Source organism: Styela clava, chromosome 4 (genome assembly GCF_964204865.1).
Source record: "Styela clava chromosome 4, kaStyClav1.hap1.2, whole genome shotgun sequence".
NCBI classification, from domain to species: domain Eukaryota; kingdom Metazoa; phylum Chordata; class Ascidiacea; order Stolidobranchia; family Styelidae; genus Styela; species Styela clava.
In genome coordinates this window covers 9,024,753-9,138,701 of record NC_135253.1, presented here as the reverse complement: position 1 = coordinate 9,138,701, position 113,949 = coordinate 9,024,753, and the positions used below count along the sequence as shown (strand labels likewise).

The window sequence follows — 113,949 nt, the reverse complement described above, 5'->3', positions numbered from 1 at the left end:
ACTGCATTAATGTCTTCAACAACTGTCGCTAATGTGGACACACGGGTATACTGGAAAAAGAAAAAAAAACTCGATATCCGGCTACCTCTCATACTTGCAAAAAACGAGAAAGGGCGGGAATATAGAAAACCAACTTTAGGATATCGCCGCGGAATCCATCGTGGTGACAAAGACAATCAGCGATTATGATGAAATTACCCATTAAAATAACGCTTTATTGCCGACTTTTCAATGTTTCTATTAATTTCCAAAGGGAGTATCGACCTCCGACGTTCTGGATCCCTGTTGTGTACAAAAAACATTCATTATTCGATCATTCGGTATTCGTTAAAAATATTTAAACTATTCAATTCTAAAAAATATTTGATTTTTGCCCACCCCACCTAATAAGTTTGTCAAAGCGGGTCGTAATCGTAGAGGATGCAAGGTGCAGTAGCTGGTTGAGATGATCGCCAGTTGATCGGCAGATATTTCGGGACTATTTTCGATTACTCAAACCAAATTAAAACTCTCCAGGAAGTTGAGTTATTTGATTTAGTTATTGAGTTATTTGATTTAGTTATTGAGTTATTTGATTTATATATAATATTCGGAAATGCGACAAAAACTAAAAAATCCACGAAAGCGAGCCAGTGATTACAGCCATGTCTATTTTCTTCCAAGTGAAAAGTGGCTGCGAAAACGCTTACTGTTGTGTCACTATTGCATCTTGTAGATTAGTCAACGCTACGCAAATAAACATGGGAGAATCCATTCGACTAACTAATAGACTTGAACATTTTAATTTTAAGTCAATGATTATTTTTCAATGAAAAATTTTCTTTGAAGGTAATTAATTTTTAAAGCATTGACTAGAGCTGCAGGAAGGGTTGTTGAGAGCCGCATGCGGTTCTCAAAGCCTATTTTGAGAATCACTGGTCTAGGTCAGGGGTGGGCAACATACGGCCCGCGGGCCGGGCCGCGACGAGATTTTGACCGGCCCGCTGACTGTATCCAACCACACTTTGCAATGTGGTCGCATCGTTCCTGAAAGTTGCCGATCTCTCTACTCTCGCCTCACTGTCAGTGCGAGCTGGTGAAATAAACTTTAGCCTTAGTGAACAAACAATTGCGTTAGCACACTTGTTACAAACAATATAAGTTCAAAGCAGAGAGCGTTGTAAACATTCTCTACTACTGTCATCAGTTATACCGTATGTGCTCGTTTAATAGCCTGTGCGCTTATTTTTTTAAACATACTCACTAACCGGGCCCCTATTCAAACCGGCCCTTATTCAAGCAGGGGCGCTTGTTATTTTTAAAGTAAAATTACACACAAAATACCGGTAGATAAGATCGATCGTTACAATAACTAATACCGTAATAGGCTTGCACGTAATTTACGGATTTACGGAATTACGGAATTATTTCGAGTTACGGAAGCGAAGTTACGAATTACGTAAATTCGTAATTATTGGTCGAGCGCTTTCGCGATTGAAACGAGCTCTCTTCAGAGCAGTCAATTCCGTCGATTGTAAAAAATTAAAGTTTAATAAGTAGAAGAAGTTAGAGTTCCGGTATTCGCAGCCGTTTTTCTCTCTCTTGTTACGCAGATGGAGAAGGCATAACGCGTTGCCATTTACTAACCTATTATCAACTTATCTAGCATGGCAAATGTACATATTAAGCGTAGATATGGGATAGAATTGTGTTGAGACCGATGGACGCCAACACACCTGGTTTCAACTTCTTCGGGTGAAATGACTAAAGAATGTAAGTGATCAACTTACCAAACATGGTCTATTTGTAAATGCCGTGATAATTAATGTCGCGCTTATCAAACAGCAATATGACGACGGAAGAGAAATTGCGTAATGAACCAACGCAACTTAGTCTTTTCGGCATCGGTAAAGCGACTCAAACGGCAGAGAAACAACAAAAAGACGGGATTTCCCATATTTATTCTGCTCGAGATCCATTTTCTATTACAAAATCTTGATGTTCTGTTACCGGTTTTATCGTTATATATCTGTCCGGACTTGGCCTTGTTTTCACAATGCCTCGCACTATTTCGGCCAAATATGTCTTTACAAAATCTTTAAGTCTTTACCAAATGCGGCAACTTATTTTGATTTATCGTCGACTCAAATACCACCGGCACTCGACCAAACTTGTGTTAATCTTAGCCGATAGGATTGTCGACTTCAGTTAGAAAAGTAAATTAATATTTTCGTGAGTGCAAAATAAATGTCACAAAATGCATTGTTTTGCGATATAACTTTGTATTTTCGGAGAAGGCATGTCATATAAGTACGGTATTTAAATTATGCGCAAATAATTAATATTTGATCTAAATTTATTTATCGCAAATAATGTTATAACATTTAGGCCGCGAAATGATTTAATGTTAAATGAAGCATGGTAATCGGAATATCGTCAATAAGTCGGCATCAATAATTATTATAAAATGCTAACTAGGTAGTAAAGTCGGATAATGTAAAAAAACGGTACATAAACAAGTCTTCGTCGCGAAGCAAGCGCAAGTATAATCAAACGAGAGAATACGCTCGTCGTTGATTTATAAATTAGAAACCCGGAATTTTTATTATACGTTAATACGATTTTAAAAAAGTCAACTATCGTTTCATAAATATATTACCACTTACCAGTGTTGGTAATGATAAAATTGATCGCATAAAATTGGGTGATAAAGTTGATAAAAGAAAATCAAAGCTAACACAAAAGATAAGAATCAGAATAAAATTAATTTGAATTCACTCCTTGATATTTGTCTTTAGCATCTGTCGCCGGCGTGTAGTACTGGCGGAAATATGAAAACCAAACTGTCCCAACTGTCGATGTCCCATGCGGAATAGAAGTGGATTAAATTGGTTGTTATGATAGGTTTAAAAGTGTGAAAAAAAATATCGCAATTACGGGGTCATTACGTAATCGATTTGGCCGTAATTACGGAATTGATTTTTGTCAATTACGTGCAAGCCTATACCGTATATTGTCATTTCCAGTTCTCAAGTATGATTTGAACGAGAATAATGAAAATTTTGACTTTTTCTAGGCACCGCAGGTACAAATCCGCAAAAAAAAAAAAAACTTTTACACCGGGCGGGTATTCAAGCACCGGCCCTTATTTATTTTTATGTCCTGTTCACACGGGCGGCTATTCAAACAGGCCCTTAATCAAGACTGGGCGGTAAAACGAGCATTTACGTTTAGATTCTGAATATAAATAAGCTTTAGAAATTAGATTTTATATTAAGTTTTATTAACCATGGAATATCCCAAGAAACTTAAAGTTGACAGAGAATGCTGAGCATTTAATAAAGATTGGATACCGAAGTATTTTTTAGATCTGACCCGTCGACTAGAGAAGTTGCCCACCCCTGGTCTAGGTGGTGGCCACAGCCCACAGGGGCAGCCGTCCTGGGAAGCACGATTTAGGGGTGAGTTTGTTGCTTAGTTAAATGATTGGTATAATAATAATACAAATATTCCACTCTTACTTGATCATTGATTGATTTATACTCATGTATAACAACATCTATAATTTGTTTATCCCTCTTATTATTTTTGAAGTTAGGTATGAGCGGCAATATTATGAGAAACTCGTCCCGGGTTGCAAAAAAGTTTAACACGTCCCTGCATGTAACGCAAGTTTTTCTCTCTAAATATCGCCATCCCATAATTTCACGATGTTGTTTGTCAACAACATTTACACATTGGTCAATTACTAAATTACCAAAGCAATGTAAAGCAAACGATTACAGCATTGTTCCAGAACTATAACTATCAACCACGGCCATATTTTTATCTTCATCAATAATGAAGTTAATGTACAAAATTGGGTCTTCAAACATGCCCAATCTCCGATCTGCATTAAAAAATTTCAACTTATTGTTTCTAAACTTGCCAAGACAATCTTAAACTATGGAGGTTCACAAAACACCCGCATTGCATGTTGTAGTCAGCGAACGCGCAGCTTGATAGGTTAGTGTGTGTGTCCGCCAACCAATCAAAACAAATGTATTTGTTGTTGAGGAACAACAAAACAAACGAAAGGGTTAATTTATGTTGCAAATTCTAGTCGGAAAAACTATTTCTGGATTTCCGCGTCAGTTCTACTTTGTACTGCAGACACACTTGTATCAAGGCCGACCAGAAAGGACGTGTTCGTGTGGGACTTTATATTTCTCCAATCGGCGGTGACCTTGGAAAGAGGACAAGACAAGGGAAGTGAACATTTATTATTTTGTTTAGTGGGCGCATACTTACATAACGTTACCATACCTCACTTTTTAACATGAGTGATGGTGGGAACGGTATGGAAGGTATAGCATCATTAAAAAGAAAGATAATTGAGAGTGGGAATGGTAATGGTATTGAACCTTCGAGTAAGATAAAGTCGTCGGTGGTGTCTGACGAAAATCATAATCAGACTAAAAGTAATGTTCTAATCAAGGGTTCTGCTAAACCTATGCGTACTTACAATCCAATCAAAGTTAATTCATATCTGATTTCGCTAATTGGGAACTATGGCAATGCTAAAATACTATCATCTGGAGATCTATTAGTGGAAGACCTATCTCCGGAACAGAGCAAAGCCCTGTTAAAATGCGATAAACTAGGTTCTGACGATGTAAACATTCCAATTAAGGCAACGCTTTTTAATAAACGGGGCCCTATCGGACGTTGTGTAATCAGTGGGGTGCCTGATGATATATCTGACGAAGAAATTACAGAGGCTCTCAAATCACAATATGTAACGAATGCGAGACGATTTCAAATTAAGGGTGAAACAGGTATGAAACCATCATCTAGTGTGCGCCTTGATTTTAGGACTACACGCGTTCCTGCTACAATCAACTTGTTTTACATGAGATTTAGAACGAGAAGCTATAATCCCCCACCTATTAGGTGTTTCAAATGCCATCGATATGGCCATGTGGCCAATAACTGTATGAGCTTCCAGCGTTGCGTAAGATGCGGTGGTCGCCATAAAGCAGATGAATGTACCAGACAACCAAAATGCTGTAATTGTGGTAAGCCCCATAGTGCCGCATATGGCGGGTGCCCAAGGTATAAAGAGGAAGCCAGGATTCAAATAGTTAAAGTTAAAGACAATATACCATACGATCAAGCTAGAGAGAAAGTACGAAAAGCTACACTAACACATACATCATTCAGGTTTTCTTCTGAACAGTTTCCTACTTTACCATCAAAAAATGTGGTAAATGAAACTATTCCAGTTCAACAAAACGCTTATAGTGCCAGTAGTTTATATAATAACGTCGTTACAAATTTATTTTCAACACAGAATGTACATAGAGCTAGGGATTCAAAAACAAATACTGTACCCACACACCCTGTGCCAAATGATGCAGAATCTGTGCATGTACCAGATTCACAAAATGTCAGCAGCCAACAATGTAGACAACAGATATCTATTGATCCATTGCAGTTTTTTGGTTTCATAACAGAAGTATTAAATACCACAATTATAGCCTTATCTACAGGAAAAAGTATTGATGTTGCTTCAGTAGTCTCTGAATCCGCCGGGAATCTTTTTGGGTATGGATTTGAATCTAGTGTCCTAAAAGACTTGCTTAATCGAGGTGAAAAAACGCAATGTTCCTCAGAATAATTCAGTGGAACTGTAGAGGAATCTATCGAAAAATCCATGATTTTAAAAATTATATTGCTTCACTTTCTGATGTACCAGATATAATACTGATTCAGGAAACTCATCTGATCGCACGGTATGAACCTCGTCTCCATGGATACACATGCTTTCGAAAAGATAGAACTGTGCATGGGGGTGGTATTTGTGCTTTTGTTTCAAATTCACTCAACTTTTCTGAGGTTAATTTACAACCTCCAGACAACGTAGAGGTACAGTGCATTATGATTAATGAATACAAAATTGTTAATCTATACATGGCCCCTGGTCGAGTTATATGTGAAGACGAGATCACACGGTTTTTTGAATCTTTTTAACACAAAGCTATTATATGCGGTGATTTTAATTCCCATCATCCCATGTGGAACTCAAGAAACTCTGATATAAGAGGAAGAATGATTTATAATATCATTGATCGTATTAATCTTGTCGTGCTGAACACGAACACCCCGACGAGAATCAACATATGACAAAATGCCCAGGCCACGAGATGGTCCCTTCTTGACCTCACTTTAGCATCCAACGATATAGCACTCAAATGTACTTGTGAAGTCACTGAACAACTTCTCGGAAGTGATCATTTTCTCATAAATACATGCATTGAAGATGCATTTGCAAAACCTAGTACACATATTCCATCTTGGTCTTTTAAAAATGCAAATTGGGATAAATTTGAGAAGCTGAGCAATGAATTTTTATTAGCTAGCACACTTCCTGCCAATATTGAAGGCCACTGAATTTTTCACAAAATGTATCATCAAAGCCGCCCAGTCATCAATTCCCACGACTAAACCCATGAATAAAATTGGGGTACCCTGGTGGACACAAGAATGTGCAAAGGCTATAAGACTAAGGAAAGTTGCATATAATAGAATGAAAAGGAACATTTCCCCACAAAATATTATCTTTTTTAAAAAACGAAGGGCAGAAGCTAGAAGAATTATTCTGGAAGCAAAAAAGCAAGCATGGTACAGTTTCTGTAATTCACTTGACCATAATGCTAAATTGAACACTGTTTGGGGGGTTATAAAACCCTTTTCGGGTATTTCAAAATACCGAAAGATACCAGCCTTAATATCAGGTGATAGGACTATCAACGATAGCTTAGGAAAGGCGAATGTCCTTGCATCAAGATGTGCCACAGTTAGCAGCTCAAACAACTATAACCCTGGTTTTCTCGATATCAAAGACACGTTTGAAATACAAAATGCATCCATAACAAATACAAATGAAGCCCTAGGAGAACATCCTCTCAATATACCATTCACAATACAAGAACTTAACCACATTCTTACTCCTCGCAAAAATACAGCACCAGGATGTGATAGAATATGCTATCAGATGATCCGACATCTATCTACAGAATGCTTGGATATTTTACTACAGCTTTTTAATTCAATATGGCTTTCTGGTTGTGTCCCCTCATCCTGGAAACATTCAATTGTCATTCCAATATTAAAGCCCAACAAACCAAGTCATGATCCAGCGTCATATAGACCAATTTCTCTCACGAGCAATCTCTGTAAACTTATGGAAAGAATGATTAACTATAGAATTAAATGGTTTCTTGAAACAAATACTCTACTGAATTCAAGTCAAAGTGGATTTAGAAGTAACAGATTGACCACGGATAATATTCTTGCTCTACACGGTGAAGTATACAAAGCTCTTGGAAATAAGCGTTCTGTGATTGCAGTCTTTTTATATCTTGAAAAGGCCTATGATATGGTGTGGAGAGAGGGTCTGCTATATAAACTATTCAAAATTGGAGTGCGGGGAAGGATTCATCAATGGATTAGATCATTTCTCACAACACGCTCAATACAAGTCAGAGTAGATTCGTCGATGTCGGCTACAAATTTCCTACAAAATGGTATTCCCCAAGGCAGTGTTCTCAGCCCGATTCTTTTTTCCATTATGATCAATGACTTGCCACAAAATGTCCCTCCAGTGGTAAAGCTTTTTGCTGATGATGGAGCTTTCTGGGAGACCGGATTGCATATCCAGGAAATAATACCAAAAATCCGAGCTTCCTTAAATGCCATAATAACTTGGTGTGATAAGTGGGGGTTTAAGATTTCCACCACAAAATCCTGTATTATGCTTTTCACCAAGCGCAAGTAAATCCATACAATACAGCTCCGAATCAAGGACTCAGTAATACCTGTCACATCCAAATTTAAATATTTGGGCGTTGTGTTTGATTCTAGACTTAATTACAAAAGACACGTCGAATACATACATAAAAAATGTCTAAAAAGAATTAATATATTGCGTTTGCTCAGTGGTACAACATGGGGCTGTGCAAAGGCACCCCTTTTAACACTATATAGGGCACTCATCAGATCAATTTTGATGTATGGCATTGAAGCATACCATTTTACTTCGCCATATATTTTACAGAAGTTGCAAAAAATACAAAATACGTGTCTACGTATTTGCGGTGGCTCTATGAAGAGCACTCCAATAATATCACTTCAAGAGTCTTGTAACGAAATGCCGCTCCATATACAACATCTTAACTGTTGCCTTGCATACAAATGCTTGCTCCTTTCTCACAAGGACCATCCTAATAAATCACTCATTAAGCAGTCTTGGCATGAGTACTATCCAGACTCTGATTCTTTTGTAACCTTTAATATGCTCTCGACCTCTCGAATTTTTTCTAACATAGTTGTCAACAACACTAAATTTTTTCCCATTCCACCCTGGAATATGCCTCCGCCTGAAGTGGATACAGTTTTATCAACTATGTCTGTTACATACAACAATCCTACTGTTTTTGTGTTACAATGTTTGGAGTATATTGAAATGGAATATCCAGGTTACCTGGAGATCTATACTGACGGTTCAAAATCTGAAACTCGCTGTGGTTCTGCCTTTTTTATTCCAGAATACGAAATTTCGAATAAATTCCGCCTCGATCCATTATCTACTTCCTACTGTACGGAATTATATGCCATATATCGAAGTTTGATATGGATATCGCAAAATAGGCCTTCAAAAGTATTAATATTGTGCGATTGTCTTTCTGCCTTGGAAAGCATTCAAGATATTTGGAATGTTAAACATTTTTTATCAACAAAAATACAACTACTTTATACTATTATTTGTCACACGACCGATATCAAGTTTCTGTGGATACCAGCACATATTGGTATTAGCGGTAACGAGGCAGTGGATCGACTGGCGAAAAACGGAGCAAATAAAATTGTCATTAATGCTGTTCTTCAACGGTCATTAAAAGAAGCTAAGACATTGTGCAAGCAAGCATGTCTTGCGAAATGGAATTTAACATATCAAGCAAACGATACTGCAAGCCATTACAAAAACTTTCGACCTCAAATAGCCCAAAATAATGTTTATTTCAAATTTTCCCGCCAAGAAGAAATAATATTTTTTCGTCTTCAAACTGGACATATCAGACTTAACTATCATTTATTTAAAATAGGGTTACATCCCACAGGGCAATGTAGTCGATGTGACACAAATGAAACTGTTTCCCATTTTATTTTATATTGTCCCAAGTATAATAATTTACGATGCGAATTAAGACGTGAAGCAGCAAAAATGAATGTACCCTGGGAAATTATTTGTATTTTCAATGTTCCTAATTTGATTCCAATAATTATTAAATTTGCTATATCCACCAAACGAGAGTTGTAAACATGTTTTTATTGTATCATTCTGACTACTCCTTTTGAAAATTGGCGTAAAAGACCGAGTTGTCAAAGACGCCATTAAACCCTTTACCTTACCTTACCTTACTGCAGACATTGTGTATTATCAAGGACGACAAAGAGAAGCTGAAAACGCACGTTACCGTACTTCAATCGTGTGTGTCGGCGCCGATAATGATATACTATTTATGCTTCAATATTCATTTAGAATTGTATTACATATTCTAAACTTGGTCGAATCAATGGTCATGTCATTGGCCGAATCTACTGGTAGAAGTTGCCACATAAATGAAGACCGCCATTTATACCTGCTCGAATATCTGCTTGGTACATGACTTGTTGCAAACGATCTTTATTTTCATGGCAGCTTTGTTTGCTAGCTAAGCACCATTCGACTCCTATCACACGTACACTTTGTGGTAACTATTGACTGATTGAGGTTCAGCTGCTTAGACACTTGTTTACCTTTCTGCCTTTAGGCAGGTTTTCATTATCACGTATAGGCACCATATTATGCTTCTGAACACAGTCACAGGTACTGTATTCTGGTATTAGTGTTATCATATACCGGTATTTTTATCACTCTTTTCAATCTGTGGTATGACAATTATCGAGACTGCTGGTTGGCAAGAAATATGATGCAAAAAAAATTTCTGTATTCTTAACTTTATATTCTTGTAATAAAACCTGTGTTCCATCAGGCAGTCAGGGATTTCAGATTTTGGTGTGAATAAGGATAGGATAGGATTTACATATTTATCCCGGGGGAGAAGAAAGCCGATAAGACGGCTTATCCATATGGCGAACCACGGCCTCTCGTCCGGTCACCATTCCAATTTAGTTAGTTATATTATCCATTAGTTATATTGTTTGTTTTCGGAAGCATGGACTTGGTGGTGGAGGAAGCCGTAACCGACCAGCGGTGACGTGAACCACTCAACGACGGCGAGGAGTCCAGCAATCTTCTCGCACATAACCATCCCTGCATGGGATTCGAACCTGCGAACCCACGCAGAGTAATTAGAGGTGCGGTGGCGAGCGTATTCCTAACGCTTAGCCCGCTGAGCCAAACCGCCGCGCCAAGTTAATAATAATAATAAGTTAAGAGATGAATTGCATTAGTTTCTGTTAGATGTTTTGTGATTTACTGGGTTTAAGGGCAAAATGAACTTTTGTGTCTGTCTGGATTTTGCAGATAGTACTGTAGTATGTTTAGGGCTTAAGTTTTGTAAACTTAGAGGAAGTCTAAAGACTTCCGCAGATTAGAGCAAACATACGTCAGTAGTCAATACACATCCATAAATTTAGTCTGACATGCCAACTTGCAATTTTCCGAGTCAACATGAATGATTCCATGATGGATGCCAATAATGCTGCTGTATGCTCAGTTGAAATGACAAATATGAGTCCTACTAGCAATAATTGTGTGGAAATGTCACCATTGCCTTCGATTAAAGGTTTGATACTTAATTTTTAAGTTAATTTCAATTTTTCTACTGTACTCAATGTGAAAACTGATTTAATATGATTTGCAGATGCTGGGGCCGAGGATCAGAAAGAACTTTTAATGAAAAAACTGGAACAATGTTGTGTGATGTTTGACTTCTCTGATGTTATATCCGATATTCAGGTAAAGTCTTACATGGCAATTGTTTGAAACAGATTGCGTTAAAATTCTTAATGTGTTGCAGTACCTACTTCAATAACAATCGTGAAATTTCCTGAGTTTTGAACACTATCTATAGTAAATTTGTATAGAAAATATGAGAAATACAAACTCTTCATGTATGATGCAATGAGAGCAAGGAATGCTCTAGAATCATAATATTAAGAGATGAATAAAGTGTAAACAAATTTGCAATAAGAATTAATTTAAAAATATATATGGAATATTGTTAAAATATTGGTCCTATAGGTATAGGTGCTTTAGTACAATTAGATGTTTTCGTTTTTTTATCTACTTGAATAATAAAGAATGTGAAGGCTGGTGGTGCTAAATACATGTTTTATTTTAAGGCAAAAGATGTGAAGCGTGCCACATTGAATGAACTGATTGATTTTGTATCCCTATCGACTGGTGCATTAACTCCAGATGTATACCCAAAGACAATTGATGTGGTAAGCGCTGGTAAAATATATATCTTGTGAATTTTTCAGAAAGTGAGGTATAAACTTTGTTCGAATATTTGATATAGATTATTGTATTTATTCGTATACGATTTTGCTGTTCAACCACATCAACAACTTCTCGAACAAATTTTGAATTCATGTGATATAATTGAGCAACTCTTTATATATGTTAATTTGTTTTAATTTATTTGTTATAATAGGAATTTTCATAGACAATTCAAATCATAGTAAAATAATTTTAATTCCAATTTTGATTTGTGAATTCTCTATGGATTGATTCTATATTCATAACCATGGCGTAATTTTCAGAATCAAATTGACTTAAATGAGATATTGGCTATTAAAATGTTTTAAAAGACAGGTAAATTAGTGTATACAGTGATTGTAGTTTACTTTTATTATTATTCCAGTCAACAAATCAAGTTTTTTCAATAAACTGTTTGATTTAAATGTAAATATCTATTCAACAGATTTCTCTGAACTTATTTCGGCCTCTGCCTCCGACTGATAATCAAGTGTATGATGTTGATGAAAATGACCCTTTTCTTGATGCTTCATGGCCACATCTACAAGTAGAGTATTTTATGTTAAGTCTATAATATAAAAAGATATAAGACTATTATGAAGAAAATCGATACCAATACTATTAAAAAATATTTTGTTTCAACCGGGAAATCTTGTTATCGAAGTTACTGTTGCTTTTATGACAAAAATCAAGTAAAGTTTTAAATATTTAACATTGGGTATTTCACAATTTACTCGCTTTATTGAAAATTTTATATTTGCGTTTTTCTACTTATAGTTGGTATATGAGTTCTTTCTGAGAGTATTGGAATCACCAGAATTTAAAGCACCTATAGCAAAACAATACGTCGACCAGAAATTCATGCTGCAGGTTGTGATTTTAATTTTCTCTATTATTTATCAATGGACATAAATGCTGTGTTCGGTATTCACCTCCAATGACTTATGAGAACTTGAATATTTTTAGCTTTCAAAGCATTTTATTAAGTATAAATTGTTTTAAATAAAGGAACATATGAGAAATGAACCTAAAACAAATTGAATAGCAGTTTTATTGATGCTCCCCTAAACTCTTCTAAAAAAAATAAAGTTCTGACTTTTGACCCGACAAAATATTATGGCATTGTGTGTCATTTTTATAGAATCAAAGATTTATAATACTCTGTAAAAAATGCTATTATCTGTTTGAAATTTGGTTCCATATATTGTAGTAACATGTGCCTAACTTTTTTTCTCCTACCCCTTTGGGTTAGTAGATCCCCGTATGCACTGACTGCAAGGATGCTGTAGCATAAATCAAACAGTTTACTATGTAATTTATCTTGAGTTTTTTTACTTGGTAATAATGGTAATAATTTCTCTGTGGATGCGTGTGAGCGTGTGTGAATTGACTAACAAACAGAGTAGTTTCCTTGTTAGTAAATTGTATGGCCAAGCAAGTTGTAGATATAAATTTATAAGCATGTCGTTGAAATCACTAATTGCTTCATTCTAGTTATTGGAATTGTTTCGAAGTGAAGATCCAAGAGAGAGAGAATTTCTGAAAACAGTACTTCACAGAATTTATGGAAAATTCCTGGGTTTGCGGCTATTTATCAGAAGACAATTCAACAATATTTTCCTCACGTATGTAGTTTTTCAAAGCTTACCATTTATGAATATGTGAAGGTTCCACTATCAGTTTTCTAGAATTTACTTTTGAAATTGCGATTTTTTCGTATTTTAATTTAGTTGAATAAAATAGCGATTTCATTGGTTCAAAGATTTTCTAGCTCAAAATTATTTAGAAATTCTGAAATTTTGAACATTCCAAAATTTTTATAATCTCAGTTTCCCTTTTGAATGAAATTTGGCAGAGTAATTTTAAATATTATGACAACAGTATCGTTTTAAATATTTTCAACTATCTTTTCTTTTTACATCAGATATGTTTATGAAAACGAGGAGTTTGCAGGATTACCAGAGCTGTTGGAAATATTAGGAAGGTAATAAACCCTTCATTTATCTTAAACATGTATATGTATAAAAACATTTTGAAAATGACAATTTGTTCGATGGAACTCGTCTTATATGATTTCCAAACTGTTGTTTATATTTTCCATGGGATTTAACTTTTAGGTTTTTTTCATATTTGCTGTGGGCTGTCCAGGGAACCATGTTCATCTCCAAATTATACTTGTTTCGAAAATGACATGGATTTTTCGCTGATTCATTTCTGTCAGCTCTGGCTTAATGATTGGTAATAATGATTGCATGGTGATTGGTGAAGCTACCCTGTTCATGTATGTACGTGTGCACTTCTCTTGTAATTTATCCAAATTCTATTAATTGAAAATTACTCATTTTTTAATGAGCTTACGTCCAATGTCCTGCAGTTTCTATTTACTCAAACCGTGTGCCTATCCATTAAATATACAATGTCAATACAATTTGTATTTTTAGCATTATAAATGGATTTGCAGTCCCACTCAAAAATGAACATAAGCAATTTCTGGTCAAAGTCCTTATACCTCTCCATAAAACGAGAACTCTGGCTCTTTATCATGCACAGGTAATAATATACGGTAGTTTTTTTTATCCAGATATTGTTAATTCGTATAAGATTAGAATTATCACTTTACTCCTCACGTCTTCGGGCAGTGGTTTTCAACCTAAGCAAAACCCCAGTGCAACTTCCCTGAGGCTTGCGGACCCCTCTGCGCAATTGTCCTTTATTGTCTGAATTGTATAAACTAGAAATATATATAAAAGCAAATCTAATACTAGCAATACAAAATAATCTTTAGATTGAAGGCAAATTCAAAATTGATGACAAACAACATACATATATTAATATAGGTGTTCGGATTTGAATGGAAACTTCAAACTTGTAAAATCCCTTATCCGTACTGGTGGAACCCTATGGTGACATGGAACCCTGTCGAAAAACACTGCCTTGGAGTTTTAGCATAAACTTTATATATTTGATTGCACAATACAGGCTCAATACAGAGTTTGCTAATAAAAATATTTGTTCTGATTCTGAATATGATGCCAGTGTGAAAATATGGCTTTATCCAATTATAGCAGTGAATATATGCAAAGATTTATTGTAATGAAAGAAAGTGCTTGCAACAGTGATTGTTATGTATTTTAGGGCTTGTTTAATTTAAAGTTCATCTTTATCTTCTCAGCTGACATATTGTGTGATACAGTTTCTGGAGAAAGATTCAACACTAACAAGCCAAGTAAGCAGTGTTATTACTACTGTATATGGATTCTTGGTTTTCCACATTTCCCTATTAGACGACCATTTCGATATTAAACCTGAACTACTTGATTAAAGGCGCATAAATTTTTTACTTCTACTGAATGAAGAAAATTTATTTAACACGTGGAATTTCCATTTGTGTGTGATTGGATCCAAAGTTTCAGTGATCTGGGATGTTTTAGCACAAAAGTTGTGTTCCTATAGGGCGCTCAAGAAGTGTGTGTACCAATATGGAGGTAACTTGTTGTTCGCCTATTTTACATCAAGTTTTGTAAAGGGACTGAATGCCTATGGGAAGGGGGTATATTCACTTGGCTAACACAGACAGTCCCCGAACTCGTAATAGTACTAAAATAAGGAAAATCTGAATAAAATGATGGCCCAACTCTAACCTTGTACACACACTACCCGCCATAGAATGTGTTCCGAATATACTTGGTTTTATTTTTTGGTTCTGATTTTCTTGACTGAATAATTGGATAGGTTCTGAATGTAGATTGTTTTTCAAACAAAATTTCTAATTTATTTTTGCATGATAACTGGAAAGTTTTAAACATTTTTAGACAATATAATTTGAGTCAAAATTTCAACATACATGGACTGTTTGTGCTTAGATTTGGCTCATTAATCGTTTTAATATTGCTTCAAACAGGTGGTGCATGGCATACTTAAATATTGGCCACAGACATGTAGCGCAAAAGAAGTCATGTTTGTTGGTGAGATTGAAGAAATTTTAGACATAATTGAACCTTCGCAGTTCTCTTGTATACATAGAGAATTATTTCAACAATTATCTCGCTGTTTGGCTAGTCCTCATTTCCAGGTAAAGTGTGTGATTTAATATTATCCTTAATTTATAAAAAAAAAAAAATTCAAATTTTTATCAATGGTTAATTTATGATGAACGAATATTGTGAAGTATGTTTTGTGAAAATGAGTACTTGTGGGTAGGCAATGCCGAAGCTGAGAGATTCTGTACTTTCTAATAATTGTAGCTCCTTATATATCAGTAAATGCTTGAACAGTGCCTTGTTCGATGTGAAAAGCATGAAAAAATGTCATTTGATTAAATTACCAAATTGTCTGCTTAAAGTATGTGTCAATGTGAGTAGCTAGACAAGAAGAATTAATTTTAGCAGTGAGGGCATTTACTTGGAATAGTTTATTTGAAACAAAATTCGAAATTAATGTAATTAAATCCTTTTATAGGTTTCAGATTAGATTATCTATCAGACTTGTGAAATTTCATATCATTATTAGCTGTCAAAATACCTCCATTTATAATTTTCAAAATCCTAATGAACTGTTATAGCCTTTTAGAAAGCCAGACTGTTCTGATGTCAACATCTCCCGATCAAACAACCATATTTGTTCGCTGATGAAAAAGATTTGCCATACTGTTTCACTAAAATTGCTGGCTGAAAAATGAAATTGCCCCATTGTCATTTTATCCCATTATTTGTATGAATTAAGTCAGTTTTGACTTATATGAACAGGTAGCAGAACGAACACTGTATCTCTGGAACAATGAGTATATTCTTGGTCTGATCGAAGAGCATTCTTCAACTATTCTGCCTCTTATTTTTTCAAGTCTTTACCAAATATCAAAGCATCATTGGAATGCGTAAGTACTGATATGATTCAAGAGTTTAATGGTATGAATGGCGCGGCGGTGTGGCTCATCGCGCTAAGCGTTAGGAATACACTCGCCACCGCACCTCTGATTGCTCTGTGTGGGTTCGCAGGTTCGAAACCCATGCAGGGATAGTTATGTGCGAGAGGATTGCTGGACTCCTCACCGCTGTAGGGTGGTTCACATAACCGCTGGTCGGTCATGGCTTCCTCACCCATCAAGTCCGTGTTTCTGAAAACAAGTAATTAACTAATTTCATACCCGACATGGAATGGTAACCGTATGAGAGGCCGTGGTTCGCCATATGGTTAAGCTGTCTTATCGCCTTTCCCTACCCCCGGGATAAATATGTAAATCCTATCTTACGAGATTGGAGGTTTGAATTTCTGTAATTCAATTTGTAGGGGTGAATTGAATTTTCGCTATGGTACTCTGAAATAAAAAAGAATTTTTCATGCTGACCACATGCAAGAGAAAACATAGCTATAGTTTGCAGTTTTGTAATGTATGGGAATGAGGTAACTGGCTGGTTCATCCCAAATTTGACCTGGACTGGTAATCTGATGAGATGCAGTGAAAATCCATATGGGCATGTCGCTTTCTTAATTTACTTCCTTATGGATAAATATGAAATTTTATCTTTTAACGGCTATGCATGACATTGTTTATGACATCATACACGATGATGAGAGACTGTCATAATTTCTTTTCCTCATTGTTTGAATAACTCAGAAAATGTTGAAAAGTCTGTTCAGCTCAACAAAGATCAAGATTGCGGTTCCACAGATTTTAATAACTCTCTTTTTTATCCATAGGACAATAGTTGCACTTGTTTATAATGTTTTGAAAACATTCATGGAGATGAATGGACAATTGTTTGACAAACTTACTGCTTCATACAAAGCGGAAAGACAAAAGTGAGCCTCTTACTTCTATATTTCACGGTTCTTTAGTCTTGCTTAAATTTTACCGAGTCTGAAGATTTAATCTTATTCTTAGACGTGTGTCAATTATGCTGATTATAAATACGAGTACACTTGTACCAAAAGAAGTGAAAAATTATAAAAATATTATTGTGCTAAAAACCTGATTTTACTGTCTCCAACTTATGTTGATGAAAATAATTTTCCTGGTCATGGAAGTTTTTGTTTCGTACAAAGTGGATCCATGTATAGTTTTGCCAAATTGTTGATGTTTTCGGAGGTTCTTATGTTGTTGGTGTTACTTTTCTTAGCGAATACTGTATCAGATGCATTGAAATTTCTTTGACCTCTGCCTCCAGCCTACTGTTTTAATCCCAAATTTAATGGTTATGATAGAATTTGTTCATCGTGAAGATTTGACGATTTTTTATCTTTGGTTTGGTTATATTAAATATTAGGTGCTCTAGAAGTGTGTGTACCAAAATGGAGGTAACTAATTTTGTTTGCCTACTTTTACATCATGTTGTGTAAAGAGACTAAAACCTATGGGCAGGTGGTACATTAACTTGGGTAACACAGACAGTCCCCGAACTTGTAATAAAACTAAAATAAGGAAAATCAGAATAAAATTCTTGCCTAACCCTAACCTGGTACATACACTACGGGAGTATCAAATAATAAACATTGAACTTTCAGGGAACAGAAGCGATTGAGTGAGAGAGAAGATCTGTGGAAAAAAGTTGATGCTTTATGCTCACGGAAAAAATTGTCACAAATCAATGAATAGCACAAAAGTATTAAGATGTATTTACATTCTTTATCTTTAATTATTTTTTTGTACATTTTTAGTTTTAAATCGTGTTTTATATTGTTAATTTTTAGTCATATTTGATCGATGCGAACACATTTTTCTAATCTAGTTTGCTGCTTGTACAGCCTGCTCATTGTTGTGAGATTTTTTAGTTGCTTTTATACACATTGTTCAGAAATATATCATGGTTCACACAAGTATTAAATATTGTTCCTGTGATTGTGTTCATAAGACAAATTCAAGATGGGAAATGTTGTGTGTGGAATTCATGTACCCCACATTTTTAATGATCTCTCAAAATTAGGGTTCACAAAACTGTATTCGTAGGTAATTTTTCTTGCTCTACCATGCAGCGTTGGCCAGTTAAAATTTTAAAGGGGTCCCGAGGGATGCATGCAAAGTGACAAACGTCGTGTTTACATTATAATAGTTTCAATCCGCTCATTTATACTCCCGCAGAGGTTCGAATGGGTCAATTTACAATGCGCGTGCTATTCATCTTTCGTGGCATGCCTGGTTGAGGCAGAATTTTGACCAAAGAGGTGTGCACCCACGCACTCGTATATGGGTGACACCGTGCCGCAGGAAACGTTTTATAATTTATCTGCGCTGGAGCTTTTATTCGACAGAAATTGATCGTGGATTGTGAACGAAAAGGCGTTTTGTTGAGAATACTCGGCACTTTTTTGTATTCGGTGGAAAAAATAATGATAACATAATCTCGAATTGGATAATATAATGCCTTTAATCAAAACGTAATAGAAGCAAAAAAAAATAATATATACTTACACATCCCGTACTGAAATAGCTCAGATACACTCCTTGATATTCCATTTTTTGCCATTGCGAGCTCTATGAAATGATGATCACAGTTGCACGCGCTTGAATATTGAATATCTTCTATTGCTCCTGTTTATAGGAATGATTCCCGACTGCTCGCAATAATTGTTTATAATATTTAATGATACAAAATCCCTTTTCATTTCTTCTTCTTTCCTTTTGTGAGTTGATTTTCTACCATACGAAGATATTTTTTAATTTCTGGATCTGTAAGATGAAAGGAAAGAAACATTTCAGGAAATCTAACGCTATTGGAAGGTAAATATTATTTACCAACTTTTCACATTTGTTAGTGATGCCAACGCACTCGACATGCTATATCTGTATATCATATCAAACCGAATATGTTTTTGACTTACCGAAACATGTTTAGGTCCGTATCGGATAATAATTTTCCCATTATAATACAGGGTGACCCCAAAAACGGAACTCGTAAATTTGTCATTAACTGTACAAAAATAAAATAAATTCATTGGATTAAACTTGTTTGTGCACGATTGTACCCGAAGTTTCAGAAATTTCTGAATAGATTCACCCTGTATATAACCGAATATAGCGTGTTTACTTTCACATATTTTATGCCAAATAGTGATTGCTGTACGTACGAGACGCAATAGATAAGGTCCTAGAAATGTACATTATTCGTCTTTTCATACAATATCAAAATTTACCCATTGGTTCCGTTGACAAATCTTTTGCGTTTTGCATGTAGAATCTGCACAGTTCGTATTCTCGTAAATAATAACATGCCATCCCGCATTTGACTAATGCAGGGACGTAATCTTCTCGAAAGTCAAGAATTCGCATACAGTAGCTTTTAATTCTTCGATAAGGAACTCGCTCTTTGTGCTGTAGGCATCCTATGAGGAACACAGTAAAAATGGTGAAATGCACCACAGTTTATATATATATATATATATATACCAGGATGGTCCAAACCCAGGCCCGCGGGCCACATGTGGCCCGCCGCTTCATTATCTGTGGCCCGCGTCACATTCGGAGAGTAACCAATAAATCGCATTTTGTGTTGTTTCGTAATCAAATTAATCAGAAAAATCTTTTGACATATTGTTGCATCACTAATGTCACTGAATGGACTAGTGTTATGGCTAGCTGAGGCAAATAGCGAAGTTAAATGATGTGCTTGGCAGTCAAAATTATTATCTGGATATCTATCTTTTTGGTCGGGAATATATGCTAACAATAGAGGCATCTTAGAAAACTAAAAATAGACAACCTTGGACCAGGACCACCCTGATATATACTCTTGCACCATTGAATTTTCGTATTTATCCAGCCACACTTAAATTTTGTCGAGATAATTCATCAACAAATTAAGCACACTACATCTTGTTGTAGGCTACTACGTGACGGTAATGGAGTAAGTGTACATCAGCTTAAAATGTTCAGCATGTTCAGCTTAAAACGTAAATTGCAATATTCAGTTTGGAATTCTCCCAAAAAACATGGAAAGTGAGATAGCATCGAAATTACAACCTTTCGATGGGTTATTAAAAAAGTAAGCAACATCTGTTAAATGGCAAATACCTAGTTGGGACGATACACCAATTCAGTTTTCTCTTAATATTTCATCTTTATCTTTTTGCCAGGTGCAAGATTTCGTGTCAAGGGGCGAGATGGGAATTCCACCATGACGCACTCAAATTGTCTTACATATATTTTCCGTATAATATAATATTGTTGTGTATACTGGGGACATATTGGAACCTATATTCCGCTTTGTAACAAACTAATAATCCCATAACATATCGTTCTACAATCGTGCGTCAATATGGAAAATGGTTTCATAAGTGATCGTAAACATCAACGAATTCAATTTATAAATCTGTTTCCACCAATAAAATATTCTCTAGACCGTCGGGAGTCAGTTTACATAGTATGCGACCGCGCACAAAGGGATAGGTCGGGTGGGAGTTCTACCTTTTGTATTGGATCTGTTGCTATTAAATAAAACAATAGCACAAACTTAATCGACCATAAAGATACTCTTTTTGTAATAGGATATATGGACGCGTCTTATTGCCATGATATTTTTAGACATTGTCGTGCTGCCATGCTCAACTATACTTGTTACTGTCTATTTAAAATTTCATAACAAAGCAAACGTTTCCAGGACAAATTATTAAAAATTTAGAAAAATATTATAATTAAACAATCTATTTTCAATGCTAAATGAGGTATCATGGCGCGCACAAAAAGGCGAAAAGACGTATGTATTTGTGTCATTTCTTTGGAGATTCAAACCCAGATATTCATATATATTAGTGCAATTCGGCAAGTCAAATATGAGTGAGTTGGTAATGAAGAATAATGCGGAGTGATACCTGAATAATGAGCGACAAATTAGTTGAAAGGGCAGACAGGCATAATATTATTGAAATTAAGGAGTGTGATAAAGATATATTCTACCCTACCAGCAAGTCCCAAATAGCAATCTATTTCTACTCCTTCTTTGATTTCTTTTAATTCTGAAGGCATAACACGTAGCGGTAATTTATCTTTATCCATGTCTTCAAAGTCCAAACTCCACAAAACACCTTCATCTGGATCCAATCCTGTGAGTGGTGATTGAAATTAGTACAGAATCCATGAACTATGTTTGCACGCATTTCATTTAAAAACATATATTTCGGATCTTCCTTTGCGTGAAATTTTGACAGTGATTTTACAGTGACGACATGAATTTCATGTCGTTCGTTTTCAAACAATCGACATTGAGAATGATTGCACAGTATGCCCGAGAACTTGAAATTTTTTTACAACCATACAACTTGCCAAACCAGACAAGCAACACACCGCTTCATCCACTTATATTTAAACAAATATCATCTTTCTGTTTCTCGAACAAATATCATCTTTCTCGTTTCCCGCATTATTCTTCATATAACTTTTTTATGTTTCACTTTGAAAGGTCGATTTTGAAGTCATTGTAGTATTTTAGAAAACACCAATAACTGCGTCTGGTTCAGTCGTCCCAATACAGTAGCGATTTTGGGATACTTTTTTATAACAACCCGTTGCATAACTTTTTATTCCGAAATCGAATTCCAGATATGCCAAATAAAAGGTGGTCTTGTGAAAAATCACATCAATGACCACCTGAAACCATCCCAAGAAATTGCAGATTCCCCAAAAGTTATTGGTTGTATTATATATTAAAGAAATTACCTTTAATATGCAGCAAAGCAAGATGAAAAAATCGTGTTGCCTGTTTCAAATTTTTGTTTTGCATTTCTTCTAGGGCTCGATTTTTATGATCTATTGCGATCCCCACTTTGTTCTTCATATCCTGAATGAAGAAAATATTTTGTAAATTTCGTTTTTTGCGATTCCAAATTCGAACAGTTCTCTCAGATTTTTTCCCTCATTCTGGAATAGGGTTGTCATAAAAATAACATCCCATATACATGCTATTTTCGGTCACGGGGAAATGTCGCTCCATTGGTGCATAACACTATAACAACTGTTTTAATTGACCAGGGTTCTGTCATTTGGCTCCATAATGAGGGCAGTCACATCAGTAGTTCTTAAACTTTTTCGAGCGCGACCCAAATCTGAGTTTTATGAATACTCGCGACCCAATCCTAAATAACGCAAAATGTGTTTTTAATGTTAGTACAGTTTGACTCAAATACAGACAACTATTTATTAGAAACAGTCCATTGACTCAGTGAGATTGATGAAACTGAAATTTCCTTTTCATTATATCTTCAATACACAGCTCTATTTTACTTAACGCAAAACGCAAGTTGTCACGGGTATCGATGCAATTGCGAGCTTAGTTTTGATAACCGTCAGTGCCAAATATCCTCGCTCGCACAAGTGCCTTGTCGCGAATTGTAGCAGAAAAGGCGTCCGCTGTCTGTCGCAAACACGACATCCTAGCTGGCCTTCGGTATCTCTCGCAATATACAACTTTTTACTCATCAAATGTGCACACACTGCTTCGTTCGCAGTAAATGGTGCCTCGAGATGAAGTCACATTTTCTCTAGATATTGAATAATCCAATGTCGAGAAGCGAGCCTTTTCATTGCGTCGTCTATTACAATTTACATTACCAAAAAGACACCCATTTTTGGTTATTTTAATCCACTAAGACGACATTCCACGCGGTCAACACAACGACAAGCGACGTGCATGGTTACCGATACCATGAAAATAATACACGTGACTGGCATATCAGAATTGTGATGTAACAATGAGCTCAAGACAGTTCTTCCCGTGAATGAAATTTTATATTTCATTATTTTTAAATACATTAGAGTTAGAAGCTAAATTGAAACATTGGGAAAGCTGAAAATTCGTCCCTCTCCTCTTAGATTGACGACCTTGTCGCGACCCCTTTTTAAACCTTCCGCGACCCATGTTTGGGTCGCGACCCATACTTTAAGAACCACTGAGTCACATATTTGTTTGGTCCGTAGTGTGAGGATGGTCTACCTCCAAATGACGCCTACCCAGGTGCAGTCTGAAGCTAGGATTTGTATAAATGGAGTGTTTATCGCAGAATCAAATGTATATGAACAAGTGACGTTCATTAGGAATGGAAAATGCAGTGTTATTTATACTTGAATCTAGTAATACTAGTTTGAGGTAGATCTAGCGCTATAGTGTGGTATAACTATAGACCTCGCGCTAATTTATAGCACCATACGGTGTTAATTTCTGACCACCTATGAACGTGTTGAAAATAAGATATATATATATTAAGTTGGTAGGTAAGTAAGACGCAATACAAACTGTTACTTACTTGAATGAAGTTAATCTTTGGCTTCTTATGTACTTGGCCATGATCAGGCTTGTTTGTTATCACTGCTGTTCTCACGCGAAATTCGCGCTTAACGATGTCAAATAAACCGATACTTTTAGGGTCGATTTCTTCTCCAGAAGTTGCGAGTAATGTATCGTCATCATCATCGCTGTCTTGATATATAGTGTCTGCTCCAAAAACACTTTTTGTATCGATATAGTCTTTCGATCCCAGTATATTGCCTTCTAGTTCTGTGAAGGATTCTTTTATTGATGCCATATTATTTGTAGTGCCGTAGGACACACTACTTGGAGTAGGACTACCTGATGATACTAAGCTTGGGGTAGGCATTTCACAATTGTTTAGTTCAGACTGTTGCAAAATGTCTTCGACTAAGCGCCTCGCACCATTTCATCAAACTGATATATTCGCTCAACTTCTTCGGATTAAATATACAACTCGTGAAACAAAAAACGCACAGCGGCGTATTGTTCCGTACGCTCTTCAGCGCTATTGCTTCGCTACATAGTGGTGTATTATTCCACACTGAAGGGTCATTCAGGCTGATACTCAGTTAATATCACGCTGGATTCATTATCGGTTTCGCTTTGAGTGAAGTCAAGATCGCATAGTTTGGTTTGACATTTCTAGCAAATGTATACCAGCCCGTTAGTTGTACATGTTAAGAAACTAATATCCGTTGATTAAACCCGTAGTAGTATAGCAGTGGTTCCCAAACTCTTTTGACTATCGCCCCCACTACAGTAGTTTATACAACTTCATCGCCCCCCCTGCACTACAAATAAATGTAAAGTCAGAAACGAATATATTACAGACCAAATAAGCAGACAAATCATAGTTCATAGTGTATTTTAATAAGATGGGTGAGCTTGGTGTTCTTCAGCGAGTTTTTTTTGTTATATCTAAAATTACCCCGTTTACTGATGAAAAGGCGATTTCGTTGTTTTGATAGCAATAGTAGCACGGTTGAAAACCCCCTTTTCACCATATAATAGGTCGGAAATGAAAGAATCCGGGGTTCTACCTCCTCAAAAACCGCCGTGTACTCTTGCCTTATAGCATTTCACTTCCTAAATTCACCCCATTTCACATTAAAATCAAAGTTAATTTTCCCAAACTTATAATAATGATTTTCGTACATCTAATTCATTACTACAGTCTGATGACCTGCAATAAAATACTTCGGTAAAATTCATCCCCGATTCCTCCTCCTACCACAATCTCCAGTCCACAGAATTAATCAGCCATTCGTTTTTGGATTCATGGACTCGGATGTGGAAGAAGACGTGACCGACTATCGGCTACGGCCCAGGGGTCGGCAAATTTTATGTCGCTCGCGGGACAAAATTTAGGGTTGCTAGTCTTTTGCGGGTCGCTTATATTTATTTAAAGTTAAAAACGGAACAGTGCGCAAAAACTGCGACAATTCGTGAATTCAACTCAGTCGTCTTATTAGAAAATTATTACAATGTGACACTTTCTTGTTGCTGCATCACGCTTGATAGCTTTACGACGCCAAGATTGGAACATTTTCTAAAAAGGTATCACTAATCCTAGTTCTTCGCTTGTTCTTTGTAATGTACATTTTCGGAAATAATTGCTCGCACAAATATGTACTTTCAAACATCGAAATGAATATTTTCGCATGGTTTGTGAAATTTTGATAAAGATATTCTTTGAGAAGATGTATGCGATGAATCATAATGATGGTTTGAAACACATACCCCATTTTCAGGGGCGTAGCCAGCCCAAAATTTTGGGGGGGGGCCAAATTTGAAAATTTTAGAAATTATATTGGGTTCAAAACACCCGTTGTTCAAGCGCAAAACAACAACAGTTGGTCAACAAGCAAACTGATTCAATTACTCAGCTGGATTTTTGTGAATACAAAATCCATTAATAAACAATTTTTTATTTGAAACAACAAATATTAACAACGCAATTTGAATAAGTAAAATACATCGCCCCGATTAAAAGTCCATCCTCCGCTTCCCTCTAACTATGCTCGACACAACTCGATTAATTTTCTCCTCGGTGACTATTTCACGGTGACAGTGAAGCACACACAAATCAGAAAGGCGATTGGACGTCATTGATGAGCGCAGCCATGTCTTTACCCGTTTCATGCAGGAAAAAGACCGCTCAGCCTCAACGGTGGTTGCTAGTAGCGTCATAACGATCTGTATTGCGGTGTACACGCTTGGATAATCTCGAGCGCTCAGAAGAAGCCCCTCCAAACATTCGTCGTTAACGTCGGAACTTAAAGAAGTTCTCCACAGTCTCACTTCATTCTGGAGGTTATCCAATAAATACAGACGCTCTACCTCATCCACGTGAACTGGTTTGTTCGGTGGAAGAATTGATAGCAATGAAAAAAATGATGGGTTGTCAATGAAGCGTTCCCGAATAGAGCAGCTCAAGCCGTCGACGTATGGGAGATATACGGAACGTTTAAAATACTGGGATGCTGAATCAGCACAGACATTGTCGCGATACACTTGTACTTCGACTACTTCGGGTATTGTCAACTCTTTCAAGCCAGCTATTTCACAAGCTTCTTTGTAAATATTCAATGCGATTTCAGAGTCATTGCGTTCTTCAGCGATAACGCTCTGAAGAGAGGATGTGAGGTTCTTTACTGACGGCACACTGACTCCGACCGCCTGAAGTGCGCGCTAGTGGCTCCATTAGTGCCGAATATCGACCAATCAAACATACTGCGTAGATAACCGACGACTTTTCTAGAGCAGATTTCAGAGAAAAAGCCTTCGCCCGCGTCTCACTGTTAGCATCTCTCGCCAAAGAATCAAGAGCCTCAAGTACTCGTTTGAAGTTGCATTTGAAGATTCGGATGCTCTTGTACTTCTCAGACCATCTGGTGGGGCAGAACAAAGGGATGTTAATTCCTAAACCCGCGCGCCTTTTAGGGCTCTCCCTGAAAAAACGAATAGTCTCACGAATGATATCACAGGTGCTTCTGATGATTGCAACTTTACTTTGGTCATTTATGACCAAATTCGAACAATGAGAAGCGCAGTGCACAAATATTGCGCGCGGGTATTTATCACGAATGCGTTTTTGCACACCGCTGACGTGACCTGCCATTGTCGTTGCACCATCATAGCCTTGCCCCACAAGTTTTTGCAAATCCACTCCTATACCAGAGAGGTGGGTCAAAATATTTGAGGAAATTGATTCGGCAGAAACAGAATCCATTTCCACTAATCCTGTGAAGCACTCGCACACTTCACCACCTTTCACATACCTCAAAACGATGCTTAGTTGTTCTTTCCCAGAAATATCACATGATTCGTCGGCTATTACGGACACAAACGATTTATTAGCCTCCATAACGATATCTTGCACTATCATGTTGCTTGCTACCTTGAGAATTTCATTTTGTATCATCGGGCTTGTATACTTAGCGTTTCCGGCCATTCGAGCGAAATGCCTTTTCAAATCTTCATCCCCCGCGTCGATACGAAATAGAAGAAGGCTCACAAAATTTCCACTATCCCCGGAATGTCCGCGCAAGGGTATGTTACCCGAAGCACAGAACATGACAGTCTTGACAATGGAAGTCATTATTCGTCTGTTTTCTTTTGTTTGCGTAGCATGTTGGGCCTCCATGTTTACACGCACATTTTGACCAGTTTCCATGCTTTTGACAAAATTTTTCGCAGCTATATTTGATTCTCGGTGGTAATTTGTGTCTCGATGGGCTACAGCCTTTTCCATAAATTTTTTGTAGTCAATGCATGGTCTTGTAACAAAGGCAGTGTCCCATGCTTCAAACGTGCTTGCATGACTATGCATATCTTACACAAACCACCCCCATCAGAGAGTTGGGTGTGAACTAACCAACTGCAAAATCTGTTATCGTCAAGCCATTTTTTGAGAAATTTACGACGACTTTGTCTAACAGTATCCAGAATCGTTTTTCGGACCATCCGAAGTTAGAAGCCTGTATCTCTCCGCATCGGTAAGCTGTGTATGTTTCTTAAGAATGAATCCAAGATCGTTTGTTTTCCCTTCGTTGATTATTAGTTCATCTTCGGGAATAGAAGTGATAGACGTAACTGACGTAACCGGTGCATCCACAGCCTGAGAAGCGCTTATTGATGTATTTGAGGAAAGCGAGTCTTTATATCGCCCACTTTGGGAATCACTGAGAGGACTTGCACGGGTAACGTGACTTTGTTTACTGGACGGCAAAAAAAACAAAAACGTCCATTTGGCTCCTGTCAGTTTCAAGTCGGATTATACGTTTCCGTTTTGTTTGGTTGTTGAAAATGGTTATTTCGTATTGTTCAGTTGGTTGTACGTAAAGTATAAACAACGAAATGGATCTTCAGTTATATTCCACTGTTTTCAAAAGATCCGGAACGTCGCGCAATGTGGATATCATCTATTGGCAGGACTGCTTGGTGTCAAGTGTCAAGAAGTCATCTCGCTTGTGTTTTACTGTTTGCGGACAGCACTTTGTTGATGATGAGTGATAATGTGCCGTTATCAATTTCTTCAAATATTCATAAGCTCCCTCATTTCAGTGGAAAGCAGATGACAAACTACTGGTATTGGTAGGCCTACTTGCAGACTTGACTTGTATAAGGAATTAATCATCAATTTCTTTTCAGGAAAAAGGAAAGATAACCCATTATCAGCTGCTTATGTCCCATCAATATTTGAATTTTCGCCATCCCCAGAGAGGAAAAGATATGCGTTGCAATATCACTTTGCAGTTGTGAGCATAAACATTTAATGTGTGTTTCGACTAGACCAGGGATGGGCAACCTTTTTCGACTCGCGTGCCAAAATCGGCTAAATTTAACGACAAAATTCTTCCGTGTGCCAACCAAAATTAAAAACAATGTTTTGCTGCTTTAATTAAAGAAAAAATACAAAATAATAAACCTTTTAAACATGTATAGACAGATTCACTATTAGGAAGAATATCAGTCGGCAAATATACTTTATTACTTTTCTTATTCTATATTAGTGAGACTGATTAGTCCCGTATTAAGAGTAGCCCGAAAGATGAAACCAGTAGTTCGTGTATTTTGTAAGTTACAAAATATAAACCCAATGTAAAATCTCTATCAGCGGTAATGCAGCAGCAGAAGTCTCACTGATATAGAATAAGAAAAGTAATAAAATCTATTTGCCGGACTGATATTTCGTATTATAACTGAGGTTCATAAATGAGAACAGAGATTCAGAAGCATGTGTAGATGAAAACGTGAAGAGTAATGCAGTTGCAAAGTTTTTGATACACGAAATTTTTTTTGGAATGGCACCCCAATCACGCAGTAGTTCGTTTCCTGCGCTTCTCTCTTGCATTCCCTTCCCTAATCGCTTATATTTCTAAATTCATTTATAAACGTAAGTAAACAAGTAATTCTAACTATCATGAGCTGTACAACTTCATAAATCAAGCAGAAATGAAGAAAAAGGATGACACATACAAACTATATTTCGAAGAATGTATCCAAATGATTGCTGCGCTCTTCGCGACAGCTCACTCATTTGGTATGTCATAATATATTTCTTTGTAGCCATATGTCATGGAAGAACAAAAAGGTTTAATAAATAAATGACAGATTGTGAACAAACAATAATGAATAATCGAACACCTAGTTTCATCAGATATATAATTTAGAGTCTTGAAACTTTTTTTCTGGAAGAGAATGATCTTGTTTCCAAGGCCTCGCTCGCGTGCCCTGGGTTTGGGTTTTGGGTTAAATGAGTTTGCGTGCCAAGTTCGGCGCGATTGCCAGGGGTTGTCCACCCCTGGACTAGACCTACCACACTTTAAAAGAAGCCGCCTATACCCATTATCCCTAGAACCATAACACTGTAAAATATTTGATAGAAATTACCCCTAAGGCATCATATCTTCCATTTGAAAGGGCTGTGCTTTTAGATATCTTGATGTTAGTGACTCCAACTGACCCATGCATGCCACACTGAAAAATCTCTTGTGTACCGATAAAATTAAGAAGTTGGAGCCTTCAGACCTTGAAAACAGTCGAATCTGAGCACAATGGATTCATGTGAAACACGTAATATGCATTTATAAGCAAAAATATCCCATCCTGAGCAGCACCGATCTACAACCTCCTGCCTATGGAATCAAAACATTAGACAAATTGGTGTACTGTGCGCATTCACAAATCTTTGCGAATCAAGTGTGCCTTTTGACTGAGGAAAATTTAGCATCGAAATGGTCAATCTCAATATAAACCTGGTATCTGCAGATAAAACCAATTGTTTTTTAAAAATATTTATGAATATAAAAAACTTATAACGGCACATTATCACTCACCTTCAACGAAGTGCTGTCCGCAAACAGTGAAACAAAAGCGCGATGACTTCTGGACTTGACACCAAGCAGTCCTGCCAATAGGTGATATCCACGTTCCGGATATTTTGATAACAGTGGAATATAACTGAAGATCCATTTCGTTGTCTATATACTATACGTACAGCCAACGGAACAATACGAAATAACCATTTTCAACAGCCAAACAAAACGGTAACGTATAATCCGACTTGCAACTTACAGGAGCCATGGACGTTTATGGAAATGGACGTTACAGGAAATGGACGTTTTTGTTTTTTTGCCGTCCAGTAAACAAAGCCACGTGACCCGTGCAAGTCCTCTATATATATATTTACGATTAAACTCGTTTGAAATTACCGAGAAGCGCCACGGCTTCGATCATTTCTAAATCTCCCAAGTCCTTACAATATGCACTATGCCTAGAATATGTATCCGAATGAAAAATTTCAACAACCATATCTTGACATCTTGCTAATTAGACATTTTACGGACGAAAAACAAGGAGGTCGATACTCGGGAAAACATATCAACAAATGAAAAAACTCTCTATTGATTGATTATATAATATTTAGATTATATTTTGGAAAAAAATACTCAATTACTCGTGAATGTTTAAGTACAAGAAGTTTTTAACAGGTCATCCTAACTATTTCGTTGTTATTTTTTAATCCAACTATTTGGCAATTATAATCCTTTCTATTTTATGTGATATTAATCAGTGGGTCCCCAGCGCGGCTCAACAGTCTGAAAACATTCATAAAGTGTACAAAATAAATAAAAAGCCCTCAATAATTCCCAGGGAACCGGTGGGCTCCGCACCCTCACTCGCAGCCCCAGGGCGATGCTCGACAAATTTCCAGTTTCCTCCTCTGTTTCACATTCGATGGGGTGTATAACAGCGGTTCTTAAATTTTCATGATTTGTGATCCCTCCGCGTCTTATAATAAAAAGCCAACAAATGAATGCAAAAGAATGAAGGTAATACAGTCAAACAATTCGACTACATTTGCAGTCAATTTACTTTAAATTAATGTGGCCCGGTAGGCCCCCTTTCTCGTGGCCTCCAAAGGACGCACCGTGGCGCCCCGTTTGAAAATCGCTTGCATATAATAATGTGTAACTTGTAGCTCGTTATATATAAATGTATTGTTTGACGGGTAGATACAGTTCATTGCATACAACTGTGCGGTCCTTGAAGTTTTGTATCGCCGCAGTAGTCATTTTGAACAGCTTCAACTTGATATGGGAATTTGCGAGAAATATTGATATGGGAATTTGCGAAATTAAGCTCACGTGCGGACTCACTAATAAGTTAGAAAAATTCACCTCAAAGAAGTCTCACAAAGAACTATTGAAACTTAGTGCGGTCACGTCATAGGAACCAAGATATTTCTGTCAGCACTAGATTCGACCCAAATACGATATTGGCAGATAATCTAACATAACAGAAATTCTTGTGAAACGACATTGGACGTAAAAACTATTACTCTAAAAAACTATTTTTAACTAGTACCACACACTTACTCGAAGATTTCGTTCACTCATGGGCTCAGTTTTGATTTTAGTAGTACAGACGCTGCACATCTGTCTAACAAAATTGATACTACTACCGTGTTTCGCCGAAAATAAGATCTACCCTGAATATAAGATCTAGCTTGAATTTTAAAAATGATTTTAACATAAGCCCTCCCCTAAAATAAGACCTATTCAATAACACGATTTTTTTTGACCTAGTCGATGGCATGAAATCTCTCCTACACGTTTTAAATGATTGATAATTATTATTATTATGTTTTGCAGTTATTTTGAATAAAAACGTGTTATTTATAAGTAAATGGATATCGGTCTTCACATTTTGTATATTTGAAAATCTCGTACTTCTCTACTCCGTAATTTTGTTTTTGATAAATGAGAATATAAGAAAGACATCCCCCTAAGGCCTAATGTTATTTTTAGGAAGAAAATTGAAATGAGACCCAGTTTTATTTTCGGGGAAACACGGCAGTTCTAGAAATTTGAACGAGACGCGAAAATTTCTGAAGATGAAGCATATCGCAGCCAAACATTACGATTAATGTTCCGTATATATTTGAATCTATTACAGTTATTACTCGATTTTAATCGGTAAGTATGTTGATAGGTATTTGTCTGTATGTCTGTTAGATGCATGCGATATCTCACGAAAGCAAGATTGAATCTGCTCCAGATTTCGCATGTGCATTCGTCTTATCTCGGACCAGAAGCCTATTGATTTTGGGCGAATTATGTCGTATAATTAGCGAGTTATTAATTAATTAGTGATGATGTCGCAGTGTCACTATGGAGTAAGAGCGCTGTTTTGGGAATCCCCTAACTTTCGATCGATACGTCTTCGGTCTCTGACCGATATTCTAGTATTTTTATTTAACAATTAACCTTTCAAACAGAGTTTGATAAAGCTTGATGCTGGAAAATACATTTTTATTAAATTTACAACGCTGGGACTAAATATCGTGGCAACTGTTTATACACGGACTGGCGTGGAATTCTGATTATATGTATATTTATGGCTATGGCATCTTTATTTATCGATATGTTCTCCCAGTTGGCTTCGATTCAAAGTGGCAATCATGGATCGTTTGGAAGGGCTGGCAGAGCGCATTTCAGGAAAATAAACAAATCTATGTATCACATCTTCGTATACTACATCACTCGAAAAATGTTTTACTCTATTTTTTTTTATTCAATTCTGTAAAATACAGCGCGGGCCACTCGAAATGCTTCCACGGGCCACATATGGCCCACGGGTTGGACGACCCTGATTCAGTGGTTATGACAAGTTGTACTGTGACGTAACGCGCAAAATGGCAAAAACATGCCCGTCTCGTTTCAGGTGAACAGTAAGGGGCGAGAGTGATAAAAGACAAGAACTGGTTGCGCTATAAACGCCGTTTAGCGAATACAAAAGTTAATTGTTGCTATAATTCAAAACTGCTTTCGTACCACTCGAAATGCTCCCGTGTATCACTAGTGGTGCGCGTAACTCAGATTGAGAACAGCTGCTCCAAGACATGGATTGATGACTTGTTGGGACAACATTCCCGAAGAAGCCATACGTGCCTCGTGCAGTCAGCTTCCAATCAGATCGACGCGGCGTGCAGTGAAGGCAAAGGGAGGATATTTCGAAAAATACTAATGAATTATATCATTTATCTCTATGATGCTATTTTCTGCAAAAAAAATTTTTGTTTCCCACATTTAGCCTATATTGTAGATATTTTAATGAACATTTGTCGACACTTGGTATGATCACCCTGTATATGTCTCGAGGTCAGACCCATCCCATTCCCATTTAAATTTCTGGTCTACTCCTGGTTTTCTATGGTGGTTGTGTGTTGATACACCGCTCATTTGAGGAGTAGTGCATTGCACCACCAAGGTGCATAAAATGCCATCCGATAATTGTTCCCAAGAAGGCGCAATAAATATGAACAAAAATTAAGAAATCATGATTCGGATATTACACAGAAAAACGCAGCAACAATAATATATGTAAGAAGGTATTTAACGATTTCAAAATATAAGTTCAAGTTTTGTGATGCAAAATTCATTGAAGCCACTGCTACCACACGACTAATTCAGGTCCAAATATTGACGGAAGCAATACACTAAAACTACCACATGAAGAGAATGGTAAGATCACAAAAATTGTGACCCACAGACCCCAATAATTTGGTCAAAGAAAAGCAGAGGCCCTCAACTAGAGGTATAAGATCATTAAACAAAAGGAACCTCTGAAGCTAGCGAAATACAGTACCTACAAAAGATTTATTTTAAACCTGCGATGCTTACGATGTGATTAACTGCTGATGTTTGATGTCTAGTTTTACCAAGTCTAATTCGGCACACATTCTTCAACTTCGCCTTCAGTGGAACAATATTCAATTAGATATCTGATATAGAGTTATTTATTTAAATAATGACATCGAAAATTATTTTGTCGCAGTAATTGCTCTTTTATTTTGGATCTGAAAAATGCCAGACTGCTCCACCTAACTAATTTTCCATAAGTTTAGAAAAAAGTATAAAAGAAATATATATAATGCATGAGGTCTAAAGCATTTGTACTGTAGTATACAGCAAACATCCACAAAGAGGCCAAAACAGAATCCAAGGTACCCCAGATTGCAGGTAGCCCTGTAGTTGTCCCAACTTACAACTTTGTGCATATGGAAGCAACTTAAAATAATGAAAACACGAGAAATTAAAAATATGACAATAGTAGTATAAAATTCTAAATATACATTTTGCAGGAAGTTCACGCTTACATTGTTAAAAATCTAGGGCACACAGAATTTACTTTCTCGGAATACGGTCTTTCTGAACAACCCACGGAATAAATGAAAGATTTTGGCAGTATTTGAATGACAAACAGCACCAAATTGCCAGTGAAGAATTATTTCTGCACTACATCTTAGTCTAAGTCAACGCATGATGATAAAAAAATTAAGGTAGGGATTCACATGAACAATTTATGACGGTAATAAATCCGCAAACTAGTAGAATACCTCACTAACTGTGCCATGAATATGATCAAACTTATAAAAAAGGTTATTTCTGGAATAACTTGAGCCAGGCATTTTTCAAGACAGTGGCATCTGATTTATTTGTCATCAAAGATTCAAAGTGCAAAACGGAAATTGGGAACCACTGAAATATACAAGTGCTACAACTAAAAGTTGTTTCAATCCAAATGTGAAAGAGATGAGCAAACAACCTATCAGTTCAAGATTGAAGTCAAAACATATTAGTATATTTTAGACAACTTTTATAATAGGAAAGAATCGAGAGTACATAAATATCAGAAAAAACTCCACATTTATAAATTGAACAAAGAAACATTATGTTGAAATAAAAATACTTTTGGGCATATAGTTGATTATACATAATCAGGACATATTTCAAATTCATTTTTACGAGCAAGATTGTCAATAGAGCTCGAAATATTCGGATCTTGAAAAAAGATTTCATTTTAACCAAATTTCTTATCCAGCAGAAGTTCAAATGAGCCAAGTTTAACTGATGGCGTAAAAGTAAAACTTATGGTAGTAACAATCCACAAGAAAGAGCGATAGTATAACTTAAATTACTATCATTTGATCAGTCACTTTATGCTCTGCCTGCAGAAGAGATAAAGAAAAAGTATAGCCTCCAGAGCAGTGTTCAACCTTTTTTATCCTGGTATACCTTTTACAATTTTTCAAGAACTTTGTATACCTTACCAATACCAATGTTTATTTATTTAAGGCTAAAATAAACTTTAAATTTTGATCACATATTGTATGTACTGCAATATCATCATGAAAAATAATAGGCTAGTATCCGCAAGGTATAAATTTGACTGACGGCCTTAGCATCTACGGGAATAATGTTCAACGTAAATCAAACGAAGTGCATGGCAGCCGAAACCACCAACCTAGGCATGTGGCCGCATTATCTATATAAGTTGTGATGTAACAATGTGCGTTTGCATTGTTGTCTCCGCTTGGAAATATTATATAATCACTTATTGATCTTGATCGATAAGTTCGTTGATAGGTTATGTGTTAGACCAGGGTCGGCCAACCTTTTTGGCCGACGGGCCACATTTAGTTCACCAATGATTGCGCGGGCCACTTAACATGGTAATTATGTTATAGTTTTGCTACACTGATTAAAACTTAAAAGTTAATAAAATTTTAGTGTGAAGTTTGGCACTGTTTTTCGCTAACAAGTTTGTCAATATTCGCTGAGATGGACGATGTAGCAATGCGAAGTGAATTTTCCATAGGACTGTCAGAAATTAGTGATCTCACCGGGGATTTGACATGATTCATCTGTGAAAAAACTTGCCTATACAAGTAAGTGCTGCCAAATAATGAGGTCATTAAAACTGCCATTCTGCCCAAGTGTGTAAGCGACTATTTATGTATCGATATCTTCCAGTTGGTTTCGATTCCAAATGGCACTCATGGCCCGTTTGGAAGGGCTAGCAGAGCGCATTTCAGGAAAATGAACAAATTGTTTGTATCAAAACTTCATATTGACTACATCACTCGAAAAATATAAGTTTTACTTAATTTTTTATTATTCAATTCCGAAAATACAGCGCGGGCCACACAAAACTCCTCAACGGGCCACATGTGGCCCGCGGGCCACGGGTCGGACGACCCTGTGTTAGAGACTTTAATATGTAAACCGATATCTCACGAAATCGAGGTTGAATCTACTCTAAATTTTGCATGTGTATTCATCTTACGTCGTACCAGAAGCCTATTGTTTTTGGATAAATTATGTCATATAATTAGCGAGTTATTAATTAATTAGGGATGAAGAGATCTAGATTTTTGCAAAGCGAGAGAATGTGTATGGCCTAGATTTTTGAGGCGAGAGCGCGCATGTGCTGAGTGTGTGTGCGATGCGCAAGTTTCCATCGAGAAAGTTTCAATGCTATCGAGTCAGAGCGAAGGATACACGCCGCTAGATCGATAAGTCGGCTGTCTCTGATCGCTATCTCGTTTAGTATATTAGAGTTTAGAATCCCTGACGTAGGCTGTATACCCTCCATCAGTTGTATACCCAATTTAAGGTCTGATATACACTCGATATCGTATACCCGGTTGAAAAACACTGCTCCAGAGTACGCTCTAGAAAATGGAGCTATACATAACAGTAAAACCAAAAATTCCATAAAATAACATAATTAAAATATAAAATACATTAAAGTATAACATTCCTTGTGTATATACTGCATTTTTATGGTACCTTTACACACAAAATAATGGCAAATTGTGGCCAGGTAATAAGACAGACAGGGTAATGGATGGAATAAAATTGGGCGAAAACTCCCGCGGAATTTACATAATTATCCAATTCAACTTTTTGATCTTTTTTGTATTGCCACCCTGAAAATATCATTATGCCATTAACATATTTATGCAGACAAAATATTCTCCAGGTGAAGAAGGAATTCTATTCTATGTGCAAGTCTGGGTCAGGTAATATTTGGCAGAATATAGGAGGATTTACATGCGTGGTACAGCAGCAATTAGCCATTTTGTTGGTCAAAAAAAGGGATTTTATATAAATATCAAAACACAAACACTATTAGCATCCCTAACTTCTTTTGCGTTAAACTTGTGCTAAATCATACTGTGCTAGTTTGGATGTACAGTGACAGATTTCAATTCTTGAAAAAAACCATTCAGTTCTAAAGGATCTGGGTCTACCACATCATTTTTGGTTAAACACCAGTTATTTCCAGTGGTATCTTCCCAGCAATCTTGTATAGAAAGCTCAGAAATACTGTTTACAACTGACTTGGGTGAGGTAAAATTTGGTTTCTGTTCAATTGATAAATCGTCTTGATTTGCGAATGTCAGATGGGGCAGGCTACGACTCCTTTGTGTTCTATATTGTTCGAAAGCTAAGTGATTTGAAGATTTAGACTTTGCATACAGATATTGAGATGAATGGCCAGCATCACCTGTGCATGCCTCAAGTTCTATAAAATCCCCATTTATCTCATTTTTACAGGAACTATCACCTCTGCGTTTTTTCAGTGGAGATGCTCGGGAAGAAACAATATCAACATCAACAGAGCATGCATCCACACCCTCAGCCGACGGTTGCCTCTTTCGTTTAGGGGATGAACAACACTGATCTTGTTTAGATTGTGAATTTTTAATGATATCTGAATGCCTTGATTTACCATAATCATTATCGTCAATATCTAAAAATTCGCTATCTATTTGATCAACGTTCATTTGTAGTGGTATATCCGCAGGAAGTTCTTCATCCCATGAGTTATCGATAGACTCAATGCCAGAACATAATTCATCGGATACTGAATTAATTCCCTTGGATTTTGTTGATATTTGTTCAATTCCCAACTTGGTTTTCAAGCCACTTGTACTGTCAAGCACCAATGCTGATGATATCTTTTTGATGGTTGCACCCAAGATTGCATCTTTGCAGAAATCTGGCAATCTGCTTTGTTTATTAGCCTCCCTTTTCTCAATGGTTTCATGAAGCAATTTTGATAAATTTGTATCAGATACCCATTTTCTCCGAAATGACATAATGGAGAACCATTGACAATCAATTAAATCCCGTTGCAACATTCAAGATTTCCTTAGTATTGCATCAGTACCTGTATCAACTGTATAATTGATGTTCAGTCATGTAGAAGACAGATCTGTGATATAATTATGGTAAATTATAACATAGTTGTGAATGTGAAACAAGAGGTCAAATAAATTAGTAGTTAAATTACAATGAGTAAGTTGAATGTTATTTGTTAGCATCCTCGGATATGTAGCATATTTTAAGCAGTTAGAATTCATTGCTTTTAAAAGCTATACTATATCTAAAGAGAGATGCAGCGCTGCTGGCATTGAAGAGCATTGATTACCCAATGCCGTAAAAGCAATGCGTCTATGTCTAAGGACATCCACAATTAGATTAAAGTAATATATCAATAATATTTATTTGCTAGATACAGAGATAGCTGTAGCTGATGTCTTTGCCTGCAAACTAACTTGACTTCAAACTTGCGATCCCAAAAACATTATCACTAAACAAACTAGTATTTCATATCAGTTTCATCAAAATATTTGGAATAAAAACTGTGATTGTATTCAATTCTGCGGCAAACATACCCATTGAAAGAAAGGAAATGAGACTTACATATAAATTGATGCAGTCAATTTTTTTAGTTCTCTCACTATTCCTACATTCTCATGTTAACCATTAGAACAGATGGTTTATTGTCAAACATTACTGCATTAGTTGAAAAAACACTGAGATAATATTAGTTTATCACTTCTCTTCATTTGTCAGTTTTTAGATTTGCTGCTACAACCTATTTTTTTAATTGTGACAGATAATGATAATATGGTAATACCCAATAATGCAAACTGATTAAATGTTGAACGGCAATACACACAGACATAGGTGCAGAAATTCAACACTGGTATGCTGGAGCTACAGTAACCTAATGAATACTTATCAATGACCACTATCAGATAGAGATTGATGCACAACTTGAAGCAGTTTATATACAGATATACGGTAAGGGGTCTATCATAGTTTAGTACCACAAGTACTTCCAGTGGGCGTAGAATAACGAATTTCGCATATGTTATTCCTAACCCCCACCTGACTATGCCATCCAAACATTATGTCACGAAGACGTCACCATCACCTCGTAGAGCTTGCCAAAGTATAATTATGATCGCCAAAATGGCATCTGTGCCGCCGATAACAAACCCACCAACGCTGGCGATCTCTCATCGTTGCGACAAGAAAACGAGAGAATAGCTTGCTGGATTTCGGGTGATTGTCTGCGCGTTTTGGACTACCATCCGCATACTTTGATGAGCCTTATTACGCCACTGTGACGTTGCAATGCCGTAACTTTCCAGTGACGTAGTCAGATGGGGGTTAGGATTGACATATGCAAAAATTGTTAAGCCATGCCAGAAGTGCATGTGGTACTAAACAACAGACCCGGGTATCTTGGGTATAGCAGTATAGTGAAGTGAACGACGTACCGATTGAATAACGTCAGTCAAAAATGTGATGTGAAATTAAACGCTTATCCTGTCATTGGTACGATCCAGACTGGATTCCATGACAGATGCACGCCCGAGGGAGCTAGCGCTCCACAAAAATGCACGAGAGCGAATTCAATTTTGCGCGCCAAAAATTTGCAATTGCTCACCAATGTAAATCGGTTTAAACAGTTTTTAAATCAATAATCTAGTAATATGAAGATGCCAAAAAATTATAACTTCACAATTGTCGACTAATACTAGCTTGCAAGATTTGGCCTGATCGAAAAATGCGAAGCAAAAAACACCATATTGTGTTGATTGATAGGAATCCCGTGAGAAAGATCACCTCCTCACTGACTCTGACCAGTTATAGCTCTGATTCAGCGTATTTTTTATACAATAATTTTACACGGATGTACTGAACAGTACCGGTATCGACAGTTGCATAAACACTCTCAAAATTAATGAAAAAATATAGAAAAAATATTTGGGGTCAAAGGTCAAACGTCCATTTTTTGCTCTGATTTGACGTATTTTTCATCCATTAATTCCACGTAAAAACACTTCCAAATTAATGACGAATTATGTCCATTTTGCTCTGATTTAACATATTTTTCATCCAATAATTTTACGCGAATGTACTGAACAGTACCGGTAACCAAAGTCGCACAAACACTCTCAAAATTAGCAACAAACTGTAGAAATAATGTTTGGGGGTCAAAGGTCAAACGTCCATTTTTGCTATAATTCGACATATTTTTTATCCAATACCGGTAATTTTACGCGGATGTATTGAGAGGTATCTTAGATCGAAGTCAGTTTCACGCGGGCGCCGTTGTTTTGCACGCTGTGAGCTATAATTGCACGCCAGAAATTCTTATTTGCACGCGGGAATTTCCGATTGCACGCCCGATTTCTCGCTCAAAAAGGCCATGAAATCCAGACTGGGGTACGATACGGTACGGTAACTGCTTAAACAACTCTCAAACAAAAATGTTTTTGGTGTGGGTGTGTGAAATATTTAAATTATTTTAGGTGAGTGAACACGTACCACATCTTCTTGGCAAAACCTTCCATCTTATATACATTCTCTACGTTTTAAACCTGATCTAAGGTTTTTTTCGCTCTCCTGATTTCATAATCAGTTTTTATTTATTTATTTTTACCATTCATTTTATTGTTTTGCTGATTATGGAGTCTAAATAAACTTATACTTATAATGCGATGTGAAAATACAGCTCAACTTACTCCAGTACTCGTAAGTTACAGATATCAGGATATTGAGCCAGTCCGTACGGTTAGTTGCTTGATACCTGTATACTGGGATAAAGCTGCTGTACTGCAAGTACCGTACCGGTACCGGTACAATGTCTGCATGTATCACAATGCCGGTACTGGTACCTACCGGTAGCCTATCAGTGTATAGTCTACATATAGATACCGTACGGTACCGGTACCGGTACAGACATAAGCGTAGATTAGGTAATTGGTCAATCGAACTTCTTAGCCTAAGTTTAGATACCGCAGGGCAACACACAGATACAGCAACATGAAACTCTGGCAGCTGAACAGTCGGAAACACCGCCGGCAAAACCAAATCAGAACGAAAATCGCCGCGGGAAAAACAGATGATTGATGGAAATATGTGCGGATACAATTGTAGCCTATAAAGCAAAATTGGATGGGTCCACAAAATAAAAGCTATACCAAACCAATACATTGAACTAATAAATATATCCAGCTAACGACGATTTGGGAAAGCTTAAGCCAGAACCACTTACAACCCCAAAACCCAGACCGCGCAACAAAGAGCTGAGGAAACCCTGCGAGCTTACAGAATTTCACCAGATTACGAACTGATTTCAAAACCTCGGTCCCAAAATTTTTTTGAGTAGCGAACTTTCTTCATTGAGTTGCCAGAATAGTAAAAGGAAGAGAGAGAGAGAGAGTTCATCTGGACATTCATTTGGAAGTGAAAGATTTTATTATTTCTTGAATTTTCAACACTTACGACTAAAAATTAGGCAGGCTTTTGGTCTGAATTGTATGATTTGAATAAATTCTAATTAAACGAAGAAACTTCCTTGTTTACATCGTGACATTGGCCAACCAGCAAGATGCAAAAAGTGACGTAACATGAGTAGCTTTCTTTATACACTATAATTCGAACATACAAAAATATAATAGTTAATTATGACTGACAAGTGATTTGGTAGATAGTAACACATAATATTACATAGTTCGAATTTGACGCTTCTCCGGCAAATATATAATATAGATATTTGGCTACCGAGCAAGTATCATAGAATGAAATTTAAGGCGAAATATTGATAATGTACTATAATAGCAAGTGTGACAAGAGAGCAATGCTCAAATATATGGACACGTTGACCAGAGAAAATCAGTCCTTACGGGTATCTTTGACGTTACCGATACCCTCAAAAAAGTTCGGGATTCCCAGTAGCAAAAAATTAGCAGAATTAAAACGTACAGCAAGTCATCATGCAGACTAAAATCCGTGTTTCCGTGGATAAAAAGAATACACGAAATTTTAAACGAAATATCAAATTTCATAGAATTCATACAAAATTTAGAAAGAAATAAATATAGCCTTTTGAAGAAAAATTCCATCTTTATCCACTGAAAATTTTAAAGCAATTGGTCGAGTAATCGAAAAAAAAAAAAAAACTTTTTCATAACGTGTCAAAGAACAACAAAGCCATAATATTGAAACAATCCATAGGTCAACTAACGTGTCCAATACAACAATACATTACTTTTGTTAAATGCAGTGTATAGATTGTAATATAAATTTTCAATAATTGTCAAAAAAATAAAGTTCTCATGTGGATATAGATATTTGGCTACAGAGCAAGTATCATAGAATGAAATTTGAGGCGAAATATTGATAACGTACTATAATAGCAGATATGATAAACAATACATTACTTTGGGTAAATGTAGTGTATATAGATTGTAATATAAATACTCAATAAATTAAAAAAAATAAAGTGTTTAGTACATATAGATATTTGGCTACAGAGCAAGTATCATAGAATGAAATTTGAGGCGAAATATTGATAATATACTAGAGTAGCCAGTACAGTATGATGAACAATATCGCTCACAGAGCCGAGCTTTTTGGCAGCGGTCTCTTTTGAAGACCGAAGACTTATCGATCGAAAGTTAGGGGATCCCCAAAACAGCGCTCTTACTCCATATCGACACCTTGTGTCCCATCACTAATTAAATATTAACTCGCTAATTATACGACATAATTTATCCAAAATCAATAGGCTTCTGGTACGACATATGATGAATGCACATGCAAAATCTGGAGCAGATTCAATCTCGCTTTCGTGAGATATCGCGTGCATCTAACAAACAGACAAACAAACAGACAGACAAATACCTATCAACATACTGACCGATTAAAATCGATAAGTAATTATTGACTGAGTTCCATTAAAGAGTTGTCAAAAAAGGCGTTGAAATTTAATTGAGTGATAAATTTAATCAACCCCGTGTAACTCCGGAAATTTGGTCCCGGTGTTGAATTCGCCGACACGCTTGACTTGGTGCTGATAGATTATTATTGCTTCGAAAATCATCGTGCGGCTTTCTGTGTTCTGACGGCGCTGTCTCGCGTCAAGATTAAGTGAGTGACTTATAAATATTCAAGTTAGTTGTGCACTTGGAATATTACACGATATACTTGACTATAGAACTGATAGAATGCATATTACAAAACAAAATAGAGGAACAATCAATTGGAGTGGAAGTGGTGACTCCTCTTCGGCCCATGGGCCGGGGCCACGGCCCATCAAATTGGGCCTCGGCCCATCAAATTTGGGCCTCGGCCCATCAGGCTATGGGCCGCGGCCCATCAAGTTGTGTAAAGAAACTATTCACTTGGCTAACACAGACAGTCCCCAAACTCATAATAGAACTATAATGTAAAAAATCTGAACTAAATTTTGCCCTAACCCTAACCTGGTACACATACTACAAGAGTTTATTTTTTGGTTCGAATATTGACAATTTTGTAAAAATTGAAAATTTTGGTAAGATAATTGAATTTTTCCTGACGGGGCCGCGGCCCATAGCTTGATGGGCCACGGCCCATGTGGCCCAATTAGATGGCCGTGGCCCCGGCCCATGGGTCGTAGAGGAGTCACCACCCCTGTAGATCAATTGAGTGGGAAGGCCCTAGGACCGGTTCAGCACTCGAAAGCACATTCACAGTAAGATTTTAAATTCACTTTAAAGCTCCCATGAGTAGATGTAGTCTAGTAAAGAGCCGCTTTGTGCTACGATTGTTCAGCATAAAAAAGAGTAAGTTAAAAATGTTCTTATAGGTACCCAATACAGTAATGATTTGTCAAGGAATGTAAATTTTGATAAGAGATATGTGTATTTTCGGATCATAAAAAAGTTGCAGTGTGAGGATTTATGCTGTGTGATCAAAGCAGTAAGCAAGAATATAAATTGACTGATGGGTGATTGACATTGTGAGATTGTGACGTCTGTATGAAAAACATGAATTAAACACACATATTTTAACTCCAATTAATTAGTGTTTTATGATGGAGTTCTACTGATCTTGATAATTTTTTCTCAGACTCATTCTGCCATTGTATACGAAGTCACCAGCTGCATATTACAACATAAGAGGTGTTTTACGTTTGCAATGATAATCCATTTTGCTTGATTTCAGGCTGGTACTAATAACTTTTTTCACATAAATTGGATACCTATTATCTAAACATGGCTTCAACATATATATATATTTATAATTTTAGATGTGCCAAAAAGTTTTGAATTATTTTTTCTAGTGTTTTTAAATTATTGATTCGTGATCAAAAGCAATAACTTTTTTGCTATTGCAAAATCCACCACATTTATTGAATGCATTAATATTTCTCCTGGAACCGTTGCATTTTATTAATTCCAATTTGTTTTGTGGGGTATTCACATTTTTGTTTCAAATAATACTTTGTCAAAGTGGCTGTTATACTCATATATAAACACATACATGCTTAGATGGTAGACAAGGTTCAATCGTTGTGGGCAATTTATTTCAAAATATCGTAACTAAAATATAAATTTTTGCAGACGTCTCAAAACTCACTTTTGAAGAATGATTTGCTGTCACCAGATGGGGTTTTGGCATGGAAACATCTAGAGGGAATTTATGAAGATAAAAAAACATTTGAAACAGCCATGTAAACTAACAGACCAACATGTTTAACTCAATAGCTTGATAAAAATGTATGTTAAATATTAAGCACAGGTATAGCACGAGGAATTGTTTTGGGTATTAATTCATTTGTATTTTCCTATTAGATCTATTTCCTATTGAGCATTTAAATAGTTGGGTCATGATTATTATTTCTAAAATTACCAACAGTATTCAGGTCATTAATAACAGATAAACCGGGGAAATTTTTCTTTGTAGGTTCTTCCTGCATCTGTTGCTAGGATTTCGGAGATGTCTGAATTTGAAGCAACGCCAAGTTTTGCAAACTGCAAAATACCTTTTTTTGACATATGCAACAGGCCAACAGCACTACTGACGTGGCTTCCCTCAAAAACGGAAATCTACTACTACTCTCTGAAACATCTGGAGACAAAAGACTGCAGTATATCAGCTAAAATTTCATAAATTATTTTACACACTCGAAGTCTACAACAGGTGATTAGCTCAAGGATTTTTTAACTAAATAAATGCTATACAGCTACATGCAACACATTCTGAAGTCATATTTAAAAAACAACAACATTTCATTGCTTCTCCAGCGTATGAAGGGCTCCAAATACTGGTACCTTCAACATGTGATATACCATATTAGACCAAACATCTTTCAGACCCCCTATAAGTGTAAGATAAAAGTCTTCTAAATTGTTTTACTATATCATACATAAAAATTTTTCGTGGCTTGAAACACTTTTTAGAGTTACACCATCGGGACTATTATAAACTAACATTTGCGATCAGACCTGCTAGGTGTTTTGGTCTAACTTGTCAATTAAAGATTTCAGACCCCCTCCCTCTCCCTTCAAAATCTTATGCCCGTAGGGCCTCACCCTGAATATTAAATGAATCGCCAAAAAATTTTCAGTTTAAAAGATGCATATTTTGCAGGTCGCGAGGCTGGGAATCCATCGCTTCTCCAGTTGATTGAAAAGCAGCAAAGAAAAAGAAATATGTAGCAATGTCCACGTGATAGAACCTAAATTGCATTTTTACTCCAGCTAGAACCACTCCCAAAGCCTTAAAAAACATCAATACCACTATTAATATAACTCGATATTCAGTGTTTATTCACATTAGTAATTAAAATAATAATTTGTATTTCTATGGATTATTGAGAAAAAAACTTGGGTACTCCAGAAATACGTGCGATATTCAGTGTTTATTCACATTAGTAATTAAAATAATAATTTGTATTTGATAATTTGTGCTGTATATTTGATCGTATATTAGTATTTATTGAAGATTTAATGATAACTATACTTATACTTTTGTAAAGTGTATACTTTACTTGTTCTGCACAAAATGCATTCATTGCAAAGTGCTTATGATATATAACAATAAAAAATGAAAAAAAATAAAAAAAATTGTATTTCTATGGATTATTGAGAAAAAAAACTTGGGTACTCCAGAAATACGTGTACCAAGATGACGGACAACGGAACATAGTATGTGTACCAGTTTAGGTCATACTTTTAGGTACATATACCACAAAACTCACTCGGTTAGTCCCTGAACTCGTAATAGAACTAAAATAAGGAAAGAGGAATAAAATTTTGGCCTAACCCTAACGTGGTACGGTGTCCTCATTTCTTGGTACGCATACTTCAGGTGTACGGAAACTTGACTGTAATCACATACATCTTAATCTTCGTTCCAGCTGCTGTGTTTCTTCAATTGTTTTCGTATTCCATTAGTCCTATTGTCCATCTTGTTGTTATTATTTTGGCTGCAGTACTTTGCGTATACATATGCTCAAATTTTTTGAATACTTTCTCAAGTAGTGTTGTTACATCTTGACATTCAGTTACATTGTTTAATAGGTATTCGCTCATGAATGATTTGAAAATATTTTTCTTTTATATCAAGTGTCGGATGTTCAATGATGTGATGATGGAAATAAATTTCAGCTGCTTGCATGTGTTGAGATAGCCTTTGTATAATCATTGACTCTTAAAAAAGTTATTTATAGATTGGTTTGATTAAATTTTTGAGCAGAACCTTGTGTTTTTGGGTTGCATTATTAACAGAAATTGCTGCTCTACCTATGCATTCCAGATTGTTGTCACATTCACAAAAGCTGCAGTGCGCAAATCACTGACCCTTCGTTTCGTTTGATGCCGTTGAATTCTTTCTCATAATCATCACGGCAAATTTTTTACGTTTACTCATTTTATCCCTTATGAAGTTCCAGATCTAAACTAAATTTAATTTACTGGTATATTCATTTATAAGGTTAAAAATAAGGACACACGTCAAAATAAAGATGTTTTTTAGGAATAAGGACAAAAAAATAAAGACCTTCAAAATAAGGACAAATTCTAAAAATAAGGACGTCATGGCAGCCCTGATTATAGGTCAAGTGGAGAAAAAACTTCTGTGAAAGCTACAATACTTGAGATGGAGTGAGACCAAAATGCAGTGCTACTAAGCGTTTTTTTTTTTTTTTATATAAAGTGCAAAGTATTCATTTTCGTCATCACTTTACCTACATCTAACTGACATTTTTTGCAATGCATCGCATTTTTGATGCCTTGCTTTCTTTCGACAAGGAAGTTGTCACACCATCCTGGTCATTTGCAAGACAGACTGTGTCTTCATTTTCACAATTATTTGTTTATTTTTATCAAATTTCTTCGTCCGCAAATATTTCGATCAGTCATCAATGAACAGGGCTAGTTTTCGAGCTGTGATGCAGGAGCGTCTTCGTCGTTAAGCATCTTGTCTGAACAAAACCAACCGTGACGCCCGCCACTTGAAGGTGCGACATCGCCTTTGTTTGTTTATTATACGGCGAGCGGAGTTGGACATCTAGTAGTAGTATATATTTACGGTTATATAACAGAGATGATGTAAAAAGCTTAGAAGCTGCTACAGAGATATATTATCACCAACTGGTGTTTGAAATCCCCAGCAGCAGAGAATTCAATTCCGATAAAACTCATTTCAGCCGGAGAATTGTTTTTATTTGCAAAGTTAAAAATAAACACGAACAGACTTTAAACAGGTTATATTATTGCTGGCGTCCTGAGTCGTGGTTTTCTCGTGCATGACCACTACAAGTTCAAAAGTTATGAAGCTTACTTACAAAATGACGTTGATATTCCGTGCGTATTTGACAAAAGTGTGTATGATAACATACGGAACGTTAGGTCAGCGGTTCGACGCTGACTGCGAATTGGGGAATCCGGGGCGCTGACTGTCAGATTGGGGATTGCGCTGGCAACAAATCGGGCAGTTACAAGAAATCTAAGATAATTTGAAATTTTTTTCCATTCCAGCCTAATGTTTTAGTTTGACCTACCTCGGTGCTTTGAATTTCTCGCTTAACGTAAAATATTATGACTTTTGCTAATCTATTGTACTGTTTCGTAATAATTCAAGTATAACGCCATAGTGTTTCGTCTCATTCATCATAGTGTTTCGTAGTTCGAAGCGAAAATTTAAGCAATATGGTAAAAGTACCTATAATATGGAGTTATTACAGTCCGAAACTCCGACTGGAAACCGATGCGTTTGCTGTAATAAAACTTTTTCGAGCGAAGTTATGAAACAATGGGTATTCATCCCTATGAATAGGGTTACCATATTTATTTGACTTCAAAGCGGGACGCCTCCTGTAACTCTACAGTTTCCGATTTTACTACATAGACCTAAATTTAAAGCCATCCCGATGACTTCATTGACCATATTGTCATCGACAAGACGCTAAAAAGCGGGACGTATGGTAAGCCTACCTATGAAGCACCCAAAATGTTATACATTACACCAATGAACCATGATTTCAAATCTATCTCAGAAAAGCGATGATTGTTTACCTGCAGATAATAAAATTCAATCCCCATACCATTACAGACGGATTAAACCACCACTGTATCAGTAAAGAAAGTTCTGAATATTGTTTTGCATCATATAGCTTCTGTAGTTATTTCATAGGTCTATTTCATTGAGAAACAATACAGGACAGAGACGAGTTCATAAGATATATATAGAACTCTGCTGATGTATATAAACTGCTGATATAGAAGATGGGCTATGCAGTTTATCAGGAATACAAAATTATTAATACTGAGACGAGTTGATGAGATGGCTGCTGATGTAGAAGATATATAGGCTATGTATAGGGCTGGGAATTTCAGGGAAAACACTTTAACCGTTAACCGGATGAAGGCAGCGTGACGTTTCACATAATAATTATAATTTTAGCTTGTTACGTCACAATGGTTACACAGCAATTTCGCGTGACCTTATCCCCGTATGGCTCAAAATTATTCACGAATCGAGATAGTTTCGTGATCGCTCTGCTGCAAGATATATGTAGCGTGGGTATGACATATGGAAGTATTTTAGTAAAACCGATTCCGTTATAAATGTCATTTATGTGACAAATGAGATATATAAAGAAAAACAGCATCAACCACGCACTTATTGGTTGACATTGAATATACGATATACGTATTTGAAATAAAATCGTGAACAATATATTTCGACCGAAAACTGATTCATAATTAATTATAGTCAAATTTTCATAATCAGCAATCTTGGTACTTCAATTATTTTTCACATTTATTAGGTCCTCACCAATACAGTTAGCGATATTCTTTTGAATTAAACGCCACAGGAGATAAATTTGCGAAGACGTAATCATTTTTGAAAGAATTGTACATTATAAAGATGATTTGTACTTGAGATGTCAGTTAACGGTTAAAATAAATCGTAACCGTTAACCATCTAAAATCGGTTAACCGGTCAACCATTCCCAGCCCTAGCTATGTAGTTTGATCAGAAATATTTAATTTAAAATTCAAATAGATCAGTCTATATTGCCAGAAAATGATTTACTGGTCCAGCGGTTCCCAAACTTTTTGTTCGCGCGGCGCCAAATTGTCAGGGTAAAAACTCACGACGCACTCACACGAAAAAAATGCTGCTTCTAAATAAAACTCAATTTTATGATCGTTGATGTGTACTTTATGTCTTTAAAAACTTGCAAACACGTAGGCCTACGGAGTAAAGTCCAACTCTTCTTCTTCATCTGCCTAATTTTTTCCTTTGAAAAAAATCACTCATGTTCGCTGAACTCGTTACAGCAGATGAATAAACTGCAGCAAGTAGTGTCTATCTCTATTGTTAAGTGTCTGTTACATAACGACAGAGGCACACACTACGTACGTTGCAGAAAGTAAACAACATAGAAGAGTAAAATAACTTTATTGATTCATATAAACAGTATTAAATTAAGAAACAATAAGACGTTTATAATCAATACAATATGTAAAATATTCAATGTTTTCTTAGTTATGTTTAACACATTATGTTCAACCTTTTGGGAACCGCTGTACTATTCTATACCGCATAACTTTGCGTATGGTGATAATACATTTGAACCCACGTACATTTGCACCCGTAAATTGCGCCTGCATGGCGCTCCGAAAGTATTCGTACCAAGATGACGCACAATTTGAACAACCCCAACCTGGTACAGATACTATGTTCAGGTTGTGCGCCATCTTGGTACGAATGCTTCGGGAGCACCGACATTTGGACCCACGGACATTTGCACCGACAGACATTTGCACCCACGTACATTTGCACCCATGAACATTTCCACTAATGGACATTTGCACCCATGCACATTTGCACCCACGCTCATTTCTATTCATGCACATCTGCATCCACGGACTTTTGTACCCATGACATTCTCAGGCATATGCATGCGCCTCGTAATCATGTTCGCGAATAACCGTGTTTCAGACAAACTTTAATTAACAACTTTACATATATATTTTCGCAATAAGGGTTTGCTACGATTTTACTGCCATTGCGAGTTGAAATCCTTTTCCTTTTATGGGTCATTTTCTTTCGGTGAAATACCGCAAATGTAGTCGAATGTGCGGTGGTTAGTAGACGATGAGGAAAAAAATGGTTGTGCATGAATTAATCAAGTCAGTGTTAAATCAATTGTACAAGACAAGAGCGAGGTGCTTCGAGAACACCTACAGAATCACCTACCGGCAATGTTACCATTGAGCAAATTTCCATTTCTTCTACAACCGAAAGCGGCGTAGTTCTTAATCTATCTGACGTTGCAAATCTTAATATGAAAGTAGACAAATCGCCATCTAAAAAAAAATTGAATCAAATTGTTAATGAGGATGAAAGGAAAAATGAAGAAACTGATGAAAAGACAGAACTGAGGAAGAAGGTATTCCTACTGGACCTACCGCAGAGAAGATCCCCACATCATCTTTATGCTATGACAGTGGTTCTTAAAGTATGGGTCGCGACCCAAACATGGGTCGCGGAAGGTTTAAAAATGGGTCGCGACAAGGTCGTCAATGCAAGGGCAATCTAAGTGGAGAAGGACGAATTTTCAGCTTTCCCAATGTTTCAATTTAGCTTCTAAACTCTGGTATTTAAAAATAATGAAATATAAAATTTCATTCACGGAAAGAACTGTCTTGAGCTCATTGTTACATCACAATTCTGATATGCCAGTCACGTGTATTATTTTTATGGTATCGGTAACCAATAACCATGCACGTCGCTTGTCGTTGTGTTGACCGCGTGGAATGTCGTCTTAGTGGATTAAAATAACCAAAAATGGGTGTCTTTTTGGTAATGTAAATTGTAATAGACGACGCAATGAAAAAAAGCTCGCTTCTCGACATTAGATTATTCAATATCTAGAGAAAATGTGACTTCATCTCGAGGCAACATTTACCGCGAACGAAGCAGTGCGTGCACATTTGATGAGTAAAAAGTTGTATATTGCGAGAGATACCGAAGGCCAACTAGGATGTCGTGTTTGCGACGGACAGCGGGCGCCTTTTCTGCTACAATTCGCGACAAGGCACTTGTGCGAGCGAGGATATTTGGCACTGACGGTTAACAAAACTAAGCTCGCAATCGCCTCGATACCCGTGACAACTTGCGTATTGCGTTAAGTAAAATAGAGCTGTGTATTGAAGATATAATGAAAAGGAAATTTCAGTTTCATCAATCTCACTGAGTCAATGGACTGTTTCTAATAAATAGTTGTCTGTATTTGAGTCAAACTGCACTAACACATTTTGCGTTATTTAGGATTGGGTCGCGAGTATTCATAAAACTCAGATTTGGGTCGCGCTCGAAAAAGTTTAAGAACCACTGTGCTATGAGGTTGAAAAAGATGAAATTCCAATCGATCCAGAAGGAGAAGTCGTTATTGGATCTGAATCTGCAGAAATTTTGAAATACAGGAGATCTGTTCTTGAGAATCCTCGGGATTTTACTAATTGGACTTATTTGTTACAACTTGTGAAGCCGGAGAAGAAGTCTCATATTTAAGCGATATCCTCTCTGTTATGGATACTGGAAAAAGTTTTCAGAAATGGAAAAGAACATACGAGCTCAAAGGAAGGAGGTTTGCGTGCTATACCTCTGAGTATTTATCTGTGGGTTCATATGATTACAATTACAAAGGACCTGACGCAGGGAAAGAAAAAGTCAAAATCACATTTAATCGAGCTGTTAAAGTATATATTGCTATGTTTGTCAAAGGTTACAAAGAATTTGTCCCGAACATCAAAGGTGATTTTGTCGTACCCAGAATTTGAAGAAATGTTGGAAGAAGTTTGAGATGATGCAGATGCCCTGGGAAAAAATAAAAATGCAGAAGATCAAGAAACGGAAGAGGTTGTGGATGATGACGCTCCTCCAGATGTAAAATCAAATGACAGAGGAAAACCTCCTAATGAAAAGTAATTGAAAGCTGTTAGTGAAGAGAAAAAAAAATGTTTGATAAAACTGAGGTATCTGTCACTAAGGTATTGGCATTTGAGGAAGGAATAAAGAGACCTTATTTTCATGTGAAAGCGTTGGAGCGAACACAGATCAAAAACTGGCGGGATTATTTGGAAACTGAAATCGGCCGTCAAGATAACACGAAGAGAGTTGTATTATTATTTGGAAGATGCCTTATACCTAGGGTTACCATATTTTTGTGACTTCAAAGCGGGACGCAAAAAGACAAATGACCCATTGGCTGTGATTTTGTAACTTTACATTTTCCGATTTTACTACATGGGCCTACATTTAAAGCCATCCCGACTGTCTTCGTTGATCATAGTGTCATCGAGAGTCCATGCGCATATTCTCTGTCCAAATATCCGGTTCAGTTCGAAAAATAGAGAAGACTTGCCGTTAACGATACAAATATTTCTAATTCAGATTTTTTATGTACAGCAAAAGGAATAACGAATAATGAAATAGCCTGTCGTTTTCAAGATTTTCCTCTACGTCCAAGCATGCTTTTCTGTAGATAAGACCGTCTTCAAAAAAACGTTGTTCAATGTCACATTCACGTAAACCTCAGAACGGGACCAATTAGTATTGATTTTACATGTTCATACGTTGGCTAACAATGTTAGCGGGAAACAACGAAACAAACAAAATAAAGTAAATAGGCTAGCCTGCGCTACACAGCGACAACAATAACATGTTAATTTGTAATATGCTGAATGGCTGAACGCAAAAGCGGGACTTTTGGCTGACTTGTCGGGACGGCGGGACAAAACGCTAAAAAGCAAATGTTTGTTTCTATATCCAGATATCAAGAAATATGTTTGGTTCCTTGTCAAGGTATCGAACAAAATTGATGTAGTCAGACAAGTGCTTAGGGATGCTATACAAGCCAATGTTGAAAAGCTTCAGTTATACAAAGATCTCATAGGTTTGGAGTTTTCTCACGGAATGGGGACTAAGTTATAGCTGCTTGTGACCTTAGAGAGTTATCGTTCAGATGTAGTGAAATTCCAATTTTCACAGTGGTGGTTGGAATATCTTGAAGATTTTGGAACTGACGCCAAAAGAATGAAAAAAGCTTATGACGATAATCAAAAGTTGTACATAAGTCATAAGAAGAGAATAGAATGTGTATCAGAATCTTCTGCTGATCAACCTGTTGCCAAGAAATCAAAAACAGAAGTTACGAGTCCAGTCAGTGGTGGGAATAAGATCATCACAATAGCCTCGGTCTTACTACTTACTGAATAGAGCGCGAAACAGCGCAGAAGGGAGGGAAAGAGCGCGAAACAGCGCAGAAGAGATGGAAAACATCAGACAGCATACAGTAGTAGGGAATGATCACGAGTTTATATCAGTAATCTTCAACATCTTTAAATAACCCAACATGAAGTAATATGAGCACACCCAAAGTGACTATAGTGACTTATAGTCACTTTGAGCCCACCAATCAAGGAAATTTTGGAACTCCAGAAGTATGTGCACCAAGATGGCGCACAACCTAAAGACAGTATGGATACCAGGTTAGGGTGCGTCATGAGGTATGTGCACCAAGATGACGCACAACCTGAACACAGTATGTGTACCAGGTTAGGGTGCGTCATGTTTGGTTATTTAAATATGTTGAAGATTACTGATATAAACTCGTGATCATTCCCTACCACTGTTAACTGTTTCCCATCGAATTGTTTAAAATTTCACGGACGCTAATAAATAATGGAAGAAAAATGTTTTCATCTCTTCTGCGCTGTTTAGCGCTCTTTCCCTCTCTTCTGCGCTGTTTCGCGCTCTATTCAGTAAGTAGTAAGACCCCAATAGCCTCAAAGAGACAATATTCTGCTAAGCCAACAACCAACCTCACTTACTCTAATCAGGTAACAGTTTCTGCACAGCCAAGTGGCGATCCAAGTTTATGCTATCGAAATTATTGGAATTATCAACAGAAACCAGAGGTGCATCAATATAATTATAGCCAGTCTCCTCAATATTCTCAGCAACTAAAAAACAACAATAAAAAATAGAAGACCAAACAGTAACCTGAAAAAAAACTCATCTTGCCTTATAAAGCAGTTTCAAATTGACATTTCATTGATAAGCAAAATATTAAATGATTTGATTTCATTCAGTTTTGATTTGAAATTGAAAGCGTGATTTTTTGAACTGGATTTCAGAATCAAGCGATAACAATATCGAGCCGACTGTTGGGCCTGACCCTACTCCTTGAAACTATGAACGCTGTAATTTTCCCACCAGTCATTGTTCTATTCAGTTTCATTTTCTTTCTTTATATGTTTGCCTGAAAATTAGGCTCCAAAAATATATACCGGTACTTTTTCATATTTAGGCCTTAGTTTTTATCCAGGAATTACCGAAACAAAAAGGTTTATTGCAATTATTATTTTGAATTTCTCAGTTTAAATGAGTCGTTTGATGATAATATCAGATAATATAACTGATGAAATAAATAGGAATCAGCCGATAAGATGATATCTTACGTAACTCAATATTTAGGATTAATTTGTGCTTTTCTCTAAATCATTGTTTTAAAATTTTTTGGTTTGGGGGATTATTTGGCAATAAATTGAAGTAGGCCCACAGAGGTGAGTGATACTTTACAAAACTCATTGTTTAGGATTAATTTTTGCTTTTCTTCAAACTATATTACGAATTTAGAAAAAGCCTCCAAAATTGTAATGCTGAGGCTTGTCTAACAAATTAATCCACACTCTTTAAAGCACCACTTCTCCTTGTTGCACTCTGCGTCCCTCTATGGATGTGTGTGTGATACTCTGATGAAGGTACTTTGATGAATTGAACTAAAATGTAAAATAAATTCAAATAAATAAATAAAAAATTATTGTGGTGTACTCATGATGACAATACCTTCTTTCAATGGACTTTGTATTATCCATCTTTTAAGGTGACAAATAATTGCACTCTTGCATTTTGATGGCTGTAACCAGTGGTGGGATTCAGCCGGTTCGCACCGGTTCTATGGAACCGTCTCACAGGATTTTATAAAAAAAGCGAACCGGTTAGCATAACTGGTTTATTTGCTAAAAAATATGACTTTTTGTTACAGAACCGGCTGACAAAAAATTTGAGTCCCACCACTGGCTGTAACAATACGGTTATCATATTATAATGTCATCAAACTAGTTCTGAATTTGTGACCTCCCTAAATACAATTTTGAATTTTCTCGGGCAACAGTTTTATCTATATATATTAATGATTGTTTATCATTTTGCTGAGAATAACACACACAAAAAAAACTGAAACCATTACTGTAGAATTGACTAAATAAGGTATTGAGAGTCTGTGCAATTTTCAACACTCAATAGTTTTTAAAACCCTAATTTTGGAAACCTCTCAATTTTTTGACCAGTTCATGTAGGCCTTCTATAACTTTGGAAATATAGGTATGCAAAATATCAGCAGTATTTTAGATGTAACTGCACACAGGTTATCACAATATCGAAGGTTTTTTCATTGCACAATTTTATTGCACAGAATTAGGATTGTAGCCTACAATAATATTCGATTCGAGAAAAATATTCGATTCGAATCAAAAACATATGCGATAGTGGACAGCCCTAGACGTGAGTTAACGGCGTGTCACATTGCGACTCAGGTTAAAGTATTGCGTTACACTTCCACAAAAAAATTTCTATAACATTTTATCTGACAAAGGTCAGACTTCCACAGTCAAAAGCAATGATTCCTCTAAATATGCCATTTTTTCTGAGATATTTGGCATTTTATCATGATTCACTTTATAATATATCAGATTCAATTTATAATTTTCTAATACCCATAACATATGCCCACAGTTATATTTAACAATTCTTGTTCCCGGAAATAGGAAGACTGATATTGATGTCGCAGCATAAGTTACGAAATAACATTTATTCAAGCATTAACTGGAGTTAGGTAAATTAAGTCTGACTGCAATGATATTAAATATCAAAATGAAACTACAAACCTACAAGGTTCATCATAAAAGCCCATTTTGTGGCTTACAATAAAATTGATATCGGTTATCGGTCACTAGTTGGCCGATAAAAAGTGATATCGGTCGAGCTCTAATTTCCCTGCACATTTGAGTTTTTAAAAAAAGAATCTGCGTCCCAGCGAACGACTAACATACCGGTCCCAGTGCAGGGTAATTAGAGATGGAGCAAGCGCTTAACTCGATGCGCCAACCGTGATGCCACGATAGATATTATTTTGATATTATAGAATTATTTTGAACTCGGTGGCGCCATGTTTCCACCAGTAAAATGCGTACATACAAATTTACCCATGGACATCAAGTCCATGCATCTGAAACATATATATGACCAACTAAATAAATCCGTAACGGATATTACCTCTCTAACATATCCTATCCATTTGCACCCGTGGACACTTTCAACCATTGGCATTCACACCTTGACATTTGAGCCCATGATGAGCATTTGCACCGACGTACATTTGTTTGTGAGCATCGTCACAACACAATATATGCATAAGTGAATGAGGTATAAATATAAACAACAAAGTGAAAAACACTTACACGCATTAACGGGCCACGCTGCGCTCAAAGCCAGTTTAAAATATCAAATAAATAAGCGATGTATACATTTTTACGTTGAACATGAACAAAACAGTAAAATAACCACGCAATTCAAAACAATCTAATGCATAGTATAGTATAAGTATATTTTGATTTTTCCGCAAAAAAATCATACACAAAAACACAAACAATGAACACACAGAAGATTGGAAAAATCGGAGGAACTGGCAAAACCTTTATAAAGGTTTAATACATGTAAATACACATGCGCCAGTTTACCCACATTCAACACACAAACATATATATATCAAAATAAAAAAAAGCAAAGACACGAACAGGTATCGTTCGGGCGTCAAACTTGTGTAACATAAACACTCGGTGGGTGCCAATTAATAAATACACTTTAATAGGATGGAATGCATAGCTATGGTATGTGTATCACAACAGTGCTTTGCCTACAAAAATATGGAATAAAAAACACTCGTTGACGTAAAATGGTGATGCTGTAGTTTAATTTCACTGCAAAATGCAGCGCACAATCGATGATTCATTAGGGTTGCATGCTACTAGTTGCGTCTATGAAATTCGAAATATACCGTTTAACGAGCTCCCGACATTCCTGATATTCCTTTTCCCGATATACCAAGTACAAATAGAACGACAACGATCAAATGTATTCCGTAGTGTTCAAATCTATGGCGCGTGCCGTGCTTGTGCTTGTTAGGGCTGGGAATTTCAGGGAAACACTTTAACCGTTAACCGTGTAAAACTAACCGGTTAACCGCAGCGTGGTGTTTTACGCAATAATTTGTAATTTAATTAAGTTTGTTACGTTACAATGGTTCCAAAGTATTTTCGCGTGATCTTATCGTATTTCGCGTATCGCTCGAAATTGTTCACGAATCGGGGTAGTTCCATGGATCGTTCTGCTACAAGAGTGGTTTGTACATGTGGAAGTATTTTAGTAAAACCCGACCCCGTTATTAAATGTCATTTATGCGACAAATTTTCAGTGCCCGATGTTCAGATTCTACTTTGAGATATCATAAAGTAGAACAGCATCAACTGCACACGTGTTGGATGACATTAAATATACGATTTTTCAATAAAATCGTGAATAATGTATCTCGACTTAAAACTGATTCTGAATTTATCATTGTCAAATTTTCATAATCAGCAATCTTAATACTTCAATTATATTTTTTTTCTCACAATTATTGGGTCCCTCGGCTCTCTCACTCTCGATACAGTTAGCGATATACTTTGAATTAAGTGCCACACGAGATAAATGTTAGATGACGTAATCATTTTTGAAGAAGTTGCACATTATAAAGACGATTTGTACCTAAGATGTAAGACGGTTAAAAAAATCGTAACCATTAACCATCTAAAATCGGTTAACCAATTAACCATTCCCAGCCCTAGTGCTTGTCTGTAGCCTCAGCTTTCTGTCAGTTTTCTAAAGTTCGTGATCTCAGAGCCATCGTCAGTTTAACTCGCATATCCCGCACCTTTTCCTTTACCATAATATAGTGCTGAAGTGCCTATAGCCTATATTGTAGCCTATGTCTGTAGGTGAAAGTATTATCAAGTTGCTTCATCTCTCAATTTTCTTTTTAGATATTGGTATTTTAGAGGGCGTGGGGGTGGTTTATTGAGACAGTTCTGCAGTCCATATGCAGTTAATACACGAACCAAAGTTATGTCGAAATTGAATGAACCTACATATCTGCTGATATGCACATGCTGGTATCGCTGAATACATGAATACGAGAATGGAAATAATGAACAATGAAACTTGAACAACTGGATCTTCCGTTCACATTGAGGTTGTTAGTTTTATTATTTTATTTTTCATAACTTGGAATGTGTGTGTTTATTGTTATTTATTAAGATATATAAACAGACATACCGTAAAAGCAGGTAACTTCGGATGATTTCACTATATTATGAACAATTTCTCCGCCGTTTATTGTTCAATTGAAGCCAAACTTGGAATATAATACATTGAAGCCTTTCTCCTCGCGATAAACTCGGTTTCATATCAATCAATACTTTTTTTCATTCAAATTATTGACTTTATTTGCCTGCCGATCTGTATTCCAAATGTTTATAACTTCGGATGGCCACTTTTCGCTCTGCGTCACTTCGTCGCGAGAGAGAAATGTCTGCGTGATCAGTGACGCGTGATAACGTCGCTGCGTAGAACTTACGACGCCGTGATTCGTTTTGCGTGTCGCACACTGACGTTCATCTATGACGGCCGTTTTTGTGATTAATAATTCTTCCGGGTCGGCGGACATCAAAGTTTTATATATCTGGTGTACCCGTGTGTTTACATCGGCAACAGCTCTTGAAGACAAGAAGGACTGATTTCAAAACCCAAATTAATTTTGTTCTGATTTAATCTTACGTGTTGGCTTTGATCTTACTTATCACCGTTTGTATACTATTAATCGTTCGAGTTTAAAGCGAACGGTGATATTATTATCGTCGCCGAGATGGAGATATTTATTAAGACGATGATTGATGTTGTTATGCTTTGCACCCGCGATTGTGCGAATACTGAATTTTTATTTATAATAATGATTGAATAAATCGGCCGTTATGCATTTATACTTGTCATAAGGCTTTTGGTCCTGATAGCGGGTCGGACACTAATTATAACTATTTCCCTCAAGTTTTAACTTTTTTTTTGAACAAAACAATACCCCAACGGTTATTATAGCTAAAACCGTTACCGACTAATTCACAATTTTATCTGCGGAATTTGCGAACTCAGCACTTTACTCGACGATTTTGACAGTGTCGCGCCATAATTATTACCGCTAAATGCTTCAAAATACAACGCATGTAATAATTTTGCCCAGCCCTATTCCTGACGTTTCGCAAAACTAAACCATTTATCTCTTGACTATTCTTAATTACATGAAAGTGCTATATCTTGCTATTATGATCGTTTCAATACGAAACAAAAATGAGACAACATGGGACAAATGAAAATAAAAAAACGGACGAATAAAATAAGTCGTGAAGGTAAAAATGGAAAACAATTTTTAATACAAAACAAAAATGAAACGAATGAAAATAATAAAAAAGAAAAATGGATGATGAATTACGGTAGGTAGTAAAAGTAAAAAAAATGAAAGTGGACAACAATATGGAACAGTGTAGCTTGTGGCCGTGTTGATAATTCAGATATAATGTATTCACAGGCAGATAGACATGAAACGGATAAAAACGCCAAAAACCTCCAATCTCCTGCTGTGTGCACCTGTGCAGAGTTTCATGCTCACCTGTGCAACATTCTACTCTTAATATATTATCATCGCCGATCGTAAAACCTTGTCATTGTGATAGTATAGATACGCGTATCTGGCTGTTCATCAGCCTTACGTATCAACAACATCTATACGGTCGAAGAATGCCGAAATGTTAACACACAAATTTAATGTGCATTAATCGGATTCACAATAAATAAACAGCATATGACCGGGGCTATAATTAAGTTTTTGTAGGATTTGGTGACGAGGATCAGGTAGGAGTTTTCACTTTATATTTAACTACACGTGGCGCCACATAGTCTGGCGTTCAAATGTCGCAGCGAGTTACGCACGAGCTACGCAATGTGACGTCGGCTTTAAATGGAGCGAAATTGAATCACGTTGTTGACGTCACGTTCAGCGTAAGCACCGTAACGTCGATATTTTAACGAAATTTTTAAATCAAAATAATATATTTTACTTGAATCTCGTACGACATCTCGTGATCACTGTAATTTTCCTTGTACATTGTGTATGCCCTCTAGCGATTGACGGTCTTTTAGTGAAGTTAGCGTCGATAGAAGTCGCTATTTTAGCCGCTCAAAAGCGAGGTGTCAATTTTTGGCAAAAAGGTGATTTTTTGTGTCAAAAAATAAATCCTATTAGGCGACTGAATATGATAAGAGATTAAGATATATAAGGACTCTCTATAGAAACTGCCAGAAGCAGAATATGACGTAATTTAGTCGAGATATAAACGATTGAAAATTTCATCCGAAGTTATAAACCATCCGAAGTTACCTGCGTTTACGGTACATCTGTACATTCTGTTCTGATAAATCAAGTCCGAGTCAACCATAAAAACATTGCAGTTAAGTATTTAGTAGATGTGTACAATATGAATTATTATAAACCGGTATATATACAGATGCAGATATTACAGTATTAGTGTATTACGGTACTGTATAATACCATATTTCACGAGGTTGAGACTTTTTCTCCTACATTGCACTGTAGCATAATATTCAGGACCATATTTTCTTGTTCGTGCTTAGTGATGAATCCATATCAGGTCTAAATATTGCTCCCTATGTGGAACAATATTCAAATATTTGAATTTACCTTCTGACTTAATTGTATGTCGTGATATATTGTATCTTAATAATAAAACCCAGGCTGAAATCATGCATTGCATGAGCTGTAAATTATCAGTTGCAAAGGTCAACTTTTTAATAGCTCATATCTGGCTATACCCAATTTAACAAATATTTGAGGAGTATGACCATCTACCTTTTCAGTTTTAGTTTGTGGTTTTTCTGACGATATATTTAATATCAGCTTCGATTGGACTTAGTTTGGCACCTTGAGATTTTGTGCAGTATTAATATTATATAGAATATTAGGCTATTCTGATACTAGGTCCCTTTAATTTCATTATTTGAAATAGCTTATGGTTTATTTCGGGAGGAGAAGTATTTGGTTAGATATATTACTGGCGTTATGGGATAAAATCATTTTATTTGATGGCTTTGACTGTTGTGTGAGGTTTCTATAACTATAACAACTCTTTATTGAAATTTGTATACCAGGAATGTGCTGCAGATGAATAATATTATATGAGAGTTTGCCTTACAGAGGCAATATATTAAATTCAGTTTTATGAGTATAATTTGTACAACCCTTTTAAAGTTAAAGTAAAATTTTTGATGCTGTGTAATTATAGGTCTAATCTAATCAGAATTAGTTAGTTATCAGAATTAAACTTGTTTGATAGGGATAGGGAATTTTGAATAGACCAAATTAAATTTTTTCATGTCCTGTTCACACAACTGTTTATTCATCTTTTGAAGTTTTCTCGTTACAAATACAACATCCATATTTGTGCTGTTGATTTCACACTTCACAATTTTTCAGGATATTGTCAGTGAATGATCATAAACCTCAAGCATATGCTGCTCTCTCAACATGATGCAATTTCTGAACTTGGACGCACTGAAAAGTTTGTTGATTTTGCATGCTGTGTATGTGGCTACATTTTCCTTGGAGACTCATGAAAGCTGCTCTCAAAAATGTGCTAAACAAGTTCTTACTCTGAGAGACATAAAATATGAAACCTGCATGAAGACTTGTCTAAATTCTTATGGTTATGATTGGCCCCTGAAAAATGAAGCAAATTGTGAGATGTCTGTAGAAGTGGATTCCTCACCTGCTTGTTCAGCAAGAAATATGCGTGTCTTGTCAAGCCCTGTTAATGTAACTGGGTATACTGCAGGTACAATCGCAAAGCGTGAATTCATTGTTGTTGTCTGGACACCATGTCCATATGGCATTGATGATGTTAATGGCTATGAAGTGAAATTGCTTGAAAAAAACATGTTTGGATATGAATTTTGCAAAAAAGTTGTTTTGAGTAGAAAGCTTAATTCAAGTGAGATTAAAAAAGATATCAGTGTGATGTTTGATGATCAAGAATTAGATTATGGAGCAAATTATGAAATATCTGTTGAAGGTTTGCCAAAAACCGTTCATCGACATCACGCATACATCACTTACACATCTATGACATGTGCTGAGTTGAATGGCATAGGAAGTTGTGAATGTGGTCTGGAAGGATTTGACTCTCCTCCGGGTGTTGATGCTCATGTTGAAGGGTATCATGTCAATGTACTATTGACAGTTCTGAACAAATGTTTCAAGGTATATAAGTACCAGCTTTCCTTGCTATACTCTGGAAATCATACAGAGGCTTTGGCGACATTCGATCTTGTTCCACAACATAATGCTTCCAAGTTGGAGCATACATTTCACTCTGTTTATCCTACTGATACGAGTTCAGGAAGTCTTATGTTTTTGCAATATCATGCCTTTTCAAAAGATGGTAGCAGCAAAGTAAGCTGCCGCACAGAGTTTTCTGTATCTGAATGGATTCCGAAGGTGTTTTATATTTCTGCTGAGAAAAATACTATTAATGTAACATGGAAATGTGCTCCAGAAAATTTTAATATTACAAAATATGAAATTCAATTGAATTGGTATGGATTACACTCTAATTCTCAAATAAAGTACCGAACTATTCATCCTGTAAACAAACATTGCTTCAGTCCCTATTATATATCAAAGGTGTTGTTATCTGTTAGGCCCGGTATATATAGCACTCAAGTGAGAGAATGGAGACCTTCATCCGTATTTTATCTTCCTCCAAAATGGAGCCCCTTGTCACGTACTATTTCTGTTGACTTCAAAGAGGAGAAAAATTTCATGAATGAAAATGATTTAGTAATATCCGCTTCTATTGTGTTTCCCTTAATAATAATAATATTCCTTGTTTTGGGCATTCTTTTCTTAATGAGAAAAGGATACTGCAAAAAAATACACCATAACTTGCCATTTGCTGTCGATCGCTTCTCTGGACCAGAAGAAACATTTCATCATGTTAGCAAGTCTGTATGGTTGGTGTGGCAAGCTGACTACTCTAATTCTGCAATAGGCAATTTACATGCGGAGAATATCAGACATCTAGCAACATTTTTGGCTAATCATTGTGGATTAAATGTGCTACTTGATCAATTTGAGATATCTTCATCTATGGGCTATTCTGCCTGGATACAGGAAAAGTATCAAACAGCAGATATTACTATATTTGTGTGCCCGCATCGTTCTATCTTCGAGCCTGAGCCTCTGCATACCAATAGAATCGGAAACTTTTCAGCCGTTTTTAGGTTTTATGAGGCTTCATTACTAAGAGATGAGAATTTATCTAAATTCGCTACTGTTCTCCTTCCATATTCAAAAACCGACGCTTGTCGTGCATCTAAATTACTGCTTAAGACCACAAGTGTATTTCGACTGATGGATGAAATTGAAAGCTTATACTTTTTTATTCAAGGTTGCGCCAAAGTTACTAGATTGGGTAGATATGTAGTAAAATACATCAATGATATTGACTATACACAGACTTCAGAAGGAGTAGCGTTGAAAAACGGGATTGATAATATTTTAAAACTATTCAACAGTGGTGAGAATGACATATTGCCTGCAACATCTCAAAATATACCTAATGCAAGTATTCCAGAAGATTCCACAACACCTCTTATAAAAGATGTTGAGTCAAATGTTATAGATGTTGTTAGCCCATCTAGTACAAGTGAAAATCAATTTTTGAACAAAACTCGCCGTTTTAAACCTTGCCCTCCACCTCCAGTATTGGATGATGAGGACGCAGACGAATCTGTCTTTTTGATAAATACTAATGAATTATTAAGTCTGCAGCCACTTACTAATGAAGCAATTGAACCGGTCACCTGCGAAACTTACTGCTCATTGTTTGCCCCTTCTCCCCCATTAGCATGAATTATGAATAGTTTGCTTATAGAATTATTTTAATTTTGATTACTCCAATTCAATTATGCTGCAAAATAACACATACCGTATATATATCCACCATTCATTTTTTTTGACACTTGAATTGAATTTTTTTTGTACTTACTTGAAACACATGTTTGGCTTCACAATAGAATACTCGATTACTAATTTCGTGTGAAGACTATTGGTGCTAATATGTTGACATTGCAGATCATGCCCGGGCTCCAATATAGCTATTGTGTTGGGAGGATGAACTAAATTTTACATTTTTGTTGTATTGCTGTGCAGTAACAACCAGCGCTTTCTTGCCATGAATTTTTCTTGATTTCCACTGTTTCTTCATGTTATGATGTCTGAATATATTGTATATTTTGTTTACTATTCCCAGCACACTAATTATACATTCATGAACATTAGAAATATTGGATTAGAAGTGCTGGATTTTTTTACTTATTACTAGGACAAAATACCATACCGTTCGTGACTTGTTCTGATTGAATGATATACACTTCTATTATGTTTGGTTTGGTAGCTTACACAGGTTCATAAGTTCAAATATTTTACTCATTTTACCGGAACAAATGTTCTGTCTAACTTGCTATTTCAGATATTTGTAGTACATCGCAATATTTCAGTTGGATCAACTGCCAACAATGCTTTTTTGGTCTGCAATATGAGTGATTTTTATCAATGCGCAGCATTATTCAGTATTTCTGCTTTCGTGCGGTATCGAAATTGCATTATGTAGCATTTTCGATCCATGTTTCTTTACTACATCTCCAATTGCACTTTTGCCTAACCTGCTATGATGATATATAGAATTACCTAGTATTATTTGTGAAACATTTTTTGAAATATTTTGTTAATAATGTAGCACAATTTCTTGGTTAGTAAGTATTGAATTCCAAACCTTTATTTTTTGGAATTGTTACTTGTGTTTTTCTTTCAATGGTGTATATTGAATATTAATTTTTTATGTAACCTGTGCATTCATTACTAAAAGATTTGAGGTATTTGAGCAATCAAGAAGCTTTTTGCTGATAATTCATTAAACTATGTAAACAATATTCAGTTATTTATAGCAATTCATATGCAAAAAAAATAGTTTATCCAAAAATAACTAGAGATGCGATGATTGCCATAATTTGATGATTTTCGAGCATTCTTTCATTAATTTTCTGGAATTGTAGACTTCCTTTTGCAATTGTTTTTGATTTTGAATAGTCTGTAATTCATATTAAACTTTATTTGAAATCTTGAATATGTCAAGTTCTGTTAATACTGAAATACTTTTCCTCTAGCCTGCCAGATTCCTATTCATTTAGTTTCAATATTAAATATGGTACAAAATTATTATCATTATCTGATATTTATTATATGTGCATGTTATTAGCTGAGTACGTTTCTAGTCTTATGCCATTTATGTGATTTGTATACCTTTATTGTGCTTCTGTTCATATATTTTAGTTTAGTTAGACCATACTTCAACATTCATACCCAACTTTTTTATGTCAAATAAATAGTATTGATTGGTACAAAAATTGTTTGGTCTCAAACTAACACTATATTTCATATCTTCCTAATTTCTTTTGACACATTTTATCACACTCCTATGGCTGGATGGTTTGATTCATTCAGTCAATTTAACTGACAAACATTGAAATTAATTATAAATTCACCTATAATATCTGGTATTGTAATGTCAGTGAATTAGTTTTGATTGGTTTGGGAAAGTGTCTTTTATCATCTTATCAAATTTATACATCATTTGCTACTCCCATAATCAAAATCAGACTATTATACCAATGAATGCCTCCCACCCTTTAATTTCTCCAATACAATGTAATAAATGTCCAATTTTATTGTCTGAGTATTTGGTGGTTTTCTAATAAAGTACCAATAAATACCATATCTTTTCCATCATATATTTTTCATGAAAACTGCACACTACATTTGAATAACAAATGTTTGTATCTGTGATTATACTTGATAAAGCAAAAACATTGCCAATTTCATTCTTCATCATGTTGGCGCAATTTGTGTAACTCACCTTGCTAATTTAAGTCTTAAAATTGTGTATGGTCATGAGATACACTTATTGGCTAGCTTAGAACAATCCCTCAATGGGAACTACCACTTGAATATGTAGCTATATTTCTTCCTCTTATAAAATTCTGCCTCTCCACTTGCCAATGAGATGAAGTATTTGCCAAGTATTTAACTGTGTTATATAGAGTATTTATACCTTGCCTGTGCTCCAGTGTAAAAATTTGGCTCAGATACCGTGTTTCTGTTGTCATGTGTTATATAAAGTGCTATTGTTGCAATATTTATTTATTTGTTATCTGCCACATCATGTTGCCTATAAATGATTACTGATTTTGCTGCTTGTGTGGTATTGCATAGCTTTTTTTTTCTATGTTTTTCCAATGTTTTGTTTTTATTTCCAGATATACATATCATTTATATTAAATGTTATTATAGTTGAAATATGCTGTAATCTATTTTGCTTTAAATTTAAATCAAGACCATGACATAGAATCATAATCAGAACTTTGGAGGTTCTTAATTAACGAGTTAAATGGTATCACTAAATTAAATAATCTGGCTTTAAATTAGCATTGTTCAGGTAAAATATTTGATGTGGATATTTTGCAATCTTATGTTGCCTAAATTGAATTTCAAATACAGAGAAACCAAGAAAAAACCAAGGTCGCTTGAAACATATTCTAGGGAGAATATAACTTATGTGCAAGCGTCCTAGATTACTGATGCTTTTGAGTACAATCATACACAAACAAAGTTCAAGTGTTAAATACATTTTCATCATTTTTGTGGAGGTGATCAAGAACTTTATAGATTCTGTTTTTTGTTGTGGGTCAACTTCTACGACAAACCGGCTTGTTTGCGTCACTGTATGCTACGTGCAAGTTGTTTCAATCTATTTTAGTTCTGATCATTTTCCCATGGTACGTACCTATTGATGATATTCAACCTTATCTTGTTTTTACCACCCAAAAGGAATCTTGAGGACTGTTTACTTCATTATCAAAAATACGGTTCCTTTTGATATTGTCAAATATTGTTTTGTGATATATGTTCTCATTAGTATGTGATATTGTTTTCTTCTTTCATATTCTAAATTTCACTCCTTCACTTGTCTGGCCGGATATGTGCTGTATTTATTACCTTTCCGACCACACTAATATTGTATGGGATGTATACGTTTATAATAAATCTGTTTTAATGACTGACAATGAATGAATGGCAATGAATCCTAATTGACTTAAAAATAGAACCAAGCCAGTTATGAAACTCAGATATATTGCGCCCCGTTTTGTGTGAATTTTTTTTCATTATGGCTATTTTTTCGAGATTTGATAATGTCGCATTTGGAGAGATGTAGATAATATGATTCTTTTGTCAGTACTACGTATCATTTGGACTTATGTAATGTTGAATATTTCCTAGATATCGATGCGCGTTTTGCAAGAATACATTCCTGCGGTTTATTTTCAGCTTTCGATTTATTTGTTTCATTCTTTGTCTACGGTTTCGTTGTATTAGCGTGTTTTGTAAATATTGCTCTAATCTGTTATTCTGATTTGGCCGCAGGGTAATGGCCTAAGCTCAATCTGCCAAGCACACGCAGCGTTTCATGGAATCCGGAATCTCCGGAATCACATTAAATTTATAAAAAGTGTACAACTGTTTGGAAATTCATTTCTTACGATCTAACTTTGCATCATATCTAAAGCGTCATATGTTTTCGATTGCAAAACTCAAGTTGTCAATTATTACGTCACCTATAGAATTGAAAAGGTGGGATGCTGACGTGACTTAGTGGCAATCGCTCGGTACTCTGTTACGCAATACAACATCGGTGAAGACCTAACGAGGCAATGAATATCTCGATATGATCGCTCCACGGCAAAAAAAGATTTTCAGTTATCATCGTCAGTATAATTATCTTTTAAAACATTCTTGATCAGATTAAAGAGGTCTATTTTTAGCGATGCCAATACAATTACCGATATCACAAAGTGACCGATATTGCCGTTCCAGCGCGATTCTTGATATGTAGCCGGTATACAGTCCTTCATCAATCAAAGATCCCGCCAAGCGCGCGCTTGTTATATTCGCTTGATCCGATCAGTATCTGTTCCATTCCAAATATTCTTGGTAGTTGTTGAAAACACGACGAGCGGGTGCGCACGACTCCAAAATTCCTGCCAAACAATTGAATTTATTTTAATTCCCCAACCAACAGTTTAAATGTCCTTTAACCCTTTCCATGCGATTTTTATTAAATAATCGTATTTGCTACGCCGATTTTATGCATTTGTACCCCCACAACTAATCGATCGACTAACGAAAAACTAATGATCCTTTGCTGCCCACTGATGGCTCGTTGGAAAGCTTATTTAAAAAGCTTGAAATTGGCGATTAAAAATAAAAGTTTTAAAAGTGGTGGTCTGAGTCACAAACCGGATAGAAAAAAGGCATTTTTTTTCTTGGGAGTTGAAACTTCAAACCGTGATAAAAAATAGAAATATTCGCTAAATCCTTTACTGTTACCGCTTCGTGGTTGGCAAACAATAGCATAATATTGCTGTAGCAATTTCGTGATCAAACTCAAAATACTTTGGTAGATGAAAGGGATAATATGTCTTCTATTACCACCCAAAAAAACACCGAAATTTGCACAAATTTCAAAATCACTCCCTCGTTCCGTCGCAAATAAAATTCCCGTCGTAAACGAAAGCGAGATTTATCGTCGCTTATGTTAATCTCGAAGAAGACTTCTTATCAATAAACTAAAACCCGGAAAAACTAGACCAACAGTTGCGACCGATTGCTAAATAAAACAGTGGAGTACATCAACGTACCCGCCGCAATCTGGCGACTTTTGTTGTTGGTAGTGGTACATATACGTGCCCAACGCACGGAAAGGGTTTATGTGTCCACTAACTTGTTATTGTACAATCTACTAATCTGACTCTAAAATTAAAAAAAAATAATATCAGTTACGTTCTCGAGCTGGAATGGATGTTAATTTGATTTAGATATATATAATAGGAAGGAGTAAGAACCATAAGAATGTCTCTACATGTTTTATTGTATTTATTACATGTTTTGATGTGAAACAGTCGGAGTAATAATTGTAATATATCTTTCACACAAGTTGGAATTTATTGCAGGTTGTAAATGTACGATTTTATCAATTTGAGATGAATTCAAGTAATAATGGATCAATGAATCAAAATTGTACCTTAGATAGTAGGATTGTCTGGATGATAACAACTTGCTATAAACAGTTATTACGATCTCTTACGACGGCTGTTCCATAGATTTTTGCGTTATCGGTGATAATTCATGGTAAGGGAGCATTAAAATTTCAGGTCTCAAAAGCTTCTTAGATTTTTAGTGATTGCAACATAGGGTAATTCTTTTAATAACACGGTCCGTATTGATTGGGTGCTCAAATAGCAATAAGAAAACCATAATGTATAAATATAAAGGCGAAATATAGGCACAATAAATAGGCGAGAAAATGGGCACTTCATTTGGTGAGAATTGGGCGCTTTCTAAATTTGCCTTGTAGGCTATATAATTTATTGATTACGTAACCTGTCATTCATCAGGTCATGAGTCTTGTGTTATCACACTAGTATATATTAATTTTGGTAATTTATTCTGTTTCACTGTTTCACTGTTATAGTCAACAATCAGTAATTATAGTCAACAATTTTTCGCACCCGCACTCTGACGGCTCTCAGACTGTTTCGGAGGTATAACTCTATTACTTCTCTGTGGTTGATCACGAGTTCGTTGTATAATAACAGTAGCCTCTTTCTGTATCGCTGTTTTAGCTCTAGCCGTAGTTGGCTGCTCGACTGGGCTCCTTGCTCTGTGGTTGCTCGTTAACAGCTTCACTTTTCCCATATGAGAAAGCTTTTCGGGATTTAATTTGGTCATCCTTACCGGTGACCCTGGGGGTGAAATACTTACGGTTGGACACACCTTTTGGACGACTGCTGGAAGGGTCATTGGGGCGGTAACGAGGATAAGTTGATTATTCTTGGCTTTCGTGGTATGGGGTATGGCGCCCAAGACCTTCAGAAGAAGTTGAACGCTCCTCAAAAATTTTTTTTTCAAATTCTTCCGGCGAAACACACATTTCATATTACTCGCTTAAAATCACCTCTCTCTTTTTATCTTAAACCATTCGTTTTCACGGAGCAGGATTTTGCTCCGGCTCAATTATTGTGAAACAATTCACATGATAAAAACCATGTAAAACAAGATACAACATGTCTATCGCTAATAATCACATGCGATATCAAATATTTGAATTTATCCGTTAATTTGTTACAACATTAAAATAACACTAATAAGATTCGCAGATCCTTCGAGAGGCGTAACTTATAAGCGATTAACTAAAATCTGTCGGCGGCTATAAACTTAATAACATAGTGGTTTTCAGTCACGGTTTCGCGGCACCTCGGGGTTTCTCCAATACAGTCGAATGCAGCCGTTTCCAACCGGCGGGTAATTGTAATTTCCCGTTTGTAGAGAATTGATGGGGGTCCAATGGGGAACAAAGGAGATCGTGAAATATTATACACAGTAAACACCATAAATTAATTTATGGAAACCATAATATATATCTGACAGCAAGCGGCAAAAGATGCCAATACCCCCATAAGAACTTCTAGTGAAACTTCTTGTAAGCGTGTTGTTACACAGATGTATAATTTTACGGAGGCGCAACACCCTGGGCTGTTAATCAAAACAGTGCATCGAAACCCATTTTCTATTACCACGAGCTTTTCCAAGCGCTGATACCTTGAACTGTAGAGCAAAAACTATGAACAGACTGGGGGTCTTGATTTCTATGCCCAATGAAACAAAATCTTTTCCAAATTGTATTAAAGGCTTTAGTATGTGTGGAATGAACACCCTGTGATTGGGGGTGGGTGGGTAATTAAGAAAAAAAGGTTGAGAACCGCTGGTCTTTGGGTTTCTCAAGTTTGTTAATTGCACGGAGGTTCCCGAGCCTTTCATTATGAATGTTTCGTAGAGATTCCGTTCCGCCAAAAAAGTTCAGAACCACTGAGACAACGATTTCGTTTTCGCTAGAACGCCCTAGTATCACTGAATCAGAATGTGGTTGTCTGAACCAAAGTATCTTCGACCTAAACTTGAGATAGCCAACAGAATATATATAATATGATTGATTCTTGCGTTATCTCACTACTGAAAAGCAATTATTTGCAACACCAAAATCTTTTATCAATAATTTTTTTTAAATCAGTTCGGCAACTAGAATATTTATAGACTTAGGAGAACACTTCGAAGGCTGTGGCGGCCATTAGTTCAGCTTCCTGTGCGAAGATGGCAGTGAACGCCGTACACAGTGTCTCCAGTACTCTCCCATATAATGATATACAACTTTAATTTAAATTCTCATAATTTCATGTCCCACTTGTGCCATTTTAGCACATTTGCCATACATTGCTGCACTCGTCCCGTTGCTATGAGTTAGGGTATTGCAGGGAAAATGAGTAAGGTCAGTATCATATAAAGAGATTTCATGCTGTATTCCGGGTTAGGATAGATATAATACTTTGGCATGAGGTTGAATTATTCATATTAAGTGAGATTAATACAATTGGTACGAGCGGGACAAGTGTGATATTAATGGGACACGAGATTTGTAAGACACCCTATTTTATGAGCAAGTTACCGAGAAGGATACAATTTTTTTGCCAATATCATTACAAAGGGTGTGAAAAACCAGGAACTATACTTTTGTCAATCAGAACCATTTTCTGCACTGCAAATTTATTCTAACACTCATCATCAAGTATTCATTACACCGACTTTAATCTCAGAATAGCAATACATTCACGCATAAGCAATATGCTCTCACATAATTAAGGTTCTGTATTATAACAACCAGTCAAGACCAATTATCATTAAAAGCGTTTGTCAAGTGAATCTCGGCGAATGTACAGGCTATACGCTATGATGTGTACATGTCAAAGTTGTATATATATAAAATATCAAAGTATAAATTTCAGCTACATGGATGGATATTGTGTTCGTCGACTGACTTCTCTTCTCGATGGAGAATACAGAAGGTAATTATCAACAAATTAAAACATTTTTCGTTTTGCTTTCAAACTTTCAGTCAATAACTATATCGACAAGGATATATTTTCGTAAATTGTCCGTCCAAAATCCTTCTTTTATATCCATAATTTAGGACGATTTCCCAGCACTCGAAAATACGACTTCTTCTTCTGTTTCTGCCGGCGTAGCTGGAAAAGGAAATTTGCAGTTGTAAAAACACCAGTAAAAATGAAACTTCACCTGCGTACGGATAATGTAAAATGATTATTTTATTATCCAATTATAATTCAAGTTTATCCACTTGCAATTGTGAAGAAACATAGAACGATCACGAGTGCGTCGCATTCAAAAGTGATGATGAAATAGGATCACAGTAACTCCTCCAAAAATGGAATATGTATATTACTCGAAAATGCAAGTATAGGATACACTCAAACAGACCCAAATAAATTTGATTTCGTATTCGCTCAAACTTGCTCAAATGGATGTAGCCATATTTTGATATTTGACACATGCGCAATACAAATTCGATTATTTTTTTCTATTTCCGCGCTGGGAACCATATTTAATGTACCATTGACGGATCTTGTGATGATGGCATATAAGCCAGCTCCAATTTTGAGTTACCGGTATACTCCAGGTGGATAGTTGATTTATGTACAACACATCGGCGCAATTATGCCATGGTCCGCCGAAGGGTTGACATGCGAGTCTTAGTTATAGTTGTAAAAAAAAACAATGAATAAATTTTTCAAGTTATTCATAAACAATTTATATCCCACCAGTACTACAAAAACAAAAATATGTTTGAATAAAATCAGTCGTTTTATTCCAATTACATACAAATTTGGGCTGGACTCCAGACCCGGAAGTCCAATTTCATTTCTTAACTCACTATTCTGCATGAGCTCTTTAATAATTACTTCGATTGTATTGGTCCATTTCTGCATCAAAATCGCCACCTTTGTCTTTCGTATGTCGAAGCTTCCACCGAGCATGAAATCTGCTTCCAACTGGTTTGATTTGTTTCCAAATCCATTCCGGGGCCTCCGAGTATAGAAAAGGGTTAAGCATGCTGTTTATCGGAATCAATATAGTACCCACAGGCACATAGACTTGTTTCGAGATTTCAAAACCTGAAATTATATGGTGATTATATTAGCAATTACAGGGATGTTCAGATACTATATTAATACCAGAATTCGTAATAATCCCCGTTTTTGTCGAATGGTACAGGTTTCATAAGCATACCATTTTCCATACTGGAAATTTATCAGTTACTGAGACTTGCATCAACATTGACTGGTGGGCAAAACAAAATCATAATTTTAAATGATTTCAATAGCTCTTAATTTTAGAATAGTTAGTGAAACAGGTGATACAATTGCAATTACCCAAGTTGAGGGATAATTTTTTTCACTTGCATTGGAAGAAAATGAATCTCGTTTTGACGACACCCAGCGTTGTTCGTATTGGACTGATATCGTCCGAGAATTAGTTTCAAAAAACAAACTTTCATATTTTATGATTGTATGAATACCTGAAACCTGTAGGAATGACATAATACATATGGGCATCCAACATACAAAATCGGTTGCTACGATTCGTGTAATTTTCTTCTGCAAAACTACACAGCGTTCCACAGTTGATGCTTTATGAACTTTAGATGATGTCGCTTTCCTGTTAAGCAGAGATAATCAACATTAAAAAGGATAATGTATATGTAAGAAACCGTTGGTTAGAAATAATTATGATTTCACATTGTATATAACATTTCAAAATTGTGTATTATTAACTTTGACCCGTTATTTAACGGTAAATTTATGGCCAATTTCGTCCCTAATTCATGTGAGCAAATACTTATATATATATAAACGGTGTATTTTTTCACCGTGTTAAAATCCAATAATGAAATAACTGCCAATTGATAATTTTAATTTTTTCATTGAAATCGCGCTCAAATTACTGATATTAGTAAGAAATTACTGTATTTGTAGTTGAATTATACTTTGGTATTTTTGCAACGAGGAATCATATTTCCTCATAATGTTTTGTAACTTTTGGTGTTCATTTATATTAGCAGTTGGTTGTTTTGATTTCAGCTTATGTTACCTGTATATAACGATGTATGCTGCGAAGATAAAGAAGAGTGAGAAGAAGTTGATGAGTATGTTTACGAGTGAGTATCCCCATGCTGCATCTTCCTCAGGAGCCGGAAAGAAGTTTGGGAGACAGACTCCATGAGATGAATAATACCCAAATCGTCTCTTCGGAATATAATCGGGGTTTAAGTCATACATTAATTTTTCCAGCAATTGCCAACTCCCGATCCCACTAAATAATAATAATTCAAGGTTTAAAAGATCACTCAATACCGAAATATGTTTATAAAAAGTGTACAACTGTTTGGAAATTCATTTCTTACGATCTAACTTTGCATCATATCTAAAGCGTCATATGTTTTCGATTGCAAAACTCAAGTTGTCAATTATTAGAGGTCTATTTTTAGCGATGCCAATACAATTACCGATATCACAAAGTGACCGATATTGCCGTTCCAGCGCGATTCTTGATATGTAGTCGGTATACAGTCCTTCATCAATCAAAGATCCCGCCAAGCGCGCGCTTGTTGTATTCGCTTGATCCGATCCGTATCTGTTCCATTCCAAATATTCTTGGTAGTTGTTGAAAACACGACGAGCGGGTGCGCACGACTCCAAAATTCCTGCCAAATAATTGAATTTATTTTAATTCCCCAACCACAGTTTAAATGTCCTTTAACTCTTTCCATGCGATTTTTATTAAATAATCGTATTTGCTACGCCGATTTTATGCATTTGTACCCCCACAACTAATCGATCGACTAACGAAAAACTAATGATCCTCTGCTGCCCACTGACGGCTCGTTGGAAAGCTTATTTAAAAAGCTTGCAATTGGCGATTAAAAATGAAAGTTTTTTTAAAAGTGGTGGTCTGAGTCACAAACCGGATAGAAAAAAGGCATTTTTTTCTTGGGAGTTGAAACTTCAAACCGTGATAAAAAATAGAAATATTCGCTAAATCCTTTACTGTCACCGCTTCGTGGTTGGCAAACAATAGCATAATATTGCTGTAGCAATTTCGTGATCAAACTCAAAATACTTTGGTAGATGAAAGGAATAATATGTCTTCTATTACCACCCAAAAAAACACCGAAATTTGCACAAATTTCAAAATCACTCCCTCGTTCCGTCGCAAATAAAATTCCCGTCGTAAACGAAAGCGAGATTTATCGTCGCTTATGTTCATCTCGAAGAAGACTTCTTATCAATATACTAAAACCCGGAAAAACTAGCCCAACAGTTGCGACCGATTGCTAAATAAAACAGTGGAGTACATCAACGTACCCGCCGCAATCTGGCGACTTTTGTCGTTGGTACGTATACGTGCCCAACGCACGGAAAGGGTTTATGTGTCCACTAACTTGTTATTGTACAATCTACTAATCTGACTCTGAAATTAAAAAAAAATAATATCAGTTACGTTCTCGAACTGGAATGGATGTTAATTTGATTTAGATATATATAATAGGATGGAGTAAGAACCATAAGAATGTCTCTACATGTTTTATTGTATTTATTACATGTTTTGATGTGAAACAGTCGGAGTAATAATTGTAATATATCTTCCACACAAGTTGGAATTTATTGCAGGTTGTAAATGTACGATTTTATCAAATTGAGATGAATTCAAGTAAAAATGGATCAATGAATCAAAATTGTACCTTAGATAGTAGGATTGTCTGGATGATAACAACTTGCTATAAACAGTTATTACGATCTCTTACGACGGCTGTTCCATAGATTTTTGCGTTATCGGTGATAATTCATGGAAAGGGAGCATTAAAATTTCAGGTCTCAAAAGCTTCTTAGATTTTTAGTGATTGCAACATAGGGTAATTCTTTTAATAACACGGTCCGTATTGATTGGGTGCTCAAATAGCAATAAGAAAACCATAATGAATAAATATAAAGGCGAAATATAGGCACAATAAATAGGCGAGAAAATGGGCACTTCATTTGGTGAGAATTGGGCGCTTCCTAAATTTGCCTTGTAGGCTATATAATTTATTGATTACGTAACCTGTCATTCATCAGGTCATGAGTCTTGTGTTATCACACTAGTATATATTAATTTTGGTAATTTATTCTGTTTCACTGATTATAGTCAACAATCAGTAATTATAGTCAACAATTTTTTCGCACCCGCACTCTGACGGCTCTCTGACTGTTTCGGAGGTATAACTCTATTACTTCTCTGTGGTTGATCACGAGTTCGTTGTATAATAACAGTAGCCTCTTGCTGTATCGCTGTTTCAGCTCTAGCCGTAGTTGGCTGCTCGACTGGGCTCCTTGCTCTGTCACGTGTCAGTGGTTGCTCGTTAACAGCTTCACTTTTCCCATATGAGAAAGCTTTTCGGGATTTAATTTGGTCATCCTTACGGGTGACCCTGGAGGTGAAATACGTACGGTTGGACACACCTTTTGGACGACTGCTTGAGGGGTCATTGGGGCGGTAACGAGGATAAGTTGATGATTCTTGGCTTTCATGGTATGGGGTATGGCGCCCAAGACTTTCAGAAGAAGTTGAACGCTCAAAATTTTTTTTTTTCAAATTCTTCCGGCGAAACACACATTTCATATTACTCGCTTAAAATCAACTCTCTCTTTTTATCTTAAACCATTCGTTTTCACGGAGCAGGATTTTGCTCCGGCTCAATTATTGTGAAACAATTCACATGATAAAAATCCATGTAAAACAAGATACAACATGTATATCGCTAATAATCACATGCGATATCAAATATTTGAATTTATCCGTTAATTTGTTACAACATAAAAATAACACTAATGGGATTCGCAGATCCTTCGAGAGGCGTAACTTAGGCGATTAACTAAAATCTGTCGGCGGCTATAAACTTAATAACATAGTGGTTTTCAGTCGCGGTTTCGCGGCACCTCAGGGTTTCTCCAATACAGTCGAATGCAGCCGTTTCCAACCGGCGGGTAATTGTAATTTCCCATTTGTAGAGAATTGATGGGGGTCCAGTGGGAAACAAAGGAGATCGTGAAATGTTATACACAGTAAACACCATAAATTAATTTATGGAAACCATAATATATATCTGACAGCAAGCGGCAAAAGATGCCAATACCTCCATAAGAACTTCTAGTGAAACTTTTTGTAAGCGTGTTGTTACACAGATGTATAATTTTACGGAGGCGCAACACCCTGGGCTGTTAATCAAAACAGTGCATCGAAACCCATTTTCTATTACCACGAGCTTTTCCAAGCGCTGATACCTTGAACTGTAGAGCAAAAACTATGAACAGACTGGGGGTCTTGATTTCTATGCCCAATGAAACAAAATCTTTTCCAAATTTTATTAAAGGCTTTAGTATGTGTGGAATGAACACCCTGTGATTGGGGGTGGGTGGGTAATTAAGAAAAAAAGGTTGAGAACCGCTGGTCTTTGGGTTTCTCAAGTTTGTTAATTGCACGGAGTTTCCCGAGCCTTTCATTATGAATGTTTCGTAGAGATTCCGTTCCGCCAAAAAAGTTCAGAACCACTGAGACAACGGTTTCGTTTTCGCTAGAACGCCCTAGTATCACTGAATCAGAATGTGGTTGTCTGAACCAAAGTATCTTCGACCTAAACTTGAGATAGCCAACAGAATATATATAATATGATTGATTCTTGCGTTATCTCACTACTGAAAAGCAATTATTTGCCACCCCCCAAATCTTTTATCAATAATTTTTTTTAAATCAGTTCGGCAACTAGAATATTTATAGACTTAGGAGAACACTTCGAAGGCTGTGGCGGCCATTAGTTCAGCTTCCTGTGCGAAGATGGCAGTGAACGCCGTACACAGTGTCTCCAGTACTCTCCCATATAATGATATACAACTTTAATTTGAATTCTCAAAAATTTCATGTCCCACTTGTGCCATTTTAGCACATTTGCCCTACATTGCTGCACTCGTCCCGTTGCTATGAGTTAGGGTATTGCAGGGAAAACGAGTAAGGTCAGTATCATATAAAGAGATTTCATGCTGTATTCCGGGTTAGGATAGATATAATACTTTGGCAGGAGGTTGAATTATTCATATTAAGTGAGATTAATACAATTGGTACGAGCGGGACAAGTGTGATATTAATGGGACACGAGATTTGTAAGACACCCTATTTTATGAGCAAGTTACCGAGAAGGATACAATTTTTTTGCCAATATCATTACAAAGGGTGTGAAAAACCAGGAACTATACTTTTGTCAATCAGAACCATTTTCTGCACTGCAAATTTATTCTCAGAATAGCAATACATTCACGCATAAGCAATATGCTCTCACATAATTAAGGTTCTGTATTATAACAACCAGTCAAGACCAATTATCATTAAAAGCGTTTGTCAAGTTTAATCTCGGCGAATCTACAGGCTATACGCTATGATGTGTACATGTCAAAGTATAAATTTCAGCTACATGGGTGGATATTGTGTTCGTCGACTGACTTCTCTTCTCGATGGAGAATACAGAAGGTAATTATCAACAAATTAAAACATTTTTCGTTTTGCTTTCAAACTTTCAGTCAATAACTATATCGACAAGGATATATTTTCGTAAATTGTCCGTCCAAAATCCTTCTTTTATATCCATAATTTAGGACGATTTCCCAGCACTCGAAAATACGACTTCTTCTTCTGTTTCTGCCGGCGTAGCTGGAAAAGGAAATTTGCAGTTGTAAAAACACCAGTAAAAATGAAACTTCACCTGCGTACGGATAATGTAAAATGATTATTTTATTATCCAATTATAATTCAAGTTTATCCACTTGCAATTGTGAAGAAACATAGAACGATCACGAGTGCGTCGCATTCAAAAGTGATGATGAAATAGGATCACAGTAACTCCTCCAAAAATGGAATATGTATATTACTCGAAAATGCATGTATAGGATACACTCAAACAGACCCAAATAAATTTGATTTCGTATTCGCTCAAACTTGCTCAAATGGATGTAGCCATATTTTGATATTTGACACATGCGCAATACAAATTCGATTATTTTTTTCTATTTCCGCGCTGGGAACCATATTTAATGTACCATTGACGGATCTTGTGATGATGGCATATAAGCCAGCTCCAATTTTGAGTTACCGGTATACTCCAGGTGGATAGTTGATTTATGTACAACACATCGGCGCAATTATGCCATGGTCCGCCGAAGGGTTGACATGCGAGTCTTAGTCATAGTTGTAAAAAAAAACAATGAATAAATTTTTCAAGTTATTCATAAACAATTTATATCCCACCAGTACTACAAAAACAAAAATATGTTTGAATAAAATCAGTCGTTTTATTCCAATTACATACAAATTTGGGCTGGACTCCAGACCCGGAAGTCCAATTTCATTTCTTAACTCACTATTCTGCATGAGCTCTTTAATAATTACTTCGATTGTATTGGTCCATTTCTGCATCAAAATCGCCACCTTTGTCTTTCGTATGTCGAAGCTTCCACCGAGCATGAAATCTGCTTCCAACTGGTTTGATTTGTTTCCAAATCCATTCCGGGGCCTCCGAGTATAGAAAAGGGTTAAGCATGCTGTTTATCGGAATCAATATAGTACCCACAGGCACATAGACTTGTTTCGAGATTTCAAAACCTGAAATTATATGGTGATTATATTAGCAATTACAGGGATGTTCAGATACTATATTAATACCAGAATTCGTAATAATCCCCGTTTTTGTCGAATGGTACAGGTTTCATAAGCATACCATTTTCCATACTGGAAATTTATCAGTTACTGAGACTTGCATCAACATTGACTGGTGGGCAAAACAAAATCATAATTTTAAATGATTTCAATAGCTCTTAATTTTAGAATAGTTAGTGAAACAGGTGATACAATTGCAATTACCCAGGTTGAGGGATAATTTTTTTCACTTGCATTGGAAGAAAATGAATCTCGTTTTGACGACACCCAGCGTTGTTCGTATTGGACTGATATCGTCCGAGAATTAGTTTCAAAAAACAAACTTTCATATTTTATGATTGTATGAATACCTGAAACCTGTAGGAATGACATAATACATATGGGCATCCAACATACAAAATCGGTTGCTACGATTCGTGTAATTTTCTTCTGCAAAACTACACAGCGTTCCACAGTTGATGCTTTATGAACTTTAGATGATGTCGCTTTCCTGTTAAGCAGAGATAATCAACATTAAAAAGGATAATGTATATGTAAGAAACCGTTGGTTAGAAATAATTATGATTTCACATTGTATATAACATTTCAAAATTGTGTATTATTAACTTTGACCCGTTATTTAACGGTAAATTTATGGCCAATTTCGTCCCTAATTCATGTGAGCAAATACTTATATATATATAAACGGTGTATTCTCTCACCGTGTTAAAATCCAATAATGAAATGACTGCCAATTGATAATTTTAATTTTTTCAATGAAATCGCGCTCAAATTATTGATATTAGTAAGAAATTACTGTATTTGTAGTTGAATTATACTTTGGTATTTTCGCAACGAGGAATCATATTACTTTTGGTGTTCATTTTACTTTAGCAGTTGGTTGTTTTGATTTCAGCTTATGTTACCTGTATATAACGATGTATGCTGCGAAGATAAAGAAGAGTGAGAAGAAGTTGATGAGTATGATTACGAGTGAGTATCCCCATGCTGCATCTTCCTCAGGAGCCGGAAAGAAGTTTGGGAGACAGACTCCATGAGATGAATAATACCCAAATCGTCTCTTCGGAATATAATCGGGGTTTAAGTCATACATTAATTTTTCCAGCAATTGCCAACTCCCGATCCCACTAAATAATAATAATTCAAGGATTAAAAGATTACTCAATACCGAAATATGTTAAACTTAAAATTATGAATAATTCCTACTCACCCGTTGTCGTAAACATAACTCGAACTTAAATTTCTGAATGCTACTAATTTTTCAGTGTAAAGTTGTAAATTTTCTCTCTTCACATTAGATAAAACAGAATTTCTTTCATACCTGTATTTCAATATAAACAAAATTTAATTTTTAAACAATTGTGTAACATTTGTCCCGCGCAGAAGACTCTACGTGGACATGTATTCATATATTATTTTATATCTGAAATAATGATTGAATGCGAAAGGCATAAGATTCTTAGATATATGAAGTTGTAACTTACCAAATACTTTCAACAAAATAATCCCTTGTGGAAGGAGCAAGTGGAATAAGTGCAAGAATCAAAGCCAGAGACCACGACGCTATTGATACTTTATAAACTGTTTTAACGTAGCCTTTCGAAAATGGTCTAAATAGAAAAGATGTGGTTCATTATGAGAAAAGTTGGTAAGGCTTTTCCGCGTACTCTCTGAGATATTTTTTATTATTACAAGCCCCGAATCAGACTGAATCAACTTCTTCATACTACACCATGTTTCTTTCTATTGTCCTAGGTTACCATATATTGTAATTGAATGAATTTATCGCTTGAATATTATAATCATTTATTATAAATATATGATGCCTTTGGTGACCTTTGTTCACATTTTCGTTGCTGGTCTATAAGCCACGTTACATTCGTTACAATTTCTTAGAATTTTACTATTTTCGTCAGTTTCAGATTAAACGTAAGTTTGTTTTCATACCTGATCACTGCTTTCAATCTGAGTGCTGTTACAATAGTCAGTATGAACACCGATCCCTCTGATCCGATTGTTAAAATTGCACCAAGCGATGAACACGAGGATGAACTTCTCCATTCATGATCATGCAAGCAGTATCGATCACCACTACTGAGTATTATATTCTGGATACTGATAGCCAGAGTATATATCTAAATTAAATACACGTTTGTTCATTCTAACTGAATTGAACAGTATTTGATTACACCTTTTTATCAAGTCTTCAAGTATGAAGCTTTGACACAAAAATTTACTATTACAATTCAGCGGACTTCAGAATTTCAGTTACCACCTATTAATTCTATGTTTCAGAATCTGGCGTTTTCCCTTAGAACCTGATTTTTTTTAAGCTTGAGTCGACATTTTGAGCTTTCTAAACAAGAAACGAGCAGATAAAATCTTCAATTGTAACAGATTAAATGTCGACGGTATGTTAATTCGAAATTATCTTCTTGTCCTGCCGAAGCTATAGTCAGGCCCTTATCGAATAGGAAAGTCGAATAACTCAGTGAAACGTGGGATGGATGGCAGGGAATTTTTATTTCCATTGGCATTTTCTAAAGTGCATTATTAAACTTTTCTTGTCAAAGAATCCAAACGTGATTGATTTGATGCCAACATTCCAACAGGAAATAATTAATCAAACTCAAATGATACTTCGTGCACAAGAGTTAGACAAAACGCACCGAGAAAACGTGAGTTATCATTTCAAGTTGGTTATTTTTATTTACAAAATGTAGGTTAACGCCGTAAGAGGTTTTTGGTCCATTTCAAAAATGCACAGCGTGAAGTGCCCAATTTAGGAACGATTGATGGGTTGTGTCGTTATTCGTTACCGCTTATAACAGTTCGAGTCGGTCTTTTTTTGACACCAGATTACCAGCACCATCCTCTCAACCATTTGCCAGTACATTCTCTCGTTTTATCAACGATTGAAACATCCTATAAAATCATTTTTGGATAAATATACATAACTAACCCCAACGAAGAAATCTGCAGTTGCCAAGTTCAATATCATCACATTTTGACTTTCTTCGATGTCGCTCTTGTTTTTCCGTGACGTCATTATTCTTACAATCGATGACGCTATGACCATCAGATTTCCGATAACAGCTGTAAGACCTATATTGAATATTAAAAAGGTAAAAACATTAAAATGAATACACTGTAAGTTATAAAAGGTATAGTTAATTTGCGCATGTGAAATATTTGTGAAAACCAACGAGATTGAATTCTTGTATATAAGTCTGAAAATAATTATTGGTCATTAGTATTCCAGACTCGAAACCAATTTATACGAAAATGAATTCGTATAAAACTAGGTTAATTTTAAAATAAATTTAATTTACAAACTGATGAATATGTCATCCATCTATCCAAATTTGAATTCTATAGTTTGAATATATCTCGTGTTTGCAAGTTTTGGAGCGCTGTAACAAATGTGAATTCTTATCCCTTTACAACCATCTTGTCTTGCGAGTAGGAGTTGGCTTGGACGCCGCCAGATCAGTTTGGGACTTGCGTTTTAGTTAAAATTATCTTAATTCTGATCTAAAAATAGAATCGTTTCAAAGCACAAGTACGTCATATTTGTCTTAAACTGTAGCCAAGTAGAGTTATAAATAAATTTCAAAAGCCAAGCATGTCAAGATTGATTGATATTATTTGAGTTGAACAAAGTGTCAGGAATAGCTAAAGAATATAAATTGTGCTCTGACAACTCGCCTTCACACAGGCGAAATGAAGACAGAAAACTGTATAATTTAAATAGCTTAAAATTGAACCTTGAGGCTGGGTTCCAGGTTGAGGCACCAAACAACCTGATACCAAGCAATTGATATTATTTATGATCTATTTTTAGCAATTTTGAGTCTATCATCCGCCGAATTAAACTTCATATAATAAATGGAAGTTCTCATCAATAAAACCGAAACCGTACTTATAATCCACAGAAACGGAAGCAGGGGTGTTGATGAAATCAATCGATCGTCATTAGAAAATATTCCTCTCGTACAATTCTGACATTCGTCTTCACCGTCCCAACAATCCTCGTTACCATCACAAACCTGTAACCAAAGAGTAAAAATGCCATTTGATCACAAAATATATGTATAGTGATATTTTTACGTTCTTTTCACTCAGAAGTCTGGTTTGGTATAAAAATAGTTATAAATTGCATTAGTATTTTCAATCAATATGCAAACTTTGCTGCAACGTATAAATAAATGTGATACTAAAATTTCTTGGAAGTCTTTACCTTATTACCGAATGAGTATCCATTGAGTCATTGTGAAATGATAAAAAGAAATGTCTTACCTTTCTATTGCAGTCTATGTACTTCGGTTCTCCTACTGGGCAGTAGAAATGTTTCTGTTTACATCTATCGCAGTTCTGCAATTATGTTCAAGAAAATTAGAATAAGAGCCAATAACAAGAAGTTTGCACTGATAATTCATCAGCGATGTTCGGAATCGGATTAGAAATTTAGTAAACGGTAGCGGACAATAAGTCTGCTAATCCAGTGTGCAAGAACATGTGTTATATATTTCAATATAAATATCACACTGGCATTGAAAAAAAATGAAAGTATTTGAAAACTCAAGCAGCCAAGATGCATATTGAAATGTGTGATAAAGCGATTTTATTCTCTATAACTTATTTAAAAAAAATTACTATACCTCGCATTCGATATCACAGTTTAATTCGTCACTGGAGTCGTCACAATCCTGTAAATATAAAACTTATAATTGCCTCGGCAAACATACATAATTGTACGTACGTAAGTGTTGGACAATTGGACGTTAAAACTTGTGAACGGACAAGAGTGTGTAGTTTGATATATATCTAATGTAGTTTTGTACAAGACCTTTTGCCTCGAAAATAATACGGTACCTATTGGGGAAGGTTTAGGCCGTGGATCTTTGACATACAACACTTGGACGTAAATCATAACAAAGCATAGCATAGCGTCTTTGAACTCACTTCGAGGAATTCTAGGAATTCCAATAATTAATTTCCGTGACACAAATTCGGTTTCGTGCGAATCGGCATAAATTTTTTAGATCAATATTTTAAAATTTAATCACAAACTTCCTTTAAAAATGACGCGACTGTGCAGGAAATGTAAGACGCTGTTACGTCCATATGGGCTATCGGTTGAAATTTTGGTAAAATTTCCAAGTTGACGTAATTCCAAGTTTATACACTTTTAATTCCGAATGACACAAAAACTAAAATCTTTTCTTTGTGATAAAATCAAATAATTTCTCCTTCACGAAAAATTCTATACATGTACGAATGAAAAACACACACAAATATATGTATATATAGAAAACTAATGAGACATTTGCTCTCTCCTAGCATTAAAATATTGGTTTCGATTCCATCAATTCATTTTTCTTATGTTTAATTTCACATAATAAAGACTATGATCACAAAAAAAATCGCTTTCAAAACTGGAAATTATGAAAAATACGTCATATTCATAACAGTAGCCTATATACCTAAAATTAATTAAGAACTTTAAAATATTATATGCAAAAAACAAACCTTCTTTAGGTCGCATTTCTTTGATAATGGAATATGGATCGTAGATGTGGTATCTGCTGAATCGGCACAGAAAAATCTGCAGACATTTAATATGCATTGAATTTTAAAAAAGGTAATTTTCTGAAAATGTGGTTGTAAGCAACCACTCCTACACATTAATTAACTTTACTTATGTTTAAATTGCAAAATCAAATTATAAAAGTTGGGATTGCACTAAACATATATTACGCCGTGGTGATTTGTTGGCTCGATGGCCTAGAGCTCGGGTGAGCAAAGTTTTTTTTCAAGTGTCGCATACAGAAAATCTCTTTTCGCTAAGAGGCAAATTAAGAGATGAACTGTGACATCACAGTTACTATTCCCATTCGCTATGATATTGTCGAATTCAATGGTGGCTGCAAACCGGAGATGAAAAAACAAGAACATTAATAATAATTTAACAGTTCCAATCGGGTTAAACTATGCGGGCGTCGCAAGTTAGAGATCTAGGATGACCCATGTCCACTACCCTTTGCCCAGGTTGAATGGGTAGATGCTTGCGCAAAGCAAGGTGTAAAACACCTCATGAAAGAGTAATACGTATTTGATATGGCTTTGTCAAATTGCTTTGAGAGCTCATATAAATTTGTTGACGGTTTTTAGAGGCTATTGTTGCCTACCTGTCAGTTTTTGAGCAGAACAATTCGTCCTCGCCACCTGGACAATCCCGAACAGATCCATCGCAGATTTTTGATCCCCAGAGTTTTTTATTTGAACCTCGGCAATGAAATCCACTATTCGGAGAACTTAGTCCGTTCTTTAAAGGCCTAAATAGAATACAATATGAAAATATGCACTAAAAGAAGTTTTATACATGACAACGTTTTATTTACTACATAAATAAACCATGTTCAATGTTGAAATAGCACTGAAATTAGTTTAAGTCATGACAATTCCGACATCAATCATAACATAAATAAACTGAGATTAATGTTGAACTAGTACTAAAATTAGTTCAAGTAATGATTTAGTATACGTTATTAAACAGCTTTTTGAAACTGAAAATTTGAATATATCGTAATATCGAATCCATGTTCAGTTTCAGTCGAAGTCAAAGCCTAATATTAAGACGACTTCATATGGAATCTATTTATACGAAAGATGTTGCATATCACGATACTCGGATACTGATATCTTTGTCTATATTGAAGCGCTTAGAAACGATATGTACAACTGGTGACAAATATCGTTCGTGTATGTACGTACTGCGTATGCATAGCCTTAGCCTTGAATACTCGGATTTTTGGAATCAGTTATAATGGTAGATAAGAGAACGCTAGAGCAGAATACAGTGTTGAAAAATGAGGTTACTCACGTGACAAATTTGCAATATTCCGGTATGGGATCACAGCCCTCACATTCGTCATCCAGTAATGGACACGTAGGATGATTGTCACATTTTCGTGATGTGTTCTTTGGCATTATGTTTAAATGTGGGTTGTTGTTTCCTACATTTCAAAAGAGTCTCTTGTGAATACGCATATATCATTCGATAATTCATATAGTTTTAAACACAGATAAGTGGCCATATTATGCCACTAAGTACAAATTATTGATACTGGCATTACTGAACTTATTATTTGCAGGCATGCTCAAATATAATTTTTTTTGCGAGCTCTTTCAACCATGCTTTGATTGAATAATCGAACTTGACCATCAAAACCTAACGAGTTCTATATGATCTTGCATGTATAATACATTGCGTAACAGCGAGTCTAAACATTTCAGTTTAATTCTAGAAAATAATCATATTTCAAATATTCGAATATACGTACTTGGATTTCTGCATGTATATGCCTTTTCATCGTTATCATTAGGCTCTGAAATATAAAAAATGTATCGAGTACTTTCTACCAGTATAATGCTTCGCGTGTACCATGAATGATGTGTCATATATATTCAATAACCTTCGTTCACCAATCGATTTTTCCGGTTGGTCATGGTTTACCCAATCGCCTACAGATAAAGATATATATCAGGTGGTTTGAATTCTAGATCTTCAACCTGAAGTCAAATGGGTTAAGCTCGATGCGTTAAATAAGGCTTTTTTGGCCCCAAAAAGTAACAATTATTGTTGAAAATTTTTTTGCTCCTTTATATACTGACCTGTTGATTCAGTAGGATTACAGTAAATTTCATCGACTCCAGACAAACAATCTTTTCTGGTAAGAAGAAAATAAATAAGTCAAGCACGAATAAGCACCAATACGATAAACAAATTAGCAATAATATGAAAATTTCATGAGGTAATTTATTTATTCTTTTGTATACCATGTTTCGCGAAAACGTGGGCATGTATTTTAACAGCTTTTGTGTGTAGCCAGCACATGCTTTTGGGTTCGTGACAAATTATTTATGTTTATAAATGGACGAGGTAGAAATACACCTGTGCAGCAGATACGCAAACGATAAATTGATACGAAATGTTTAAGGTGGATTCCTAAAATTGAATTACAAATAACACGTTATCGAAGAAATATCTTAATGCCAGGATGAAGAAACTCTTAGAAAGTATAGTCAACCTACGATGTTAATGCTTAGTTAATACTCAAGCATCAAATTGAACATATAATAGGCAAAATATTTTAAACATATGGCCTTATGATATGATTCAAAATACCATTTCTTACCTTTCATCACAAACTTTCGAAATACTAAAGAAAGGACCTTTCATGTTTGCAGCACATGAAAATGCAACTTGAGGTTGACCTGGACAGAAAATTTAGTTTTTTTTTAAGTTAAGTATGTAAAGTCGTTGCACCGATAAGTTACTCACAAATACCACGGTATGTGATACGTTGAAGAATACCGGCGAAATACAGGTCACTTCGATGGAAAAATTCCAGTTATTTTTCAGCAAAAACAAGGGACATGCCACTAATAATTACAGATTCAAAAACCACTAGATTTAATCGCTAGCAGGATTAGTTGCAAGACTATTGGCGACTGTAGTGTCGCCGGGAAAGCCAGCTGATATCGTTCCAACGTATCCGGGAAAGAGATAAATCAAAAAAAATTCCTCAGCGCAAGTTTGGCAAGATAAAACACTTGGCCGTGAATACTATTCCGTAGTTACTGCTTAAAATTTCACAAAAATAAGGATGTCCTCGCAGCATCTTATTGTTCTAATTGAAATATTATTGTTTTATGAATCCTAAAAATACTTACTCCAAATAATGTGGTCGCATATCCCTATGTTATTCCCAGTTCCACATAAACATTCATCTGATAAATCATCACAATGTATAACACCATCACAAAAATCAGTTGTTGATATAATTTTTGATCCGTCCAAACATCGAAAACATTTGTCGTCAGAAAACACTGTTGTGAGTAAAATATGACAAAATGAGATTGACTACAGTTAATGAATTTCTAAGAAGGTCAGTATAAAAGACAGGAGAAGCTCTGTGTTCTCGCCCACAGCACCACACAAAATAAGCGCAGTGGTATAGTTCTATTGTTTATCTAGATTAAAAATTCGTTTAATTCGCAAGATCTTCGACATGAAAATGTGCTAATCTTACATTATATCCGATACTGTTAAGCCGAGGTATTTCAGTCACATAAATCGTTGACAGAGACCTGTTTGGAGTGAAAATGTAATAAACAACATAAAATCTTGATTGATGCTTAAAAATCTTCGGAAAATTAAATCGGGGATAAAACAACATGTTTTGTATTTCTCACTTGTATCTGATCGTCTGCTGTCAACACAAAAACATTCGTCCAAACCACCTTTACAGTTGATATCCCCATTACAGAAAAATGCGCTGTTTTGCTTACAACTACATTCATCGGATCCTGGAAAGTAAATAAAATTAATTAGTTTAATATACTGTTATGACATGTATTGCATTATTATATTTGTTTATGTTCATTTGCTCATGAGAAAGAAGTATGGTAGAAATATTAATCGAAATGACGTTAAGTGTAATCACATTTAGATTAACAATTATTAAAACCTTTTCTATGTTTGTATGCAAGGATTACTCACCATCGTCACAGTGCATGAAGCCATCACATTGATAGGCGTATGGAAGTAAGCATCCATAACCCATGTGCTTTGTACAATAAAATCCCGACGAGTTGGATTTTGAGGAATAGATTTCATCACTTTTGTCACTGTCATGCAAACATAACACATTATGGGGGGGGCTACAACTAAAAATAACTTTGTATAGTAAAAAAATATAGTGAAAAATAATGATTTAATAAGACTTGCCGCCTATTTCATCATACAAATTGTCAGTTGTTGAATTGTGCAAGAATTCGAGTTGCCTAATTGTTGTGATGTAATATCAATTTTCTCTTCAACTACTGATTTTAAAAAGGTATACTATATGGAATATCCGTAGATCGATTTCGATAAGCAAGTGTTCAAAGAAGCGCTCTGAGGCTAACAGTACTAGGTTTCTATATATTTTTAGGTTGTATCTGGTGATTGAGACAAGGATTTCTGGTGCCTTGTCATTGTAAATATGTGTTCTTGATATTAAATAATGTGTACACGCTATTATTGTTCTCCGAGTACGTCAACCAATTCCCAGCCCCATCTAAATTATCTGCCCAATACCAAAATGGTACATATATAGTATGTAATATTTGATGCATTTGCATAACTTACCCGCAATCTATTTCTGCGTCACAAAAATCAGACATCGAAATACATTCTGTCTTGTCTTCGCACATGAACTCGTTCGTATTGCAGCCAGACCCTCCTGAAAATATATTTAATTGTATTTTTTTTTTATTAACATTGTGTGTTCTGTAAGAGCATGTATAAAATTTTCAATGTCGTATTATGAAGATCCTTTTTTGTAGACTATTTTAGATATTGCTGACTTTAACAAGGCGAAGGGATTACTCTTGCAATATAATTTATGTTCTTTTGGATATGAATTGATATCGAATATACTGTTTTTCTACTGTTGTGATTACTACATAGACCGTAATATGTACAAAGACTTACTTGCCAAACCGATGAAATTCAATAGCAGCAGAATAATAACCGGCGAAAGAAGTTTGAGCGTAGTACCCATTGCATTAAATTACTTATGTTAAAAGTTCTGCAAATAAAAAACACGAATGAAATACTTGTTTCTAATATTATTCGCAATCACAAATGAGACTAGTAGGTGGCATATTAGCTATACTTATATGCACCGTTCTCTTGTCGGTTGCATTTCTTTTTGCAAAACGGGAAAACCCATCTCTTTTTTTCAATAGTATTTACATAAAATAAAATGAGAATTTTTGTAATTACTAAAAGAAGAGAAAAGAAAAGATAGACAGATGTAGCACGCTCGAAGGAAATTGGTAGAGCCCAAGAGCATAAATGTTTTCCAAAACCATCGATTTTAATTCTATAACTATTTAAATGTTCCGGTGCGTCACAAAGAAAGTTCACCTCAGCTTATCAACGTTTGAAATATATTATATTAATCGTATCACTAAAATAGCAATCTCTCGCAAAACAACATTTAAATTTAAATACACCATGATTTTGAAGTAAAAGCTATATACTTGTACCTATACGAAAGCAATCTTGTGATTGCGAAAAATATCTGGGTTATTACAATAAAATTACTAGAATGAAAACCATTATCGAAAATGGAAATATGTAAAAGCTTGTCCGGGCTACGTTATCTCAACAAAATGTTGTATGACCTCAGACCAGACTCTTCCTTCTTGGCGTCCTACACACTATATTAACACTAAGTTCGTGTAAGACACTGTCTACTGCGTTGAGTAGTATCAAACAAGTATGAGGCAAGCATGAATAGGTTTACTGGTACGGTCAATTCACAAACAAAACTCGATATACCGGTGTGAATAAAAATATTATTATACAACGTTCCATAAACATCTTAAAAAACTTTATGTCTAGTTCCACGTCTACAGAAACTACTGATTTCGATAATAAAATCTTGTCATTCTGAACTATTTTTTTTTATCTCTAATTGGTTATCGAAAATTGACAGCTTTTAAACGAAACTTGGAAGTAAAGCATTACGTCATCATTTCCTGGTTTCTAAAATATTTTTCCATATTTCGTTTTCTTCGTTTGTTGTCGATTGAGTACGTCGAGGAGCAAAAATCTCATATTAAATCTGGTATATAATATGTAAAAGGCATATCATAATATTTTATTTGGATATAAATGTATTGTAAAATATATGCACATAACAATTGAGTATTTGTGAAACAGAAACTCGCCTTTTTGCTGTATTTTTCTACAGCTTTCTTGTTTTTCATTTAAATAACCAGATGCATTTTTGTGGTGGCACGCGAGTGGAACGATCGTCTTTCCTAACTGATATAATACAAACCCATTCTCAGTTAGTTGGAGTTCAGAACTCGCCATAATAAATTTCACAACAGGGTAACTACCAATTATTGTTCCAACTCAAGCATAATCTATCTAAAAGAAGTGACTCCGTTTGCAGACCATTCCCTCTATTTATTATGCTATTCATCACTCTGGGCACTAATTCTGAAAGAACCAGCAAGCAATCCAAGTTGCTAAATTTAAACTATTTTGCAAACACAGCAGAAGAAATGATTGTTTATTCCTGCAATTTATGCCCGCAAGTTGACACGAAAGGTAGTATTTAAAATTTTTAAAGCAAAGTGAGATCCATAGATAATACCACGACAGGACACCGTGGCCATATTTGTTTCTAATATGAACAGATTATATATTCGTCAATTTGAACATTTCAGCTCAGCTTGGGTAAATATAGAATTAATCCAAGAAATTTGAAAGAAACTGCCAAGTGATGTTCGTCAAGAAAATCTAATTTGGGCTTTCCAATAAGACTTTCGTCTCAGACGTGATCAAAAATCAGGTCGACAAAACAAATGCGTCTTCTTATTGATTGACGTGAAATGGCGGATCTAATTTATCGATAAGTTAAGTCTTAAGTTTGTTCAGTCGATGCACGACACGAAAATTGAAAGAAATTGATGTTCACGATAAAAAGGAACGATGTTCGCTATTCATGTGTCTCATTATTGGGTATATTAATTGGTTAAGTTTAGTTGCATCTCGGTTGTGAATGAATATGGTATGGGTACAGCAATGAACAAGTAACATACCCACATACTCGATTAAAAACTGCATAATGATGCATGATCAACCGGACAGCCATTGATGTTAATCATTTAGCTGCAGTGGCAGTGTCGGTTGCAAGCGGTAAAATCAGTATTCCAAGCTTTTTACGATAGGGTTGGTAACGTGCCATACATATACTGCCAAGAATATGCATATAGCGTCAACTAAATATACATAAAGCGCCAACTGAATATCCATATACAGCCAATGTTATATACATATACAGACAATTAATATCCAAATACAGCCATTTTGGTGATGTACAATTACTGCCAAGTCATATGCATATATAGCCAAATCAATATATAAATAAAACAATCAAAATGAGATAGATTTACCTATTTATACTGGGAGGGAAGAAAGCCGATAAGACGGCTCAACCATATGGCGAACCACGGCCGCTCGTCCGGTTACCATTTCATGTCGGGTATGGGATTAGCTAGTTATTTGTTTTCGGAAGCATGGACTTGATGGTGGAGGAAGCTGTAACCGACAAGCGGTTACTTGAACCACCCTACGGCAGCATGGAGGCCATGGTAGGAAATATAAGCATAAAACTGCCAGTGCGCTAGTTCTTGAGAAATATCCAATAGGCGCCAAGTTAGTTCTTGAGAAATATCCAATAGGCGCCAACTTAGTTCTTCAGAAATATCCAATAGGCGCCAACTCGGTTCTTCAGAAATATCCAATAGGCGCCAACTTAGTTCTTCAGAAATATACAATAGGCGCCAACTTAGTTCTCAAGAAATATCCAATAGGCACCAACTTAGTTCTTGAGAAATATCCAATAGGCGCCAACTTAGTTCTTCAGAAATATCCAATATGCGCCAACTTAGTTCTTCAGAAATATCCAATAGGCGCCAACTTGGTTTTTCAGAAATATCCAATAGGCGCCAATCTATGATGTAACAGTGCTCCACAACAGCTGATCGTTGATAATACGAGAAATGTCATGACTGGAAATCTTATTTGAAAGAACTGTTTCTCAGCTATTGGCAATAATCTGTTCACAAAATAATCAAATTAACGTTTGGTGGAATATATGAAACATAAAACTGCCTGTGCGCGTAGTTCTTGATAAATATCCAATAGGCGCCAATCTATGATATCATAATACCCCACAACAGATTATCTTGGATAGCGTGAGAAATGTGCTGGCTGGAAATCTTTCTCAGTGAACTATTCTTTGGCTATTGGTAATGAACTGCAAAGAAATTAATTAAATTAACGTTTGGCAGAAACTATCATTGCACACCTTGCAGTGTGTTTAAGGTAAGACGAATCGTCATTGTATTTAGTAGGATGAGACTACTACCGTTACGCGTACAGAAACTCGAAAACAACTTTTGATTGAAATATGAAAAACGACTTGTAACAAGCTTAAAGTATGAGGAATAAAATATCATGATATGAGCATCATTCAACAAAAGACATAAAACTGCCGGTGAGTAGTTTTTGAGAAATATCCAATAGGCTCTTCTTTAAGCTCTTCAGAGATATTCAATAGGCGCCAATCTATGATGTCATAGTGCCCCACAACAGCCGATCGTTGATAATACGAGAAATGTGAGGGCTGGAAATCCCATTTGAAAGAACTATTCCTCGGTTATTGGCAATAATCTGTCCACAAAATAATCAAATTAACGTTTGGTGGAATATATGAAACATAAAACTGCCTGTGCGCGTTGTTCTCGATGAATATCCAATAGGCGCCAATCTATGATGTCATAGTTCCCCACAACAGCTGATCGTTGATGATACAAGAAATGCGATGGCTAAAAATCTTATTTGAAAAAACTATTTTTCGGCTATTGGCAATAATCCGTCCACAAAATAATCAAAAAAATCATGCATCAGTGTATGACAGTCTTTTATCGAGTAAATATCCTGAAATCGTGCAGCCCAGTGGGACCAATAGTAATAGCATCACAATTGAAGTGATGGCTGTTCAACAGCAGCGAGGAAATGAATGTGGGTATTTCGCTATAGCCAACGTCCTAGCAATTTGAAAAAATATGAATCCCTGTTTACTGACGTATAGCAATAAATTTGATGAAGGGCTCGAAATGGCATTCATTCAATATGATATTGACGTTTTTTGGAGTCACATTAAACCTGAAATACATTCTACCAGAGTACCCAAACCATCCCTTCGGTGGACTTGCAAAGTATTTTGCCATTGTAGGATGCCTTGTGATAGATTTGAAACATTGCAGTGCAGACTGTGTGAAAAAATGTTTCATAAAAAATGTGAAACTGACGAATTCGGGAACCAGAACTGGAAATGTCGGAATTGTCGTACTTATTCAGTTGAAGAATAAAAAAGAATGGAGGAATTGAAAACTTGGCAAGATGCCATATTATCTCACCATGAACACCGATGGTAGTGTAGTGTCAATCTACAATAACATCCGTGACCTATTTTCATATACAACCTTGCCCACTGGTGACAACAAAATTAGATGTGTTTCCAATGGAACATATTGCAAATTAAGCGGCAACACATCCAAAATTTCGACGGGCGTTACGTATAAAATCGACCTGGACAAATTCATAATTTTAATTTTGAAACCGGATAAGCTTGATATTTCATTAATCTTTCACACGATTATGCATGAAATGGCCCATGTCATGGGGCCGGTAGAAATAGCCAGTCAAGCACATGCAAAAGAATTATAAAGATGTGGAAGATTCATTCTAAGGCTTTTTAAATTGAATCGAAAAATGTCACCTGAGCAGTGGCAGTGTTTTCCAATAATTGAGTCAGTTCTTAATAAGTCAGTACGATGGGATATTTAATATTTTCACATGTAATGAAAATACCTTTCTCGCAATCAAGTTACAAGTACAAGCTAACAATTAAAGTGTGTTTTTATACAATCTTGCCGGCATTTATTTTGTAGAATATAATGTTGTGCCATTTTAATGCTCTAAAACAGCGATTCCCAAACTATGGGTCGCGACCCACTGGTGGGTCGCAAGAGGAATCTCAGTGGGTCGTGAAAAGATGTAGAAAGCTTTGATCAATTATACTGGGTATTAGGATCGGTGGCAAAGCAAATTTAAAAGCAAATTTCGAAATAAACTGTAACTTTTCAATTTTTCACGTCTAAAACTATCTGAAATTGAAATAAATGTCAAGTCCATTATGGAAAATAGCAAGAAACAATCTCATCTTTCTCACTAGCTTCACTGAAAATTCAATTTGAAAAATTAAATTTGTTTCCTCCATCAATGTTTTATTAATTTATTAAAGTTAAATGGGTCGCCATAAGCTGTGGTGAAAAATAGTGGGTCCCAACTCTAAAAAGTTTGGGAACCACTGCAAAGTCTAAAATATTATCTTATTTCTTTACAACAAGAGTTTTCGAATGGTGAGACACGGCGCACTGACGAGTCATTTTAATTTTGCTTCGCACAAATATTTAATTGGCAAGTCATACTCTACTGACTGTAGGTATGCCTATTTGAATAAACTATTACATAACTGTAGTCAATAATTACTGATCAAATCAAACCACAATGTTACTTTCTGAGTTCACTGTAAGATTAGTTCAATTTAGTAAATTCGAAAATTTTGTGAATATTCAGCTTGTACTAAAAATGATACAAACGGTTTATCCAAGAGCTATATCATAACAATGCTAAGTACTCACGTCTCATAAAGCTAACCAAACTTGATTTTCAGTGTTTCTCTTATTTTGCTTTCAAATATTTTCGCACTAGTGCGTCGCATTCGAGGAGAGTATTTACAAAGGCTTTACGACATCTAAATTACTATGATTTTTATTTGCCAGGATTGTTGTATTATATAAACTATTATAGGAGCATATTTACCGTTTCATTCTCATGTCAATGACATTTCCATATTTTTCTGGTCTTTGCATATAATAAATGACATTTCCAGTTGAATCATCCAGTTGACCACATGCACCGGCAACTTTATGTCTTATTATGCACAGGCAAAATGTAAAGTCTTACCGCCGAATGATGTTCATATCATGGAATGATGTTCATATCATTATTATATCTACTTTACGCTAGTTGCAAGTCATTTTTTTATATTTCAATCAATAGCTGTTATGGAGTTTCTGTAAGCATAAGCACACTATACTCCCAATGCGTCAACGAGTATGGTCTCGTCCTATAAACATAATCTGGCTATGCTTTCTCGAATAATCAACATGTAATGTGAGTAATTATAGTTTGCACCAAACTTTATATTGATTAGTTCGTTGACAAAATAACCAAAGAGTAGTTCACTGAAAAGAGATTTCAATGTCGTCGTTGGCAGCGACACATTTCGCATGTTATCATAATCAGTTGTTGTATGGCTTAATCTTACGGCATTATGGATTCATGTATTCATGCACCACGTGTCACGTCTTTTGATAGCCCGTAATCTATATAGACGAGACACAATGAAAACGTATCGAACGCACCACTCTCAGCCCCTTTATCCACGAATAAGACACATGCATAAATCAGCTTCTTCTTTATACACTTGGCAAAGAACAGCGACTTTCTTAAATGAATAAAACACAATTGATTAACTTGCATATATCAACAACAAAAGGCTAATTTCTTACCAAACGTTTTCCGATCCGGGTGGCTAATACAATTACAATATATATATAACAGATAAGTAAACAGTCCACAATACGGACAAATATCTGCGGCTCTTACACGATGAATACGTGATGCGAAAATGACCGAAAGAAAAACGCTGAACCAGACAACAGATAAAATTACTAATTTAAGCTACAAGCAAAGGGAAAAATGGGTAATAATGGGTCTTCAATGATTGGTTACACGCAGCGAACGATGCACTGCATACAGACGCAAAATGTACGATAAAATTGGAAACAACGTACCACGAGAGGCTTACATTGTACGCTTCGAACAAATAACATGTTACTTGTCACTAGAGACTAAATGATGCTAATATCACAATATATTATTACATATATTTTATACTTATCGTAAGTAAATGCAACAAAAGTCGTTTTGGAGTTTCTGAGAGTTATTTTTAAAACCCTGACCCTATCACACTTATTATATCATATGTATATCTAATTGGCTGTACATGCATATGACTTGACAGTATTTGTACATCACCAAAATGACTGTATTTGGATATTAATTGGCTGTATATGGATATGACCTTGGCTGTATATGGATATTTAGTTGGCGCTATATGTATATTTTTGGCTGTATATGTACATCACGTTACCAACCCCACTCGCTTTTTACGCTATTTTTATCCTATAATAGATGAGAACACAACGAATCCAATAAATTTGTCCTGCGGTTTCTCTTGATTTGTTTTTCCGAATGATTCGCATGATATTAACCTAATACAGAGCAAAAAGTTTTTCCTTACTGTCTTTGACAAACTGAAGCAAAGTCGTTTTCTGCATAAACGATTCCTAATACTTGAATGGAAGTTTCCGTCAGATATGAAGTTGGAATTTTTGAATTCCAAGTTTGGAATTGTTACGGGTGGATGTAACACAAGATCCATTATGCACGATTCTGTTTAAAACTTGTACATGATAGCACATAATTCAAAACAAACTAAAAATTTTCTCTGAATACAGACCCTGCAGATGATGATGATGAGTAAAAAATACAAAGGTTATCGTTCAAAAATTTGTATCTAACTACTATATCAGTGGGACAACGTTGGTGTGACTTTATTCTGTTTATAAAATGATCCAATCAAAACGGGCCTGGAAAAAGTGTCAATGCCTATCAATTTTACCCTATCAACTGCAAAGCCATTTATGTTTGATATAAAGAATCTGATTGTGTAAGTAATTTATTATACGTACATATATGACTTTCTAAAGTACATTTTGTTCTTTTAATCTCTGCTCTGCAAGACTCTCGTCTTCACGATTTTTACGCATCTTTCCATTTAGTCAATTCGATGCCAATGTATGGCTGCCATCTGGTGGTTTCACTTGGGATACCTATATCTATCTGCCTGCCTGCATTCAATCAAAATATATCGCATCATCTCCAAATAAAATTATTTTCTTACTTTCTTTAAAGCATTTTATTTTTATTGAACCCAAAATCTGCGAAGCCGAACGAAAATTGTCGCTTTACCGGAAGTTATATTTCAAGTACCGGATTATACTACAGAGAAATGTCATCATAGATATGAATGTGGTCCATTTCTGTTAAAACTTTCTATACGGACCTGAAAAAACAAATTTATATAAATGTGTGTAGTCATTATTGTATGAAGTGGATTGGAATGGATTGTCATTCTAAAAAATGGGACTGGATATAAAATATTCATACGCCTCTAACTGTTATTCATGAAATCGGTTCACTATATACTTGTTAGCACACTATTTTCTAAATCTGGTAGTGTTGGAATCAAAGATTGATCCGAACGGCCGTGAAAAAAGCAACGCTGCGAGTTCGTCTATAGACGACAGTTCGTAATTAAGAGAGGAAAATAAATACCATGAGTAGGCAAACAAGATCCAATTTGAAGATAATTTTTAGTGTCTATTACCAATTCAAATTTTGAGCTCATCAAGTCAGGAATAGATAGATAGGAGCCCCGATTTAGCGGGAAACAAACGGCAGGTTTTCTAATGAGTTGAAAAACGATTTTTATTGTTTGAAGCAAAGACCTACATCTAATGTTGACGACCGTAATCCACCCACAATGGTATAAGAATGTTAAGTAATACTAAGCCTCGGAATCGAACCAAGGTTGGCTTGCGAAATCTGCACTGTTCCGTTTTTTTGTTTCAGAAATATGATAAGCCCATGAACAGAGATCGCTAAGTCATCGGAGTGGTAGCCGGAGTCAAAAAATCCAATGTAAGCATCATGTTCGATATTATAAACAAAAACATATAGGCTAGCTAGCGTATGAGTTATCGTAATCTAATTGAAGCCAACCAGGTTATCTGAATTACGCGGAATTTTCCCGAGTGTGTTTACTACTCTGCCTATTTTAACCCCTATACACCCTCACCCCTCCCCCGAAACAAAGAAGGTAATTCTAACCAGCCTACAACATTAACACTTTGTATACTGTGTAAAAAAAACTGTAATTTCATAAGGAAGGCAAAGAGACAATTTGTATTTGATACTCGATTTTCGACTCTTTCTCTCTCTGCTTCTGCTCCTTTTCTCTCTGCTTCTGCTCAATGTACCAATGGAGGCGTATGCCTCAACATTGCTTATTGCTTGCTCTTATTTTTTTCCTCTTAGCTTCCTGAAGGCCTTCGCAACTCTCCTGAAGAACCCCCTTTTCCTCTTCTTATTCTCGTGAATAGGGACCGAAGGCTCATTTCTGGGTTCTTCTATGTTTTCGTCGGTGATTGTTGTTAATGATTGCACAGAATTAGAGATTTCTGTTATTGATGGAACTTCCTTGACTTCTGGTGCTGTCTCCAGGATTAGGGGCGCAACCAATTGGGGTATTGGCCTATGAAACGTGTAATCTAGTCCTCCATTGTTGTCCCAATTGGTTGCGCCATTTTGGGTCCCACTGAGTGCGAAAACCGCATTTCTTGCCGACGCGGGCCACTCGATCCTAAATTCGAATACGTCAATAGTGCCATCCCCCTGGCACCAGACGCTATCCACATCGATGAAATTTTGCCATTGATTGAATGTTATTCTAGCAAAAACACGTTTTTCATACGATATGTTTTTGATAAGTACCTCGCCCGAAAGCACTTCATTGTCTGAAATAAAGTTCACCAGACATATTGTTCGTTCTTGAACGATAGTTTCTCTTTCCTCTTCCTCGACAGTATAACATACAGATTCCATAATAGATATCCGTAGATAAGAGAGCTATGCACAAAGTGACAGTAGCGAAATTCTCAAGGAAATCGCTCCTTTATATACCTTGACAGCAGACCTAAACGAAGCTATTGTGATTATGACGTCATAGTCATGTTCGAATTTTAAGGAGGCGAAACCACAATTCCCATGTAGTGAAATACAAACCCTTGCTTTAATACGTCATAAATATTTATATTACGTAGCAAGCAATGATGTCATCACTAGTGGCGTGTGGCGTGGCGTGACTTTAAGAAAATATTCATATTTCGTCTACGATTGTGATTTAAGCCATGCATTTTTATGAACAAACATTTGTTCAAATTTCAGCGATGTTATTCCATTTCTGGGATAGCTGTTACGTCATAATGTGGTTCATCAAGAGAAAATATTTTATAGCATGTTGCGAACGAGGTGTTGTTAATTTAATTGTGTGTCCTCTTTTTTCTTTCCAAGGGGTAAGAATGAAACACGGGTCTTTGTCCCTGAGGATTTTGTTATTTATCTATGTCTAAGTTAAATCAATGATATTGGTCGTATATTTAATATCTATCCTATAGGTTCTCAAAGTGCTCCAGGAGTGAAATTAGGGCCCCACGAGCTATGAATGTTTGTCCGATCCTCGACTTCATTTATTTCAGTAACAATAACCAATCAGCAAGTAAATCAACAATGATGTAACGAACAAAATTTGTGCAGTCATTCAGACATTTCATCCGCTCAAGCAGATATTCAAGCATGGTTGTAATTAGGCCTCGTTTTCGTGGTTTTGCATGGGATTTGTCAGTGATGAATGTAATATCATAATTGCCATTACTGTATATATATATTTCGAGGAGGTTAAGTTCAGGTTAATCCAAAATTATACCCGTAATAGCTGCGGTAGACTAGGATAAAATTCTTCTTCTAGCGTCGTGGCATGTTCATGCCGTAGGGCGTAGATGAAATCATGGTCTCCATAAGCTTCGGTTCATTGTCTTTTCCCTGAGTCCGCTGGTATTATTGACACCTGTTGCCTATATGTGGCGGGGGGCTGCTGTTGATCCCGTTTCTTTAGCACATATCAATTTCAGTAGCCCTATAGGACATAGGTAGTACCACCAGATGCTTTCAGCTACCAGTCCTGGAGGGCTCCATTCACCGCTGACCCAGAGCATCGGTTGGAGCACGGTCTGACATGGGTTACATCTACAAGTGCGTGACGACGGTCCGGACAGGCGAGTTAGATGCCACTTGCGTCTGGGAAGGTAATGACAACCCACCCCCATGTATTCTACCAAGTTCAAATCATGAAATATATTCAAAATTGAACCAGATCAGGCTAAAAGGCATAAGACAGAAATTCAGACACTGAGTAATTCAAACGACACATAGTGAAATATTTTAAATTAAAATGACGGTATTGAATATTTAAACCAGCTAACTCTCCAAACCACTCTCAAAATAGGCATAAATTAAAGTGTAGGGAGAGTTTACCTGGAGTCAAAGGTCGGCGAAACATTCATTCGTTTACTTATCAAAATATATACTTACTTGGCTAATTTTGTAACTGTCCAAAGAAGCAATGATGGCATTATTAAAATTTGACAACGGTAGAGTCGAAATGTGGCAACATTGCGGCAATTCAAATACTGTATGACATTATCTATAGCAGCGTTTCCCAAACTTTTTCGGCCACGAAACACTTACACTTTTTATCTCGCCTCGCGGAACACCAAAAAATAAAGGGGTGAAATTGATAAAGATAAACGGTGTAATATAACGGTTTCCAATGGATAGTGGGGAGTTGCCAAATGCGCCGCGAAAACTAACAGAATAGTGTTAAAACATACCTAATATACCTTTTTATGTCTATTACTTTCCATTGCGTAGTGTTTGCCTCTAATGTTACGTCTAATGGAGATAGAAGCCCTTACTACAATTTCGCGAGCTGCAGACCTGCAGTTTTTTTTACCTGCTGAATCGAGTTTAGCGAGCATGAGCAAATTTTTCAGCATTTCAAAGTAAAACCGGGCAGAGATGGAGGAAGAAGAGTTGACTTTTTGCTTATACTCTTTAGTAGTACCTACTTGTTTGCCTATAGCAAAACCAAATGGATTGCTGTAAACTTGATAATGAACTTTACAGTCAAAAAGGTAGGCCGACGGTTAATGAAAATGCCACTACCTACCTTAGTTCGTCCGCTTTAGGCCGACGGTGACGCGAAATTAAACGGTCAGTTGGGCGACAACTTCACGATTCTTAGATCGCCATGGTGACCAATTTGGACGTATTATTGATTCCTTTCCACGGAACACTCGGAAGACTCTTGCGGAACACAGTTTGGGAAACGCTGATCTATAGTATAGAAGGGGTCTCAAAGTCGATTTACCTAGGGGCGATTTACCACTAAAGTCGATTTACCACTCTATGCAGAGGCTTCATCAGGTTTTCCACAATAAAAGCTTAGTTTAGAATATTCAAATATTCTCAAATTACTTTATTTTATTCAAACACAAAACAAGTTGAAAGCATATTAGAGAATTAAAAAAAGAGAACAATTTATTGAGTATTTCAAAAGCATTTTTCCCTACATTTTATATTTTTGTGCTTTAATTTTGTGTTATTTTAAGCCAAAAAGTTACATAATTATTTAATGCACAAATACTCATCAAATTTATTACCAAGAGCTTTTGATAAATATTTCACAGCACAGTCTTATGTACACAGCCATCACACCCGATCATCAGCCCAAGGGTCCTTTTTGTTACAAGATAGAAAGTACTCTGAGATATACCGGGGTTAAAATTTGGAATGACTTACCTTCTAGTATTAAAGACTCAACATATCCAAATTTTAAAACTCAGTTACGCAACCATTTACTATCCTTATATTCTTCATAAATGTGCATTGCATTTTCCAATATCATAGTTTTATTTCAGTGTTTAGTGTCTCCTAGACATGATTGTTGATCTGTACTATTTTTTCATGTAGCAATACAATTACATGTACATTACATGTTCATTGAGGTATTTTTACTGTCATGAAGATATCTTTTCTCGTTAGCTACCAGTTTCAATACTGGTATTTCTTTGGTATCGTACTAATACTAAACCTAATATGTATTGTCTAACTTTTCCCATAAACGTTAACCTAAAAGTGCCGGAACAGCACTGCTTCGAGATAAAATAGGGGAATTCCCTGATTCTACAAATAACAAGGTGTTATTATTTATCGATCTTGATCGGTAAGTATGTTGATAGGTATTTGTCTGTCTGTATGTCTGTGTGTTAGATGCACGCGATATCTCACGAAAGCGAGGTTCAATCTGCTCCAAATTTTGCATGTGCATTCATCTTAGCTCGGATCAGAAGCCTATTGATTTATTGATATTGAATGGATGATATTGGATGGATTATGTCGTATAATTAGCGAGTTATTAATTAATTAGTGATGGGACACACGGTGTCACCACGGAGTAAGACCACTGTTTGGGGGATTCCCTAACCTTCGATCGATAAGTCTTCGGTTTCCAACCGAATTCTAGTCTATATATTTACGGTATTATTGCCTTGCAGCGTCATCTTGGGACGATGCTGTTTTCGCATAAAAACGTTTCGCGCTTTGCAAATTTTGTATTTAGATTTTAAGCTATTATAAATGCGCATGAGGAAAATCTTCTTTTATATAAACTTGAACACCATGTTTCGACCCACTCATGACTGCCGCGCCGTCATAAGTTTGAGCTATCAATTTTGACTTCGCGTTGTAAGACTGTAACACTTCTTTCAGTACAGCCGATATCCCGCAAGCCGTGCGATCAACGATTGGTACAAAGCTGTGAAATCTCTCGGTAGGTTTACCATCTTTCACAAACCGAAAAATCACAGCCAGTTGGGAAACGCACGTGATGTCAGTTGTCTCGTCAGACCTAATCGAAAGGAACTGGCAATTCTCAATTTCCAGAGTCAAATGTTGTAAATAAATTTTATACATTGAGTCGAGCAAATCATTTTGGATATCCTTAGATGTCCCTTTCGAAACAGTTGCGGCATCAAGATGATCTCTCAATACTGTATCTAGGGATGCGGTGTATTCCACCATATCCAAAAATACCCCTCTATTAGAAGAGCCAGCCCGTTCATCGTGCCCACGGAGGGACAGCTCGTGACAACCAATGAACTTCAAAACATCTATCAATCGACCGAGAACATTTTTCTCGACGTTTTGGTTGTGCCGACGAATAGAAACCGCGCGTCCTTCATCCAACTGTGCTGCAATATTAACATTTTCGAATGTTCGGTATTTTACTGCATTGTCCAGATGCTCCATAGAAGATTGATGATCCCTGGCACGCTCGGAAAGATGTTTAAGATCTCTAAAACCAAATTTACACCAACGTGAGTCACGGGCGGTAGCAAAAAGTAGGCAATAAAAACAAAAAAGTGCATTTTTGTCCTCGCTGTAACACAACCATTCGTGTTTTTTATACCAAGTTTCTGCGCAGAATGTACGCCGACGCTTTCCTCCGTCATGGGATTGTTCCAGTGAACAATTTTTTGGTTGATAAGGCCCAAGACGTTGTACCTCTAATTTTTGTTCCAGCGGCAGCTGCGAAAACGGAGTGCGAAGTAGTGCATCAACCTTATTCATTATGAGGTCCAAGGCTAAGAAATGCGAAGCCGGAAAGAAGTGAGGAGCTCAAAAGGAATGTGGAAAATCGAAAGCAAATGGACTAAAGGTCTCTAACTGATTCAAATAGCGAAACAAGCGACAAAAACGAAGGCGAGGAAACTATCAACTCTTCAAGCAACCAACGAACGAGAAGGAATGCGTGAATATGTCAAGACGTTGTTGTAAGAAACGTCGGCATTGTGTCGTCATAATTTCGGGGCTAGCCCCGATCGGCCCCGATGATTTAGTAAAAGAAACAGAAAACAAACGAGACAATCGCGGCGAGTGGAAGATAAAAGAGAGAATACGATATACAATGAGCAACCGGGGCAAAATCGTCGAAGTTCGGCGAAGGCTTTGCGAGCGAAAAATGAACCATGTCGGGAGAATATGGCTAGTGTGTAGACAGTCTGTGCAACCGATATTGAGGTATTTTTCGAATATTTTTCATAATACCGAAAAAACAACCGGGGCATTGCCCCGGTTGGCCCTATTGACGCGCCGCCACTGGTGAAATGTAAGAAAGCAATATACTCCATAAAAACACTAAACTAGCTACTTATAATTTGCAAAACAGGCTGAAAATTACCTCATGACAGGCATTTTAAAAGACGATGAACAATTCTATATGTGCACAACATTTGAACAGTACTGATGATAGCCAATTCCATGATAAAACTGAAAATACAACACTAAATGAACTGCAATGACACTGTACGCAAACAGCAACAGGGTCCCAACATTAGCTCACTGTACACAAAAACATCCAACAATCACAATCCAACAGTCACAAAACCACAAACAAACATCCCCGATAACCCACCGGAGACCAGAGGCACTCCCACAGACACAAAACACCCTAAATCCAACCGAAAACAACCACACTCAGACAACTGCACCCTGCCAACCACAGCACACGCTAACAGGCACACCCCAAAAGCGACAGTGTTACAGCGCCCCTAGTGTCCCCAATGCCAAAATACCAAATATTGAAGCAATATCTCATGGCATCATTTAGATGAAACAAGGGTCGTCACAACGGTTCCATTACATTTGAACCCACGTACATTTGAACCCATGGCAATTGCACCTGTATGCTATTGCACCTAAGGAATTTTTTTTGTTTTTCGGATAGTTAAACCCACACTAACCCTAACCCATGGGTTTTAGCACCCGCATATAGATTGAACCCGTGGATATATAGCAACTAACCCCCAAATGTACCCCATTTCATGTTGAAATCATCATGACAAAGTTAATTTTTCCCAAAATTCGAACAAAGACTTTCGTAGGAATCAAATTACACCAGTTTTAGGAACATTACATGTTCCACCCAGTCATTATCAAATTAAAATTTATATTCTCAAGACCTTTGGCACTGATTGAAATAATTATATCTAAGTTTCCCATCCGTACGATGTACCTAATTACCCTTTTAGAGATAATAGGAGTTTCTGTTAAAACGTGAATCTCGAGCTCACGTTTAAAGCATTTAATTGGATTTATGATCAACGTATAAATACGACTCCGATATCTTTCGATAGGGAGAGAGAAGACGATGTAAACCATTCTAAGCTAGTCTGGATAAATGTTATAAGATTTATATTCTGTGTGTTGTGGAAATTTACGAATAAAAACATATAGAGATTTTTAACGCATCTTCATTCACGTGGGCGCTGATGCTATAGATATACACATGGGTTCAAATGTACGTGGGTTCAAATGTACGGTCACCCGTCACAACAGGTATCTGTCCTGATATTTGACTCAAACCTCGCAATACGACTAATATATCTTACCCCAACATACTGATACTGTATTTCCATGATTACCACGGCGCTATACCAACTACTAAATGTTATTTTACTCGGTTGTGAACCAAACACATAAAATAACTCGGCCAACCTCGGAAGTTATTTTTGTATCTGTACATTAAAAGATTCAATTTGCTAATATTAATTGAAAAATCAATGACCAGCCAGAGCAGTTTTTGCGCCCCCTGCTATTGAAGAAAGTTGTGAAAATAAACATTAACTGATATATAGTTACTTCGCTTTGTTAAATAAATTTGCATCAGTTGATGATTTTACTTTGTCATCTGATTATTTATTCAAAACTTTTTAATTTGCGATATTTATTTTTTTCCATATGAAAACTATGTGATATTTTTTTTAAGTATTTTTCCCAAAGCTACCTTTGCAAAAATGATTTTCTGAATACCCCACTTGCGAAAAAACTTTGCGCACCCCTATGCTGTTGCATAAAACGAATGAACGAAGTATGGCTATGCGCCTCTGGTGCCCTCGCCCGTTTTTGTTTGTTATCCTTGTGAACTGCATTTGAGCCGTCGTTCTCCACGCGTCAGTGAGCAAGTGAAATGTTAGCTATACCTCGACAAATACCGCCGTCGGCAACAAAGGCGTGGTGTGCTACGGATTTGTATATAGAATGTATTATCCCAAAGAAAAATAATATTCAATAGTGATTTCTAGAACATGAAGTTTTGCTATGCATAGGCGAATGTTATTTGGACGAGGTGATATTAGCTGAGTATACTCATTTCTGAAGTAGGAGCGATGTAGTTAGCGCGGCTACTATTAATAGATTGTAGCAGATGGCATTCTGTGTTTTCCCAGTTGGCCTCTTTATGACGAGTACTATTCATTATTTCACTAGTTGTATTTTAATGCGCCAGTGAACGATATTTAGTCCCGTTAGTGCGGGCTTCGGTATATATGATTTAGGCGAAGGATAAGATCATATTCGTACAGGAAAATGGCAAAAGAAATCATCTTGGAAATATCATGGCTGAGACCATTGAAGTTGATCGGCCTTGCCAATCTGTTTTGTGCCTTAATTGCGTTCATTTTATCGATGGCATTGAAGGATTGGGTAACATCGGATGAAAAAAAGGTATGGAAATAATATTTATATTAAATCAAAATAAGGACCTACTAAGATATGAAAGTCAGCATTCTATAGCTAAAATCTTAGAATCCATTCTCCCCAGTGAAATCGAACTGGGACACCATAATATTTCACATCGTAAACTTTATAGTTACAGTAGAAAAGTGATCTAATCATCATATTGTATACTATAAATACATCACATTTCTCAACTGTACATAATACAGTAATATCGATGCCGCCCTGTTCATACGCGTAAACGACAGCTGTGGCTGCTGACGATTGAATGTTAGTGTAGGTGTGATATCATCAAAGAATTAGGAGAAACACTTGGTTTGTCATATTTGAACAATTCTCGACCTATTTGAGTAATTCTCAACTTGGGGTGAATTTAGGCCTTAGATAACCAAGGTAGTTATTTTTTGGATTTCGTATTGGTGCCAAGTACATCCTGGATGGGATTTACATATTCATCGCGAGGGAGCGCTGGTATTATATATCTTTTAGACAATTTAATAGTACATGAGGCATAAAAATGATATCAGGGTTCCATATTAAAAGGAGCCTAAAACCGTAGGGCATCATTATTGCCCTTTTCCGGAAAACAGTTTTCTCAATTATGGATGCTTTCTACTTCCTATAGATAGGCGTATTCCCAGTTAATTCTTTTGCCCCAATAGACGTCTTCGTTCGATATAAATTATTGAAAATCGCGTAACTCCCTCGTCAGTCGTCACACGAATAAACCAAAATTGAGCTATTAGTGCGTCCATGTCTGCGTAATGTTCGTCATTGTAATGGAGAGAATTTTAATTTTTTTTTCAAAAATGTGTGAAATGTGCGAAACGGTTAAAAGCTATTGCAAATATTCAATATCAGTTTCAGTATCGCAGAAATGTATTTTAGCCTACCTCTTATTGAAGTGACAGGGATTAAAAAATATCACTAATAATTGCCTGACGCGAGTAACCGTTATTATGCAACATGGTTTACAAATGTGTAAACCATGTTTTGAAACTTCCGCACAGTACTCTATGTCCAATATTTAGTATCGTCATACATGACTACCACGCGAAAAGTTCAATTCGAGTTCGTCTTCAAAATCTGATAATTGGTTTGTAGCATCACTAAAATTTTATAAATTCATTGTGTCGTAGGATCTTCAGTTTCATATGGGATTATGGGAACAGTGTACTAAACTTCCACCTCCTCGTAAAAACATTGGGAATGATTATGATGACGATATTGACGCCACTACACCCGCCATTGACGATGAAGAATCAGATTGGAATTGCGAAGCATCTTCGAACAGAGGAAGTGAGTCTGGTTTATTAAACGAATTTGGAACTCAAATACTAAAACGAATGTATTTTAGAATGAACGAAGTGAATAGGTTGTCAATAACTTCTATTTAATTAGTGCACTGTGCATGTTTTATGACATACTGAGCGACCCTTAATTAAATAAGAAGAAAAACTAAGCGAGTTACTGGATGCCGCCTATTTAACAATGAACGAAACAGGTTTCAACGAATATTCCAGATAACAGGTGATTTACCATGTTTCTTTGAGATGGCTTCGGATTTTCCTAAAACTACAACTCATCTATTTTCAGCTTATGTGACTATAACACAAGCATTGATCGTTATCCCATTCATTGCTGCGATCGTTTGTTTTGTCATCGGCATCGTCGCTTATTGCAAGAGAGAATGGAGATTTCTCTACAAAATTGCAGCCGTCATCTTGATTATTGCTGGTGAGTTATTTTGTTCTGTTTCTGTGTTTCCCAAAAAATAAATTCGTATTTGAAGATTGGAAATTTTGACATACTATAGCATTTAGTTCAATAATTTATAATGGTAATCAAAGATGTATTTCATCCTATAAGAATCAATAAAAGCTCTCTAACACTGAGGGGACAAGGTTAAATTCGGCATTCATTCGGCAATCACACAATTGTCTTTCTTTTTTGTTGTTTTTCTTAGTCTTTTCTTGTCTTTCTTCAAAAATTGATAAACACCATGCCTACCAGCCTTTCAATATACATAGTAACACTGTGGGTCTAATGATAATTGTCTTAATATTTATGGGAGTAAACTCGTTAAACATCCACAATAAATGAGAATTTCTGAATGTGGACAAACGAAGAACATCCAAACGACATTATAATCTCTAATATCAAAATGTTATCAGTCAAGTTGCATTCTTTTCATTCTTCCAATTTTAATTCCAGCCATCGCCGTTTTGGTTGCTGTTATTCTCTTTCCGGCTATGTTTTTGGACGATCTTCCATTCTACGTGTTTTTCTGGTTTGGATGGGGTTACGGACTCGCATGGGCAGCATTTTGTTTCATGTTGACGGCGGCCATCTTGTTCTTAATCAGCCATGACAGGAAAGAGATCTACCGCACAGAAAAACGTGTCGTCGTCTAAATATTATAAATTGAATAATTTCTTAACAGCAAAGTATTGAACGTGGGTGAAGCCTGACCAAGCATAATTCACGTTCTTCTCGTTTCCCTACTTATATACACATGTATTTGTTTGCGAGTACGTGACTCTAGAATTTAGAATCTAACTAATTTTTCCAATTGATCGCTTTCAACGCCTTGATCATATAATAATATTTGTTAGTCAGCTACTTGTAATACTTTACTACTTCTCATTTTCTATTACTTCTACGTCAACTGTCATTTTTATTCATTGCTTTGAGTCATTAATATTCGTTTGAACCGCTGAATATTTATTTGATAAAATGTTCTCATTGACTCGATGCCTCGGTTATCAATGCCACATTGTCAACAAATTGTATTATATTTTAGTCTCAAAGTATCTAAAATTGATGTTTTCGCACTTAGCCCAGGATTGCGTTAGTTTAAACAAAAGTCAACGATGTATCTCGTTTGAAAGACTATTTTTAGGGTCTTGATCAGGCGTAACTCGGGAATGTTAATATTGATTGTGGGTTCAAGTAAAATACGATTTGTGAAAAAGGAAGGTTTGTGATGATAAAAATCTGTTTCGTTTATGTATTTTCTTTTTAGTGGATTGAATAATGTAAACGTTGGATAGGATTTGCTTGAAATAACGTGAACCAGTTTGTACATTTCTGAAAAATATAATAACCAATTTTGATTCAGAATTTATTATTTGAAAAAGTGCCATTTTTTATAATATTCATGTATATGTTCAAAAATATTTTTATCTCGTTTTTAATTTTAATAACGGTTACTGATAAAAGGTTTGTTATTGCTCTGTCGCTTAAGAAGGAAAACACAATACAGAATTAGAGTATAGTTCTATAAAACCATTGCAATTGCTCGTTTTTGTATTTGTCTTCGGTGTTACACTTGTTTATAATATGTTCGACATCATTTTTACGATATTCATTATTTCAATAAATTCTCTTAGTTTTGAAAAACAAACAATAAATACTATACAGAATTTACTTGCTAATCTATCATTTATGTGCCATGCTGTAAAGGCTCGGTATTGTTGCTTAAAATATAATTCACACAATTTGCCTTAAATAAATTTGCGCAGTGAAAATATTGCTGTAACTAGACAGGGGTTAAGATGGTTTGAACACAAATAGTTAAAATCAACGTACGAAAATAGTCTTCTACATATCATTATAAAAGTAATCATTCATATAACATTGTAAAGGTTGACGCCATTAAAGTATGGATTAAAATATAGGATTTATTCTAAATCTGAGCACCAAAGGATATTTTCTTCTAATGCTACTAATACTGATATAGCACGGTTAAAAAGTAAGACGCTTTTATGTCGCTTAGATTGAATAACGGTAGTTCACAATTCTCAACAGATGCAATGCGATCGCAACTTATCGAGGTCGATGCAATTGTACAGACGAGGTATGGACGAGTAAACTTCGATTTTGTAGCAATTTGAACCTAAGATAAATTAAAGCGAACAGAATGGTAAAAGTAGTGGTGCTTTCAAAAATGGGTAGTCAAAAAGTAATATCTCCACTGACTACAGTTGTTTTCATGATTATATCGACAGTCTGGGTGGTCTATTTAATAGTGTCTATCTTTCCCAGTTTGAACTAAACACACAAATTTACTCAAATCTCAAACCAGAATTTGAATTCAAGATTGAATTGAAAAGGTCATGCATTTACCATATTAAATCTTGTGATCTTTAAAAATTGGAGCTATAAAGAAACACAATCCTGTTGGTTGGGAATTTGCAAATAAATAGTCTCGTTCGTCGTATTTGTATCGAGCTCCAACTCCAACGAGGTAGGAGTATTCTTTATATTCTAATTTTTAAAGCACAAGTGGGCGTGTCATGACCTCATCAAGTTTCTATATTTTTTGACAAATGTCTGCTGACGTTTTACAAAGACGGGGTTGTAAAGGTGAAACACGAGCTAACAAAAAAATAATTAAGCAATATCATGCATTCAGAAAATAAGTAAACATCGCATCAATTTATACGAAACGAATAAGGAAAACAGGTACAGGTAACCAAATAGCCACCTTACACGTAGTAACAACCTACGAAGTGGAGGTGCAACTTATGACATTATCAATGTTGTAGAATATATAAAAAGCATGAAACTGGTAATTATAAAAGCGTTCGAAATACTGACGTGATATATTGTCACGTTCCTCCTTTGACATATAAACTTCAGCTTCCATTATTATCTAACTATAACCTGTTGCGATATGACAGTGTTCGTTCCATGGACACACTGTCCTCTTGTAAAGATGCTTGTCTAGAGCAGGGATGGCGAACCACTGACCCGCGGGTCACAAAGTGATCCGCCATATATTTTCGGTGACCCGCCACGCTATAAAATAATCAAAAGAATACTAATATTTCAGTGATAAATATTAAAGATAAAACCAGCTTTAATTCAATCTAACGATACACAATATGCAGCTACTAACAACAATCGTTGCAGCTGTTACATCGTTCAGAACGTTTATGACATAACAATACCAAGGACACGTTAATTTTCTTTCAACTTGTTTTGTAATAGTCCAGCGGATAAGTGGTAAAATCATGCACTTTTGGAAGCAAGCGTGAAACTTACCACACATGTACAGTAGC

The 113,949-nt window shown here is 36.0% G+C and overlaps 7 protein-coding genes and 1 long non-coding RNA gene across 13 annotated transcripts; 4 read left to right on the top strand and 4 right to left on the bottom strand.

Annotated features, from left to right (window-relative positions):
• Window positions 1-10,553: 10,553 nt before the first annotated feature.
• Window positions 10,554-18,330, top strand: LOC120326443 (serine/threonine-protein phosphatase 2A 56 kDa regulatory subunit epsilon isoform-like). Its single transcript, XM_039392735.2, has 13 exons — window positions 10,554-10,811; window positions 10,890-10,984; window positions 11,371-11,472; window positions 11,955-12,056; window positions 12,287-12,379; window positions 13,004-13,134; window positions 13,434-13,493; window positions 13,951-14,059; window positions 14,682-14,735; window positions 15,411-15,581; window positions 16,255-16,382; window positions 17,207-17,308; window positions 18,011-18,330. The coding sequence occupies exons 1-13, from the start codon at window positions 10,697-10,699 to the stop codon at window positions 18,099-18,101; spliced, it is 1,353 nt and encodes a 450-aa protein (XP_039248669.1). The 5' UTR covers window positions 10,554-10,696; the 3' UTR covers window positions 18,102-18,330.
• Window positions 18,331-18,816: 486 nt separating this feature from the next.
• On the bottom strand, window positions 18,817-24,461 carry LOC120326444 (tetratricopeptide repeat protein 9C-like). 2 transcript variants are annotated; one of them, XM_039392736.2, is made up of 6 exons: window positions 23,738-24,461; window positions 22,155-22,275; window positions 21,401-21,541; window positions 19,637-19,825; window positions 19,325-19,413; window positions 18,817-19,172 (listed from the first exon to the last, which is right to left on the bottom strand). In XM_039392736.2, exons 1-6 carry the CDS (start codon window positions 24,086-24,088, stop codon window positions 19,140-19,142), a joined length of 924 nt encoding a protein of 307 aa, XP_039248670.2. In that variant the 5' UTR covers window positions 24,089-24,461; the 3' UTR covers window positions 18,817-19,139. The 2 variants fall into 2 exon arrangements, with proteins under 2 accessions (XP_039248670.2, XP_039248671.1); XM_039392737.2 differs by lacking the exon at window positions 19,325-19,413 and having other exon boundaries at window positions 18,820-19,172; window positions 23,738-24,452.
• A 1,895-nt stretch (window positions 24,462-26,356) lies between these two features.
• Window positions 26,357-27,574, bottom strand: LOC144421962 (zinc finger MYM-type protein 1-like). Its single transcript, XM_078111600.1, has one exon. The coding sequence runs from the start codon at window positions 27,572-27,574 to the stop codon at window positions 26,357-26,359; it is 1,218 nt and encodes a 405-aa protein (XP_077967726.1).
• A 16,280-nt stretch (window positions 27,575-43,854) lies between these two features.
• On the top strand, window positions 43,855-46,859 carry LOC144422035 (uncharacterized). Of its 4 annotated transcripts, none has more exons than XR_013475116.1 (5): window positions 43,855-43,920; window positions 44,298-44,397; window positions 44,792-44,947; window positions 45,135-45,371; window positions 45,822-46,859. It is a non-coding gene; the product is annotated as an uncharacterized LOC144422035 (long non-coding RNA). The 4 variants fall into 4 exon arrangements; XR_013475117.1 differs by having other exon boundaries at window positions 43,872-44,011; XR_013475114.1 differs by having other exon boundaries at window positions 43,872-44,397.
• Window positions 46,860-58,869: 12,010 nt separating this feature from the next.
• LOC120325796 (uncharacterized) lies at window positions 58,870-68,162 on the top strand. The gene is made up of 2 exons (XM_039391962.2): window positions 58,870-59,100; window positions 62,449-68,162. The coding sequence occupies exon 2, from the start codon at window positions 62,500-62,502 to the stop codon at window positions 64,882-64,884; it is 2,385 nt and encodes a 794-aa protein (XP_039247896.2). The 5' UTR covers window positions 58,870-59,100; window positions 62,449-62,499; the 3' UTR covers window positions 64,885-68,162.
• A 4,600-nt stretch (window positions 68,163-72,762) lies between these two features.
• LOC144421961 (G-protein coupled receptor GRL101-like) lies at window positions 72,763-75,335 on the bottom strand. Its single transcript, XM_078111599.1, has 4 exons — window positions 75,148-75,335; window positions 74,576-74,715; window positions 73,959-74,171; window positions 72,763-73,223 (listed from the first exon to the last, which is right to left on the bottom strand). Exons 1-4 carry the CDS (start codon window positions 75,333-75,335, stop codon window positions 73,165-73,167), a joined length of 600 nt encoding a protein of 199 aa, XP_077967725.1. The 3' UTR covers window positions 72,763-73,164.
• A 4,234-nt stretch (window positions 75,336-79,569) lies between these two features.
• Window positions 79,570-91,438, bottom strand: LOC120326321 (uncharacterized). 2 transcript variants are annotated; one of them, XM_039392584.2, is made up of 22 exons: window positions 91,340-91,438; window positions 90,995-91,088; window positions 90,365-90,492; window positions 90,058-90,171; window positions 89,536-89,691; window positions 88,998-89,076; window positions 88,474-88,529; window positions 88,143-88,187; window positions 87,683-87,815; window positions 86,988-87,134; window positions 86,329-86,404; window positions 85,458-85,505; window positions 85,096-85,170; window positions 84,719-84,845; window positions 83,759-83,901; window positions 82,744-82,931; window positions 82,281-82,406; window positions 82,007-82,117; window positions 81,702-81,923; window positions 81,147-81,286; window positions 80,502-80,742; window positions 79,570-79,794 (listed from the first exon to the last, which is right to left on the bottom strand). In XM_039392584.2, exons 1-21 carry the CDS (start codon window positions 91,407-91,409, stop codon window positions 80,519-80,521), a joined length of 2,502 nt encoding a protein of 833 aa, XP_039248518.2. In that variant the 5' UTR covers window positions 91,410-91,438; the 3' UTR covers window positions 79,570-79,794; window positions 80,502-80,518. The 2 variants fall into 2 exon arrangements, with proteins under 2 accessions (XP_039248518.2, XP_039248516.2); XM_039392582.2 differs by having other exon boundaries at window positions 80,530-80,742.
• Window positions 91,439-108,429: 16,991 nt separating this feature from the next.
• LOC120326938 (transmembrane protein 47-like) lies at window positions 108,430-112,429 on the top strand. The gene is made up of 4 exons (XM_039393294.2): window positions 108,430-108,871; window positions 110,023-110,182; window positions 110,480-110,620; window positions 111,098-112,429. Exons 1-4 carry the CDS (start codon window positions 108,734-108,736, stop codon window positions 111,295-111,297), a joined length of 639 nt encoding a protein of 212 aa, XP_039249228.1. The 5' UTR covers window positions 108,430-108,733; the 3' UTR covers window positions 111,298-112,429.
• The last annotated feature ends 1,520 nt before the right edge of the window (window positions 112,430-113,949 follow it).

Bases quoted from the DNA above. Each gene is read 5' to 3' on its own strand.
- LOC120326443 (XM_039392735.2), top strand. From the start codon at position 10,697: ATGAATGATTCCATGATGGATGCCAATAATGCTGCTGTATGCTCAGTT. The intron at 12,380-13,003 runs GTTGTGATTTTA...GCTTCATTCTAG, and splicing joins ACCAGAAATTCATGCTGCAG to TTATTGGAATTGTTTCGAAG. The intron at 14,060-14,681 runs GTAATAATATAC...TTATCTTCTCAG, and splicing joins TGGCTCTTTATCATGCACAG to CTGACATATTGTGTGATACA.
- LOC120326444 (XM_039392736.2), bottom strand. From the start codon at position 24,088: ATGCCTACCCCAAGCTTAGTATCATCAGGTAGTCCTACTCCAAGTAGT. The intron at 22,276-23,737 runs GTAAGTAACAGT...TTCTTCATTCAG, and splicing joins CAAAGATTAACTTCATTCAA to GATATGAAGAACAAAGTGGG. The intron at 19,414-19,636 runs GTAAATTTTGAT...ATTTTTGTACAG, and splicing joins TTTGTCAACGGAACCAATGG to TTAATGACAAATTTACGAGT.
- LOC144421962 (XM_078111600.1), bottom strand. From the start codon at position 27,574: ATGCATAGTCATGCAAGCACGTTTGAAGCATGGGACACTGCCTTTGTT.
- LOC120325796 (XM_039391962.2), top strand. From the start codon at position 62,500: ATGATGCAATTTCTGAACTTGGACGCACTGAAAAGTTTGTTGATTTTG.
- LOC144421961 (XM_078111599.1), bottom strand. From the start codon at position 75,335: ATGTATGACTTAAACCCCGATTATATTCCGAAGAGACGATTTGGGTAT. The intron at 74,172-74,575 runs GTATTCATACAA...ATATAATTTCAG, and splicing joins GTCATTCCTACAGGTTTCAG to GTTTTGAAATCTCGAAACAA. The intron at 73,224-73,958 runs GTAATTATTAAA...TTCCTTTTCCAG, and splicing joins AATGGACCAATACAATCGAA to CTACGCCGGCAGAAACAGAA.
- LOC120326321 (XM_039392582.2), bottom strand. From the start codon at position 91,409: ATGGGTACTACGCTCAAACTTCTTTCGCCGGTTATTATTCTGCTGCTA. The intron at 90,172-90,364 runs GTGAGTAATCCT...TTTACTTTCCAG, and splicing joins CTTCATGCACTGTGACGATG to GATCCGATGAATGTAGTTGT. The intron at 89,692-90,057 runs GTGAGAAATACA...TACTCACAACAG, and splicing joins CAGCAGACGATCAGATACAA to TGTTTTCTGACGACAAATGT.
- LOC120326938 (XM_039393294.2), top strand. From the start codon at position 108,734: ATGGCAAAAGAAATCATCTTGGAAATATCATGGCTGAGACCATTGAAG. The intron at 108,872-110,022 runs GTATGGAAATAA...ATTGTGTCGTAG, and splicing joins TAACATCGGATGAAAAAAAG to GATCTTCAGTTTCATATGGG. The intron at 110,621-111,097 runs GTGAGTTATTTT...TTTTAATTCCAG, and splicing joins CGTCATCTTGATTATTGCTG to CCATCGCCGTTTTGGTTGCT.